The sequence below is a fragment of the Micrasema longulum genome, unplaced genomic scaffold (genome assembly GCF_059751315.1).
Source record: "Micrasema longulum isolate JH-2025_06_02 unplaced genomic scaffold, ASM5975131v1 h1tg000201l, whole genome shotgun sequence".
NCBI lineage: Eukaryota > Metazoa > Arthropoda > Insecta > Trichoptera > Brachycentridae > Micrasema > Micrasema longulum.
This window is the reverse complement of record NW_028277406.1, coordinates 398,764-542,942: the sequence shown is the minus strand read 5'-3', so window position 1 is coordinate 542,942 and position 144,179 is coordinate 398,764. Positions and strand designations below refer to the sequence as shown.

Below are 144,179 nucleotides of genomic sequence, written 5' to 3'. Positions count from 1 at the left end.
TGTATGTGTTTAAATTATATCTTAACTAACAAAAAACAAATTATTAACATAGATATAAAACAAAATGTTCAGACAGTGATAAACTTCAAACTTCGGTTGAGGGCCAAAAGCAGTAAAAATATTTTTTTTAATAATTTTTTCGTTCAATGTGATCCAAAATGCAACTTTTTAGACCCCTTTCACTTTGATATCTAAAAAAACTAAAAATTTCATGCATCATCGGCACACTCTTATCTATATTCCTGTGATGTAACAGGGGTTACAAATATCATTTAATTATAATATCTCGGCACACATGTTTAGATATATTTTTAAATGAAGTATTTTGTCCACTGGGTTCTCTGAAAATGACAAAATATCGAGCACCCTAAATGTATAAAACATTCATTATTTGAGAGAAAGGGATGTCATCTAATTAGATTACAAAACGAGACACACATAATTTTAAGAAGTTGAAAAGATACACCGTATCATTTCCTAACCTCAGGTTGGCACACAGTGACTCGATGGAGTTTTTTGAGATAGAGAAAATGACAAATATTATATTAAACATTCACTATTTGAGAGAAAGTGATGTTATCTCATTTGACAACTGACACATATAATTTCAGCTCTAAAAATACTGTGGTATATAATCCCTTTGCGCGCGGTTATGTAACATCGTGTTACCACTAGTAAAAGATGCAACATTCTAAAGTTCAGACAAAAAAACATGGAGACATACTGTTTAATAATTCTTTCTCCATAATTTATGAAAATAAATTTTAAATTTAGCCCCGTAATAGTAATATAAATAAAAAATTATAAATACGCCGCTCATAGTACGCACGTGCGTCCCCCATCACTGTCATCAACCGACTGAAGACTGAATTTGTTTTGCACAAAGCCCGCTACAGAACTGCGTCTCTGTCTTCCTTGTTATAAGTTATATCGTCGTGCTTTCTCTATTACAGATGTGTTGCTGAGTTAGCGGACATTCATTCTTCGCGTAGCAAGGATAAATATTTTTTTGTATTAACATCCAGCATAGTCATACAATATTTAATTTTTAAATCCAATGTGAAAATGTCCATTTGAATATAACAAAAAGTACGAATTCATCATTCAAAAAAATAAGAGAGATATATTAAGTCTTGTGTCTTATGTCGACTGGTGTAATATCACAGCCACACAAGAGTTAAGAAAATTAAAAAAGAATGAGATAACCATGCGATCGTTTCTTTACCTCATCTTACCGCATAGAGACTAGAAGAAGTTTTTTAAAACAATATGTTAAAGGTTAAAATGCTTTCAACCTCTGTTATTACGTCATTTAAACTATTGTGTATTTCCCGGAAGTAAATAATGAATTCGTTTACGGAAATAATTTCTGTAAGCAAGTCGTTCTAACGGTCAGTTGTTTTATTCCGTTTAGGGGCGCAATTCTTCTTTGGGCCGTTAGCTCGTGCGCCTTCTCTTCTTCCGGCAACCGCAGTCTGTAACAGTAACGGAACTAACAGAATAAGGGATGGCGGATTAACGGACTGCCAGCTCGTTACAGAAATACGACCTTTCCGGTATGTTTTAGTGATTTTAAAGCCTTGGAAATGTTTTAGTTATTACGTACCTACGTATTTTTGTAACGAAAGATAATGTCGGGATGTAAACCGGTGTTGGAATATCCCTATATATATTAGTTCTTTTGAGTAAGGTATTTTATGATTATTTAATGAATCGTTTGTATTATTAACCTTCACAATTAACTACACGCGCAATTGGGAAAAACGATAAAACACGCGTATGGTACTCCGTACCGTAATTTACTTTAAGCCGTTTCTCACTGATTACTTTTTTTTAATAATTCCTTTTCCATAATTCGTATAAATTAATATTTAATTGAACCCTGTTTTAGTAAATTAAATTAAAAATCTTGCGTGCGTCACCCATTACTGTCGATAACCGACTGAATCTGTTTTACACTAACACAAGTCACAAAACAGCTTCTGTGTCTTTCTTGTTATAAGTTATATCTTTGTGCTCTCTTCTATTTATTAATTTATACATACGCCCAATGGGCATTTTTATGGACACATTTATACATAGAAAATTATGATACCAAAATTAGAAAGACTCAATGGTTTAAAGTAGACTTTGTGGGAGTGGAAGCGGGAGAGAGGTGTTTATAATTGAATTTGATTCAGTGATCGTTTGAAAGAAGACAACTTGTTATCAAAGAAATCAAGACTGGTACGTTTGTTGGCAGACCTAAGAATTCTGGGCATAGGGGAATGAAAACCTTAGTTAGTTCTATGGTTATCGGTATGAAAGAGTAAGATACAGATTTCAGATTTATTGCTGTATTGGCGTCACATTAATTTTTCGCGTAGCGATGATAAATATTTTTTGAATCCAGAAAAAAATTATTTGCCAAATTCAGTGTTAAAATGTTTTTTTTTTTTTTTTTTTTTTTATATATACGCCCATTGAGCAATTTTAAGGACATATTTATACTCGTACATAGAAAAATATTATAAAAGAAATTAGAAAGACATAATTGTAAATAGTAGTCTTGGTGAGAGTGGAAGCGGGAGAGAGGTGTTTTAATTCAGATTCGATTTAGTGACCGAATGAAAGAAGACAACTTGTTATCAAAGAATCAAGACTGGTATGTTTGTTGGCAGACCTATGAATTCTGGGCATAAAAATAAATTATAATAAGTTTAAAAAGACATTTATTTGTTAAGTCATTATTAGATTGAAAAAAAAAAACAAAAACACTTCTATAAATAAAACAATAAAATAGTTTTATAAGGTCAGATCTGGTCACCAAATACATGTATTTATTTATTCACAAAATGACATTAAAGTAAATAAGTCACCAAAATTATCGGTAAGTCGGGACGAAATAATCACAAAGCTTAATTGGTATTTTAAAAAAAAAAGTAAATATTTCATTTGTATCGGAATAAAATCGACTCAATTGGCTTTCAGTCAATGTATGTTTTTCTGCGTTGCGTCCTTTACACAGCAAAATAAACACATCACTAATTGCGTCGCTTCTGTACTGACGCGGAATCTAAATTCTTCGACTTGTAAAGAGACCGATAAAACGGTTTCGTCCTATTTCCACCCGAATGTTGCGTTTTTTTAAACGCAGTAAGATGGATAATGTCCATAAATTGGTTTATGATCTTAACTCATTTTTAGTTTTTTTTTTAGTTTTGTCGTTTTCGTTCTCAAAAAGAGATATGTTGAGAAGTGGACGAGATGTGTGACTGTATAGTTTGGAAGGCAGGTTGCGCAACTTCACTAACCTGCCGATGATGAGGCGTGATGAGTGTTGGAACCTGGCACAGCTCGTATGGAGCTGGCGGTCTAAATGGACGCTGGCACAGCTTGCCTGATGAAAGATTTTGATGAAAGAAAACGTTCTTCACTCGTTTGATGTTAAATTGTGTACTGAAAGTATAATATTTTTCGGCACTCACACGAAGAATTATTGTAACATGGATTGTGCTAGGAAATGGGAAGGACGGGCTGGTCTGAACAACATATGTTGCTTAATCCATGAGTTCTTGTGTCAGTGGCTCCAAATGAGCTTCAGAATTATTTTTTTTAAATGTCACATAATGCCTTCGCAACGTTGTTTGCAACTTCGCAAGATTTTACGAATAATTATGAGCAAAAAATAATTAAATATAAAGATTATAATAAATGTTAAAGCAATATTCACCATCTTCATTGATTTCGACAATATAAGCCATGCGTTATTGTTCATTCACACCATTCTGTCTATGCTTAAATATCCACATTTTCTCAACTTTTCTTCACTTCGCGAAAAATAAAGCGATAATTATAACGAAAAAATGTATAAATTACAAAAATGGACTTCGGCTATTGTGACACAAGTAAATACAGTTTTTGCTGCTATTCATGTTTGCAATATGGTCATGAGGATGAATGAAAATATCGGAAATAGACCCTCCACATAATTTGCCATACTCACCGTCAAAGGGGCAGTGAAAGTGGTAAAATTGAATTTAATAAAATTGAGTTTTCCTACTGACATTTCTTGGTGGAACTGCATTTTAATTATTATAATAAAAATACTTTTATTACACTTTTATTGATAATTTTTTTACAGTTTTTTTACCAGTGACCGACATCGTCAGACTGGTGGGAGACTATACAAATTTCGTTGTTATATACAAGTGCAAGCAGGGGTTGTAAACTATGATTATATATAATTAGGGAATAAAAGAATTTAAATTAAAATCATTTTAGTATAAGGTAATAACAATTATAAGAATATAAGTTTTGTTTGAATGTATATAATAAAAAATGGTGTAAAATATATAATTTTATGAAGTTTTATAATGAAATTGTATTTGAATAACATGTATTTAAATTTAATTAAAACTATAACAGGGGCCGCTGGTTGGTAGTTCCATCGATAGCTCTGTCTCCGGGCCTGGGGGTAATTAAGTGATTCTCTGAAAGCAAAACAATTCCGGCAGTTAATTCTTATCGATTAGTTTCATTGTTTGCTCTTTAATGGATACAATAATGGAGAATGCACGTGTGTTACTTGATCGTTTAATATTATTAAGTAGAATAAACGGTCTTAAAGATCGAAGAATAATGTTAGACCAGTTATTTTATTCAAATCAATAAATAATAAAACTGATTCTCCAAACCCACTTGAAAGACTACCATTCTGTATGCCATCTAGACCGACTGGACAAAATCTTCTATTTTACACTGAAAACGCGTCAACAAACTATTTTTAACGATCTACAATACCTAAAATATGCGACCAACATAACAATGTATTTACCGAGGCTGATATTTTTTGTGACAATGTATGTAAATTTAGGTCAAAAATTATAGAAATTTTGAGAGAAGCAGACATTTAACTTTATTATTATTATTATAAACATATCTTTTCATTTCGTTTCTTTTACATTTGTTATATTGAACATAATTTCAATTATTGTATTAAGTGTTAACATTTTTTTGGCGTGTGCATGAGTTTCTTACACTAATATACAAAGAAATTGGCAATATATGTGTACATACTGTTCGGTTACCTAATAAAGTAAAAAAAATAAATTATTTTTTCAGGGCAATTCTTTAAGCGGTTTATTTCTAAAATTTCAAGTTTATCTCATTTTTGGCCTTTATCTAATGTTGTGAAGGAATTGAACATTTTTATTTCAAATTGTATTGTGTTTTAAATTTGCTAAACGTAAAATTGACTACTTCAAAATTGAACTCGTTTATTGACAAATAAACTTTGGTTTTTTGTATGAGTGAAACACTTGACTCCAGCCAATGACAATTCATTCAACCTGTTAATGAGTAGACTTTCATACTTCCATCTCTAAAAGTTTTCCGGATCTGTATCTCCTATAATTTGTTAAAATATTAACAGTGTTTAAAAAGTGGTACTTCAAATCAAAAATGACAGGTCGTGCGCGATGTACTTATAAATTTCACGATTCTCTATTTTCTCCTTGTCATAATATTTATTTTTCCGTCTCTATTTGAATATCGACCTTTGGAATAACCTAATTTCTTTGTTTTCTCGGCAGAAAGATATGAAGTCCTTCATGCGAATTGTTCATTTTTCCTTTATTTTTATTTGATGACCCCTTTGAATATTTACTATTCACGTCTGAAAAATTCATGAAAACGGTTTGATTTCAGCGAGCCGGAGGCTGAAACAAATTGAATACTTCCAGCCTCCATACACGACAAAGTTATAGTAGGAACCACTTCCGAGGGTCCACCCTTCGGGGACAAGCTACCGACAAGGAAGTACCCCGCCAGTATTGTGTACAACTAAGTGGAATACACTTTTGGGCGGGAGAAATACCCGAACTAAAAACTTTTGTTCGACAATAACGTGGCTATATTGAACGCTTCAATATGTCAGTGTAGAAAATTCTAGAGACTTTTCAATTAAATGAAATTTCGGCCAAATGAAAAATCTCTGCATTTTTCATTTGCACGAATACAGACAAAAGTTGTAATGCTTAAAGCATTGAGTTTATATTTGTTTTTAAAACAACTCAGTCTTTTTAGTATTATATTGGTATTTACCAAGTAGATACCTTGACCATTTTGTTAAACATTACTGTGGGATAGTAACATTGATATATCCGAGTGCACTAGCAAATAAATACTAAGTCTATTTTAAGATTAGGTCTCTGGAGTACAGAAACTCATTGCAGGGTTTGTATCTTAGTAGATGTTTGTCTTTTAAGATAACCCTCATGTCAGCAAGGTAATCTATTTTTAATCAATGTCAATATTTTGCAGTTTGGTCTCCACTCATTAGAACTACATATTGATTGGGATGGAAGCAGTTTTTCTATGGAATAAAGCGTAGTCTGCGTGTTTGTCAGTATGCCAAATCTTCTTTCTTCTTCTTCTTCAGCCTTTTGTCCTCCACTGCTGGATATAAACCTCTTCTCTATCCTTTCATTTCTTTCGGTCGGTTGCTGCTTGCAGCCAATTTTTACCCCCTACCGCAGCCATATCGTCGGACCTTCCTTTTGAGGTCTTCCGACGCCTTTCTTATTCTCTTATGGTCTCAATCTTAAAATTGTAGGATTCCACCTTGTGAGGTCTTGTCTCGCAACATGTTCTGCCTATTGCCACTTCAGTCTTGCTACGCGATCCATGATTTCTGATATTCTGATTTTGTTCCTAATTTCTTCATTTTTTACCCTGTCTCTTGGGCTTATACCAAGCATGAATATTTTCATTGAAAATCAAAAAGGTCTTAAAGTTAATCTTTCGGTCAAATACTGGGCAAAAAACAAATGCAACCAGTCCAATATAACTCTGTTACTGTCACACAACAATGTTGACAAAGTTGGGCATGGTACTTGCTTTGTTTAATACTGTGGGATTTATGGTGAGTGTTGTTATGGTGATCTTCTCCCAGTTGGCGATTAACCGAAAAAACGGTGTTGGTGTTCCAAGGTATATTTATTTCATGGCTAAAAAAAAAACAGAACTTTTACGGGACTCGAGAGTAATGGCGATGATGAATTGAATTGACAGAACTTGGACTACGTGCTGGAACAGAGTGACTGCATTAAAATGACTTGGTTGGCCTGATTCCTTGGGCTGACTTGCATGTGACTACGCCTTGTTGGACGTGACTACGCCCTGTAGTCTCTTTATAGGCCACGTTCCTTTATTTTTCATGTCTTTATAGCGCAAATATACAACAGAACGTTAATTCTATTAAAACTGATGTTTTATATGCAATGCTGTTATTCTCGCAGAATATTATGTATCGTATTCGATATAAAATGATGATTAACTTCATCAGTCGTTGCTCTATATTTCAGATGAAATCGTTGCACACGTGTGTGTCATCGATCAATGGACTGTGACCCCCACAATACCATGATAATGTGTCCAATTTTTTTGTAGACAAGGACTGAAATCATAAATTTTCTCTTTTTCTGTTTTTATATGTTAACCATAATATTTTTTTAAAGGGTTAAATTGAGTCTTTGTCTAAAAAAATTAAAATAATTTTGAAATATCTTAAATAAATAATGGTGTCAATGTTTTGAACAATTGGACATAAAATTTAAATGAGCTATTAATGTTTAAGTGAAGACATTCGCAATACAACAAATGACAAAATATTTTACATAACCATCAACAATATTCAGGTAAGTACTTGACATTTTTGCTTTAGAAAATCCCTCCTCGCTTATATTGATAGATTTTCCTTTGAATTCCTTAACAAAAAGATTATCAATTATATTTATTTTCTTAGATTTTGATCAGTATTTCCTTTGGATACATTTTTGGCATTGTTTCAGATATTGTATTTTTTTGGACGTTTTCACTTAATTACGCTACATACACACTATTTTTTAGAAACAATAATTAAGTTACTTTAGTAAAAAAAAAATAGTAATGAAAATACAAAAAGTGAAAAGTATCATATGTACAAACGTTGCCTAGTATGTGAAATAATTCTGCCAAACTAATCTTACCCACATTAAAAAAGGTTTTAGCACTTTTATAAAACGAAGGTCAACAGATGAAAGATTTGAGTGAAAATATATGTTTAAACCCAAACAGAATATTGAATGTAACGCATTTTGTAAAGTAACCTCTAAACCAACCAATGACAGATCATAAGCCCTGTAAATAAAAAAAATTTAGTTTATATTATTATTAAACACCTACTGACTTTTTTTGCTTACCGGTTTTGAGACGTATTCGTCTTTTTGTTAGGACACCCATTACACCGACATGTAAATACTAAAATACACTTTCACATTTACCGTCACCATAGTATACAAAGTTATTACCAAAAAATACATAAATTACATGCGGAGTTAAAGGGCGTGTAACACCACCATGTGTGAACAAGCACTTAAATAAGGTCAATAAAATTTAGCGGTATGTCGCAGAATGTGTGGGGGGTGGTATTGAAGGGGAGGGGCTGAGTAGTTGAACGTTACACGATTGGTTGAAAAGTCGGTAAGTGGTCATATTCTAATATTTACTAACAACGTTAATGCTTTGAACATAATTTAAAAAGTTAAGAATCAAATAAATCATTACTTATTATAAATGAATATAGTTTTATGGATATAAGGTCATCGAAATCTTGCACGTCCACTGCTGACTGTTTGTCGGCAGTTTATGTTAGAACTGCGGGACGCAAACATGACTTGAGACGATGGACAGGAGCTGGCAGCTGACAAAAATGCCTAGGAGCTCTTTGTGGACATCATTTGCTTCAACTACGGAGCATACATAAAATGATGATGATGATGTATATAATATTTAAAGCATTAAAAAAAATGTTAGTCAATGTCAGTATAACTACTTACTGACTTGTCTGTACCTACCAGTTCCAACACGTACTCGTCTCTTCGTCGGGATACTAATTACTTCTTCTCTGACGTTCCTTAGTTCTGAGGGTCATAAACATCGGTACTCTCATCAGCCATTCCATTAACAAAGCGCCTCCACTCTTCAAGGCTTTGCAACCTGTACACAGCTCCATATAGGGTCACCCGTGAGGTTGTTTTCACATGGTCGATCTATCGAGCTGCAGCTCTGCCTCTGCTTCTTCGTCCTGGCACACTGTCCGTGATTATTATTTTCTCTTGATTTTCTGGGTCACGTCTAGCTATGTGACTAGAGAACTGCAGCATACGATGGCAGCATATGGCCGATAGGTGAACTTTTATATTGAGTTCTTCCAGTATGGAGACATTTGATCTTCTGGCTGTCCACGGTATTCTCAGCATTCGACGCTAACACTACATCTCGAAGGCATCTATCCTCTTTTGCTCAAGTGCTTTAATTGTCCACGTTTCTGGGCCATACAAGAATATTGGGAACACAAGCGTACGAACTATGAATATTTTGGAAACGTCTTTTAATGTCTTAAGTGCATGCACCACCCGCAGAGATAGATAAGCCTAAATAAACAAAATCTTGAGTTTTTTCAATGTTACTAATTACACTATAATGCAAATCCCGTTTAACACCTTCACCATTGAAGACAAACAAAAATATTCGTTTCGATATAACTTTTTATTTTATTTGAGGGAAAGATACATTTGTGTTTTTATGATTAACCCCAATATTTCAATTTCCAATGAGTTGTTAATAACTTACCATAAGAAAATAGAAATCAAGTTGCGGTAGATTGTGGTTCTAACTACGAGCCTCTGATCCGTGAGCCCGAGACACGAACCACGGGACCACAATTCTCTTTGGAAGTCATTTCATATAAAATAGTCAATTTATAACAATCAATCTTCTTACTATAGAATAACAAAACACTCAATCACTGGTACAGTTTAAAGTAGGTTTGAGGTCTTGGATTAGCATGGAAGGAACAGATTTATTAAAAATATAAAAAAATTAAAAATAAAATGCATACTGCAAATAAATCCTGTTTTCATAATATCAGCATATGGTAATTTTATTTTTCGTTTCTTTTTCTTTTCGATTCTTTTCATAGTCATGTCATATTTATATGCTATAAACTTATTAATAATATATAAAAAATGGCCCACGCTCAGACGCTGAAGTCTTTGTGAGCATTTTTTCCAATTTATGTTAGAGCTTAATTTTAGGATGTATTTTTTTAAAATTTATTTTGGTAATTAATATTTTATGTAAATATATGTATATATAAATAGTACATTTTATAAAAAAATACGGAATTAAAAATAATAAGTGGACATTCGTAAATGTTTGAAACTAAAATATGAGAACATTTATTTAGGGGGTTTGTTTTACAGAAAAGGAAGGAAAAGATATTGAGAAAAGGTAAAAGGTAAGTGTTCGAAATCTAGTCAAAGAGTGCTTGGATTCTTTCCCTTGTAAACAAGGAATATTAAAGCAAATAGCAAATAGAAAGAAATCGAGCCAAAAACTGAATAAATTCAGCAGAAAAAATGTGATCACTCAAACAAATGCTGAAGACTTTTTTAATACAAAAAATTAATTTACTGACAGCTTGACAGTAAAATTTATTTCATATAATAATTAAGTGAATTTAAGAGTCAATTTGTCAATGCTTAAATCCAATTAGTCTTCTTCATCTTCCTATCACCCCATTTTAATCCACTGCTGGATAGAGGCCGTCTGCAATTTTTCCCACGTTTTCTGTCCTAAACACCCTGTTTACATCCATGTCCCGCGAGTTCGACAATGCCGTCAGTCCATCTCCTCTGTGGTCTCCTCACGTGACTTTCATGTCACTTACTGCCATGAAACAAAATATATATTTATATATATATATAACATTGTAATACAAATAAAGAAAAATGGAACCCTAAAAACATTTATGTACAAATAAACATATTACAACAGAGATTCATCTCTTCAGAACATTTAAGAGAAGGTAATATAGAAGTCTAGGCATCCACAAGGCTTATGACCTGTCATTGGCTGATTTATGTGACCACTTTACACATTCTGTAACATACACGATTCTGTCTATATTTGAACATCTATATTCCTTTTATTCTTTCATATGTTGATGTTTGTGAAGTTAAAGAGCGGATACCTTTATTTATGCGGGTGAGATTCGTATAATTGAATTATTTCACTTACATACCAGGCAACGCCTAAAAATGATATTTTTTCAATATCTATACTTCTTTATGTACCGGGTCGATTAATCAACAATATTTTGAGTTTGTCCAAATTTTCGTAGACAAGGACTAGATTCGACTCCTTGGGGAGCTGTAATAAAAACATGTTACAACAGATATGAAGAACATTTTAGAGAAAGTAATATAGAAGTCTAGGTATCTACAGGGTTTATGACCTGTCATTGGCTGGTTTGTGAAGTAAAAGAGCTGAAACTTTTATTTATGCGTGTGAGATTAATCTAATTGAATTATTTCACTTACATACTAGGCAACGCCAGATTATTATTTTTTTCATCAGTGTTTCACCAGTGTTCTTCATCTCTGTTGTAATATGTTAATATTAACAGCTCCCCAAGGAGTTGAATCCAGTCCTTGTCTACAAAAATTTGGATGAACTCAAAATTTTGTTGATTTATGAACAACTTAAAATATTTAAAACTATGATAAGAAAAATAAAACACTAGATTTAAAAGAATAAATGATAAAAGGAAATAAAATAAAATAAAAATCTTTTTTTTTTTTTTTTAATTTCAAAAACTAAAAAAAAAGTAAAAACGTAAGTAAAGATAATTACACATTTAAAAGTTATGCTTAAATTTAATGATTGAAAAATAGACATTAAATATTGAAAATTAAAGGCAGCATTAAATCATTATTTTTAAAACCTCATTCAGCTGACTTCTTCCAATTCTGAGGAGCCACTCTTTAACTTCTGCTGGGAATTTATTATTAGATGAATGAGTAATTTTTTTAATGTAGCTTATTAAAGCTAAATTAGCAGTTCATAATGGAGTTCTGGTACCAACCCTAATGTATGGAAGCGAAGCATGAAGTTTGAAAAAAAGGGACGAAAGTAGACTGAATGCTGTTGAAATGCGATCCCTCAGGCGAATGTGCGGAAAAACAATGTATGATAGGTGCCCTAATGTCGAAATTAGAGCAGAATGCAAGGCTGAGTTAAGCATTATCGACAAAATTAAGAAAGGTCTTTTGCGATGGTTCGGTCATGTGGAGCGAATGAATGATGAAAGAACGGCTAAAAAGATTTATGATGCGAATGTGTCTGGTTGTAGAAGTCGAGGAAGGCCGAGAAAGACATGGCATGATCAAGTACAACAAATTCTTGAAAGTGGTCATGTGAAAAGTCGGAATAATCGACGTGCGTGCATGAGAAGATGTATGAATGTGAAGGAAGCAAAGGAAGTGTGCCAGGACAGAGTGGTGTGGCGTTCTATCCTCTCTGCCTACCCCTCTGGGGAAATGGCGTGATGGTTAGTTAGTTAGTTATTACAGCATCAAGGTCCTATAAATCTTGGGTGTCTTTGGGCAAAAATTGCCTTTATTTGAGGAACCACAAGACTACCTTTCCTTATGGCTCTGGTTTTTTTAAGTGAATTTTAACTAGTTGAGGTTTCTTATCATGGACATCTTTCAACAGGATCGTTATTAATGACTGTCTCACATTCAAAACTTTTAATTTTTTTAAAAGTGGTTCTGAATGATACTGAAATGTTTTTTGAATTGCTTTTCAAACTTTAATTAATGGATCTAGTATAAATAAAGTGGCTCCAATATCATATCTATAACCTTTTCGAATACGCGACTACCTTCTTGCGAATAGAAAAATAGCTCAAGACCTCCTCTCCCTCCCTCCAGGGCAATTTTAGCCTCGCTTGTGGGTCGCAGTCACAAGCAATACAAAAATTAAATTAAATAATTGTAAGGGGTGAAGGAGCCCCCCTAGAATGCCAGTTTTTCATCTCTTCCTCATTCCTTTTGCCTTGGTTATGCCAGCAACCCAAAGGTTGAAAAACACCGCGATAAGTTATTGTATTTTTGTTTATGAATAAAATATAAACATATGGCACTTTTCGTATTCGTAAAATGCAGCTTTTAGTAAGAACGAGAGAGCTTTTCGCAATAACTTTATATAACGCCACGTAACGCGTTATGTTTTATTATAAGTACTGGACAAAAATATTCAGAAAGTACTCTAGAGGTGGATAAAAATAATATTTGTATTCCAAAATATTTATTTTATTACATTAAGGGCCTTACTTTATATAGAATTATGCCCAGGCATAACGTCACACCAGGTTTATAAGTAAGGCCCTTTATGTAATACATACCCTAAGTAGGGCCCTTAATATAATACATACCTAAACTATTTTTTATACAATATATAATGAAATATGTAGATCAAAAATTACGTATAAAGAAATCAAATTTCAATAACTTATTTCTTTAATGAATAGCAAATACTTTTATTTTAATTTTCTCATTTTTTATTGACAAAAAAATTGTGTTCAAATATAAGCACCTATTAAGTCATAGTGAATTTAGTATTTGTTATTTATGTAAACCTAGTGTTAAATGGAAAAAAAACAATAACAATAAATAAAAAAACAAACAAAAAACACAATTGTAAGAAAATAATTTATAAAACGCATAGTAGTAAAGCCTCGCATGAGTTTAATATTTTATATTTCCTATTAATATAAGCATTTACATTTGTGTAAAATTTGTAAGGGTATATTTTCTAATTTTGATCAATGCTTCAATTCTTACTTTTATCGGTATGTTTTCTAATCTTGATTGTTTTTTATTTTTTACCACTTATTCCGGTTATTGCTTTGCTAATGCATACAATCGTTTTTTCCTGGTACATTATACAATAGTTATTTTTCACGGGCCTGGGTCCGATCCTTCATTTATTTTATTCATTTTTATAACGAAGGTTTTCAGAAAATGGTGGAACTCGGCGTCAAACATAGGACCATCGCGTAATGTATGAAGGACGTCCTAAGAGATGAGTACATCGCAAGGGCAGCAATATTATCTCTTTTTTTGAATCGATAAAGATATTTTGGAAAGCATTTGTGACCTGAAAGAATTTGCGTTAGCTCGTAAGTCCGTCCAAAAGTATCTTATATCTCGGCATCCTTTAAATTTTTGAAAATCAATTTCGTTATTTTGCCTTTATCACGTGATAAATAACTTTTGTTCCCAGTATTACATAATTTTTCTTGCTCTATTTTTTTATGAATTTTATTTTATCTATTTATACTTTTACATTAGTTGTATTCTTTTATTATACAGAATAATGTCCCCTCACTGGGGTGTCCCGCGCCGAGGGAAACATTTTACAAAAAATGTGAAACATTCTTTAAATTTGCTATTTCACAAAGTTAAAATAATAATAACAACAAAAAAACGTAATTAATCAAATTAAACTTATTATCATTAACATAATAAACAGTTAAAAACTAAAACAATTATAAAAAATATAACCAGTTTATATAGACCAATAGAACAATTTTTATGAACAGTACACATATTTTACCTATTTGGCTTGATCCACTCATCGATCCGTGTGCAACCCATCTCCACTATCCATTTCTTTAATAGTAATTTTATATTGTGAGAACTTACTAAGTGTAAGTAACTAACTTATGGATAATGGAAGTAGATTTTACACATTAACTGAGTAGTAGGCCAATCCTCTTTGACCGAAGGTATGGCATAGAAGTATGGTCAAAGGTAGGGGAAAGTTCTCGTTTTGGAAGCTTTTTTCGCTAAATCATCTGCTTGCTCAATTTAATGTTACCATCGCGCATCGGGTGCTTTAATGCATGTCATTTCAATTTCGTTATTTACTTGTTCGGTATTTTTTCAGCAAGCTCTTTAATTTCGTAGATAATTAGATTTATTTTATTTTATTATTATTTTACTAAGATAAATGGCAAATCTGCCTTTTACAAAAATGTATAATACTAACATATTTCGCTTAGTATTTTTAAAAAAAAAACATAAATTTCCCTTTACTCAAGATTTATAAAAAAATTAAACCTAAAAACTATACAACATATTCAGTAGAATGTTTAAACAATTTAAGAAAAAATATAAAAACAAATTAAATAATAAAATATTTTAAAGTAATATAACACGAAAATTGTAAGTACTGTTTCATATAGCTATGCAAAGTGAATATTTTTTTTTTTATATTATGAAATGTATAAATAAATAAATATAATTACCATTCACCATCTTCGAAAAAGTTCAAAAGGTTTGTTCTATTGGAACAATACCCTACACTTAGCATTACAAGTATACACTGTCCGTGAATTGTCGCTACAAAACGGTGGCACCTGTCTTGTGATTTGATTTTATTATTATCATATTTTGATAAAAAAAAAAGTGAAATTAACACAGGAATTTCCTAGCTAATTAGAACCTATAGCAAAGAACTCCAGTATAAGTTATTATGGAAATAAAACTTTGTCATTAGTGTTACACAAACTTATTATTTTACAAGAACACTACTATGGTTTCGGGAGAGCACTCCTCCCATTGACGGGTGATATAAAAAAAACCTCGATGGAAGGAGTGCTCTCCCGAAACTATAGTAGTGTGCTTGTAAAATAAAAAAAATGTGTAACACTAATAACAAAGTTTTATTTTCATAATTATTTATGATGAAGTGTTGCAAAGTGAATGCCGATTTAATAAAAAACCTCAGTACATTTTAAAAATGTGAAAAAAATACATTTTTAAAAACACACCCATTATTTGCATTCATAATAAACATTGTCTATTTTTTACTGCGTCTAAGAAAACATTTTTAATATCCAATTTTCCCTAGCAGTAAATTTTCTCATTAGGAGTATTTTAATATACAGCGGGGAGTTATCTAAATGAGTAAAGTTATCATTTTGTTCTCGAAAATGCCACATTTCCTCGTATCTTCGTCCTGTCTCACCAGCGCAGTGCCAGCGTAGGGGGAAGTATCGTATTATGTCCAACTTCTAAGCTATGTATAAGGGTTTAGCTTGTTAACTAATGTGAAGAAGACTTGAAGTTTCTGGAAAGTGTGACACAAAGCAGGACAACTTTAAACTCCGCGAACATCCACTTACTTCATGAACATAACATTACGAACACACATAGGTATACTTCTGCTCCGCGTTATCTTTAATCTCTCCCTTCGTATACGTTTATGTTAACTGCCTATTGTACATAATAATGGAACAAAAGATAAGTTTAAGTGCCCACTTTACACAATGTGTAACATTCACCATTTTGCCTATGTTTAAACATCCATATTTCTTCAATTTTGCCATTTGTTGATTATTTGTAGATAGTTAAAGAGCTGAAACCTTTATTATTATGAATATTCATCTAACTGAATTATTTCACATACTAGGCAACGCTTGAAAATAATTTTCCAATTTTTAAACTTCTTCTTGGACGCTTAAAATAATTTATTTGTTCATTTATTTATTCATATTTCTCTCTTACAAACTAAAATTAATAATCAAAATAATGTGACCTCACTGGGGTTACCCGTGCCGAGGACACTTAACAATCTACTTTTTTTAAATGTTTTTACATTAGAGAATAAACAAAGAAGACTTACTTAATTAACAGAGATAATTAACAAAATATTCACAGTTTTAAAAATAAGGTATATATGTACATCTATATGATTTATATTACAAAACGCACAATAAAAATAACAAAAACCTAACATAAGCTATACACTTGTGGAGCGGTTGAGTCAATATTGGTTTGGGCGAATGAGACAGTCCATTTTACTTCTGCCTGGCTCCACTATTTATTTTTTGATAGCCTTTTTAAACATTTTCTCGTTACTGATTGTTTTAATATATAGTGGAAGTAGGTTATATATTTTAATTGAAAAATACTCAAAATCCCTTTGTGCAAAAGTGGTATTAGTTTGTATTTGTTTAAGTTGTCTTTATGTTGAGGATCTAGTGATTTAATTTGTTTGTGATGTATTGTAGGGGTTGTGTCTTTCATTTGAGTAAGTGTAGTTTTCGAATCTGTAAATTGTGACCGATTTTTCCGTACAAATACTCGTATGTCCGACGTTAAGTTTTGACAGGGTAGTACCTCACGGTACATCTAATATTTACTCATTAAAAATGACAAACATTTTGATCGACCGAGTTTGAGTTTGAATTTGATTTTTTCTCAGTATCGTTTTAATTAAATTTTATTCAAATTATAAATCGTCATGTTTATGTGAGAGAAATATGAAAATTTTAATGTCGAATTAAATTCTGACACAACGGCCAGTTTAGATGAACGTGTCGGTAGAACATATTAAGGTAGTTAAAGATAGTACAGAAGTTAAGTTTATCGTATCGGTATGTACTGATGAAGAAAACTTTTATAATCGCAACCCATGTCTAGCTTTCATATAAATTTTGCATTTAATTTAAAGGTGCAATATTTTTTTTTACTTAGTTAAAATTTCTATACATAAACTTGTAGTTTGCATCCGATGAGGGGAGACCACAATACACAAAAAACATTGAAGGATTGAAAATGTTCAACGAATTTTTTTTAAATACCTTAATTATAAAAACAGTAAAACGCTTTGCACTTACAGCCAATCTGCTAAACAAAAAAGATTTTTTACCCTTGAGATAGACGCACTATATCTGAATTATGCTATTTTTATAATTTTTTACATAATCAAATATACTCTTTTAACCTACTCTCAAAAATTAAACTTTATGTGCACTTTAACGTGACCAGAAAAAATAATTCTTCCATCTGCCAGTCTGTAGCACTTACTTTACACAACAATCTTTCTTCTATCGTTCTTGCTCAAACTTTAATGCCTTTTTTTCATCTATTGATATATTTAACACGCCCCTTAATTTATCTTTATATATATAATGAGATGTCACTGAACTCCTTCTAAACGGCCTAACCGATTTACATTCTGTTTTCAGAGAAATATAGATCTTTGTGCTGTGCGTGTTTGTAGTTATTAAAATCTTCAAAACAATTTGTAAAAAATAAGTAAGGAGCATAAAAATTTTATTCATCGATCTACCAGGGTTGCATCCGAAGAGAATGCATGTACAAAAAAATTGAAAGATATTGTTTTTGTGTATTAAAAAAGTTTGTTTTTTGTGGATCTTAATCAGATCTTTTCACCCCATTCATTCAACCAATTTCTATAAATCGTTTTCCTTCATAAGCACACCCCTCTGTTAGTGAGAGGACCGGAGTTTGACGTTTGCAAAAAGAATAACATATTTGAAAAAATATTTATCTTTTGTTTTGGAATTCAACTAATAACAAGTACCTAGGTACTTATTTATCAATGATAAGTCTTTTTCCAAGCTAATAGCAGGTAAGCCAACGTTTAGACAAGACAATGTCTATCGGGTCCGCTAGTTTAAGTATAAATTAAGACTCATTCTTTCTAGCTGCGATACGCTCCCACTTGCTATTTAATGATGCTAACACTTACACACCTAAACAATTACTCCCACACAAATACACACACACACATTTCTACACTTACTCTATTACAAATACACACAAACACATCCTTTTGTTTTACCACAATTTAAAATGTATGATTTTCATTTAGAAGCTTTGCTTGTCTGTTTTTGAACCGTATCTTTTTTATGTTATTATATCATTGTCGACTGTTTGCTTTTGGAAAAAAAATAAATAAATACATCGTTACTTTTTTTCAGTGTAAAACTTCTCGAATTTTTAGTGAGCGCGGAGTAGGCTTATTTGACGAAAAACATATAGACACAACCTATATATCCTTGAACAAGCAAGAAATATCCTGGAAACGGATATAAGTTATACCCTGGAGAGATTTTTTTTTCATCCTCGAATTACGCCTATCCTCGTATTACGACCTCCCCAAATTACGACCCACCCGAAAAGCTCTCTGCAAATCACGTTTTTATCTTAAATTGACAAACAGCTTCGCTCTATCCGACAATTACTTTAGCTGGCTAAGGAACTATGTCGTATTTTAATGCTGAATGTGCTTTGTATATTTTATTTTTCCATCGAGTTTTAAAGTTTTAAAAAATCTTTTGCTGGGCCACTGCCCAGCTTGATTTATTAGGCTAGGTTCACACAAAGACAATACCGAAGATTGAAAAATAGTAGATATATTCATAGATCTAGTACCAGCTTCGTGAAAAGCCTCGAGGCTCAGAACAAGACACAGCACTGGGACAACGATCTAGTACCAGCTCCCTGAAAAGCCTCGAGGCTCAGAACAAGACACTGCACTGGGACAATAGGGTAAAAAATACCCATGAATATTCATTCCTCATAGCGAACATTCAATAATTTGAATGTAACAACAAAATCGTATATTTGGGAATATTTAATTTTTATTTTGGTTACATATTTGATACGGTAAAATTGCCTTTTTCAAAACTCATAATTCGATCATATTTGGTCTCATTATTAACTCTTGAGTGGCTGTGATGTCACACTTGTCGACATAAGACACAAGACTTGATAAATATCTCTTATTTTTTAAAATGATAAATTCGTATTTTTTGCAATCTTCAAATTACGCACAAATTTGGAAGGTAAATTTTGTATAACTATGCTAAATGTTAATAAAATAAAAATATATCCTTGCTACACAAAGAATGCATGTCCGCTAATACAGCAACACATCTATACAGATACCTTATACAAGAGAGAGCACGAAGATAGAAGTCATAACAAGGATAACAGAGACGCTGTTCTGCGACGGGTGTTGTCGAAAACATATTTACTCTTCAGTCGGTTGATGACAGTGATAGGGGACGCACGCGCGTAACATGAACGGTGAATTTGTGATTTTTAAAATATTTTGTTATAAAAGGGCTAAATTTTACGTTTTTTTTGCATGAATTATGGAAAAGAAATTATTAAACAGTATGTCTCCATATTTTTTTTATGTCTGAACTTTAGAATATACCGTCTTTTACTAGTGGTAACACGATGTTACATTACCGCGCGCATAGAGATTACTTACCACAGTCTTTAAAAATTAACAAATTACAACAGGGATGGAGATTACCTTAAATAGGGGAATATGGAAGTCTAGGCATTTACAGGGCTTATGACCATTCATTGGCTGGTTTGGGTGGTCACTTTACACTCTGTTTAACATTCGCCATTTAGCCTATGTTAAAACATCCATATTTCTTCAATTCTTCCATTTGTTGATTTTAGTGAAGTTAAAGAGCTGAAACCTTTATTGTTGTGAAGAGATTCATCTGACTCAATTATTTCTTTTGAACTTTTAAGATTTAATAAAAAACCAAATTTCGTATTAGTTATTGTACTTATTTAAAACTTCAAATACAAATAATAAGTTCTTTTGCGGACTTATTGTTAAAAGCAATATCTTCGAGCAAACTTAAATAGGACTGGTCTAAAGAAAAGTTGGTCGAAAATTTGTACTTAAAAACCATAAATATATATCAAAAGTCCATGCACTATAAAACATTCTAGCGTAAAAGCACATTCTTAAGTAAATATTTCACGTCAACCATGTCAGAAATTAAACCCGAGACCTCTTGCATGGTAGGCAAATGCGTTGACTACAACCATGAGGCCGACAAAATATATTTTCACTTACTGTGGTGTTACTTGAGCAAACCTCTTATTGGCTTATTTGTTATTTGTTCAGTTTTTTAACATGATAAGTGTAAGTGTTGATTATCCAAATAATTCATTAAGAATTAAAAAATAAATAAAAAGTTCGGACGTAGTTGACGCGTGAACGCTGCAAACATTAACACGCGATGACGTTTGTTACGAGCGATTTCTCGAAAAATTTTATTTCTTTTAAACCAAGATTTTTTAAAATTGTTGAAAAGGGAACTAATTACTAAGAGGGTATTTTTCTACTGACATTTTCGATCAAAAAAATGCGCGCGAGTGACACGCACGCGCCGAGCAAGTCGTTTTTATTCTGCGTTCCTGTCCGTGCGCGTTCACACTAGTACAATGTGGCCGCGCGCAGTTGTGGGCTAATCCACTATTCTGCGAAGATTACTTACCCGTGTACCTCTGGGACAGTGTCTTGGTCCATTGTCTTATCATCTAAATTGCTGTTCACACGTGGATAAAAGGTCGGATGCTAGGACAGGACACCACAATATTGTCCTCGTGTAAACGCTTCTTTACGCTTGGAGGTAAATGTTTAATCGGATAATTTAGGGGAGCTGAATTTAACAGACCCGCAATGCTTTGCTGTGTTTACTTAAATCATCGATTTAAAATAAAATGTTAAAATATTTATTAACGTTAGTAAATTTACGTTTAATTATTTTTATTTTATTTTTATTTATTAAACACTTGATATGCATATACAATTTATATACATATAAAAGCAGGCATATTGCCTTAGGGCAGTTTCTTCCTACCTACCCAAACCATTCAGTTTGAGAAAATTACAAGTTTTGTAATCAAAGATTTATAATTTTTTACCATATTTAAAAATATTACAACGGATAATATTTTAGTATGGGAAATATGGAAATATAGCAGTTTTTACGGCATATGACCTTTCGTTGGCTAGTTTGGGTGGTCACTTTACATAATGTGTAACATTCATCATTTTGGCAATGTTCAAACACTCATATTTCTACAATTCTTACATTTGCTGATTTTTGTAAAGTTAAAGAGATAAAACCTTATTTTATGTGGGTGAAACTCATGAAAATTATTTTATCTACCAACACAAACCCAATTAAAAAATTTATGGGTAATCTGCGGGAATATTTTGTCCAAAGTCGATAGAACCACAGTGAAAAGCTTATTTGGTTCATAATTCAAGTATGCGTTCGGGGTGAGAAAATTATGTTTTTAATTGAATCGGCATTCACTTCGTAACACTTCTTTATAAATTATTTTGAAAATACAACTTTGTTATTAGTATTACACAATTTTTATTCTTTTACAAGAACACTTCAACAGCTTCGGGAGAGCACTCCTCTCATCGACGGGTGATATAAAACTAATATAGTTAACACAGAATACGGTTCACAATGTCAACATTTGAACAAAAAATAAACAAATTAATCGGAAAACCCCCCTGCTCTAAGTTTCACTGATTAATTTGTTTAATTTTTGTTCAAATTCTATGACATTGTGAACAATATTCTGTGTTAACTATATTAGTTTTAAATCACCCGTCGATGGGAGGAGTGCTCTCCCGAAACTGTAGTAGTGTTATTTAAAAACAATAAAAATTGTGTAGCACTAATAACAAAGTTTTATTTTCATAATAATGAGAAAATGATGCCTACATGCCAAAACCTTATTGATAAAATGTATGATTGAAACCAAAAAAAGTCATGCCGGTATGTATTTGTTTGAGATATAAACTTTAAACATAAGAAAAATAAAAATTTTATTCCGAAAATTTTATCTTGTTTTAATTAATCTGTTTCGCACGGTATAATTAATCTTTACGTTTGATTTTTTATCATTAATATCTCGAATGTGTGATTTTGATACGTTTTCGTATATTTATTAAAATAGAGGCCGATAAAACAAACAATATTCGGCGTACACTAGAACCACTTAAAACCCGTTATTTATCACACCTGTAAAACACACAAAACCTATTTGGTCCACAGTATGAATTATGTATTCTACCGCAGTTGTCGGCAACCTTTTTTAGCTGAGGGTAAACAATAAAACAAAATATGACTTTTTAGAAATTTTGAATCAGCAGTATTTTAATGGAAAAATTTAGTTCCGGCCTCGTGGTGTGATAGTCAGCGCGTTTGCCTACCATGCAAGAGATTTCCGACGTTGTTTTTTTATTTATTTTTTTAAAAATTCAATTTTTTTTTTTTTTACAACATACATAAGAGGTAAAACAGAGTATTAAAAAAATAAAGCATAATTACAAAGCAATAAAATACATATTAATAGTAAAACCAGTAAACTTAAAAATCCCACAAAGGCATGGCCTGTTTGTGGGTAAACAAGAAAATTTTAATGATTTTTTCTTCTATAAAAATAATGGACTGTCTTTATATTTTTGCGTAACATAAGAAAGAGAAAAGAAAAAGTTATGTAAAAGATTATATGGTAATTTTTGTATTGTAGGTAATTAAAAAAGGAAATAAATAAATATTTAAAAAAAACATTTAAATATTCCTTATTATTAAAGGACAACAAAATATATTGCAGAAAAAAAAAGTTTATATTTTTGGTTTAAATCCAGGATAGTGCGTGTTTTTTAAAGGAGGAAAATTTTGAAAGTTTGGAATCAATAAAATATTATCAGTTAAAAAATATTTAAAATTATGATTTGAAATATTAATTTAAAGGGTGTTTTCACACTAGAATATTTCATGGTCCCTGGATTGGTACCTGAAGCGTAAGGCTGATCACCTTACCTTCGTGTAACAAAATTGATCGAGATATGCTGCGATTGGTGTACCAATCCAGTGCCCTTTGCACTATTAGGTGCGGAAAGGGAACGGTGATGATGATTTAGTGAATTTAACATGCATAAGTTATATGGAGAATATTTTTATTTTTTTTAATAAAATTTTAATGGCTCTCCTAATGCTGAATTTGTATAACTTATTAAATCAGATCAGATTCAAAATTAAGCTGCTTCTGTTCTTACTTAAAATATTCATAGTGAGATAATATTTTTTTACATTTGAACATTTTTTTCTATTGTTTTTTTTTTAATTGAACAGTGTTGAATTACAGCCCAGAACACCCAGGTTCGAAAAAAATCAGATTGAAAATTTTTGTCCCATCACCGAAAATCGAACCTGCGGGTTGTGCACTTCACCACCTAAGCCGCCAAGTTGAACCAAACGCGGACAAAAAAGTAAAACATTTTTTTTAATAATAAAATCAGTACTTCGTAAAAAGTGAGGCCCAATAGGTAAAATATATAAATTAAAATATATATAATATTCTCCTTCAATATAAACAAGGATATATAAAAAGAAATTGTTTTTTTTTATAACGCGTACAATGAGTCTGCTTTGTGGTCAAATAGATGATGCATTTATCTACCATGCAAATAGTCTTGGCTTTGATTTTTGACATCTTCAAAATGAAATATTTGTAAGAAAATGGCTTTATGCACTATAATATTTTCTAGGAGAACACTTATAATCTTATTTACATGTTAAAAATTGATCCATATTCACTACAGGTGGTAAAAATAATCAGTGTTTTATACACTATTAGGCAATTATCGATCAATGTACATTGGATATTACTTGTTCATATGTTCGTTTAATTTGAAGTCTCGAGTAACGAATTTATAAGTATATTTTTTTTTCTTTTTATTCACATTATGTAAATTTTACTAATGGTCTTTTAAGTTTATTACTTATCTTCAAACACGTTTTACGATTAATGTTCCCATATTTTATTCTTATTTAATTTTTCTATTAGTTTTCTGCTTTGCAAATTGTGCATCTTTCATAAAATTTACATAGTTGTTTACCCAAAATAAATCAAATAAAAAAATGAAAGAACGCTACGCCAATTACACTAACATTTTAAATTAAAATCAATTTATAAACCCTTACGAATTATTAAATTAATTGATCAAATATTTTTTTATTTTTAAAACAATGTTATGTTGTTAATGATAAATATTTTCAAAATCTTTGGTAAAGGATGTCCTAGTTTTTTGTTAGGTTTTGTCTGGTGGTTGATTGTATAATTTCAGTCCTAGGTTAATTCGTCTCGACTGATTTCGTCCCGTTTTCAAATGTCGTATATTGTATGTGAAAAAAATGTAATTTTGAATGAAAACAAAAGTATTGTTCCTAATGTCTTAATATGTTTTAATAGAAAGCACTTGTTCTTCAATAGTTGAACCGCTTAAGTCAAAGAAGAAATTATGTGTTGGTACTCCATTTTATAAATTAACACAAGGTCAGAGGCACGCCAATGTCCTAGCTTCTGGATTGTTTAACTCCTTCTTAACGCAAGAGAAAACAATAATTTAAGTATGTTTTCTTCGAATAGTTTATTTATAAACCGGGTCACAAATACAAATATTGATGATTTATTTTACCGATTCACTTTTTTTAACTAACGTAATTATTCTTAATTTAATCATATGCTTTAATATTTCGTTTTCTTTTGTTTCTGCACATATTTATTTTTTTCTATTCCATATTTAAAAAAAAAACCTGAATGTTACTATCCATTTTTATATAAAACCTCTAAATTTCGCTTTCACACGATCGATTTCGTAATATATAAATATATTCAACATTTAACATACACTCGCACAGGCAATGCTTATGTGGGAGTTTTATTTTTTTTTAATAAATTTAGTAATTTATGTAATTAAAAATGAACAAAACTAAAAAATTGTTAACAATATTTTGAGTTTGTACAAATTTTTGTAGACAGGGACTGGATTCAACTCCCTGGGGAGCTGTTTACATTAACATAAATTGGACAAAATCAAAATATTGTTGATAAATCCACCTGGTCCATGAAGAAGTATAGAAATTGAAAAAATAACATATTCAGGCGTTGCCTAGTATGTAGGTGAAATAATTCAATTAGATGAATCTCACCCGCATAAATCAATGTTTCAGCTCTTTAACTTCACAAAAATCAACAGATGAAATCATTGAAGGAATATAGATGTTCTAATATAGGCAGAATGGTGAATGTTACACTGTGTGTAAAGTGGCACTTAACCTAGCTATTGACAGGTCATAAGCCCTGTAGTACAGTATATTACCTTGTCCTTAATGTTCTCCATCTATGTTGTAATATTTTAATAAAAAAATGTTGATGAAAAAAATTATTCATGCTACAAAAATGTATCAAGCATTTTTTTATCAATATGATACTACTTTACTCTCAAGTAGGTATTACTAAATCGCAGTGGCGAACGGTCACTTGTTTTATTGGTAAGCTTTATTTTTTTTCATAATTTGTACCTGCATGTACATACATATAAGTAATCTCGCAAATGAGTGGAGGCGTGTGAAAAAAAAGTATATACAGGTACACGGATTCCTTTTCTATGGTTTTGTGTAAAAACAACTTCATCTCTCCAGCTCCAGTTTCACCTGCTGGCAACAGAAGACGCAATACCTACTTATTTTTAATTAAAATAATTTTATCCAATAACCCAACAAACAAACCACAATTAATAACTTTGCGAAATATGTAGGTACATTCTCCATTATTTTAAGACAGTACATTTGTGCAAAAGCTTAAAAAAATAAAATATGTTAAAAAATAAGGATAATAAAATAAGTATATTCATAATTCCTTTTTGTTTGGCTCTCATTAAAAACACTGTATATTTGTTTGTAATTTACATTTTATACTGCAAATATTTAGGTACTAATATAAAATAAAGTAAACATTTTATAGTAAGACGTCACTCCCATTATGTATATTTATTTTTTTTTCTGAAAAATTAAAAAAAACAATAAGATTAGATTAAAATTCATTTATTTATGCCAAATACATAATTTTAACTTTACATATAACATTACATTACATAACATAACATAACATAACAATAACATTCATTAGAAATATTCGCAATAATATTGCAACAAAAATGTCACGTGACCGTTGTGACCGCCACGCCGCGCCGACCGCCAGCTTCGTTTCCTTCTAAACTGAGAATGAACAATGCAAGGAATTGACGACACCGAGCGAGGCGCCACTAGCTAAAACGCGCGGACTAAAAAACTGGCGTCATATGTCAACAGAATACTATCAAACAAAAATGGTCTTTAGGAAATAACGCTCGAAATGCTACTCTCCAAATAAAGAAGCTTTAAATAATATCTGTAATCTGCAAGTGAACTTAGCAAGGAAAATATACGCACTGGGTTTTTGAATGTTAAAATACAGTTTACATTTTGTATTGAAAAATAAGCTGCAATAATCGGAACCGGGCAATGCGCTGGGTGCGCATTTAGCAGCTTAAATTGATTTTTTGAGGAAGATATAAACAGTGACGTTAATTTATAATAAATAAAGATTATTTTATTTATTCTCCTATAATTAAAAGTACTATAAAACATTATTATTGGTAGTGAAATATAATAGTTAGCTGCGAATAATCGATTATATGGACGCCCCTGCTAAATCGGTAACTTGATAACTCCTAGTTCACGGGTTACCGACACCTGTTCTACAGTAAATTAGCTCTTCGTTAGAGCCCCGGTATGGGGTGAACAGTAGTTTGACGTGCCGCCTATGTATGGTAATTAAAAGCTGTTTACCTTCAATCTGGGATTAATTAACGTTAATTAACAAACAACGCTCCGGTATTTCTATTCCTGACCTGGAAAGTGACGCATAATTAGCGATATCAAAATTTGATGGCGTAATATCCTAGACATCTGATTGTTCCAGGTGAACTGGTTATTGACAATATAATTGAGATCAAATTATTTTGAATTTTAATCTTATATTTTTATTTTCCACATTATCTATTCATTCACAAATAATTGACTCTATTTGAAATGAATCAGTATGTAATTTTTACCACGTAAGAGTTTAATTGCTGAATTTTTAGTTCTGTTGTGGCATATAAAACTCTTATGCATACGATTTAACAATAAGGTACCTTTTGAAATTTAGACATTGCCAACAATTTTTAAAAAGATTTTGTCATGCATAGGCTGTTTGGAAAGAGCTACTATAGAGTCGAAAATTATTCGCACTACATGACTGCTTGGCATTAGATTCGTGTTTATTGAATTTGATTTTAATTTATTAATTTTTTACACACTTTTTCAACACTTCTGTTTCTTGACAAAATCATGCTTATGTCATCACTGCTTACGTATACAATATTTAATAATTATAATTTAAAAAATAAGTTTTTAAAAAAAAGTTAAAGTGAAGTATTGCATTAGTTTTTTGTGATTTGCTCAAAATAAAGAAATATGGATTTTGCCGGGTTTGCCAGTAGTACCCTCATTTTGTTAAAATTTAAAACAATTTTTTTAAATCAACATCCTATAGATTTTAAATGTGAGTTTTCTGAACGCGCCAGCTTAAGGTACACCACCAGTACAACCAGCTGGTTTTATCAACAATATTTTGAGTTTGTCCACATTTTCGTATACAAGAACTGGATTCAACCGCCTTGGAAATTATCAATATTATTATTTTACAACAGAGACGAAGAACATTTTAGAGAAAGGAATATAAAATTCTAGGTCGTAGAGAGTTTACGACATTGGCTGGTTTAAATGGCCACTTTACATAATCACGTTTTTTAATAATGAAACTGAGGAATAAATAATACCATTTCCACTTTTTTTATTGAATTAAGTACTTAAACTATCAAGATAATAAATTAACTTCTAAATGAGTTCGGAATCGTGACTTGGTTGAGCTTTGAAAAAGACGTGGTATTTGTAAAGAATGAAATCAAAAGGCTTTCCTCTTTGTCATCCGAAGATTAATGATAAATGTAGGTTTTTCTTAAAGGCTTTTAGCTGTCAGCTAAATATAATTCTATCAAATACAATGAGTTCTTAAGAAGATCAATACAAACGATGACTTCTTAATGGATATTTTTCATTTTTATTTATTTATTTTACACGTTTAAGCCCAAAGGGCATATTCAGAAATAACACAAGTACAAACATATACGTTTAAAGATGGTGCTGTGACGTCATCATACACTAAATAAAAGACAAGATATTTTTAAATACAGGTATAAAAAACATCAAATTATAATATATGGGTACCGTTGAATAATGTTTTTTTTTTCCATAATTTTTATTTATTAAGTATTTTAATGATCAAAATTACGTTAAAGTGTATTCTTTATTTGTAAATTCCGTGCCAAGGAAAACATTTATTTTATTTTATAAACATAGACGGCAAATCTGCCTTTTACAAACATTTATAATATTAACATATTTGGCTTAATATATATATATTTTTTAAAACGTGAATTTCCTTGTACCCAAGATTTATAAAAAAATTAACCTAAAAATTATACAGTATTTAACAAGTTTTCAAACAAAGCTATTTTCATGTTGTTTTTATATAATATGTATCTATAAATAGGTACAATATAATTCAGTACAATTTTTTTTTTTTTAATTGACATGTTTTTAGTAAAAGTAAACAGTATTTATTGCAATAAAATTCATTTAAAAAATATACCTTATATATTTTATTCACTTTTAAATAATCAAAGTTTTTTTTTAAATTTTATTTATAAAATTCAGTAAATGAAATATAATTATATTATCCCGACCAAAGTAAAAGTAATTTTTCAAAAAAATAAGAGAGACCTATTAAATCTTGTATGCTTAAATTTATTTGAGATCATATTCACACAGGGGTTAAAAGATCATCAAATTTGTTAGATTTAAAAAATAATGTTCGAATAATTCTTTTTCTTTGGGTCTTTTTCAGTGTACAATGCAAAACTTAAAAATAATTTGGTTTACACAAGTATTACTCCTAAATATTAAATTTATAAAATTGTAAATATTACTAAAAATATTAAATATTGGGGACCGACCGTCAACTACGTTTCAGGCGAATCCTAAATTTTTTTAGACACATCGCCAGGAGAGAACCAGACAGGCTTAAAAAGCTCGTTGTGATGGAGGGAAGAAGATTTAAAGGTCACTCACCTACCCGATGTAGCGGCATAATTGAGTCTACGAAGAGGTCTTCAGTGACTAACGCTCTTGGCTCTGCCTAGAAGAGGGCTACCCAGAAGCAGACCACAAAAGTAATGATCGGGTGCTGCCGCCATCCAGAGTCACGAGGAAATGACGGAGAATGACTTCAAGAAGAATTAATAGTTTCCATATCCATCTCCTCCTTTCAAAAACTTTGCGACCTAGAGTATGCCGATGATGCATGCGGTTATAATTGACGATTCAGTCAGGGGTCCTTCAGGCCACTGTAAATAGCCTAAATAGGTACTCGGCATGCATAGGTTTAAAAATAACCATTGCAAAAACATATGTAATGTGTAAAGCTAGGGTTTCTTAGGACAGCGGTGCACGTATCTTAACGGCCGTAGTGAACGGTGATGCGGTGGACTGCCGTCGTAACGGTGACTAGAAAGTGGTTTCTTAGGAAAACGGTGTTAATAAATGTTATCAACACCGTTTTCCTAGGAAACCATTGTCTTGTCACCGTTACAACGCGATGGCTGTCCACCGCATCACCGTTCACTACGGCCGGTAAGATACGGGCACCGCTGTTCTAGGAAACCCTAGCTTAACACTTCATGCCTCGATGCCCAAAATCCCCTGACTGTCAAACCAAGTAATCAAAAGGGTCGAGAGTTTTGAATACCTGAGAGTATATGTTACGAGAAATGGAAGCTAAAAAGAACTGGAACTGCGGCTATGAATAGCAGCCGCCACATTCAATAGTATGAAGACTGTCTGGAGATCGGATATTTACTCAGTGACAACCGAATGCCGCCTATATAACGCCTGCATAGCACCTATTCTCCTCTACGGATGCGAATCGTGGCACCTCACTAGGGCCCGAAGCAGCAAAATTCTGAGTTCTGAGAATAGTTGTCTCAGAAGAATCTTGGGTGTGCGGTAGTTTGACTTTGTGAGGAATAAAGTAATAAGATAAACGGACGCAGCAAACTCCGGTGACAACTGTCGTCAAGCGAAGGCGATACGGTTGGCTTGGCCATGTTCTGCGGATGCCTCCTGAGAGCCTTAACCACGTTTGCCTGCTTTACAAGGCATCATGCTCTCGACGTCCTGTACGTCCACTGCTGACTGTCCGTCGGCAGTTCGTGTCAGAACTACGGGACGCGAACCTGACTTGGGGGATGCACACGAGCTGGCAGCTGACAGAGATGCTTGGAGGATCTTTGTGGACACCATATGCTCCAACTAGGGAGTGGACATGGAATAATGAATAGTTTCCATAAATTAAAAAAAAACATTTTTTATGGTCATGATTTTTTTGTATAAATTAAAAAAACTTGAAGAAGTTTACGTTATTTTCCCACTTTGTATGGAATGCCCGAAATCAAACACAAAATGATAAAAGTTTACAAAGATTCTACTCTTAAACATACATATTTTTTGTAATAAAACAATTAAGACATGCAAGTTTCATTTATGTTTTTTGTCTTTTATTTTTCATCCCAAAAAATAATCGTTATTTTAAAACATTCAAATTATTTTCAAATAACTGTACAAAAATATATGATCATGATTCTGACTTATTGGAGATTATCATTTAAATTGCAAAGTTATCAATTTTTAATTTTATTTTATTATTTGTTTCAGACACATCAAAATTGCGAGCAAGAACTGGATTAAGAAGCTAAGTAATTGAATTAAACATTAATTAACGAACCTAGCGTCAAGTTGCAAAGTTTGAGTTTGAAAGTGACGGCAGACATTAAAATGCTTTTCAAAAACTTTTGTAACAATTAAAACTCAGTTTAGTTAGTTTTAAATGAACTTTAGCTATTTTCGATAGATTGCAAAATGATTTTGAGAAAGATTCAAAGGTTAATTGATATTGTTCTAACCGTAATCCAAAAAGTCTTACAGTTTTTAAATAAGTGAAAAGATAAGTGTTTTTCTCATCTCAGTTGCAAAGTCGTTTCCTGACTCCTGACTCATTATTCCGATAATGTCGTCGATATGGAGCCTGTAATATTTGAGGATAAGGATGTAGATAATTACCAATATGCACCATTCTCTGCAATCGATATCACAAAACCCACCATGAACGGAGATTTGGTGAGACATAAACAAGATGGCGGAGGTGGAAACGCTAAGCAAAATGGCCGCGATAGAATCGTCTGTTGTTTTTGCTTTAAAACCACGAAGCTTAGAAGGCGGCAATATATCGTCAGCTTTTTCACGAATCTCGGTATATTTTCGCTGCTTCTCGGATACACATTTCTCGGGTCATTCCTATTCCTGGCGATCGAAGGAGGAAATAACCAAATAATAAAACCGAGAATGCTACCAGATAAGCAGTTCCCGGGACAAGTAAACACCGAGAAACAGATCAACGGGAGCAATCAGCAAGACGATGAGAGATCTCAGGAAGATCCTAAACAATCCTCAAAATTTTTAGACACTGCCGACAAAGTGCAAAACTATTCGTTTTTAAGCGATGTAAACGCGGAGGCACGTGCAAAAACCGTCGAAAATATCTGGGAGATCACAGTGTCTCTCAACATCTTGTATAGAGAAAACTGGACGAGGCTCGCGGGGCAAGAGATCTCCAAGTTTCAGGATGAGCTGGTGCAGAGGGTTGCTCAGGAGATGGCGGCTCAGTACGGCGCGGTGTACCAGGAAATGGCGCTCGGAGGAGTATCGCAGTATGGAGACCTGATGTACGGACATGATGATGCAGAGTGGAGTCTTGCCAAAGCATTTTTCTACTCTCTGACCGTCCTTACGACAATCGGTAAGCAAATTTACTCATACCGTTATAATATTTAAGTTGTACCTATTAAAAACTTCAGTGAGCTCATATTTAAGAGCGCGCGTTATTATTTTCAAACGTATTTTGTCACGATAATGATGAATGAATATGTGTTAAATTTGTTGAAATATGACCCTTTGTTTAATAAAAAAATGTCCTTTGAATTTCAATAAAATACATTTTTTTTTTTATTCTACATAAATTTTCTTGTGAATGGCCCTCGTATTAAAAAAAAAGCTACACACATATTATGTGGTAGCGTTAATCTATTGAAAATAATTTGAAACACCTTCAACAATTTATTGTAACATCACAAAATAGCTGTAAATAACTCTGCCGTAACGTTGTGATTTACGACATTGGCCTTTTTAGACCGAAGCTACAGATAACAGCCTTACTCAAAAACTTGGCATAAAATTATGCCCAGGTATAATAGTAGAATACGAATGGAAATATCTTCATCTTTACAGTGGTAGAAAAAAGATGGCATTGCCATCCTTATTTTACCACTACGCCTAGGCGTAACTTTATACCAGGTTTATAAATAAGGCTATGTAAGGTAATTAATCGATTGAGGTCTTGTTTTATTTATTTTTTATTATCAATAAAACATATAATACAAAAATTACATATTATACTCCCAGGAGTTAAAAAAACTCATTTGGGACCGTACATAAGAAAAATCATTTTTTGACAATACATAATATCATACATATTAAACAACAACAACAACAAACCATCACGCCGTTTCTCTGTAAGGGTAGGCATAGAGGATAGAACGCCACATCACTATATCTTTGCATACAGATCTCGCTTCTTCTACATTCATACATCTTCTCATGCACGCGCGCCGATTATTCCGACTTTTGACATGTCCATCAAGTATTTGTTGGATTTGGTCATGCCATGTCTTTCTCGGTCTACCTCTATTTCTGCATTCATTAACTTTCCCATTGAAAATATTCTTAGCCGTTCTTTCGCTGTCTATTTGTTCTACATGTCCAAACCAGCGCAGAGCTCCTTTATTGATTTTTTCGATAATGCTTGTCTCAGCCTTACATAAGGTACGGATCTCAACATTTGTGCATCTATCGTACATAGTTTTACCACACATTTGCCTGAGAGATCGCATTTCGACAGCATTCAGCCTACTTTCACCCCTGTTTTTCCAAGTCCATGCTTCGCTCCCATACATCAGGGTCGGGACCAGGACGTTGTGAACTGTTAATTTTGCCTCTTGCGACAAACATTTATTTGCCAAAGTTGATTTAAGTGCTCCGTTTACTCTGTTCCCAGCACTCACCCTCCTTTCAATATCTTTCACAGTCATTCATTCAAACATTATTGTATAAGAAACATAAAACACCATCTATATAGATCACATTAATAATTATCACTGTTAAAAACGACATTTCGACACTTCTGGATTTTTGAAAAAAAAAATCGTGTTTTAGCTCAGTTTATTATATTTGGAATGGCCAATATTTTTCAAGAACCTACTGCCAAACTTTGTTGAGCAAAACACAGACACATGAGGATTCTCTGAGTAACGCGAAGGAAGAAACAATTAGCAGGTTATAGGCATGTAACCTGCTAATTGTATAAATATTATCACTCGTATTTTATTTCTATAATAAATTACAATGAACTTCCATCAAGAATTTTCACTTACAAACTTAAATGCTACAACAAAACGTAGTCTGAAAAAAAAACAATTCATTGTTTACATTTTTGTAAACCTCCGCCATTTTAAAACAGTCTTTCAAATGCAAAACAAAAGACTTATTCTTAAAACAAAATAGCGCACTTAGCGTCATTTATCCAGACCAAAACTCATTGAACCAAGGAGCATTAATTAGAGCGATCCCCATTTCCAGAAGGCCCTAAATGCAGGCGGGAGGAGCAGCATAATTCCTCTTTAGAGCCTGTAAGTAATGTGTTGAAAATCCTCCGCGTAATAAGGGGCAGGTGGTTCGAGGAGAAAGTTATTGCGCCCATTACCTGCCCATAATGGAGACCAGGTTTACACAAAATGGCGGACCCAGGCGCCATGATGCTTAATAATATTATTCCGCTCTCAAACGAGATATGGAGGATTGGATAAGTTGCTTTATGAAAGGTATTTCTACGTATTTTTATTATTTTGTGCTCTGAACTACAAAGTTAAATATCACCTTTTTTAATTATCGTTTTTAAGTGAGTGCCAGGACTAAAATTAACGTCGCTTTGACATCAACCTGGGAAAACAAACGTTATTTTGTGGCATGAGTTAGCCGTTCACATCAAAGTCTTAGGACCCACGTAAATGTATGAAGTATAAAATTTAAAAAAACGATTTAAATTTGGTACAATGCTGTTTAATGATATTAAAATACGATCAATAGAACAACGTTTAAAATAAAATAAATAAAATTTTACTAATGAAACCTATTTAATGGTGGAACTAAATTTTAATTACAATCGTAAAAAAACGTATAAAGTTCAATTTTACTTGCACTTGTTTATAAAATAAGATTTTTAAACTACTACTACCATCATGACATTTCCCCGTAGGGGCAGGAAGAGAGAATAGACCACCACACACGTCAATCCTGGCATAAATTTCTAGATTCTTCCACATTCATACGTCTTGTCATCAATGTCCCTTTGTCTGCTTTTGATATAACTAGACTTAAGATTTTGGTTTATCTGATATAAATATCAAATATAAAGATATCAAATATGGGCAGAATAGTGAATGTTACACATTGTGTAAAATGGCCACTTAAACTAGCCAATGACAGGTCATAGGCCCTGTAGATGCCTAGACTTATATACTACCTTCTCTTAAATGTTCTTCATCTCTGCAGGAAAATGTTAATATTTTTTTGGTTTTTTGTTTACTTTTTCACACATCCTTATATGAAAATAAATGTTATTTTTAATTTAAACTCAAATGCAAACTTTTTGTTTAATTTTATTTACCAGTACAATATTTTTTTTAACTAATATGTAAAAGACACTAAGTGCCGTTTGTTTTAGTAAAATAAAATTAATAAATAATTTATTTAAATACATTTTGCAAATGATGGAACAGCCATCTTTTCTTTTCCTCTGAATTCATTGCCACGATTTTTCACCCTTTAAACCGCTTCGTTTTTTTCATTGCTTGATGCAGCATTTTTTAAATCTCGAAGTGGAACTGATTCTAGATTTTGTCAGAACCTACTGAGAAATGGACTTGAGAAATACGGTTTCCTTTTCAAATGACTCTAAAGTCTAAAGGGTTGATGTCGTGAACTATGTGCATGACTGGAATGAAATAGAGCCCTTGACCCCTCCGCCCAGTTCTAAATTCGTTAGATTTATTTTACTTACGTATTTTTTTTATTCGTTTTTATTCCAGTTAGCCTAACAATAAGAAAAAACTACACAATAAATAAAGATTATATTATATAATCATACTATTACGCATAAATATTATCATATAACCAAAAAGAAACAAACGAACAAACATATTAGAGTTAAAGTTTTTATTATTTACTATTCAAATTTTCAGACCATTTCCTAAAAGGCGTAAATAGCTTGTGTTGGAAAAATGGAAATCGAGTTGTGGTAGTGGGATTTGAACCTGGGACCTTTGGACCGTGAGTCCACAATACTACCTCGGGACCACGACCCGATTCAATATGATGGTATGATTTAAATATTTTTAAAAATACAAAAAAAATATCTTACACACATAAAAAATAGTTTTAATCAGTCTCTTCTAAGGGCCAGTTGCATCAAAAAGGTAAGTTAATAAAGTTTAATAATTGTTGCGGTTTTGTCAAAATGGACAAAAGAGTTTGCATGAAAAAGTCAAATACAAAAACTAATTTTTGCATATTTTAACAAAAATATCACGCCAATATATAGAACGTTCTATCACTATATCTTGGCATACATACCTCGCTTCCTCTACATTCATTCATCTTCTCATGCACGCACGCCGATTGTTCCTACTTTTGACATGTCCATCTTCAAGTATTTGATGGACTTGATCGTGCCATGTCTTTCTTGGTCTTCCTCGTTTTCTGCATCCATCAACATTTGCATCGTAGATCCTTTTAGCCGTTCTTTCGCTGTCCATTTGCTCTACATGTCCAAACCAACGCAGCACCCCTTTCTTGATTCTGTCGATAATGCATGTCTCAGCCTTACACGCTTCACGGATCTTGACATTTGTGAACCTATCATACATCGTTTTACCACACATTTGCCTGAGGGATCGCATTTCAACAGTATTTAACCTATTTTCATCATCAGTTTCCCAATTTCATACTTCGTTCCCATACATTAGAGTTGGCACTAGAGCTCCGTTGTGAACTGCTAGTTTAGCCTCCTGCGAAAAACATTTGTTTGCCAAAGTAGATTTCAGTGCATCATTCACCCTGTTCCCGGCACTCACCCTCATTTCAATATCTTTCTCGGTCATTCCATTCCTAGTAAACATACTTCCCAGATACGCAATTTCTTCTACCTGATTCAGAATATCTCCGTTCACACCGATTTCACATTTAGTTATAGTTTCATCCCTTTCAAAAACCATCACTTTCGATTTATCAACATTCATAAGCAAATCGCTTTTCTTGAAGATAGTTAACTGTTTTACTACTCATTTTTGCTCCCATTTTAACGATTTGGTCATAAAAAATAAAAGCTAGAAATTTTTTTGAATAAGAAAAAATATTATAAAAAAATAAATTACATATTTGTAAATAACTACTTTCGATATATTTTTTTGTATATCGGCTTCAAAACGTTCCCATCTCTTCGTCAAAATACTAATTACACCTATGTGCAAATTCCACTTTTACCTTCAGCAATGTAGTTGCACCGACATATAAAACCAACGTGCTTGTGGGAATCATGCTATTAGAAGGTAACACCAACTTGCACTGTTTTTATTTTTTGATTTGTTTAAAAACATTGTACATACATTTTTAGGGGCAGAGACACGTTTATTTTACACAATCAGGAACGACCCATGACCGTTACTTTGCCCGACTAGTTAGAAAATCAGTGTTGAGTTGGGACACAATGAAAACACGTTTATGGTTCGTTGGAGTAAGCTTTTATTAACATGTGTACTATCAGAACGCTGGTTTCAACAAAAACTGGTAGACATGGTAAAGTCTGAAGATGATTATACGTGTACTTATATTTACTAATATGTATAAAAACGTTTGATCACAAAGTTAATACTTAAATATTTATTATAAATATTATTTCATTTAAATTATTAATTGACAATTCTTGATGACATTCTATTGTAATGATGTAATAACTTTTATTTACATATTAGTTATTAATTTTAAAAAAAATACTTGGTACACTTCCACTTATTTATTTCGACCAATTAGCGCTTTCACCCTCTAATGGGCATCTTTAGACTGGTGAACATTATACACCGTATGGATAATTTATATAAAACTAAATATTATCTTAAGTGTAGGTACATTTAAAAAAGATACAATACGCAATATTGCAATGGAACAGAGTGAGACAAATGATTAAAACATGTTTTGGCGGTGTATTTAAAGAGGATATTCTATTATATGAAAAATGTTTATTGTTTTATTATAATGTACAGGGTCTAATTAAGGGGGCTAATAAGGGTAAGTTTTCAAATTCTATCTGCTGATTTATTGAAATTCTATCGCTATTATTTTTCATTCTATTTATTTCTAAAATTTCCAATCTATCTAATTTTTGACGTTTATGTCCTACATGTAAAGTTTTTATGTTTTTTGCTTCATCAAAAATATGTTTAAATTCATTTAAATGTGATGCATAGTTTGATAAGTCGTTATTTAATCTTTGTGAAGCTAAATGTTCTTTCACTCTGTATTTAATAGCTCTCCCGCTTTGTCCTATATATGAACCAGGACAAATACATGTTAGTTCGTATATTCCGTTATTTTCAAATTTGTCGACCTGACCTTTACTATTGATTAATGTTTGGCCCAAAGATTTTTTATTATAAAAAAAAATAAAAGATTATTTTTTTGTAAAACTTGTTTTATTTTATTGCTGGTATTTCCGATATAATTTAATTTTACCCACTTTTTATTCTTATTTTTGTCGATACATGTACGTGCTGCATAATTATCCATACACTGTATAATATTCACCAGTCTTAAGATGCCCATTAAAGGGTGAAAGCGCTTATTGGTCAAAATTAATAAGTGGAAGTGTATCAAATATTTTTTTAAATTAATAACTTATATGTAAATATAAGTTATTACATCATTAAAAATACTATGTTTAATCGAAAATGTTTTAAGTGAGTTTGATGATTGTAGACAAGGCTGGATTCAACTGCCTCCGAAATTCTTAAGATCGACATTTATTGCAACAGAGAGGGAAAATATTTTTGCGAAGGGAACATAAAATTCTAGGCGTTTACAGAGCTGATGATCTGTCATTGGTGTATCCATAATATGGTTTGCGAATTCAGAAAAAATATTACTAGAAAGTCCTCGGCGTCACACAAAAAGTATTACTAGTAATAGTTTTTCTGAATTCACAAACGAATGGTTTGTATCCATGAAATGGTTTGCTAATTCAGAAAAAACTATTACAAGAAAGTCCACGGAGTCACAGAAAAACTATTACTTAAAATAGTTTTTCTGAATTCGCAAACCATATTATGGATACAAACCATTCGTTTTATTCACACAAAATAAACTTTTGCCTTCGGTCATAAATAAAGGGATCATAATGAACAATTTAGAAAATATTGAAATACAAAAAAATTCAATTCAGAGAAAGATTTAATAAAAAATATGATATTTCAAAATGCATCTCCCCTGCTATCAATATTCCTCATAATTAGGAAAATCCCACTCCCTCCACCCCACATTGCCTTCCCCCTACTGGCCGACCCTATCAGTACCTGAGTATTAATCTGTGTATGTATTTTACTTTAGTTTATATTTACAACTGAAGATGGGTAATACTGATTACCCAAAACTATTCGTATTTTAACGTATTAAACTCTTGTGTGGTAAATTTACAAAGTATTTTATTTTAAATAAATTCAAAATGTTTTTCCACAGAGTTACTGCTGAAACAATAAATAATATAACCTTTGACATACTACCTGAAAAAACTCCCTCGAGTCACTGTGTGATAGCCTGATGGTATGTTAGGTTAATTGTAGGTAACCTGTAGCTCAATCACAAATAACTATCGACGTGCTTAAAAACATGCTAAGCATTCGAGCGATCCCAATGAACAATAATGAAAATTATTAAGTTATCGCAGTCATAAGTCAACGCGTGTTTAATATTTAAGTCAACACTCGTATTGGTTTGTTTTTTGTTTTATTCGTAAATAAATACAGTTCACTGGCGAAAAATCGGTGTTTACTATATAAAATTAAACAATTTATTGCATTAGTAAAATAGTAAGGAGTATCTTATTTAAAAAGGTGAAAATTAAATTACAATTACTTAAGCGACTGCTTTTCTTGACATTTGGCTTGCCAACTGCCGGCTAAATACAATAAAAAAAATGAAAAATAAAAAATGAATAAATAAATATATTAGTTTTGAAATATTTTCCATATTTACACCAGTGAAATTCGAATATGTGATTGCGCAGCTGGATTATGCGTCGCAAAACGTAAATGTTTTGACATTTAATATAAGGTGTTCACGGATGTTTCATTGTGATTGCAAAGACGAAGAGACGGTACGTCTCGAAACCAGCTCCCGGAAATCACTTTTATTAACTTACATTAATTATTTGAAAATAATTCAAAATAGTTTATTATTTAAAATAAAGGTATGATTCAAATAAGACATTTACAAAATTTAATTCAGATAAAGAGTAAATTACAAGGTTTTGTTAACCGCGGGATTACCTACAAAAAGGGATATGTTCGCACCCTGAGGCTTAGTCCGGTTAGGGGCTGAATTTTAAAATGATCATTTCCACATCTGCGGCCAATAAATATTGTTTTATACCTCTGACGTCACACCTTTTCAGGGAATATTATTTGGCCGAAATTTAGCGATGAATTTCGCATTTCAGCCAAATGTTCGATCCTGAAAATGCCAAGTGTCGCACGGCGCACATAACCTTATTTTCAGATAAAATTTTGGATATTAAGATCGTAAACTATAATTTCAGGATCAATTTGAAACATTGCCACACGGAATTAGAAAAATTGCAGCGAATTTATTTAGAATGCTTTTTATTTCATTTCCAAAATTTATTTTGCATGATAAAATCAAAAATTGAAAGCATATTTATAGTTTTTAAAGTATTTTTGATACGTATATTATTTTCACGTATATTGTGAGCAGACAACGAAAAGTGGCCAAGTCAAATATTACGACTTTGAGATTTTTCGACCAAAAGGATGGTAACTTTACCGAAGAAAAAACTTCCAAATCAACTTATATTTCAAAGTCTTTTTTTAAATAAAATAAAATTATTCATCAAGTAAGTTTATGAACATCTGCCATAGATAATATTGACGATCCAATCTGACAATTTGGTTTCGAATCAAACGTCAAGCTCACGTCAAAATCCAGCAGGCAATTAAAAAATAGCAAAATACTTGTTGAGAATGACTGAGCGTTTAGGCATGAGTTAAGTGTAATTATGTAAGAAGGCTCAAGGTGCGTCTTCTTCTTCTTCTTAGGTCAATGGTTTTATTAAGGGAAACTTAATCTATATTTATGTTTGCGTAAAATCATTATAAAACTATGTTTTTATCTTAAGAGGAAACGGGGTCTGACTTTTCTTCGTACAGACGTATTCCCGTATTTTCTCCGTGTATTATGGCACAAACACATTGATTTTTTACTTTCTTTAGAAATTTACCATTGGCGTGTTTTGTTTTTTTTTTTTTACAATGAGAGCTAAAACTGTCCAAAAATTCGTCAAGATAGTCAGATTTATTTGCTGTCTTCAGGCGCACGCTAAATAAATTTGATAAATATTTTTGAAAAACGTAAGACGTACTAATACAAAAAAATCATTCTAAAACTCTGTTTAAAACAATAAAAGCAAGCAGTCATACTTGCTACCTAGATAGGTTCATGCTCATTCGGTTGTACATATGAAGCGAGTACAACTGACTTTGCAACAATAACTAATGAACCAGATATTCAGTCTGTTTGTATAATATACTCATATAAAGGTCTATTAATTTTTATCTTTACTGAATTTGTGAGCCTAATAATATGTGCTTATGTAAGATTTACAAACCTAAAATGCATCTCTTTTTTACTACTTTTCTTCTTAACTTCACTCTTTTATTTTTTTAACTATCCATTATTTGTACAAAGTTTCACCATAACAATAAACTCTGTTTTCTTTATAAATTACTTGAATTTCGTACAAATTGGCTACGGCCGTTAGTTATAATAATAAATAAATAATATAATTTATACTTTAGTAACATTGTGAATTCTTAGCCCATATATAATGGCAGATAATACTTAAAAGTAATTATTGATATAAATTTAAAGTGGAAACAGCAGATCAAAAATATTACAAATAAACTTAAAAAAACTAACTTATATATTTACAAGAATTTTAAATATAATTATTCTTAAAAAACTTTTGAAGATTTATTTCGAATTGTGTCAATCAATTTTGGAGTACGGTATAATCGGATGGAGTGGTTCGAGTGACACAGTTTTAGATACAGCTTACCCACCACATACCGCACACCGCATCTGAGGACATAAGTCTCCTTGGCGGTGCCCACATACACGGAAAATTTGCTCGTTGTCAAACGAGAAAAGCTGCCCGAAGGAGCTCTCTGAAATCTGGTAGCCTGCGCATCTTTGTGCTGAAAGAAAGTAATCCAGAAGTACACAATATGTACTTCATTGGATTGAGAAGAGAGGGAAGTGAATTCTTCACTGACTGGGATTAAATTGATTGGACATGATCAATTCGCCGAATTGATTTCAAAACTTTTAAAAAGCCTTGAAATTCTTTTAAGAAGCCACCTGATCTGTATATCCGACAGGACCTATAACAGGGCCACGGATAGTAGCGACACGGTTTAAAATAGTGTATTTTTTGCACAAAAATCTAAAATTAAAATGATACTATAATAAACAGTCCCAATAGAGTTATCACAAATCACAAAATTGGTGGCCTCCGTGGTGTAGTGGTCAAGACGCTTGACTCACGCGTGTATGTTCCGGGTTCGATTCCCGGTGAGAACACAAAAAATCAATGTGATTTTTCTCAAGCCTGGGTGTTCTGTGATGTAATTTACCACTGTAATTCCTGGCCTACTGTGGTTCAATAAAAAAAAACAAAAAACATTAAATTTAAAAAAAAAAAAACACAAAAACAAAACTCCCTCACAGATTCAAAAACTATTCTTACTCAAACGAAAGGCATATCCCCAACAATACAACCCTAACAAATATTATAATCACTAGATTCTCAATACAAAGACAACTTAAACAAATACAAACTAATACCACTTTCAGACAAAAGGATTTTGAGTATTATGCTAATAAAATCTATAACCTACTTCCACCGTCCATTAAAACAATTAGTAACGAGAAAATGTTCAAAGAGGCCATAACAAAATGGAAAGTGGAACTGGGCAGAAGTAAAATGAATTGTCTCATTTGTTCAAACCAATGTTGAATTTATTATATTTTTGTTATTTTATTATGCGTTTTATAATGTAAATAATATCGGTATGCATATATAAAATATAAACCTAAATACACAATGTTTAAAACTGTGAAAACATTTTGTTAATTCTCTATGTATATTAAGTCTTCTTTGTGTATTCTTGCATGTAAAAATATTTTTTTTTAATATATCGTTAAGTGTCCTCGACACGGGCAATCCCAATGATGTCGCATTTTTTAAATAATCATTGTTTAAAACGTGAAAAAATCAATAAATAAAAAAAAGAAATACATGCTTCATGATCGTAGAATAATGATTATCGAATTCATTTATTAAGTTTGTTATGCATTTATAATTCGGTAGTTTTTGTTTTTATTTATTGTTATTTTTTAGTAAAGAACTACTTTAACTTTAATGAGATTATCCTTACCAGAGAACACTTCATATTGATTATCTAAATTCACTTGTTTTATTTTAGATTTCCTGTTATTAAATATGTATACTTACGCAATAAAATGTTTATAAAAAAAAAAAAAAAAGTTTAAACTCGCTGAAAAAGGCCGCTAAAATATAAATAATTGGGTAAAAACGCAAATAGTTCTTTACTTTAAAAAAAATATAGGAATTAGTTCTTTAATGATTAATACCATAAAAAAATAATAAAGCTAACGTCAAAAACATACAACTACGAAAGATAATTGAACGTAGTTATGCAGAAATTAGCCAGCCACAGAAAACTTAAACTAAGATAAATGCGCTTTTGTGAAAAGCGTAAAAAATTCAATATTTACAACAGATGGAATGTTTTTGCTTTGATAAATGATAAATAATGTATATAATTTTTTAATTATTATAATCATCATCATTCCCTTTCCGCACCTAATGGTGCACGGAACACTGCATTTATACACTAATCGCAACGTATCTTGATGATTTTTGTTGCATGAAGGTAAGATAAGCTGTCTTACGCTGCAGGTACCAGTCCAGAGACTATGAAATATTTTAGTGTGAAAACACCAAACTTAATAAATATTCCATATTTACCATGTCAGGAATCAAACTCGAGACCTCTTGCATGGTAGACAAACTCGCTGTCATTCAATATTTTGTATAAAATAAGAAAGAAGAAAGATTTGACCAGTTCTAATGATTTTTAATATCTGTCTGACCACACAACCAACCTATTTTGCTGAAAACAGCCAGATCTAATCTTAAATCTCATTCATACTTTGATTGAAGTAACATTTTGTATGAAAACGCATTTTTTAATTACAGATTTTTTCACATTGATGAATGTATAAAATTAAAATACTTGCTTATTTATCCACTTTACTTAATTTAAGAGAACTAGATTTCTGTAGGCATTATTTTCATTTCCCATCAGTAATATCGTAATAATACCGTAATATTTTCCAAGTGCTGTGGGTGTTTTCTGCAAATTTTAAAATGCCCATTTTTGTAAGCAACGCTATTTTCACAAGGTTATAAATACTTTTTTTGTCTGAAAGCGGCTTGTCCGTTTTAAGCAAAGCATAGAATTGACCTTACGGCATTTGAAAACACCAATATCTAATTTTTTCAATAATTGTATACTGGCTGTTTTCTGGGTGACTACGTCAAATTTTAATACCGAGAAAATCTCTGTAAAGGGTCTCCACAAAAGAATTTCGTAAATCCATCGAAATTTCACTTGTTTCGATATAATCTCAATAGTTTTTCTCCGTTCAATTTCATACTAGGCTCTATCCAAAAGGTCGGCCGGTCGGAAGATATAATGAGTTCTTTTACTTCTTTGCCGAACCACAATAGCAGACTACTACTTCTCCAACTTTCTTCTTTTATTGTTGTTATCTCTATCTTTTCTTTTATACTTCTAAGTTCTATTCCTCCTTTGTAACCCTTTCCCAGGACTCCACTGGAGGATTCTGTTGTGTTTTATTTTCGTCCGATTGAAACGAAATTTGCGAGATTCGTCGTCGCTGGTCCGGAAGAAATCAAAGAAAATCTCTTTATTTTTCTACAATTGGTTGTCACCTCTATTATTTTTATTCTACTACAAACCCACACGTCTATTCAACAATTTCAGTGAAAGTATAAAAACATAAATAAGTTCTATTAAGTGTTAAAATAAGCAGTGTCCGGTATTTTTCAAATTTAAACGTGAGCAACAAAAATTAATTATAATAAAAATGCGTATGTACATAGTTTTATTCCACTGTTATTTATAATTTTTACCAGTGACCGGATTTCGTCGTGAATGACGTCAGACCAGTCTGACAATGTCAGTCAAGACGAAACCCCGTAACTAGTGAAATTATAAATAAAAGTAAAATAAAACTGTAAACGTATTTTATTGTTATAATTAAAATTCAGTTCCACCAAGCAAATATGTAGCATAACTGAATCTAACAAAAATTGTTAATGCTATACCACATTTAGAAAAAAAAAATCTGCTCTACAGGATGTTTTGTCTGTTTTTATATTAAATTTTAATATTTTTTGGATTCCAAGCCTCCGAAATGTAATGTCGAGAGTACGAAAGTGTGCATTTTCGAAACCTCGCGATATTTTAGAAGTATGCGGTGAAAATATTTTAAATTATAGACTAATTTTCTGTAAAATAATGAAGAAGAATACATTGTTGACTAATTTTTTCGCGTTAAGAAAAGTCGTTTACGAACGTAAAAGTACACTACAAAAATTACAATAGTCGTAAATGTATTGTCCCCCATTAAAAATAATTGAAAATTTAAAAATAACCAATCATCGTATTGTTGACTCAAGATAAGATTGGGACTTTTTTGTTTTAAGTTTACAATAATTTAAACAAGCACTAAATCAATGGCGCAGTTGGTTAGACGGTTAGTTAGAAGGCCATCTGTGAAACTAGCGTCGCGGGTTCGATTCCCGCCAGTTCAAAAAATCCGAGAAAGATTTTTTTCTGAATTGGTCTGGGTGTTATGGTGTATTTTTCACCACCTCCTTTCATATCCCCTCTATCCTACCTGCTAACAAGCCTCAAAATAGAGGCTAAGCGGGTTATTCCTTTTAAAAAAAAGGTCCAGATCTTGCCGTGGTGTCCCTTATGGCTGTGAACGCAAAATTGGGAAATCATACGATTTTGCCATTTTAAAACAAATGTTTTTTTTTTAATCGCGCAAAATAAAAAAACATAAATTAGATAAAAACAATAGTTTTTAAAGGTATTTCTGTTAAAAAATATACTTAAAACTACCTAAAATATAATTACTTTTAGACCGGCAGATTACGCTATTTCAAATATAGACTAAACTTAGGTATCTGAGATCTCAGTAAAGACTAAGTATTGAAATAAAATGTTTTCAAATAATTTGAAGATAATAAATTGAACGTGAAAGTGGTTGAAACTAAATTTATTTTTTTTGATTTTGAAAAGAAATACAAGCATTTTAAATTAGATATATTTTTGCGACATTTTTCTTTATTTAAAAATTATGCTTTCGGTAATACTAAAAAATAATAATTTCTTGAAATACTTTAGTTGAATTCTTTTTTTATGGAATTGAATTCTCTTTTTTTGAAAAAAGAAGATAATTCTGGTTGTAATATTCAATTAAAACAATATTTTACAATACCTTTAATATCTTCAGACCAGCACTAATTGTTTTTGGAATATTATATTTTATTTACATAAAAGTGTAAAAAATTGTTTTTATCTAAATTATGTTTTTTTTTTATTATGACGCGATTAAAAAAAAAAACATTCGTTTTAAAATGGCAAAATAATATGATTTCCTAATTTTGCGTTCGTTTTACCAGACAACAGCCTTTTTTTTGTCAATGTTTCATTTATTATTTTTGAATGTGTTTAACTGTTCTTATATTGTAATATTCATCCCTATAAATTGTATAAATGGAAAATGTCCGTTGAAAAACACATGGTTCTCGGCCTCATAAAGTAGGGGATGCGTTATTATTTTTCGTAATAAACAAATATTTGTATGAATACATAAGTAAATTATTTAATTTCTGTATACATGTGAGTGTTGTTAGTATTTTTTCACTGTTAGAAAATAATGAAACGAATAAAAAAATAAGCAAATAAGAATAACATATCTGTTTGGAATCCTTGATATTTGATGTCATACAGCTTTACATTATCAATGATCTGATGACGACCAAACCTAACCGCATTAATATTTGCCTTATCGTTCATTATTCAGTCGATCATTGTACGGAAGTGAATTATCGCTGCCATTTGTGCGTCCTTTCATCCGGTCAAAGCCTTCCAAATAATAGGGCATAAAATCTACAAACAGATATTATGAAGTTCTTGGGCTTTCCTAAACTAGAATATTCCATTTATTGAAAGATAATGCAAAAGGGCAGGAGAACGTTACACATTGGGGTTTAAAATAAGCAGTGTCCAATATTTTTTAATTAAAAAATTAGCATTAAAAGTTTTTTAAAAAAATATTTTATTTTATTTTAACATTTTATTTATTTTTTTAATATTTAATTACATCAAAGAACACCCAGGCTTGAGAAAAAACATATTTTAATTTTTGTGTTCTCACCGGGAATCGAACCCGGAACCTTCCTTGCGTGAGTCAAGCGTGTTGACAATTTTCAAAGATAATTTTCTGTTTTACGGGATATTCTGTCTGCTTTTACGTTACACCTTTTATTGTATTTGATTACGATTTATTTGTTAATTCATTCAAAATTACACTCATTTAAATATAAATAAACTAATTGCAGCTTTTTAGGCTGTGCCCATGTCAAACCATAATAATTAACAATAAAAAATACGTAGTAAAATTGAAAAGATAAGAAAAAAACATTTGATGTAATTGAATAACAATTCGTAAAAACAAGGTTTAAATAATAAATAGTAAAATTCCAAAGAAAACAATGTAAAAAACATAATTGGATACATATATTAAAATATAAATTATACAAATTACCTTGCGTTACCGGTACAAAAGAGAACTAAAGGCTTGATTCAGAATAAAAAAAATAAACGTTTTCTTTCTTTTCTTGCTCTAAATCATTAAATTATTATTATTATTATTTATTATTTCACGTTTTATATTTTTCTTCTTCTTCTAGTGCCTTGCCGGGTCCCTGCGACGTAGGCGATCACTACAGCGAAATCATATGTATCTGTCCTGCGCTAATTTTACATTTCGCAGCCAGGACGATTGCTTATTGATGTACTCGCCGTAGTGATTCCTGGGAAAAGATGACCAGAGTGGTTTCCCGTTGCCTTCTCTGGTGGATTTCCTGTCGGGGTTACCTTCCTTTAGCTGGTTAGTTTTGGTTTTGAGGCGCCAAAAACTCGCTTTTCATCCTCCCGTTATCTGCTGTGATCACACCGTTATGAGTGTGATCCCATTGCCCAGGGTTCGCGACGTGGACGCTAACGAGTAGGACTAGTCAGTAGTGTTGTCGGTGGAATGCAACTGGGCGTTCGCAGCATTTTATAGAATCACATCTTCCAGCAAGATGTGACTCACTGCGACCCTACTGACAGTTCGAACCCCCGAACGTTTTATATACAACTTTTTTTTAAAACATGAATACCTCACTGGGCACAACCCGTGTCGAGGCATTCATTTACATGATTTAATATTTCATACTTATAGTGTCTAAAAAATATATATTAAATATAACTTATTCACATTTGAATCCACGCAGATATATATATATACATATATAAAAGTAAGAGAGAAAAAAAAAGAACGAAAAAGAAAACAACATTATTCATATTATTAGTACAGCTCACACATTTAACTACAGTACAGACATTAGGTCAAGTAACAAGCTACTGTCAGCTCCCGGTGGCCCAACATCAAATGCAGTTTTCCACTCCTTTCCTTTTATCATCCTTCAACACTCCTTATCAATTTCCTTCTTTTCCTTCGCACTATCGCCTTGTTTTGTCCATATTTCTTTTATTTTAATAAAAAGTATATTTATTCTTTTTATAGTCTAAGCCGTCGTCACTTCATTGTAGTATAATTTAGTGAATACATATTATTGGATGTCAGGCCCGGCCCTTCCATGTAAACGTTTTTTATAGTTTTTATTTATATTCATTTAACCCGTTCATTTGTTTGTTTTCAAAATAAATATAATAAAATAAAAATAAATACAATGATTGATGTTTTTTTCAAAATTCATAAATGTCAAACAAAATCATAAAAGTTTTACGCCATTTGAAAGAAAAAAAAAGCCCTACAAGATATTGTGATTGCTTTTACTTAACGTGTACTTTTTTTATTACAAGCCTTCAAAATGGAATGTCAAGTAGACAAAAGTGAGCATTTTAGACACCTCCTTCTGTTCGCGTTCAATAGAAGAATAAAGAAAAAAACAAAGAAGGTGAATACATTATTATTGACTAATTGTAATTTGTCCGCTTGTTCTCTTTTTTGGAAACAAACGGACACAACTTAAATGTAAAGATCCATACTTAAGGTAAATGCAAGAACCGTCGACAAGCAACCCTTTGAATAATAACGCACAGAAATAGGTGTGTAAAATGCTCAATTTTTTTTTTTTCGAATGACGTATAAAATTTATCAATTTGAGTATATCCAAATGTTTGCAGACTATGTGATTTCCTCCCTAGAGAGTTATATATATATTTATAAATAAATTTGTTGCAACAGAGGAAAAACATTCTTGAGAAAGAAATATGGAAGTAAAGGCATTTACTGGGCTTATGACCTGTCGTTGGCTAGCTTAAGTGGCCAATTTGCACTCAGTTTAACGTTCACATGTTGGACATATTTAAAACATTGTTAAATCCACTAACTGGTTATAAAAAAAGTAGAAGAAAGGCGTTGTCTAGTACGTAAATTGGTTCAGCCGGATAAATCTCACCCACGTGATGATTTTCGGCTCTTCTACTTCACAAAAGTCAACAGATAGAACAGTAGAGGAAATGCGGATGTTCAAAAAGGCAGAATAGTAAATGTTACACGGTGTGTGTAAAGTGGCCACTTAAACCAGCCAACTACAGTGCTTTATTTATTTAGTTTTTTATTACTTACTTCTTGGCATGAACACTTGACAAATTTACTACTATGCTCTATTTTTTATTAGTTTATTGATATCATTTTAACTTTGCTAGAATTCCACTGGTCCATGCGCTTTGTAGCTGCACGATGATTGGTTATCTGGCTTTCATATATCAACTTATAAATACCTAAATTTTGTAAATGGGGTCTAGAATTCCAATCGTCTATGCGCTTAGTAGCTGCAAGACGTGTTGTAATCTTACTCCTTTTTAATTTTTTTTTTTTTTTGAATCATTTATACATTAAATTTATTTGTCAATTTTTAAAAGGTGTTAAAATGGTGGCTAAGTTTCTAACTGTCTATGCGCTTTGTAGCTGCAAGACGTCCTGTAATCTAGCTCTTATATGTTATTTATATTTTTTTATCTTAATTGAAAACGAGGAACTTGAATCCCAACCGTCCATGCGCTCTGTAGCTGCAAGACGTGCTGGAATATTTATTCATTGTACAGCACCCTTGAGTTGATTTTCACAAAAATGGCGATATATAAATTATCCAATATATATATATATAACTACAGATCATAAGCCCTGTTAATGCATATATGTCCATATTCGCTTCTTAAAAATGTTTTCCCTCTGTTGCAAAAAAAATATTATTTTTTTTACATTTTTAAAATTGGTAAAAACTGGATACTTGTCATGTTAAAACAATAAACAATTTACTTCTGAAACTGTTTACTTCGATTGTATGAAATTATTAAAAATATAAAAAAAACTAAATATACTTCGTAAACAATCACAAAAACACAAACATGGCAAAATTACTGGATCCAAACAGTGAACTAAAAATAACAGCTGTCAATTATCACCACTTTATTGAACTTTTTAAGGATTTTTTTCTTAGAAAAAAAAGTGTAGTGACTGAGATGCTTGGCCCACGCGCGGAAAGTGCCAGGTTCGATTTGCGGTGAGAGCACAATAATTCAATGTGAATTTTCACAAGCCTGGGTGATCTGTGCCGCAATTCACCACTGTCAATGGGTTTCTTGGCCTGTTGTGGTGATAAAAAATACTTTTTTGTTGTTTTAATTGACGTCAAATATTTTTTAAAATATTTTTTTTTAGTTTGGTACAATTTACTTCCCTGTAAATTTTTGTGGTTTTATTCTCAAACAGATTACAAAAAAAGCTTCCAAAATTAGAGCAAAAACGTTTAAAATTTGTTTTCGAGTCAAAACAAAATGTTCGTTTAACAATTTTCTTTCTAGTTAAAGCGGAATTCTCCACCTTAGCTTGAATTTACGAAGAAATTCCTCATTTCCAACTAAGCTTAAGGAACGTGAAGAATTTTCCTCAAACTCTCACTGCGAATTTCGTATATTTAATAAGGAAAATGTTCCACTTTGGCAGTTGGTTTAATAAAAATGTCGAATGCATTTCTTACAGTCGTGGAATTCGCAGAAGGGTTGCTAAAAACCAAATGGCACCTTTGTAAGCTGACAGTTTTGATAAGGGATGAGAGACTGGCGTTTATTTATTATATTTATTTACTTCTCGAAACGAAATTTTTCCATATTCAAGTGTCGGGGAAAGTATAAGGGTAAGAGATACAGCCATCTTTTTCATATGGAGTACGATCCTTGGGAGGCATATTCAAAGAAAAATGATAAGGTGTCACAGTGAAATATTTGACTGCTTTATAAAAATGCGCTTAAGTTTATTCTAAATAAATAAATATCTACATACTGAAATTCAATCTGCCTTTAGGAAAATAACTTATATAACCATGTTTCTCTGCACAGGTAGGCGAAAGGGTTTTTTTTGTATTAATTTTTATTTAAGAACAGAAAATGTAAAAGGAAAAAAATTGAAAACCACTTAACCGCAAAACCAGCTTGTCAGCAGGTTTCTTGTGTTTCCTTTACAAAGAAAAACGTAAGAGAAATTATATACGTTTAAAAATTAATATAAACATTATTTAGAACTAAAAGCGTACGTATTTTTAACACAAACTTTATTTACAAAAATTTAAATAGATGACTGGTAACATATAATAATAATCAATATAAAACCATATTACATATGAGCCATTTTATTGAAAAAAAAATCAAGTTTTGTCAACATTTTCTTTTAAGATCAGTTTAGGAATCTTATTTAACATTTTAGGAATCGTAATGAAGTTTTCTTTGGCCACACTTGTTTACAAACTTCGGTACTGACAAGTTTTCACGTTGTGCTAGCCTTGTATTATGTGTATGTTAATACCTTTTATGGTAGTTACTATTAAATCAATATTTAGTAACAAATTTAAGAATAGCATTAACGGACAGGCACCCTTGCTTTTTAAATAGTTTGGGTACCTCTTCTTTATCAATTCTAGCTTCAATTAATTTAAGAGCCAAGTTTTGTAATGATTAAACTTTTTAATGTTGGTTTTACAAGAAATGCCCTCACTGGTAATACAATACCTAATAGTTGATTCAGCTCATGATTGATAAATAAGTCTTAATGTTTTTATTGGTACAAAATATTGTATTCTAAACATGCTGCCTATAACTGTCCCCAATCTTTTACATAAGTCCCCAAACTTCACTGGTCCATTAGAATTAAGTCCAATTGTGTAAAATATTAAACTTTGTAACTGTACTGTATGTTTCCTGAATAAAAGAAAATAAAATAAAAATAAAAAAAAATAATTTAGTAATATTTTTATCCCATTTAAAAAAATTATCAATAGTTATGCCCAAATACACATATTCATTAACTACACCAATTTTTCAAAGTTACACAATATGTTTTTATGTGACCTTGTTTGAATTTTTTTTTAAATGTTTGCTGTTCTTAAAACAAGGGATTCTGTCATGATTATTTTTTTTATTTGAAGTCTCCGTCCAGCCGTTTGTCCATATTTTAGTTAAATATTGACATAAACCATTTTCAAGTAATTTTAAGTCAGCAATAGAAGGGATTATTTGACTTACAAAACTATAAATTTTGATGTATAAATCAAACGATGAGAAACCCACAATAAATCAAATAATCAAATAAATTATTGAAACTTCTTGAAACAAGAGTCTGGGGAATAAACTTTATGTAGAGATTTACATTTCTTAGTCATACTGTCAATGTTTGTAAACCTAATATTATATTTATTTTATAATTATTAATATTTGAAGTCGATAACAAACAGACAAACAAACAATCAAACAAAACGCCGTTTCCCCATAAAGGTGCACAGAAAGGATTGAATGCCACTTTAATTTTTCTTTGCATACAAACCTCGCTTCTTTTTCATTAATACATATCCACACATTCCGACATTAAAAATATTCATATTCAAGCATTTGTTTGAGTTGGTCATACCATGTCGTTCTCGATCTTTCTCGTTTTCTGCATCCATCAACATTTGGACTTTAATAATTTTAGCTGTTCCTTCCCTGTCCATTCGCTCTACATCTTCAAACTTGTATAAATATTTTTCCAATTCAATACTGCGCTAAGCAGCTTTTTTTGTATATGGAGTTGCATTATTTTTTGTCGGCCTCGTGGTGTAATGGTCAGTGCATTTGCCTACCATGCAAGAGGTCTCGGGTTCGATTCCGACATGGTTGTTATAAAATATTTATTTAAAAGAGTATTTTTACCCTAGAATATTTCATAATCGCTTGACTGGTACCTGCAGTGCAAGACTGATCACTTCACCTGTAACAAAAATGATCAAGATACACTGCGATTGGTGTACCAATGCACCATTAGGTGCGGAAAGGGAATGATAATGGTGCATTTGTTTTACCTTGCTTATGATGTAAAAGGTTTATACCAAGGAAGACGTGGCATGATCAGATAAACCAAAATCTTAAGTCTGGTCATGTCAAAAGCAGACAGAACCGAAGCGCATGTATGACAAGATGTATGAATGTGGAAGAGGCTAGGATTGTATGCCAGGATAGACGTGTGTGGCGGTCCATTCTCTCTGTCTACCCCTACGGTGAAATGGCGTAATGGTAGTAGTAGTAGTAGTAGAAGTAGTTTATATTTACTTCAGTGGGATAGTTATTTATTTATTTACTTCAAAAAATAAAAGTTAATTTAAATTTACTTCAATGAAAAACTCTATTTAGTTGATAAAATATGTTAATAATATGTAACTGACATTCCTTTATTGTTGAAAATATCTATATATATATAGTAATATTATAAAAAAAATGCTTGTAATGATATAGTAAAGGTATTTACCAAACAAAATTCCTTTGTCAGTAGTTTGTGAATAGCGTTGTTAAGGAAATAAATGCAATTGAGGTCAGCAGAAATAACAATCAAAAGTCGAATCATTCCTCGAACAATACAGGAGATCCTTGATGTTTGTTTTCGTCCTTTTCAGTTCAATATTCACCATTTCTATCCTTAATAATGGCAGTGTCCGACATAATACCATCCGCATTCAGAAATATTTTGTAAAATCTTGTGAAATATGGCCCAATTTCCTATTCATCCTTCCTCGCTCCTCTCTTCCTGGGTAGAGGAAAGCGTGTAGTAGAAACGTTAACGTTGCCACGGGATTTCAGACTTTGCGAACAATTACAAAACATCTGATGCATGAGTTTAAACAAAGTTATGAATGTTTTGTGTGAATTTGTGATTTAGGAATAATATATGAAGGAGGCACAGATGTTAACGAAACTAGAAAAATATCTTCTATTTACATTTAAAATTTGATTTATTTAACAGTATTATCAACGGTTTTAAAGAACTTTTTATAAAAATTGTAATACAGATGATCACAGCATTTTACAAATTACAATAAATAATATTTTTAGTATGTTCAAATGTTTGAATACAGGCTGAATTTCCTCCTAGGGAGTTATTACGATCTTAATTTATTGCAACAGAAAGAAAAAACACTTTTATAAAAAAATACATACTCTAAATAATTATTTTTGGTGATAATTAGGTATAATTTTCGAACTTTTTTTCTAAAACAATTTTTTTCACATCTTCTTTTAGTTCAAAATGAACATGCATCGTGAAATATTAAGGGCATGGCTAAAACAATGTCCGTTTTTGCGGGAATTCAAAATTATTCATTTATAAATATATTTTTTATAAGAAAGAACTGAAAGATTTAAGAATGGGAGCAAAAATGAATGGTATAACTGTTAACTGTCTTCTGTATGCGGATGATGCCGTGCTTCTTGCTAGCAGCAAAGAAGACCTTCAATTCTTAGTAACAAAAGTCTACGAGGTATGCAAGAAAAGCGATTTGCTTATGAATGTTGATAAATCCAAAGTGATGGTTTTTGAAAGGGATGAAAATATTACTAAATGTGAGATCAGCGTGAACGGAGATATTCTGAATCAGGTAGAAGAATTGTACCTAAGTGTACCTGGGAAGTATGTTTACTAGGGACGGAAAGGCCAATAAAGATATTGAAAGGAGGGTGAGTGCCGGGAACAGGGTGAACGGTGCACTAAAATCTACTTTGGCAAACAAATGTTTATCGCAGGAGGCTAAACTAGCAGTTCACAACGGAGTTCTAGTTCCAACTCTAATGTATGGGAGCGAAGTATGGAATTGGAAAAATAATGATAAAAGTAGGTTGAATGCTGTCAAAATGCGATCCCTCAGGCGAATGTGTGGTAAAACGATGTATGATAGGTGCACAAATGTCGAGATCCGTGAAGTGTGTAAGGCTGAGATATGCATTATTGACAGAATTAAGAAAGGGGTGCTGCGTTGGTTTGGACATGTAGAGCGAATGGACAGCGAAAGAACGACTAAAAGGATCTACGATGCAAATGTTGATGGATGCAGAAAACGAGGAAGACCGAGAAAGACATGGCACGATCAAGTCCATCAAATACTTGAAGATGGACATGTCAAAAGTAGGAATAATCGGCGTGCGTGCATGAGAAGATGAATGAATGTAGAGGAAGCGAGGTCTGTATGCCAAGATATAGAGATATAACGTTCTATATATTGGCGTGATATTTTTGTTAAAATATGCAAAAATTCGTTTTTGTATTTGACTTTTTCATGCAAACTATTTTGTCCATTTTGACAAAACCGCAAATATTATTAAACTTTATTAACTTACCTTTTTGATGCAACTGGCCCTTTAGAAGAGACTGATTAAAACTATTTTTTATGTGTGTAAGATATTTTTTTTGTATTTTTAAAAATATTTAAATCATACCATCATATTGAATCGGGTCGTGGTCCCGAGGTAGTATTGTGGACTTACGGTCCAAAGGTCCCAGGTTCAAATCCCACTACCACAACTCGATTTCCATTTTTCCAGCACAAGTACGGCTAAAAGGATCTACGATGCGAATGTTGATGGATGCAGAAAACGAGGAAGACCGAGAAAGACATGGCACGATCAAGTCCATCAAATAGTAGGAATAATCGGCGTGCGTGCATAAGAAGATGTATGAATGTAGAGGAAGCGAGGTCTGTATGCCAAGATAGAGTGGTATGGCGTTCTATCCTCTCTGCCTACCCTTCGGGGAAACGGCGTGATGGTTTGTTGTTGTTGTTGTTGTGTAAATATATTTTTTCTACTAATATCCCGTATTTACATACAACAATTTGGACATATTAAAAATATTTTTGAGCAAACCAACAGTTCCAAGAAAAACTACAAATATCGAAAAATGTTTTTCAGGTGTTGCTTAGTAAGTAAAATAAAGTCAGTCGTCAGTCAGTCGTAAGTAAAATAAATCTTGGCCACAACAATGAAGGTCGGCTCTTAAGCTTCACAAAAATCAACAGATATAAGTAAAATAATCAAATATCTTTTCAATATAGCCCACATTTGATTTAAAAACCAACGAATTGTGTAACGTTTAATCTCTTAGCCCCTACCCTTCCAAACCCTCACCCTCATACATTCTGTGACATATTACTAAAAATCATAAACCTAATTTTAGTGCGTGTTGAGACATGGTGGTGATTGCATCTCTCTTAACTCTGCTTGTAATTTATTTATTTTTTCTTAAATACTATGTATACGGTGACAGTAAAGGTGAAAATATATTTTAATATTTGCATTCTGGTGTAGTGTGTGTGTTGACGAAGAGACGGGTACATTTCGAAACCGGTAACCATAAAAAGTTAGTAAGTAGTTAAATACTAATATTTACGAACATTAATGTAAACATTTAACCTGAACATCTGTTTGTGTTCTAAATAAATGAAATAAAATTCCCTGTTTTAACTCTTGTGTGGCTGTGATGTCACATTAGTCGACATCGGATACAAGATTTGATATATCTCTCTTATTTTTTTGAATAATGAATTCGTATTTTCTGTAATCTTAAAATGGACATTTTAACACCCGATTTGCAAAGTATAATTTGTATAACTATGCTAAATGTTAATACGAAAAATATTTATCCATGCTACGCGAAGAATGAGTCCGCTAATTTAGCAACACATCTATTCAGATACCTTATACAAGAGAGAGCACGAAGATAAAAATCATAACATGGAAGACAGAGACGCTATTCTGTGGTGGGTGTTGTTTAAAACAGATTCAGTCTTCAGCCGGTTAATGACAGTTATGGGGGACGCACGCGCGTAATATGAGCGGCATATTTGTGATTTTTAATTTATTTTGCAATAACATGGCTAAATTTTATGTTTTTTTGCATAAATTATGAACAATGATTTATTAAAAAGTATGTCTTTATGTTTTTTTTTTTCAAATGTTTAAACTTTAGAATATTCCATCTTTTACTAGTAGTAACACGATGTTACAACACCGCGCGCAAAGGGATTATTTACCACAGTCCTTTAAGAGTAAAATCTCATCCATTTGTACTGTGATGTATTTAATTAGATTATTTTGTGGAAAATCATTTAAAGTGTGAATTTGTATGACAGGGTTCCCAGAACGGCATATTTGTGTTACTCTGTAAAAGCCGGCTATTGCTTAAAACTATTGATGTGGAATGAGAATGGAATGGAATGAGAATTATTGGAGCGAAGGCGATACGGTTGGCAGGGCCATACACTTCGGATGCCTCCTGAGAGCTTTAACCGCGCTTGCCTACTTTACTAGGCATAAGGTTCTCGACGTCCAGGACGTCCACTGCTGACTGTTCGTCGGCAGCTTACGTCAGAACTTTGGAACGAGATCCTGACTTGGGGCTCTTTGTGGATACCATATGCTCCAACTATGGAGGGGACATGGGATGATGATGATGGAATGATATTGAAAAAAGAAATAAACTGAAACGAGGTTTTTTGATTGAAATTTGCCTTCATATTCCGATCACGTTTTTCGATTCCCTGGATTTATTTGGCGTATATCGTGTATTGCCAAAGTAAGTAATTAATATCCTTGTCCGGCTGATAGGGGACTGTTGTTCTGTAGCCGTTCTCTTTATACACAGTCAGCAGAATAGAAATATATTGAGGGGATAAATCCAACGGGTTCAACCCATTTACGTAGGTTTCCCAGACCCCTATCTCAGCGCGACGTAGAGAATTTTCGATGCTTGTCAATATCGTCAACATTTTACCATATTCTTCATTAATTTACGCCCACCCCCACGCAATAGTGCAAAAAAGACTATATTTTGAGTTTGCCAAAATTTTCGTAGACAAGGACTGGATTCAACTCCCTGGGGAGATGTTTATATTAACATATTACAACAGAGATGAAGAACATTTGAGAGAAGGTAATATAGAAATCTAGGCATCTACAGGGTTTATGACCTGTCAATGGCTGGTTTAAGTGGCCACTTTACACACTGTGTGACTTCACCATTCTGCCCATATTTGAACATTTATATTCTTTCAATTCTTTCTTCTGTTAATGTTTGTGAAGTTAAAGAGCTGAAAAGAGGTGAAATTCATCTAATGGAATTATTTCACCAACTCTCTCGAATTTCACCCGCATAAATAAAGGTTTCAGCTCTTTAACTTCACAAACATCAACAGATGAAAGAATTGAAGGAATATAGATGTTCAAATATGGGCAGAATGGCGAATGTTACACAGTGTGTAAAGTGGCCACTTAATACAATGTATAATAGTGTATAATAGTGATAAATAATAAAGATGTAAATAATGTGTTGAAAATATATATTAGAGTTTGTTTATCATAGAACTAAATAAATAAATAATATTTTTTTTTTTAAAAACAGCCATTATTACCTTCTTTTAAATGTTCTTCATCCCTGTTGTAATATGTTAATAAAAAAATACTAGATTATCCTTCAAAATATTAATTATCTTTATATATAAAATACTTCTGCAAGTGTGATGTCACTGAACTCCTAATAAGTCCTAAACGGCAGCGAAATGTAAATCTTTGCGCTGCGCGTTTTCGTAGATATTAAAATCTTCAATCGAATAATGTTAAAAAAAAGTTAGGAGCATATAAATATTTCATTTATCGATTTACCAGAGTTGCATTTGACAAGAATGCATTCACAAAAAAATGGAAGGATGCTGTTTTTTGTGCGTAAAAAAGTTTGTTTTTGAATTTTTACAAACAGCATTCGCTTTTTATCTATCCCAATAAAATTCTTACCTTACGCTCATTATAATTTCTACCCATTTATTTATTTTAAGTAGATTTTCATTAATGATAAAATAATATTAACTGACATTAATTTATTTAAAAATCGCATTCCTACCTAAAGTAGACCCCTTATGGTAGAAAAGCGGAGTTCGACATTTGTAAAAATAATTGTATTCTTGTAAATTAATTATTTTATGTTTCAAAATTCAACCATTAATCAGTACCTAAGAACCTAGTTAAACTCAATATTTGAATATTAATAATTTTTAGTTTTAGAATTAAATCATAAATATATACCTAGGTACCCGCTTATCAATGAATAAGCTTTTTCCATTTATCCGAACAGTTTTTGGACGCTTTCAAGACACAATCAGTCGTTTTTCTGTTTATTTATTTTGGTTTCGAATAAAATGTCAAGGTCACACCAAACCCGGCTGGCGGTTAAAAAATAACCGAATTCGGGTTGGGCATGAGTTCAAAATTGGACCCGGTGGAAAATTCTAATATCTAAAAAACGTTTGCAGAACCACCTAATAGCAGGCAAGCCAACATTCGGGCTGGACAACGTCTGTCGGTCTAGCTAGTAAAAGTTTAAAATGACAATGATTTTTTGAAACTAGATTATATAAGTGATTTAACAATTTTTGGTTGTGTTTGTTTATTTATATTTTGATTATTTACTTTTTACACATACGGCAAACCACATTTTAAGAAGGTGTAAGGTATTCTATCTGAAATCAATGTATCTCTTACCAGCTTTCCTGAAAAAAATATCCTGTACTTAAAGACAGAGACTATACTCTAATCTCATTTGAGGTAGTATCATACATGATAAATATAGCGCAGGAAATTGGTAAAATAAACCAAAGTAGGGAACAAAATGCCGAACACTCCTCTAGTGGAACGGCAGGCCTGTTGACTGCTGCCAACAGGCCGGCTTCTCCTGAAGAGTTTTAAGTGGTTTCCTCTCCACGTGAGCAAGTGCTGAGAAGTTCCTGATTAGCCCACATTAATATATCCCTCCTGATCCCAATAATAAAGATAAATTTTTAAAAAATTAATTGCAGAAAAATCCACTTTTTGAAATATAAACCTTGTATATTATAAGCAAGGTAAATAATAAAGCAACTCCCATATGAAAAATATAAAAAATCTCATTTGAAGAGAAACACTTGAAGATTAGGGCTAAACCTTAGATGTCTTTCTGAATACTCTACGCTGACGCACGATAATAAAAATATGTGTAATAAACGTATGTAAATAAAAACATATATTATACAATAGGGAAATACCGCTTTTAAAATAAAAATATATATTTGAAATATTTTTAAGTAATAAGAGTCTATGAAATAAATACTGTCCAGTTAAAAAATAAATTTTTGCTACTTATTTATTGACACTTTATATACATATACAATAAATATACATATAAGGGCGGGCATATTGCCTTAAGGCAATTTCTTCCTACCTACCCAAACCGTTCAGTTTGAGAAAATTATAAATACATGGACATATTGAATCTTACAATTTTACACAAAAATTAAAAGCAAAGATTAACAAAAATAATTATATGTATAAAAAAAAATAACACTTTACTATGAAGAGAGGAGAGGGGATGGGAAGGAAAGAAGAAGGATAAAGGAACAATTTAAATATTTAGATAGTGACATTTCAATCTCGACTTACTACTTATAAGTAGCATAAAAATTATTTTTAAATTTGTAATTTAAAATTCCCGCAAAAACGGTAATTGCATTGGCTACGCTCCTAATACGTCGTGAATCATGTTCATTATCAACTTTGTTCCAAACCATTCAAATTTTTATAAAACGAATCTTGACGTCACAACTATCAATGCCAAACATGTTGCGTTTTTCTTGTGACATATTTTTTGTATTTTTTTTTTATAGTTATATATGAAACCATTTCTCCACAATATCCATATCGATTTTGAAAACGCAATTAATTATTCTAATTCCATTTGATACATTTTTATCAGTATTATTATATTTCCCTGTTTACTTTTTCAATCAGTATTTACATTTTACAACAAAGGTGATAAACGTTTTATGGAAAGGAATATAGAAGTCAAGGCATGTACAGGGCTTATGACACATCATTTGCTTATTTAAGTAGCCTTTTTTGTGCCTTTTTTTGTCCCTTTTTGTGCCCTAAATTATGCAAAATGTTTTAACGTCCATATTCCTTAAATTTTTCCACCATTACAGCTCATTAGCCCTGAAATTGCCTAGACTTCTATATTCCCTCCCATAAAATGTTCTTTATCTCTGTTGTAATATATTAATACTTATAACTCTAGTTCACGTCTATAAAAATATACATCGACTCAAAATATTGTTAGTAATTTAATTATTTGCGAGTTTATAATATTTCGAACACAAAGTAAAAATAAATTGGTTTTCAATTCTCAGAAAGGGGCCAGCGGTCCATCGATTAATCATTGCTTTACAATAAACCATTTGAGCTCAAACATTACCTTGTCCTAGAGCGGCTCATTCGGCTTTTTCCGGAGTTTTCCGCCAGCTTACCGGACGTACCGAGCGGATAGGAGACAGAAAAATAGTATACGGACGGATGTACAATGTAATTGAAACTAACCACAGCTAACTTGATGTGAACACTGATGTTTCAAAGCGCACCCTGATCTCAAAAGGTATCTCTCAGAAGAAAATGCATTAAGGATTAAAATAAAAAATAGATTCAACCAATTTAAATTTAAAGAAATTATGTTGCATTATTTATGTTTAAAGCATTAACTTTGTGGTCAAGCGTTTTAACTAATGTTAGTAAATATTAGTAAATAATCACTTACCAAATTTTTAAGGCTACCGGTTTCGAGACGTACCCAACGTACACATATACTGTCATTGACAATTCATCCAATGATCCAATTTCTAACAAACACCCTGCCTTCAGTTCATGTTTAATCTATTGGGTAGTGACCCTTTATTGAAAATCATTTTGAAATTGAACTTTACACTATTAAATTTGATAAAAACAATACTTTTTAAATGTATTTCTGTTAAAAAATATATTTAAAAGTTTTATGAAACTAAAATATAATTACTTTTAGACCGGCAGATTGCGCCATTTCAAATTAAGACTAAACTTGGGTATCTGGGATCTCAATAAAGACTAAGTATTGAACTAAAAATGTTTGAAATAATTTAAAGATAATAAATTGAACCTGAAAGTGGCAGAAGCCAAATTTTAGTTTTTTGATTTTAAAAAGAAATACAAGCATTTTAAATCACATACATTTTTGTTCATTTTTCTTTATTTTTACTTTAAATTATGCCTTCGGTAATATGTTTAAAAAAAATAAATTGAAATACTATATTTTTTAAATATTTTAAATAGAATTGTATTTTTTTTTTTGAAAAGAAAAGATAATTCTGGTTGTTATATTCAAATCGATGGGAAGAGTGTTCTCCCAAAACTGTAGTAGGGTTCTTGTAAACGAATAAAATTGTGTAGCACTGATTACAAAGTATCATTTTTATAATAATTTTTAATGAAGTGTTACAAAGTGAACGCTGATTAAATAAAAAGTATTAATTTGTCGAGTGTTTGTGATTCGTGAAAAGTAAACAAATTTCTTTTTTCTAAACAAAGCATTGTTTCAACATTATGGTAAACGAAATAAAAAAAGAAATCCGAAGGGTAGCTTTTGTAGATTGTAGGTATAATAGTTATTGCCGGACATGTGGCTAACAGGCTGATCGCTAATTCCTGGACTCGTCACAGACGTACAGATGCCTGCATGGGACCAATAGATGGGTTCACACTGACCCATTTATTCAGACAGATAAGAAGTTTTATCGAGTACTCAGCCATTTTAAAGAATATAAATCCGTTCCACGTTCCTCCGATGGAGACAGAGTGAGAGATTGCTCTACTTTAAAATATGAATAATTACTATTTTGCAAACATACACATGCACTAGACTTTTCACTGATAATTTGGTACCTAGGTACTTGTTTGTAATTAAATGCCAAAACTAAAAATTGAAAATATTCAAATATTGAATTTAAGTAGGTACCTAGGTACTTCCAAAACATAAAATAAATATTTTTTCGAATATAGCATTATTTTTGCAAACGTCAAACTCCGGTCTTCTCATCAACAGAGGGGTGAACTTGTGTAAGAACACGATTTTTTTTATTTATTGAATTTAATGTTATTTAAGCATTACCAAAAATCCAATAAAAATAAATAGATAGGTTGAAATTGTAAGGAAATGAAGAAAAGAATCTGATTTATATCCACAAAAAATGTAAGCTGTTTGTATTGATTCAATAATACAATAAAAAAATACACACTGAAAAACAACATCCTTCCAATTTTTTTTGTATATGTATTCTCCTCAAATGCAACCCTGGTAGATCGATGAATAAAACATTTATCCTCCTTACTTCTTTTTTATATATTAAACTGAAGATTTTAACACCTACAAACACGCACAGCGCAAAGATCTATATTTCTCTGAAAACCGCACGTAAATCGGTTGAGCCGTTTAGGAGAAGTTCAGTGACATCACACGTACAAAGGAATTATATATAAAGATTTGCAAATAATGTCCAATGAGCATAAAGTTATGACGATACGACATACTTAAATGCAAAAAAAAAACCCTTTGTGTGTGGTTAGAAAGGTTCTATTTTTTTTTATCGCCGCCATAAGCAAATATTTAAAAAATAATAAAAACGCTTTATAACTATCCGGGATCAGTTGATATTTATTCATAATACTGGCGATTCTCACTTTTATATTTTTTTCTATAAATCCCTTCAAGTATCCCCATAAAACTAATGCGCCTTTTTATTAATATATTTTATGATCCGTCTTGGCATCGGATCGGCTGGAGAATAGATCCCAATCTATGAGACAGCCCATAATGGTAAAGAGAATTTTTGGTCGCCATAAATGTATAATGGAAAATATTTTTTGCTTCATTTAGCGTATTGATTTGGATTTTGGGAGTTCCATAAATTCATCACTTCAATAAATATTAGTAAAATATTTTTTATGTTCAATGTCTTAACTTTGTTTTTTTTTTATTTTTATTGAAAAATATTTTTTGACAAAATACATAAAGTTATAAATGTTTTGTATAAACATGGTTAATCATAATGTTTCTATCTCTCTAATAAAGTGAAAAACTCGTGCTTAGAGAGGGAGTTCGTTTTACATTAATTTTTATATTTATTTTATTTTATTTTTTATTTATTTACACCTTTTATCAAAAATACAATTTGAAGTTCACTTTGCCCAGCTAACAAGGGTACATACCCTGTTCTTAGCTAAACAATTACATTAGAATAGATGATCATAGTTAACAAATTAATAGAGAGCACAGACTAAAAAAATATTTTTTATTTTATTTTATTTTTTGCACCACAACAGGCCAGGAGGCCTAATTACAGTGGTGAATTACATCACAGAACACCCAGGCTTGAGAAGAATCACATTTATTTTTTGTGTTCTCATCGGGAATCGAACCCGGAACCTTCCGTCTGTGAGTCAAGCGTCTTGACCACTACACCACGGAGGCCGCCACTGCACCACGGAGGCCGCCGAATATAAACTTACTCGTATACACATTTTGATACATATACATTCACACATACACATATATACACATATATGTATTTATATACACACATTTATATACACATGTACATACACACACGTACAAACACCCATGCGCATACACATACATACATTAAAAAAACATAGACAATTTATTTATAATGCTAAACTTCATGGTTGCCATCTGTATTTATATATTTTAAAATTATACTTTATTTTCGACATCCTGTAAGAATCTCCAATCCGTGGCATGCATTGTCTTTTCTGACTCTCTACGACCAATGTCTTGAAAGAGCGAGGTCAACACCTTCCGCAGCTTGACAACACTCTCGTCTTTCCATGGTTCTGGCAAAAGGTTATAGACTTTTTTGCCTACGCAAAAGTGTTGTCTCGATGGCAGAACAGTGTTGACCCCTTCACTTAGTATCAGATCCCTATTAGAGTATCTTGTATTGTGGTTATGGTTGACGCTCGGGAAAATGTCTCTCTTTATGTGTGTAACCACTACCGTTCTCAATATATACTGTTGAATAATATTCAGTACTCTGAATTCTTTGAAGAGCAAGTCACTTGGGTAACGAAATGTTTTTTTTTCTAATTATTGAAATTAAAGATTTCTGTGCAATTGCTACAGGTTCATGGGGGGTTTTTGCGCAAGCTCCCCAACCATTTTGACCGTAAGTCAACACAGAATTTGCCAGTGCATGGTATAGGTGTTTAAGGTCCGGGACTTTAAGTATATTTCTAATTGGGATGAAAAAATGTATCAAGCGCTTAATTTTTGCAGTTATAATTTCAATCTGTTCATCCCACCTCAAATATTGTTAGAGGCATAATTGAGTATTTTATTAAAATTGAAATCTTAAATATTTCAACAGTTTAACTTTGATATTGCACCATCATATATTCACCCTGCTACCGGTGAGTGCGTCTACCGAGTGACTCTTCGATCTTCGCGACTTCCCTTCGTCACCACTTGGGGGCGTTGCAGGCACGATGATAACTAATACCACGTGATCCTAGCGTTCACAGCGCTACAAAATACCCATATAAGTTTATAGATTTTATTTTATTTACATTTTATTTTTACCATATAGAACAGATTCCTTAAAACTGATCATTATATACTAGAATATACACAATTTTCCACTGTATGGAGTTCGGAATAGGATAGGTCTGATGTGTTTTTTTAATTTATATTTAAATGTGGCCAAACAATTTGATATTTGTTAGTTAATATAAGTATTTAAACACTTACCGACGTTTTATGTCTACCGGTTTCGTGACACACCCGTCTCTTCGTCAGGCCACTCACCACACAAGTTTTTTTATAATGATTTGCTTTAAAGGTTTTTGTTGCCGGTAAAATATTTTGCGCTATGTAGCTGCAGGCTGTGTTGTAATTCAGCTCTTATTTGTAAACGATTTTGAAAAATAATCAGATACACGAAAATTAAATTTTTAAATTATGTAAATGGGAACTAGGCTTCATACCGTCCATGCGCTCTGTAGCTGCAAGACATGATGTAATCTAGCTCATATATATCAATTTCATTTTTTAGCATGAAGACTTTAAAAAAATAATCTTATGATCAATGTTTATTTTTGTAAATTTATTGATAATTTTAAGTTGCTAGAATTTCATTCGTCCATGCACTTTGAAGCTGCAAGATGATTAATAATCTAGCTTCAATAGATACATTTTATAAACTCTCAAATATTTGAATTTAGTAAATGGGGTCTAGAATTCCAACCGTCCATGCGCTCAGTAGCTGCAAGACTTGTTGTAATTTCTTATTGGGTTATTCTCTGCATTTAAATTAAGAATGTACTTTCCTCACCTTAAGTTTTGTCTCTGCATACGGGTATAAGACCCCATTAATTCAAAAACAAACTTTTTTTTATCTTAAAAATAACATCTTCTCAATTTTTTATTTTTTCAATTTTATTTATTTCAATTTTATTTATTCATATATACATGTACAATACAAAATGGAAAATCTTAATTCATGCATATGAAAATAATTAATATAATTATGTAAAATTAGGTACATAAAAAAAAATACTTAATCAAAAATAATATCGTTAAAGAGAATAATTTGTTAAAAAAGTAAAAGAATCTTGTAACGAACAACTCCCTCAGAGACGTGAAAAATTTCAATGTCCAAAGTAATATTGTTCAACATAGAGATAGCTCTTCCAACAGGCATAACCATTGGCAGGTTAGTCCTGTATATTGGAATGTGAAACAGTCTATGCTGACGCTGTCTACGGTCCGGAACATAAAAGCAAATACATACTTTCAGGGTTGTCAATAATACCGCGCAACAATCGAAAGAAGTGCGTAGTTAAATACACATTCCTTCTAGTCTTCAAAATGCTGTAACCAAGCATACCCTGGAGGAACTCAGTGGGATAAAGCCATGGATAATATGCATTCTCGTCAAACGTCTAACTTTTTGTTCTACTTAATAAATTGAAGATTTTAATAGCTACAAACATGCTCGTGGTAAAGATCTACATTTCGCTGAAGACCAAACGTAAATTGGTCCTGTAGTTAGGCATTCCATCAAGGGTACACAAACAAACATTGCCTTTTAAATATATAGATATTAGCGCGTTAGTACGTGAAGCATCAATAAATCAAATTCCATTTTCTTCGAGAAAAATCTAGATCGTACATGGCGAATGAAATAAAGACATCGTTTAATTTTCCACCATTAGCTAGGCTTCATTAGTTTCATTTCAAGTCATGGCCGTTTTTGATCAAAGAAATATAAAAATGAAAGGAATTATTTAAAAGTTCATGTAAAAAGCTCACGGTTTTTCTTAAACTTCAGTAAAATTTGTTTTTTTCTCTCCTTATTCTTTCCCCCAGTTCTGATTTGCATAATAATTAATTCTCCTCTGTGATATAAAAACAGGGTTAAATATTCATAATTTGTTTCCAGTTCTATTTGAATTACGTTTATAATGGATAAAATTCATTTCGTGTTTTTATTACTCTAGATTAATCAAGATTAAAATAGATTTTATGTTTGGTAAGGGTGATGATCAGATGGCTTTAGAGAAAACGATAGAAAAAGTAATGGATTAGTCTCAAATAATAGAGGCATTTTCCAAAAGTCACATATTTTTATATTGCCTCATGTGAAATTATGATTAATTTTTTTTTTAATTTAAGAAGATACACGTGAAAAGAAAATATTTAAAAAAAAATAATGAAACCCACTAAACCGCGAATTTTTTTAATTGAATTGAATTTACAATGTTATTTTGCTGTTTATTATTATGGCTTAACACGGGCACAGCCTAAAAAGCAATAATATGTTAGTGAATATAAATACAAATGTAATTTAAACTAATACATTTATTAAGCTAATTTATTAGCTTAAACTTGTAATAGTTAGAATTAAATAGATGGTTACGCATTTTGAATAAATCGATGTTCCGTCTATATATTAACGAAAGAAAAATGCAGAAATATTTTTCTTAATAAAAACAAAAACACAAACATTATTTTCTACCTTCTTTCCACAAATCCAATATTTACTAAATACTCCACCCTGATGCTGCAAAAACAATTTTAAATTAATACAACTTTCGGTCAAAGAGGATTGGCCTACTACTCGGTTAAAGTGTACAATCTACTTCCATTATCCATAAAGACAATTAGTAAGTACGCACAATAGAAAATTGCTATTAAGAAATGGATAGAGGAGGTGGGTTGCGCACGGATCGATGAGTGGATCAAGTCAAAAAGGTACAAATTTGTGTACTGTTTATGAAATTTTGTCTACATGTCTATGTAAATTGGTTATGTTTTTTATGATTATTTTAGTTTATATTGCTTATTATGTTGATGATAATAATATTAATTACGTTTTTATTTTATTATTATGTTAACTTTGTTAAATAACTAATTTTAGGCATGTTTTAATTATTGTAAAATGTTTACCTCGGCACGGAACACCCCAACACGCCTTTTTTTTTTATACATAATTATGTAAAAAAAAATACAAACATTGTAAAATTTAAAAAAAAATAAAAATCTAATTACCTTAAAACGCTTTTTGGCCATTAAAAAATACGAACACACAATGAACATTTGTGTATTTATTACCAGAAAAAGACATGTTAAATTACTCTGGTTTAACCTCACCTGGAAGATGACTCTATTATAATATTTTATATAAGTGTAAATACTCGTATAAGTTTTGTATGTTTTTGTCCAAATAAACAGAACAAGAGGAGACAGCAAAGACAATATAGGGAGCATTCTTGATACTACCGTTGGATCTGTATTTCGTGAATGCAAAATTACGTACGTCTTATTGTGGGAATATTCTTTTGTTCGGTTAGTCCGAAAGAAAGTTGAAATAGAAAAAAGAAAATAACGCTTTACGTATTTATTTATTTTTGCCTTATTTTACAATACGCCCAAGGGGCATTTACAAAAAATATACAGGTAAGTACAAACATAGTCTGTAGTAATTTTAAAACTAAATAACACTTTTTTTGGATACATGTAGAAACAATCAAAACATGCTGCAATGCAAAATAAAAGGTGAAACTTTGCATAGTAAAAAATAAATAAAAAAAATGATCTAAGAAAAATGTTAGAATTTAAAAGCAAAATGTAAATAACTTGTCAAGAATTTAAGCAAAAAAATGGTTTTAAGACATTTATTTTAAAAACATATAATAAAAATTAGTTTGCAGTAAGAATATATAAGATAACTAGCAGACCCGACAGACGTTGTCCTACCCGAATGTTGGCTAGCCTGCTATTAGCTAGGAAAAATACTTTTCATTGATAAGTAGGTACCAAGGTACTTTTTTGTGATTAAATTCCAAAACTAAAAATTATTCAAACTCAATTATTGAATTTAAGTAGGTACCGAGGTACTTGTTTTTGGTTGAATTCCGAAACATTAAATAAATATTTTTTCAAATATGGCATTCTTTTTGCAAACGTCAATCTCCGGTCTTTTCACCAACAGTGGGGTGTACTTATGCAGGAAAACGATTTAAAAAAATGTATCGAATTTCGTATTATTTTAATATTACCGGAAATCTAGTAAAAAGAAATAAATGGGTAGAAATTATAAGGAATTTAAGGAAAGGATCTGATTAAGATCCACAAAAACAAATGCTGTTAATGGACATTAAAACCAAACTTTATTTAGACACAAAAAAAACAACATCATTCCATTTCTTTGTAAATGCATTTTCCTTGAATCGGTAAATCGATAAATCGATGAATAAAACATTTATTTCTCTTACTTCTTCTTTACATATAAGATTGAAGATTTTAATATCTACAAACACGCAGAGCGCAAAGATCTATATTTCTCTGAAAACCGCAAGTAAATCGGTGAAGCCGTTTAGAAGGAGTTCAGTGACGCACGTGATCACACGTACAGAAGAATTATATATTAAGATAATATAGTATATGGTACATAAAAATATTTGATAAATTAATTTCAGAAAGAGATAATATAATAATATTACACATCAAAAACAGAGAAAAAATTCATCGAAACATCAGTACAAATGATTAGGTCGATGGTAACTTAATTATGAAACATAGGATATTACCGTCGGCGTCGGAATTAGTGAGTTGAGTCCAGTGCGGTGTTTCCAAGTGTATTCGGAGAGGTTTGCGCAAGTCGTAGATCGTATACTCGATCACTAAAATTACCCACTGGCAGCGCTGTGACGTCATCTCGCAACCCCTCTCCGCTCGCGACTATTTCCGGTAGTCAATAAAACGGGCAATAAAATAAGGGTTAACTTTGCTGCATTGGTGCTAATAAAGACAATGTTGTTTTTTTATTTCTAATGATTTTAAAAAAAATCTTTCGTTTCTTTACTCTTCATCAGACTAGTCTTAACTTTTAATAAACAATATTACTAATTCTATCCATATGTATTTTGATGGAAATCTATATGTTTTTTGATCCAAATACTGGAAAAAAGGCTAAAAAAAGTTTTTTTTCAAACAAACTATCTTGCCGTTTTCCCGTAGAGGTAGGCAGAGAGAATAGAACGCCATATCACTGTTTCAACGCAGCACCTCTTTCTTGATTCTGTCGATAATGGTTGAAAAATACAAGAATGTAAGGAAATTAAGAAATTACGATTCTTACGAACATCTTTTTATAATATTATTTGAAAATGAAGGTTGCGGAAACAATTTTAAAACTTTGAACAAAGAAATCACCCTTTGAACTTTAGCTGAATCACACTTTTGACGGTATACGTGCAACTGACTTTTTGTTTCAAGTTTTACGGAAAACTTTTACCCCGGTGGCAACTTTTTAAAATAAATTAAAATGCTAGTACGTACATAATATAATAAACTGATAGCCGAGTGACAACATGTGATTATCAGTGTGTAGCAGATCGTCTCTATTGGAAATTATAGGGTTAAATGTGTCCGTGCGTATATATAAATATATATTTAAGACGGTGTGAATATATATATATGTAATTTTCAAAACCTATTTACGATTTATATTTACTATTTGATTTGTAGTGAACTCTTTTGTTGGAATGAAATGGTTAGTTTGGCTGACCGTGGTTTTTTTGTAAGGTTGCGTGAAATTGAATGAAAGATTCACTTACATTGTTCTGAAATTTAATAGAGAATATGATGAATACAAGATAATACAAATAATGATTACAATCAATACAAAACTGAAAAATTAATGGTGACGCGAATTGATATTATGCCGTTACTTTAAAGTCTTAGAGAGAGAGAGTAAAAAGCTAATGGAACCGAAGCCGACACGGGACACGGAGATTCTGTTGAGCTTCGATGGTGTCGATGTCCAGCAGTTTCGGTGTGCCTTATGCGGAGTTGTTAGCGGTAAAAATACAGTGTGAGTGCATACCTATAGATTAAATACAAGCACTTGTGCTCTTTTTAAATGCAGCAATATTATTTACGCTAGCATACCATGTTAGACAATTGAAGAATCTTTGTATATCCAACTGGTAATGATCGGTAGCTATTGTGGTTGCTGAATTTATAAGTCTCATTCTGCATTTCTTATTCGTCTTGTAAAACGTAATAAATGTAATAAATATAATTTCATTTGGTTTCTTTACCAACATTTCACTTTGCTACTTTTGCTAAGTTTGTTAGCTTAATATATTTATTTATGCATTCGCTCTTAATATATTTGCATGGAACTTCGAGAGAATAAATCTACTTAGCATAAATTTGAGCCAAGGCAACTGGTTAAATCTGCAGGTTGTACACTTTACAGTTAAATTTAATTTGTTTCAACAAAGATGAAGAACATTTTTAAGAAAGGAAAATAGACGTCATCAGCTTGTTTGATTTATAACTACGTTGTTTTTGGTATATAAATAATTAAAAATATAAAAAGAACGGAAAAGAGGAGGGACTAAAAACATTAAATACTTGGTACACTTCCATTTATTTGTTCGACCAATTAGCGCTTTTACCCTCTAATAAACATCTTCAAACTGATGAATATTACATATTGTAAAGATATTTTATATAAATTATATATTATTTTGAGTGTAAGTACATTTAAAAATAAGTTGAAAGAGATACAATACGTAATATTTCAATAAAACAGAGTGGGAACAATTATTGAAACATGTGTTGGATGTGTACTGTGAGAAAGAATTGTATTCTTAGAAAATATATATTGTTTAATTACAATGTACAGAGTCTAACAAAGGAGAATAATGAAGGACATAACAATGATAATCCGCCAAGAATAGTCAATAAATAATTTAAATAAAATAAAATAAATTGTTTTTTAGGCATAATTTAATCTTTAACATACCGTGTGAAAAAACTCCCTCAAGTCATTGTCTTAGGTTAATCTTAGGTAACTTGAGGTTAGAAAATGATTGCCTGATGGTTACTGTCTCTTTTCATTGTATTAAACTTATAAATATGTGTGTGTTGCTAAGCGATCTAATTAGGTTACGTGTCTATCTATGAATTAAATGTTTTATTTATTCGTCTCAGAGTACTCGATATTTTGTCATTTTTGGAATTCCAAATGGAAAATATATTTTATTGAAAATTATCTAATATCAAAAAAACATGTGTTCTTAAGTGTTAAACTTTATGGCGTTGAAACTTTTTTGGTGGTAGACAGGATATAATTTCACAATCGAGCTGCATGGACACTATATGAGTGAGGAGAGAATGAAGAATTGGGAATAGAAATGGAAGAGGGTGGATTGAAAAAAGGAATGATCATTGATGACATGATCAGACTTGATATTTTTATTAACCTGATCATTTCAAAATTAATGCGAATCGTGGCGCTTCACTTCTCGAACAGCAAAATACTGAGTTTTGAGAATAAGTGTATCAGAATAATCTCGGATGTGTGGTGGTTTGACTTTGTGCGGAATCAAGTAGTAAGAGAATGGACGCAGCAAACTCCGGTAAAAAACTGTCGCTAAGCGGAGGCGATACAGTTGCTTGGCCATGTACTGCGGATGCCTCCTGCTTAACCACGCTTGCCTACTTTACAAGTCAGGTTTGCGTCGCGTAGTTTTGACATGAACTGCCGACGAACCGTCAACAGTGGACGTCCAGGACGTCGAGAACCTGATGAACTGTTAATTCATCAGGTTCTCGACGTCCTGTGCCTTAGATCTTTACCAACGCTTCTGCATCGTGACTCCAGGTTATGTCATTTGACACTGAAAAGGGAGCATTGCGAAGGCTTGGCACAGAGTGGTACATCGTACTAAAATAAACGTAATATCTACATAATTTGTAGTAACGACTAGATAAAATTAAAATTAAAACAGCAAATTATGGATGTTATCAGTAATATGCCATTTTACTACAATTATGCAAATTACATGCGAACTCGTTTCGTGCCTCAATTAAAATTTAATTATTTGAAGACATATTTCATTTTTCTTCAAATACTGAGATGTTTTTTTTCTCCTTAATTCTATTCGTGTTTTCCATTCTTCTTCTTCTTAAGCCTTGTTCACTCCAATGCTGGAAATAGGCCTTTTCTAAACTTTTTCACTCCTTTTATCCCCCGTTATTTTTATACATGCTATAGTTTCTATCAAGGCAATTGCCGTTAACACATCTTTTTTGGCATTTCAACACCTCTTTTGATGCATGGTTTCCACTTTAATATCTATAATATTTTTTTCTAGCCAAGTGTCCCACCCACTGCTTTTTTTTTGTACGATTCATGATATCTACGACTCCGGTTCAGCATCTGATTCCTTTTTTATTTTATAATATCTCTTAAAAATACACCGAGCATCAGTCTTTCCATGGATCGCTGCGTGGATTCCAATTTTTGGCAACTATACTGTATTACAGATAAGGTTTCTAATCGATGTGTCATCACTGGCAAAATACACGGCTCAAAGACTTGAATTTTAAAAATTTACTTTAACTTGCTTTAAGCCGTCCAACTTAGCTATATTCGTCTTGACAATTCCGTTGTTTGATTTTTTTGATTTTTTTATATGGGAGTTGCTTCATTATTTACTTTACTTTTAATAAACAAGGTTTATATTTTAAAAGTGGATTTTCTGCAATTATTTTTTTAAAATTTATCTAAACTGTTGGGATCAGAAGGGATATATAAATGTATATCCCTCCTAATTCGGTGTTTGGTTGTCCTGACCAAGGTTGACTCTGTGTCTTATATATAAAGTAAAATAGCTGAAACCTTTTTCATGTGGATAAGATTCATCGTGCTGTGCCAATACTCCACTTTTTAACTCCACAAAAGACAACAAATGGAAGAGTTGTGAGAATGTGGATGTTCAAATTTAAGCAGAATGTTAAATGATACACAGTGTGTCAAATGGCCACTTAAACTAAAAAAAACCCTTTAAATACCCTATCTTCTCAGAAATGTTTTTGCAACAAATTTAGAAAACCGATGTTTTGATTATGTCAATTTTTTTTTAGAAATAAACTGGATTAATTAAAAACCCTATAGGAATCGGTAAATATTAACATATTGAAACAGAGATAGAGAACATTTTAGAGAGGGGAATAAAACTCTTTAACTCTCCAACTCCTTAACTTCACAAACATTAACTGATGAAAAAATTGAAGGAATCTTGATGTTTAAATATAGGCAAAATTGTGAATGTTACACAGCGTGTAAAATAGCTACTTAGACCAAACAATGACAGATCATAAGTCTTTTAGATGCCTGGACTTCTATATTCCATTCCTTTAAATGTTATACATCTCTGATGTAATACGTAAATTTGAAAAAAACATTATTTTCAGCGAAGTATTGATTTAAAACGGTGTTTTAAAACTAGAATATTTCATAGCCCCTGGATGGGTACCTGAACCGTAAGACCGTAAGAAGATGATCATCTTTCTTTCATATAACAAAATTAATCAAGTTACGCTGCTTTGGTGTACGAATGCAGCGCCCTATGCGCCATTTGGTGCAGAAAGGGAATGGTGATAATGATACTATGCGTTTATTTTAATGTCTGCTAATGTCGTGCGCGTGCTCACATTTTGAAAAAATGCTTATAGATAAAATTGTTAAAGTTTATTTTGTAATAGCCGTCATTAGCCAATTATGAGCACTTATTTCGCTTTATCGCATACTTTATATTGGTATAAAAGGTTTGTGTTTCATGAACTTTATTAATTATCATCCACGATTCGGAGTCAAGCAGTTACAGGTGTAACTAAAATTATAAGTGAAAATAAATACTACAAACTTAAAATGGCTAAGTTAGTTATTTTAATAATAGTCCTCACAGCTATTTTCTACCAAGGTAAATCAAGTCATAATGAAAATTTATTTACGTATCTTATAACTTGTAATCGAGTACTGAGTTTAACTTTAAGAAGCTTATCAAAATTAATATTATTTTCAACAAAAACCTCAAGGATTTATTTGAATTTATTATTACATGTACACAAGAACCGTTTTGTACATGATTTCTTAATAACACAGTCATCATATTTATCTTGTAGTAGATCCGAGATCTGTTCAGTAAAAAGACTTGTCTTGGAATACCAAACTCCAACTATCTCGCCACCTCTTTGAAGGTCTTCCAGCTTGGCTCTTCCACGTGTGGAAGTCTGTTGGTATCTATTCTCTCTACGTGGTCACTCCAGAATCGTCGCCTTTTCCTGACCCACCTCACGATGCATTACATGTTGCAAGGTTCACGTTTGACAATTTTTAATCCTGTCCCTCAGCGTCTTGAATAGTGCGCAATGTCTTCATTTCTACAGTTATAAGAGGTGCTTTTGTTTTTCTTGTGTCGGCTCTTGATTCAATTTTGGATGTCATTATCGTCCAGATACAAGATTTATAGATGCCCACTTTGTCTTTCTACAGGCATATGATTATTTTTTTAGACGAAGTATTGTAAACATCTTTATATAGCCGCGACTTCATTGTAGAAATCTTTTTAATTAAAGACTTTCAGTCCAAAGTATCTGAATCTTGACACCTGCTCGATGGGTTTATTCTCAATCATCAATCTGCACTTTATCTGGTATTTTTTTATTGTCATACTTGTTGTTTTGTTGATAGAAATTGTCATATTATATAATTTTGAACTCTGGTTAAACATGTGCAGCAATCGTGGTAGATCATTCTCAGATTTTGCTTCAAGTGTGGCGTCATCTGCATAGAATCTGATGTTGATTTTTAGTGTTCTTCGCAGTTTCAATCCTGGGGATTGGTTTGCAACAAAGTCCCGCATCTCGCCTTTTACTGGGCTCTTTGCTCTGTAGCCCTCTTCATCTCAATTTTAAATCCTCGCACACTTGTTCTAAATACTCGCGCCCTTTAGGATTTCTCCCCTAGCTCTTCCCTCTATTATGTCATGCATGAGACCCTTATGGCGCATAATGTGACCGACCAATTGGGTTCACCTTTCTGAGATGGTTTTGACAAGGTGTCTCCCTTCTTTGATTCTACTGAGAACTTCGTCATTAGAGATGTGGTCTCTCCAGGGAATTTCTAAAATTCTTCTGTAGCACCACACCTCAAAGACCTCTAGTATTTTTTTATCTCTTTCGGTAGGGCATCATGTCTCACAACCTAACATCAATATGCTCCATCCATATGTTCTGGCAAGTTTATTGCGGAGTATAGGGTTATGTTGGTTTTTATTGACACTGAATATATAAATACTAAAAAAAAAACCAATAATAGTTCAACAGAGCGTTATAGTAATATTATTATACTATTCGTTCAATGAATGCTTTACATCGCTATTTTACTTTCATTCTGAGAGAATAATTAATGATAGTAAATAATCTTTGGTAAGATTTTTGATGTCTATAAATATATTAAAATAGAGATGAAGAACAATTTACTAAAGGGAATATAGACGTCATGTAATTAATTTTGTAATGTATTTTTTTTAATATTTCTACAGACATACATTATTCGATTAAAATTATTTATTGACAAATTCTGATGAAATTTTGTTGTAATGATGTAAAAACATATACTTACCTATAAGTTACTAATTAAAAATATTTAGTTTACTTTCACTTATTTTTTTGACCAATTAGCGTTTTCACTCTCTAATAGGCATCTTAAGACTGGTCTGAAACTCTAATGGAAAATATCTCCAGTCTGAAGATGCCCATTAGAGGGTAAAAGCCCTTATTAGTCGAAAAAAACAAGTGGAAGTGTTTCAAGTATTTTAAATTAGTAACTTATATGCAAATATAAGTTATTACATCATTTATAAAGATATATATTGCAAAAAAAACATATTCCTAACTCCATAAGGCCAAGCGCCCTGCGTTGAGTTGTGATGCAACATAATGGAAAGTGGAAGCATGCATATTATTAAAGAATATTAAATATTAAAATGATTATATTAACGTAAATTTTAATTAACATCTGGACAAGACGCTTAATACGAGTAGTATTTAAATATATGAAATATCTCGCAGCGGTCTCTTCCCTCGACAAAATCCAAACTTGTACACTTTTCCTAAAAATGGCTTTCGTTTTGGAGAACTTAATATATTCACTCAGGACATTGAATGCTCTTGGGGACACTAAAGAGAAATTTATCTGAGTGAAAGTCGTACGTGTTTTCAGTATTAAATAATTCAAATCGCAGGAATATTTTTTGTACCTGCACGACCAGAATTGTATTATTGACTCTTTTAACCTTTTATTTATGACAAAATACAAGGTATTTAAACTAAACATATTACATTTTATTACATATTTTATTTGTACGAAATATTCCCAATCAGCAAAAGTGCTGGTATGAGGATATATTATATTTAATAACGCACTAGTTTAAATAAAAAATCAATAAAATAACATCACATATCAATCGTCACACCTTTAACATACTATGTGAAAAAACTTCCTAAAGTCCCTGAGTGGTAACCTAAGGTAACCCATACTAAATTCATTTTTCTTAGCCTTCAAAGTAAAATAATTGTGAAATAACATTCACATACTCTTAAATTACAACCTTCAAAAAAAGACTCATGTCTATTACCTACTACTACTACTACCATCACGCCATTTCCCCGTAGGGGTAGGCAGAGAAAATGGACCGCCATACACGTATATGCTGGCATATAATCTTAGCTTCTTCCACATTCATACATCTTGTCATACATGTCCTTCGGTTCTGTCTGCTTTGACATGATCAGACTTAAAATTTTATTTTCTTTTATCGTGCCATGTCTTCTTTGGTCATCCTCGTCTCACGTTTTCGTTCATTTTCGCCATATATACTTTTTGTGCCATTCTTTCGTCGTCCATTTGTTCTAGGTGACCAAACCATCTCAGAGACGCTTTCTTAATCTTATCAGTTAAACTTGACTAAGATTTACACTCTCGCCTGATTTTATCATTCGCAGATGCGAACTGAGTTCTGTCATGCATTGATTTCCCACACATTTGTCTAAGAGATCGCGTTTCAACCGCGTTCAATCGGTTATCATCCTTCCTCTGCCAGTTCCATGTTTCACTTCCTCACATTAGTGTTGGGACTAAAACTCTGTTGCGCACTGCCAGTTTAGCTCCATTACCTTCATAAATTAAAACCATCTATCAGATGGGAAATGATCATGGTCTCACCGTGCAACATTCATCATTCTGCCTACCTTCAAACAGATGTATTCTTTCAATTCTTTCACCTGTTAAATTTCTATAAAATGTTCTTCATTTCTGTTGTAGTATATTAAAATCAATAACGCACAATTGGGTTGAATCCAGTAGTTGCGTACAAAAATTTGAAAGATAAAAATATTGTTAAAAACACCAGCTGGTCCAAGAAGAAGTATAAAAATTGAAAAGCATTGCCTACTCTGTAGGAGAAATAATTCAAAATACCTACGCTGTGGTTTTAAATGCCTAGACTCCCATATTCCCTATTTTAATTTTTCCTTTCTTCGTTGCAATAAGGAGGTTTTTTTCTCTTCATGGTAATGTTTGTAAAAAAAATGTCATAGATTGTACCTATTTATTGTAAACTCAATCAATTTCAATAAATTGTTCGTTCGGTTAATATTTCCAAAAAAGTTAATTTATTTCATTTTCAAAGACCATGTGCTGGCCTATCGAGTGGCGAGGTCTCCGCAAAATCCACCTTCAGCACCAGCGGCCCCGGCCGCTCCGGGCGCCCCGGCCGCTCCAGCAGCCCCCGCCGCCCCGGAAGGACCGTCCGCTCCCGACGCGCCGGCCGCTCCGGAAGGACCCGCCGCGCCCTCCGCCCCAGAAGGACCGTCCGCCCCGGACGCGCCGGCCGCCCCGGAAGGTCCCGCTCCCCCATCCGCCCCGGACGCACCCGCCGCCCCGGAAGGCCCATCTGCTCCTGAAGGTCCCGCTCCTCCATCCGCTCCGGACGCACCGGGCGCCCCGGAAGGGCCCGCTCCTCCTTCCGCTCCAGATGCACCAGCCGCTCCAGAAGGGCCCTCTGCTCCCGATGCACCGGCCGCTCCAGAAGGGCCCTCCGCTCCGGACGCACCAGCCGCTCCGGAAGGACCCGCTCCTCCTTCCGCTCCAGATGCGCCCGCCGCTCCCGAAGGACCTTCTGCTCCGGATGCGCCCGCTGCTCCCGAAGGACCTTCTGCTCCGGATGCGCCCGCTGCTCCCGAAGGACCTTCTGCTCCAGATGCGCCCGCCGCTCCCGAAGGGCCTTCTGCTCCAGATGCGCCAGCGGCGCCCGATGCTCCATCCGGTGGATCGAGATAAATACAAAAGCAAGAACGATGTTCATTATATGGATTTCTTATTTCTCAACCGATTTGTTTTTTCAACAGTTACGTCTTTGTACAATCTCATCTTTGTTCATTTGTGTTTGAACAATAATACTTATTTTGTATAATTTTATTCGTCAAATACACTTTCAACTAGTAAAAGTTCATTTATTATTTTAACACTGACAATACCTTATTTATTTATTTATATCAAATTAATTCAATCTCCAAGAAATAACCAGTGAATGTTAAAACATTTTACGAGAAAATATTTTTGTAAATGTGTTTTGCTAAAAATGTTGGTAAACACGATTTTTAACAGTACTAAAATTAAATATTTTATTAATTCTATTGCGTATTTCTATTTGGTTTCAACTAGAGTTTTAAAGATTTGCATATCCAACACATTTTTCATTTCATTAAATCGGGTTGTGGTCCCGTGGCTAGTGCTGCGGACTCGCGGATCAGAGGTCCGAGTTTCGAACCCCTCTCTACCCTAACTTGATTTCCATTTTCTAATAGTGAGTTATTTACCCCTCGTTGAAAATGGCCACCAAATTATCAGAACGCTAATATTTCTTTTTTTTTTAATATTTAAAAAAAAAAACATTTAAAAAAAACAAATGTTTAATTTTGAATTTATTTTTGGAACACTAGCCACACACATTCAAACACGCAATAAAACTGGCATTGTCAATGCTGTATCAATGGAATGATTGTGACGGTTTCAATTCTCCCGATCGGACTTGTTTCTTCCGGTCAACTAACAAACCAATGAACTAACATACCCCATCGCCATCAGAATCGGGAAAATTAGATTAAAGCGACGGCGATAGGAGCATTTAAAGTAATAAATGTAAATTCTAAAGAACAGTAAAAAAAAGTTTTAAAGTTATGTTTTCACAGAGTTTTAGAAAAAATAGAAAATGATTTTGCAATTTGCGAATCAGAAAAGAGGCTACCAGACGTTCAAAATGGATCCGGGTAAGTGGGGGTAAGCTTTCAATGTAGATGGAAGAATTTATGGAATATAGATCTTCAAGCATAGACATAATTATGAATGTTGCACAGTGTGTAAAGTGGCTACTTAAATCAACCAATGACAAGTTATAACCCCTGTTTATTTCTACGTTCCCTTGTCCAAAACCCTCTCCTCTCTGTTGTCATATTATTTTGTAGGTATTTAGTTTCAAATAACGTATTTCGTAAACATGGGGTAAAGCAAGCAAAGAGTGCGCATTTAAAAACTTTTTATTTTAATTAACTTTGTAATGTAAAAACCTATAAACAATTATAATAATCATCAGCGTTCTTCCCTTTCCGCACCTAATGGTGCATAGGGCATTGCGTCGGAACACTAATCGCATCGTATTTTAATTTTTTTTTGTTACATTAAGGTAAGATTATCAGTTTTACACTTCAAGTACCAGTCCGGGGACTATAAAATACCCTAGTGTGAAAACACCCTTATAAATAAATATTTCATATTAACCCTGTTGGGAATCAAACTCGAGACATCTTGAATGCTAGGCAAACGCGCTGACTACACAAGGCCGACAATAATAAATAAAAAATATTTAAAAAATCACATAAAAATACAACATTTTCGGAAACAAAATAATATGTGGTGAATAAGTGAACAACACCGTAAGTGTAAAAATATAAATATATAAATAGAAAAGTTCCATATTCTGTCCTACTATACGAGGTAAGAGTACGCACTCCCATGTTTTCGTTCAAGGTAAGAGTGCGCATATAATACAATGTGGGTTTTATGCACACGAATCACTATTTAATGCTCCAAAACTAATGTGGTCGTGCACTTATCATGTTACCATGTTTCACATTTTAATTTGGATCTGATCTACTTCCAGTAGCTCAACGTATACTAATTTTTGTTTTTTTTTTTTGTATTTGTATAGGAAGACTTGTTGGTTGGTTTGATAATCTAAACTCATTGGTTTCCTATGGGCTTATGATTTTTTTCCTGCTTTTTTAAAATTATTTTCCTAACTTTTCTGCCCTTTCCTGCTTCTTCTCCTAGTCTTCATCTTTTGTATATTTTATACATCTTCTATTAAACTGTTTCTTTGTGCATTTTTTACAGAAGTTCTAGCGAAAACGAAACATTTTATGGGTTTTAAGTTAACATATTACAACAGAGATGAAGAACATTTAAGAGAAGGTAATATGGAAGTCTAGGCATCTACAGGGCTTATAACCTGTCATTGGCTGGTTTAAGTGGCCACTTTACACACTGTGTAAAATTCACCATTCTGCGTTTTAATTTGATTCATAATTTGTCATAGTCAACTAGTACTGAATGTCCTTTTTCCATATAGCTGCCATTCTATGTTTGATACTCCTGCAATTTTATCACTTATTAATTTCAATGTACCAAAAAAAGCAACTTGGCAAACCAACCAATACTGTGGCAACAATACTTCAACTTCATATGGTAAAAATGCAGTCATCAATAGACTTCACGCTTTAGGCAATAAGTACCAAGACGTTGGTGACTCATTGCATGTAAAGTTTAGTTTATATAGGACGGCCCTTCACCTGTATTTGATGGGTAGGAGAAGCTAGTTCCTAATAGTTCTAGATCAATTAGTATTCTTCAAAATTGTTTAAATTTGTATATTAATGTTTTTTTTTTCTTTCCCTTTCTTGATTTTATTACAAAATTTATAAGTAGAAAATATTTTTCTTATCAATTTTTTTTTAACAGTATGTATTTATATGTATATTAATTTTAGTTACCTAAGTAGTAGATTTAAATAATACTACATGTAATTTAAAAAATAAAAATCTTCGTTTAATGTTATTCAAAATTGTTTTATTTTTTTTCTTACTTTTCTTTACTTCTTACTTCTTACGTTTTTTTTCTCTTTTTTTTTTACAGGTTCAAAATATTTCTATCACCAAATATTTAATTTTTCATATATTTTTATCACTAGTTATATTATTTTTAAACCGTGTATCTTTTTTTTTTTTTTGACTCCTTAATTTTTAAATAACTGTTTGGTATTAATTTATTTTAAATACTATATTTTACTTATTTCACTTACATGTATGTGTTTTACAATTTGCAACTTATGTATATGTAAAAGGCACTAAGTGCCGTTTATTTCAATAAAATAAAAATATTTTTTATAAATTTTACTCAAAGTTACAATTTTCTTTCCTTATATTCTACAGCATAATCACAACAACGCAAATTAAGATTTTTAATTATGCAATGTGTTTTTTCGGCAAACGTACAGTTGCTCGACTATTTTTATTTCACCCCTTAATAATTGATATCAGACAAAACCACAGCGAAGCGTGGCCGGGTTCAGATAGTTTTAAATAAAATAATATGTGCCGAAACTTCTTTGTACATTCAACTTGGATACCCCTGATCTAGAACAGCTGGATGGAATTTAAACCGCCCTAAAGGATGCCATATTCGAAGGTTTTATGTCTTGGCCACATCTCGACAAACTTTTAACGCCTTACTGGACTCCCATTGTTCTTGATTGCAGTTCATAAAAAGGAACTCAGATATAAAACCCTTCACGTCAAATGTATGTATTTTAGTCTTGCATTTTATTTGACTAGGGCAAATTTACTAGTTTATTTTATTTATTCATTTTTTCCATTGTAAATAATGATTAATAATAAAAACAAAGTAACCTTACTGGGGTAACCTGTACTGAGGACGCATTATTATTTAAAATGTATTATATTATTAATATTTAAAGCATTAACTTTGTGGTCAAACATTTTACTAGTGGGTTTTGCATGTTTGTTGGATTGGTGTCCTGACGATGAGACAAGTTGTTTTTACATTTACAACATTTAGTAAAAAGTATAAGCTCAAAACAAACACTAGATCCAGTAGTTATGGCGTTTGGTCATAATTTATTGATTATTATTTTATTTATTTTTTCACGATATATTCACTTAAAAAATAATTGAGGCACGAGTCCTAACTCCGTGAAACCAAAGTCCGGAGTTAAATTTAAACGAATATTTGTATAAAACTTTTACAGTCAAATTTAATTACAAAAACATCGTTAAAAAATACATGGCATATCAAATATAAAAGAGAACTTGCAATAAAATAACATTTAAAGTATATGCAAAAATAAAAAACAAAATTAAATTACAACCAACTCAAATATTGGAAAAACCATCGAGAAGCTTCTCACTCAAATCCCTACCCCTGAGGATGATCCGGTTCTTCTTCCATCTCCGACAGATCAAATCCGTGCGGAGAAATATTCATAGGATCTAGGATCATCTATAGAGATGCAACTAAAGCTCTTGTAAATGCTTATGTCGTTTCGCGTCTAGATTACTGTAATGGAATATACGCAAATATCCCAAAATATCAAACTAATAAACTTCAATATGTTTTCAATGCAGCAGCAAGGCTTATTACGGGAGTAAAAAAATATTCTCACATCTTCGAAATTTGCACTGGTTAAAAAGCCCAGAGAGAATAAAATACAAGCTGTGCTGGACAGTATTCAAATCCCTTCATGAAATGGCTCCAAAATACCTATCGGATCTTTGTATTAGGGAAAATACATGTCAAAGAAAATCTACTCTTAGGTCAGCGGAGCAGGATTCAGGAAGAGGAAAACTTGTTGAAATCCGGCGCTCCCCAAACACCAGATTTAGAGATCGTGTTTTTGCCGCCGCCGGCCCCCCTGCCTGGAACCAATTGCCTTCAAACTTACAAATCATCGACAGTACCAGTCAGTTCAGATCCCAACTAAAATCCCACTTCTTTAAATTATCATACCCTCAATTTTAAATCTGGAAATATAATGTATCACTTAAGTTTAGTTAGAATGTAGGTTTAGATATACAATTGTAAAGCGCCCTTGAGGTGATTTTTTACAAAAATAGCGCTACATAAATCAGCCAAATATTATTTTTATTATTATTATTATTCAAATAAATTCAAACGGTAACCCCCGTTAATCGCGGGATATGCGTTCTGGACATGGCCGCGATAAGCGAAATTTCGCGATCAACGATTTTTATCGATACTCTTTCGGATATTTTTCGGATACTCTTTCGGAGTTGAATTTTATTTTAAGTCAATGCAAGTTTGATCGTTCTTTAAACCGATTAAACCAACCACTGCTTGCTTTAAAAACAATTTCTCCTCGCTTTAAAAAAAAATAAAATCAATTGATCGCACTGTAGACTCGGGCAATTTAACACCATTTTCTATCATTTCAATTATAATTAGTTATTTCCGTCACAATATATCTTCACGGGTTGAGCTTGCATAGCACTGAGCCACACCTTTAAGAATAAAATGTATTAGAACGTCACTATATTGCGAAAAATATCGCGTTATAACTAATGCTTACTCGCAGGGGTCGCGATCAACGGGGGTTTCCTGTATTCTGATATACTACAAACACTGCTTCGTTTGTTCCACTTATCTTTAGTAGATGTATAATTGTACATATTTACTATTGGTTTATAATTTTATACGTGTAAATAAATCACAATGGTCGAATACTGCATTTTGTTTTTTCTGATAATTAATTTTATTTTTAATTTAAAATTTTGGTCTGACATACGTTTTGTATATCCGAATTATGTTTCCAATTTATGTGTTCATTGTACTTTACAACATTTCTTAGGCATCCAGATGTTTACTAACTGAGATGGATATGTTCTCATCATCACTATGGCAGCATCATCTGCATGGAATGTGATGTTAATGACATTATCCCCCTTAGTAGATTCACTACTTTTTTTTTTATTAAAAGCGTTTTTTTTCAATATATTTATTTTGCTTGTGTAAGAAAAAGTTTGAGGCGTATATATTGTTGAGCTATATTAAGTTATAAAGGTGTTAAACTTATTTGTTTCTTTGTTGTTCTCAATATGTGTTATTTTCTAAATGTTAATATTATTTATGTCCCGAATCGAGTTGTTGTAACTCCTGGAAATGTAATTCGACGTATTATACTTGTAAAATACTTTGTGTTGTATGATATATAAATAAAATAATAAAAAAAAAAGTTTTTCCCGCCAACGGTCTTGAAAAAAATGATCGGTTTTATTCTGTAATCGAAATTTTATTTGAAATTGTGAATACTCAATTATTAAATGGAAATTGCGAAACTTTAAAATACAATTTGTAAAATGTAATTACGAACTCCGCCGTCAAAACCTATCTATCATCTGAAGACTAGAATATTAAGTTCGGAAAACATATGACATATATTATGTTTTTTTTTCTATAACATTTTATGAAAAATAAAAAAAAAACACGCCCCATTTAAAAATAATAAATCAAATTGTCGCTATTCACAATGGTTTAGTAAACCATTAATAATTATGGTTTAAAAGGAAAAAATAAAATGAGAACGACGGAAAAAATACAATAATCCACTTGATTATATTCTTCCAACCTCTATCACAAAATGGACAATCTCTTCTTTCTAGTAACGAGAGAACGCTTTCAATACCCTTTCACCGCTCTAATTTTCTTGCTTTCTCTTTCACAATCGTAGCTGTTTGATTGTGGAATAATCTACCCACTTATGTTAGAGACGCCATCTTCTTTATTTACTTTTAGAACAAGATTTAAATGTCACTCTCTAAATATATGAGTTGTTTCTTTTTCCGTATTCTTTCCTTCTCATCTCCTCTCCTCTCTTCATAGTAGAGTTTTAATTTTTTTGTTTTGGTAATTTTTGTTTTTGATCAAATTTTAAGATTTAGTATAATTAATTAGAATGTGTCCATTTGGGTTATATCGATCTTGTATGGAGAAATTGAAATGATCAAAACGGCCCTATGCGCAAAAAATGTTTTATAGTATGAAGAATAAGGAAAATATAAAATAAAACATATTTTTTAAGGGTAAGGTTTGCCGCAAGTGGGTTGAATTTTAGATTTTTATTAAAAAAAGCCATGTTTTGTTAAGATGATTTCGGATACTTAATTTGATAATCAATCCTTTCCCCTCATCCTCTGAAATCAGTTCTTAAAACTGCATCAAACTGAGCGAGCGGCCGTCAGAATAGCATGCGCGATCGCTGTTCCCGATAAATAAATTACTATTATATGGTGTGAATTGTGTGAGTCGATAAACTTGAACTAGTTTTGCACTATAGCGATATTAAAAAAATACATGATTTGCCATATTTTCGGGCCTGGTTGTGATATGCCACCAAATGTGCAGAAAGCAGAAAACTTGTTAAAACGTAGAAAACTTGTTAAAACGTAATCTGGTACGTGTTTTGGCATTTGAACCGAATTACGACATAAGGAAGACATTTTTGCTCCGAGTAAATAATTTGTTAAGAAGTTAGATAATACTTAACAACAAGCATCAATCCCATAAACAAGTACAAAATCATTTTATTTATATATTTTACTGGGTAAAAAAATAGAATGTAAAGTAATATTGACCATTTCTTTATTAATTAGTGTATGACACTCGTGCACACACCAAATAAATTGTTAACACATAAGACAATAATTTTAATTATGTATGTAAAATGTAACAAATGTAAATGATAAGAGAAAAAATACGAGCAAATGGAACCAGCGTAAAAGCGAGACTTTTGACTATCCTATACAGTTGAATATTGCTGATATCCCATCCTAAATTCTCAAAGACCTCACACTTGAAAAATATTAAATCAGTATGGCGTTTCTGATCAAGCAGGAGTAGCTATCGTGTCAGCGGCACTTCAAAATACTTTTAAAAAAAAACTGTCTCTAATTTGTTTAGGTTTTATCTTTGCAATAAATACTAAAAAAATATATTTTTTTAATTTGCTTACTCATATAAAATATTTTTTAATACAATCATGAAAATGTTGAAATACCTAAACTTTAACAGTCTCGCGACAAATGTTATCGTAAAAATATTTTTTTTTAACAAATTATAACAGGGATGGAGAATACCTTAAATATGGGAATATGGAAGTCTAGGCATTTACAGGGCTTATGACCTGTCATTGGCCGGTTTAAGTTGCCACTTTACACACTGTGTAACATTCATCATTTTGCCTATGTTTGAACATCCAAATTTCTTCAAGACTGGGGGTGAAATCCAGTCTTTTGTCTACGAACATTTGGACAAACTCAAATATTGTAGTATATTTTTTTGTTTTTTTCCCGTAATATGTAGGTTATAGAACATATTTTCCGAATAGGGCCGTTTTCAATTTCCAAAAAATTAGAAATTGAACCACCTTAATGTCCATGTACTTGTTATTTTTTCAGACGGAAGGACGAAAAATTGCTTTAAGGCAATATATTGATTCCCTGTTATTAAATATGTATACTTATTTGACGCAATAAAAATCATAAAATAAAAGAAATAAAACAAAATATTTTGTTACAAATTAAATGTTTCTCATGTTTCTTTGTTCAATTTCCAAATAAAATAAATGTAAAGAAATGTGTTCCTTGAATTAACAAGAAAACAACGTTTTCTCGTGGCTTAGGGTGAGATAAGGAAAATATTATGACGGGAGGGTACCTTTGGTTAATTTGAATTGATAAAACATTGGCAGGTGTCATTTTTTGTTTGTTTTCGTCAGAATTTACGACCTCCGAGCGATTATTCTAATTACCAGATTAATTGCGCTAAGGGCGTTTATTCGCATAACTTGTTTTAAAACATAATCATATTTCCATTGAATTTCAAGAAGACAACACAGCTTACCATGTAGAGAATATTTAACGTGTTACATACTTGCAACACATTATGAATATATTTGTCTTCCTGGTGCTAATAGCTTTATGCTATCAAGGTAAGATGAATATAAAAATATTAAATTAAAACATTTCACACGACGTTTAAATAAAAATAATAATTATTAATTCCACTTAAATTTGGATAATTTACTTTCAATAATATATATGTGTTGTTTTATTATATGAATATATTTCTAATGTATAATATTTTTTCAAACATTTTTTTATTGTTACTACTACCATCACGCCATTTCCCCGTAGGGGTAGGCAGAGAGAATAGACCACCACACACGTCTATCCTAGAATACTGGCATATTTTGTGTATATTTCATTTTTACTTTTTATGTTTATTCATTTACATATATTTTATTTTTCTTATTAATACTAGTATTTACACGTATCTTTAATTTTCTTACTTTATATGGTATATTATGTAATTTATTTTTGTTCTTCAATTTTTAATTATTAATAATATATTTTCAAATTTATATTTATGCTTCAATTTTTATTATTATTGGTATGTTTTCCAATTTATATTTTTGTTTAATTTTTTTATTACTAATGTTATATTTTATAATGTGTTTTTATGCTTCAATTTTTATTATTATCGGTATGTTTTCTAATTTATATGTTTATTGTTTTGTAGTGTTATTATTTTTCTTTGAATTTATTAAGCATAATTTAATTTAATTAAAAAAAAAAAAACACATGTAAAAAAGAAGGTCCCTCCTAAACACATGAATTTTCTAGCTAGTCGGGACCTGAAACAAAGAAACTCTGTACATTTTAAAACTGTGAAATACAAAAATAAATATATTCCTAGCTTCTTCCACATTCATTCATCTAGTCGTACATGCCTTTCAGTTCGGTCTGCTTTTGACATGACAATTGGTTTATCTGATCACGCCACGTCTTCCTTGGTCTCACGTTAACGTTCATTTTCGTCATATAATCTTGTTTTACTATTTTTTCATCGTCCATTCGTTTTACTTAACCAAACCACCTCGGAGACCCTTTTCTAATATATTCTGAAGTTTGCTACAATAATAACAATGTACAATAACATATATTTTTTTGGTAAGTAATTAAAAAAAATCTTTGCGTTCTTCTGATTCTTCCAAATATTTTAATTTTGGTGGCCATTTTCAACAAGTTGTAAATAACTCACTTTTAGAAAATTGAAATCAAGTTGTGGTAGAGTGGGGTGATCTTTGATCCATGAGCCCACGACACTAGCCATGGGACCACGACCCGAATTTAACACATTGTAACTAACTTTTACTTGGTATATAATTTATAATGTGATGAATTAAAACTTATATCATTCTCTGTGACAAATAAATGTTTTTTTGATACTGATATCACAATATTAAAGTTAATCTTATAAAAAAAAAAAATGTATTCATTTTACACAAAATGTGGAGTTAAATCGCATTTATCCTGGGCACATATATTTTTTTTTACTTTTCTTTTGCAAACTAAAATGAATAAAGGTATTTAAAATAAAATAAATTGTATAAAGTTAAAGTAAACAGCAAAATTGTATTCATTATTTTGAAAAAAAGATAATGATTTATTTAGAAAAAAACAACAGTTTTAAAACAAAATATCAATTGTAAATAAAAAACCAAAATCGTAAAAACAGTCGATATGGATTTTCTACTGTGATATAAGTTATAAACTACATACATCATATGTAGGGAAATAACCTAGTAATAATTAATCTAGTAAGCTAATAATTAAATCGAAGTTTGGGTGATAATTACATTTAATATTCTAAAGCGCTTAAACAAACAGCAAAAAATTCATATTCTGCAAAAATTAACATACAGAATTTAGCATAATATTTTATTAACAAAAAGCTATTTTATCTTTCAAAGAATATGCGCTGACATTTCGACTACCACGATCTACACAAGGTTTACCCGAAGACCTCGAAACATCTGAAACCGGTGAAAATTCAAATTCCGACACGTCAACGGATGGAGCGAGAAAAAATACGGCCAACTCGACTTCAAAAGACGACCTGGAAAACTCCGAAGGTTCACAATCGCCTAATATAGAATTCATTCCGGACGCACCTGATACTCCTCCACCGCCTAATGCACCAAAAGCATCAGAGGCTCCTAATGGTCCACCTCCTCCAGATCCACCTGATGCACCTGATGCTTCTGGCGCAGCAAATGGCGCTAATGCACCCAACTCACCTGATGCTCCTCCATCACCTGATGCACCCAATGCACCTGCTGCGCCAACAGCTCCAGAGGCTCCTAATGGGCCATCTCCTCCTGATACACCAGATGCACCTGATGCCTCAGGTGCAGCTAATGATGTCAATGAACCGAACGCACCTGATGCTCCTCCACTACCTGATGCACCAAATGCACCAGAGACGCCCGATAGCCCGTCTTCTCCAGATCCACCTGAAGCGCCAAGGTCTCCAGATGCTCCAATAGCACCAGAAGCCCCTAATAGCCCAACTTCACCAAATTCACCTGACACTCCTGATACTTCTGGCGCTGTTAACGGTGCGAAAGCACCCAATGCCCCTGATGCTCCTCCATCATCTGATGCACCTGCTGCTCCAACAGCTCCAGAGACCCCTAATGGCCCAACTCCTCCTGATCCACCAGATACACCTGATGCTTCAGGTGCAGCAAATGGTGCTAATGTACCTAACTCATCTGATGCTCCTCCATCACCTGATGCACCCAATGCACCTGATACGCCAAAAGCACCAGAGGCCCCTAATGGCCCATCTTCACCAAACTCACCTGATGCCCCAGATGCTTCAGGAGCCGCTAATGGTATCAATGAACCGAACGCACCTGATGCTCCTCCACCACCTGCTGCGCCAACAGCACCAGAGTCTCCTAATAGCCCAACTCCACCAGATCCCCCCGACGCACCTGATTCTTCTGGTGCAGAAAATGGTGCTAATGCACCCAACTCACCTGATGCTCCTCCATCACCTGATACACCCAATGAACCTACTGCGCCAACAGCTCCAGAGGCTCCTAATGGCCCATCTCCTCCTGATCCACCAGATGCACCTGATACTTCAGGTGCAGCTAATGGTGCTAATGCACCCAACTCACCTGATGCTCCTCCATCACCTGATGCACCTAATGCACCTGCTGCGCCAACATCTCCAGAGGCCCCTAATGGCCCATCTCCTCCTGATCCACCGGATGCACCTGATGCTTCAGGTGCAGCTAATGGTATCAATGGACCAAACGCACCTGATGCTCTTCCACCACCTGATGGACCAACAGCTCCAGAGTCTCCTAATGGCCCATCACCACCAGATCCACCCAACTCACCCGATGCTCCTCCATCACCTGATGCACCTAATGCACCTGATGCCCCAGATGCTTCAGGTGCCGCTAATGGTATCAATGAACCAAACGCACCTGATGCTCCTGCACCACCTGCTGCGCCAACAGCACCAGAGTCTCCAAATGGTCCAACTCCACCAGATCCCCCCGACGCACCTGATTCTTCTGGTGCAGCTAATGGTGCTAATGCACCCAACTCACCTGATGCTCCTCCATCACCTGATACACCCAATGAACCTACTGCGCCAACAGCTCCAGAGGCTCCTAATGGCCCATCTCCTCCTGATCTACCAGATGCACTTGATACTTCAGGTGCAGCTAATGGTGCTAATGCACCCAACTCACCTGATGCTCCTCCATCACCTGATGCACCTAATGCACCTGCTGCGCCAACATCTCCAGAGGCCCCTAATGGCCCATCTCCTCCTGATCCACCAGATGCACCTGATGCTTCAGGTGCAGCTAATGGTATCAATGGACCAAGCGCACCTGATGCTCTTCCACCACCTGATGGACCAACAGCTCCAGAGTCTCCTAATGGCCCATCTCCACCAGATCCACCCAACTCACCCGATGCTCCTCCATCACCTGATGCACCTAATGCACCTGATGCCCCAGACGCTTCAGGTGCCGCTAATGGTATCAATGAACCAAATGCACCTGATTCTCCTCCACCACCTGCTGCGCCAACAGCACCAGAGTCTCCTAATGGCCCATCTCCACCAGGTCCACCTAACTCACCCGATACTCCTCCATCAACTGATGCACCTAATGCACCTGATGCTCCAGCAGCTCCAGATGCCTCAAATGGCCCATCTCCACCAGATCCACCCAACTCACCCGATGCTCCTCCATCACCTGATGCACCTAATGCACCTGATGCCCCAGACGCTTCAGGTGCCGCTAATGGTATCAATGAACCAAATGCACCTGATGCTCCTCCACCACCTGCTGCGCCAACAGCACCAGAGTCTCCTAATGGCCCATCTCCACCAGGTCCACCTAACTCACCCGATACTCCTCCATCACCTGATGCACCTAATGCACCTGATGCCCCAGATGCTTCAGGTGCCGCTAATGGTATCAATGAACCAAACGCACCTGATGCACCTACAGCTCCAGAATCTCCTAATAGCCCATCTCCACCAGATCCACCCGACGCCCCTGATACTTCTGATGCAGCTAATGGTGCTAATGCACCCAACTCACCTGATGCCCCAGATGCTTCAGGAGCCGCTAATGGTATCAATGAACCAAACGCACCTGATGCTCCTCCACCACCTGCTGCGCCAGCAGCACCAGAGTCTCCAAATGGTCCAACTCCACCAGATCCCCCCGACGCACCTGATTCGTCTGGTACAGCTAATGGTGTTAATGCACCCAACTCACCTGATGCACCTTCATCACCTGATGCACCCAATGCACCTGCTACGCCAACAGCTCCAGATGCCCCTAATGGCCCATCTCCTTCTGATCCACCAGACGCACCTGATGCTTCAGGAGCAGCTAATGGTGTGAATGCACCCAGCTCACCTGATGCTCCTCCATCACCTGATGCACCCAATTCACCTGATGCGCCAGCAGCTCCAGAGGCCCCTAATAGCCCGTCTCCTCCTGATCCACCAGATACACCAGATGCTTCAGGTGCAGCTAATGGTGCCAATGGTCCAAACGCACCTGATGCTACTCCTCCAGCTGATGCACCAACAGCACCAGAGGCTCCTAATGGCCCCTCTCCACCAAATCCACCTGACGCACCGGATAACTCTGGAGCTGCTAATGGTGGTAATGCACCCAACGCACCAGCATCGCCTGAAACCCCTAATGGGCCATCACCGCCAGATCCACCTGACGCGCCAGATGCTTCCGGGACAGCGAATAGCGTCAATGCACCTAACGCACCTGACGCACCATCCTCACCTGATTCGCCAAGCGCTCCAAACGCTCCATCTTCACCTGATCCGCCTGATGGACCTGAAGCACCAAATGCACCAAATTCACCTGAATTCCATATTATACCACCTCCTGCAAATTCTCCTGAGACTCATTAATCACTGGATGTTTTACTGTTCATTTTCTTTACCGAATAATTGACTTAACCGGTTTATATTGCGAGAAAATTATATGCATTGACCTAGACCGAGTCTGTTCTTGTCTTTATATTTTTCATCTTGTAGAACTAATTCACTTACACGAGTAAGTACGAACTTAATTGCTAAGAAATCCTTCATTTTCTTTCTTACCGCGTCCTCTCTTAACCAACTAGACTTTCTGATATTTTCTATATTCGTAATATTAAAACTAATCGTCGGAAACATTCTACCATCCCTCGTATATGAAGCATTTAACAAGAATTTTAAGTCTTAATATGTTTAACACTCTGGATAATATGTTCAGAAGAGAACTAATACGCTTGATTCAGAATAACAGAACTGAGGCGTTTTGTCTCTTTTCTTGCTTTTAACCATGAAATCAAATGTTATTTTTCCCTCCTAATTTCCTTCAATCATCCCTCACCACTCCTTATTAATTTCTTTCTTTTACTTCCCACTACATCCTTGTTTTGTCTTTATTTCTTTTATTTTAATATAAAGAATATTTATTAAAGCCGTCGTCGCCTTTTTGTAGTTTAATTTAGTGAGTAAATATTTTTGGATGGCAGGCCCTACAATATTTTATTTTTTTATGGTTTTTATTTATTTTTATTACCTGTACATCTGTTTGTATTCAAAATAAAGTCAAATTAAATCTATCTTTCTAATAATTTAAACAAATGTAATCTAGTCTTCTTTATTGAAGGCTTTTTCGATGTCCATGAATGCAACGTATGGCGTGTACGTAGGTATTTTGATTTCTTTCGATTCTCTTTATATGCGCAATACTTGTAAAATATCCATACCAGACTGACGATATCGCGAGAGCGATGAAACCGGTTACTTGTATATTAAACTAAGTTAGAGCCTTTACAAATTACAACAGGGATGGAGAATACCTTAAATAAGGGAATATGAAAGTCTAGGCATTGTTAATCTTAATGACTCCCGAGGGGATGAAATCCAGTCTTTTGTCGACGAACATTTGGACAAACTCAAATATTTTACAGCCTGTAGTTACAGCCTGTCAATTGTTAAAGTTACAGCCTGTCAATCGTTAAAATATTTACTTCTTAAAAATAAATAATAAACATTTAATTATTTTTCATTGCTTCAGAATAAAAAAACTAAGACACATTTTTTTTATTGTCAAAAAGTTACATAAATTATTATATTTATTTTTTTGGCTTCGAGGTGAACGTGTCAATGCTTTGCTTTGCTAGATTGAATTAACACATCGAAAGTTTGTTTTCAATGATTGTTTTTACTTGAAATCAGATATTATATAAACATGTTTTTTTTTGTGTTTCGGATAATACAAATTGCGAGGACATGCGGTGACAGAGAATTTTGCTAAATATGAATTTGCATATTGTAACTATCTTACAAATGCCTCCTTGATACTGTGCAAAAAAGACACATGCATGTCAGACCTTTTGTGCCCAACTTAAATAGACAATTTTGACATTTCATCGTCACGTTTTCCGCACCTCAAAACTGAACCGATTTTATTATTTTATGAATTTATGACTTTTTTGTATCCGTACCGACCTGACAGACGTTGTCCTGCCCAAACGTTGGTTTGCCTGCTATTACTTTGGAAAAATACTTTTTATTAATAAGTAGGTTCTTAGGCACCCTTTGTGATAACATTCCACAACTAAAAATTGTCAATATTAAAAAAATATTGAATTTAAGTAGGTACTTGTTTATGGTTGAATTCCAAAACATATTTTTTTTTTTTAATATGGCATTCTTTTAACAAACGTCAAACTCCAGTCGTCTCACCAACAATGTGATGCACTAATGTAGGAAAACGATTCTCAAAAATTTATTAAATTTAATATTATTTTAATGTTACTAAAATCCAATAAAAAGAAATAAATGAATAGAAATTATAAGGAATTTGAGGAACGAATCTGATAAAGATCCACAAAAAACAAATGCTGTTTGTAAACATTCAAAAACGAACTTTGTTTATACACAAAAAAACAACATCTAATCTTTTTTTTTGCAAATGTCTTCTCCTCGAATGCAACCCTGGTAGATCGATGAATAAAACTTTTATGCTCCTGACTTATTTTTAACATATTCAATTGAAGATTTTAATATCTACGAACACGCACAGCGCAAAGATCTATATTTCTCTGAAAACCGCACGTAAATCGGTTAAGCCGTTTAGAAAGAGTACGGTGACATCACACGTAGAGGGGAATTATATATATATATTCTAGCGGATCCGACAGACGTTGTCCTTCCCAAACGTTTGCTCATCTGCTATTTGCTGGTTAAGGGGTTAGTTTTTTATTTTATCTCTTCATGTGATTGGCTATGATTCATCGTTGTGCTCAAATCAAATTTTAAAAATCAACAAAAAAAAGGGAGAAAATATGTGAATACGTGTTAATTAAGAAAAATCAAAAGGCACTCAACTTATGCCCAAAGCAATTATAGTCATTTTCTAACCGTCAGCTGGGTTTTGACGCGATCTTGACATTTAATTCGAAACCAAAAGAAATATAAATTAAAATTCCTGATTGTGTCGTGAAAGCGTGCAAAACTGTTCGAACAAAAGAAAAAATACTTTTCATTAATAAGTGGGTACCAGGCCACTTGTTTGTGATCAAATTCTAAAACTAAAAATTGTCAATATTCAAATATTAAATTTTAATAGGTACTTGTTTATGGTAGAATTCCAAAACATTAGAAAAATATTTTTTTTAAATATGGCATTCTTTTTGAAAAGTCAAACTCCGGTCTTCTCACCAACAAAGGAGCGTATTTATGTAGAAATACGATTTTTAAAAATGTGTTGAATTTAATATTATTTTAGTTTTACCAAAAATCCTGTATAAAGAAATGAATTGGTAGAAATTATCAGGAATTTAAGGAAAGAATCTGATTGAGATCCACAAAAAAACGAATAATGTTTTTAAACATTCAAAAACAAGTTTTTTTGTACACTAAAAAACAGCGTCTTTCCATTTTTTTGTAAATGCATTCTTTTTAAATGCAACCCTGGTAGATCAACGAATAAAACATTTATGCTCCTAGCTTCTTTTTTACATATTCGATTGAAGATTTTAGTTTTACGAACACGCACAGCGCAAAGATCTATATTTCTCTGAAAACCGCACGTAAATCGGTTAAGCCGTTTAGGAAAGTACGGTGACATCACACGTACAGAGGAATTATATGTATATATAAAGATATTCTATTTATTTATCTGTCTATCGCACTTTTAAAATCGGCAAAAAACTGGGTGATATTAACGGTTTTTGGATAGTCTTAGTTCTGAAAATAAACAATTTATTTTTAAAAAATAAAAAAAGATACGCCAGTGGTAAATATATTTAAAGTTTATGAAAAAATCACTGCTTTAGTGCCACAATCCAGCGAGAAAATAGAGGAATACGTTTGAATGAAGAAAAATCAGAGTTTGTTTTCTTTTAAACCCGCTACAAGACTTTTTTTTGAAATTTCAAAGTACAGGCATGTTACTCCACTACTTAAGGAATTTCACTACTACGACTACATTTTCCCCAGAGAGCCGAATACAAACTCTGTTGGCTTATCTTTAAGTCAATGCTCAACTTCGCTCCGGAATATCTAAAGGAATTATGCATTCCAGATGAACCAGCTAACTACGTCTTATGCTCAGATCAGCTACATCTACGGCGATAGGAAAATTTATTATAAGAGTAGCTTTAAGCAACCAGTAGCTCAATCTCAAATAACTATCGACGTGCTAATAAGCGACGTGATAACAATTTCTCACCATGGTTGTTTATCGTATTCGCGATCACAGCGGAACATTTGAACACCTTAAATTAAATATCAAAATATTTACGTTTCGCGACGTATAATCCTGCTGCGCAATCAATTTTTTTAATTTCACCGGTGTTAATATGGAAATTATTCAAAAACTGCTATTTTCATTTATGTATTTATTATTTATCATGCTATTTATTGCATTTAGCCGGCAGTTGGCAAGCCAAATGTCAAGAAAAGCAGTCGCCATAATAATTATATTTTAATTTTCACTTTTTTGTATTAGATACTCATGACTTTTTTGAAAATGAAATATATTGTATTATTTTTTTGAGTGAACGCCGTTTTTTTGCCAATGAACTGTATTTATTCACGAGGAAAACAAAAAAACAAACCAACATGAGCGTTGACTTAGAGATTACACACGCGTTGACTTTTGACTGCGATAACTTAAGCATGTTCATTATTGTTCATTGTGATCGCTCAAATGCTTAGCATGTTTTTAAGCACGTCGATAGTTGTTTGTGATTGAGCTACTAAGAACTAAATTCGGTAAAAATGCATTTGCGGTCTTAGGCCCTATGGCATAAAATGCATTAAAAAATATATTTAGATCTCAAAATACAAATAAAAATGCATAAGTTACGAAAGTGAAGTGATGATTTAAAAAAAAACTTAAAACCCACCTACACTCCAAATCATTAAAAAAAATCCGTGGAACGTGACAAAATAATAAACAACAATAAACCATCACGCCGTTTCCCCGTTAGGGTAGGCAGAGAGGATAGACCGCCACATCACTCTATCTTTGCATACAGATCTCGTTTCTTCTACATTCATACATCTTCTCATGCATGCGCGCCTTTTATTCCGACTTTTGACATGTCCATCTTCAAGTATTTATTTGATTTGGTCATGCCATGTCTTTCTCGGTCTACCTCTATTTCTGCACCCCTTAACATTCGCATTGTAAATATTCTTAGCCGTTCTTTCGCTGTCCATTCGTTCTACATGTCCAAACCAGCGCAGAGCTCTTTTCTTGATTTTGTCGATAATGCTTGTCTCAGCCTTACATAAGGTACGGATATGTTTTTTTTTTAAATTAAAAAATATACATGTTTTTTAAAATTGTAAATCACTTTGTAAAGCGTCCTTGCGCGTTTATATTACTAAAATGGCGCTAATAATTGTATTTTTTATTAGTTTGCACAAGTAGTAAATATTATAAGATATTAAGGTAACCTAGAAGAATGTTGTTATAAATTAATTAAATCTAAACTGTAGATTTTTTTTTTTTTTATCTTATGTATGATTTAATATGTATGAAATGTGGATATTTTTCTAAATCAATAAATTAATGTAGATATGTGTAAGGCCGAATTACATTTTACCCTTTTTGTATGCCTAAAAAATATTACTATAATTATTTATATATTTTTTATATATATACGGTCTAAGCCAAATACAACAGTTACATAAAATAACATAAATACAAGAAACTGAACAAAAATAACGTAAAACAACGTAGCAAAGACAAACAAAGGCAATACAATAAAAAAATACAATATATTCACAAAAGTGAAAGACATACGACTTCGAGCTAAACCATGCCAATCCAACTTCATCCCACGCTGTTTTAGTCGCGAAGAGATCTACGAAAACTGGAAGATCTATCCTAAAGAATTCGTGTGATAAATTGACTAATCTATACATTCTGGACATTGGGGCATAAAAACAAAAGTCGCTCTTGGAACATTGAATAAATAGTTGATTTTGACTTCTGGTAAAATGGTTGGGAACATGAAAAGAAATTGATCGCAACAGATATGGGACATCACTTATGACATTAAGTATTTTGAAAATGCATACAAAGTCCATCTCAGTTCTTATGTTTAAAATTTGATGCAACAGAGAGAGAAAACAATTTTGTGAAGGGAATATGGGAGTTGAGGCATTTACAGGAATTATGACCTGTCATTGGCTGGTTTATGTTGCCACTTTACACACTGTGTAACATTCTCTATTCTGCCCATGTTTGAACATCCGCATTTTCTCAACTCTTCCATCTGTTGACTTTTGTGAAGTAAAATAACTAAAACCTTTATCATGTGGGTAAGATTCATCCGGCTGAACATTGGTGAATTGTCACCTACTAGGCAACGCCTGAAACCAATTTTCCATATTTTTATTTGGAAAAAATACATATATTACTTATGATTTTAATCAATCAAAAATACCGCTGGAATATCAGAAAAACTATAATTATTAAGAATAAAAATAGAAATGATTTTATCCTAACGGATCTGTCACCATAACGAATTTATTTAATTTAAATATTTTTGTAAAAAAATCAGGTTACGCGGTACCACCGAGATCTTTGATAAAAGATTTATAGCTTAGCACGTCGGCCTCGAGGTTAAGTGGTCAGCGCGTTTGCCTACCTGCTCTCGGATTCCCAACATAGGTTGACGTGATATATTTATTTAAAAAGGTGTTTTTACACCAAAATATTTTCATAGCCACTAGACTGGCTCCTGAAGCGAACGACTGATCATTTTACCCGAACGTTACAAAAATGATCAAGGTACGCTGCGATTGATGTACCATTGGTACACATTAGGTACAGAAATGGAATGATGATGATGATGATATGGTTATGTTTTGATATATCTGTATCTGGGAAATATGTTTACTATGTTCTACTATGGATGGAATGACTGAGAACGATATTTATAGGAGAATGAGTTCCGGGAACAGAGTGGTACACATAAATCAGTACCTTGGCGATAGATACCAAATAACGAAGGTGAATGACGAAATTTCCGAGCCCCTCAAAATTTCATTGGGAGTACCACAAGGATCGGTTCTCGGACCGGTTTTGTTTATTATATACATAAATGATATTGTCGAAACATTAAAATATTCAAAAATAAGACTCTTTGCAGACGATGCCTTAATATATATATCGGGAGAAAATTATAAAACAATTATGGACAGACCAAATCATGATCTTAATAGTGTATCACTGTGGCTACAAATTAATAAATTGAAATTAAATGTTAACAAAACTAAATATATGAATATAGGAAACAAAAGAATAGAAATAACACCATCAATTGTAATAGAAAATGAAAAACTTAATGAAGTCACTGAAATTAAATATTTAGGTGTAATGTTGGATTCAAAACTTACATTTTACCAAAACGCTAAGATGGTAATAAATAAGATTGCAAAAAAAATATCAATTTTGGGAAGGATCAGAAGATTTATTGATAATGACTCTTGCAAAACTATTTACAAAGCAATTATTGAACCACACGTTAACTACTGTAGTAGCATTTTATTTTTATCAAACAAAGAAAACACAGATAAACTAACTGTATTACAAAATAAAGCCTTTAGAATCATTTTGAAAAAAAACAGATACACGAGGGTTAAGTCGATGGTAAATGAAATGAAATTATTAACATATAAACAAATAATATTTTACAATACAATGATATTTGTTCATAAAATTATAAACTCTAATAAAAAAAACGAATTTTGGAAAAAAATTGATCGGAACCAGCATGAACACGATCACAATACTAGAGAAAAGAACAAAATTAGAACTCCATTTAGGAAAAAGGCAAAGTCACAAAATTAAATTTTATTTAAAGCAATTAAAAAGTATTACGAAATGGAAAAAAATATTTATGAAGAAAAAAACATATCAAAATTTAAGATAATGGTCAAGACATATGTGATAAACAATTTATAAATTAAATATATTTGCAATGTTATTATTAGAACACACATAACAATATGTATGATATGTGTGCCCTACTTTAAGATTTAAGATTTTTTAATCAACCTTGGTAAGTAAATGTTTGTCATAAAAGGTAAAATTAGCAGTTCACAATGGAGTCCTGCTCTCGACCCTGATGTATGGGAGCGAAGCAAGGACTTGAAAAAACAGGGTTGAAAGTAAGCTGAATGTTGTCGAAATGCGATCCCTCAGGCGAATGTGTGGTAAAACTATATACGATTGATGCACAAATGTTAAGATCCTGACATTATGTAAGGCTATGATAGGCATTATCGACAAAATCATGAAAGGAGCTCTGCGTTGGTTTGGACATGTAGAGCAAATGGACAGCGAAAAAACGGCTAAAAATATTTACAATGCGAATGTTGATGGATGCAAAAATAGAGGAAGACCGAGAAAGATATGGCTGTACCAAATCCAACAAATACTTAAAGATGGACATGTTAAATGTCATGATAAGATGTATGAATGTAGAGGAAGCGAGATCTGTATGCAAAAGTCAAGTGATGTGGTGTCCTATCCTCTCGGTCTATCCTTACGGTGAAACGGCGTGATGGTTTGTTTGTTTGTATTGTAACAATTTTCATATCAAAAACAGTTCAAACAATTTGCATAAATTTATTTTCAACGCTCTGATAACAATTTTTCTTTTTTATTTACTTTTAAACAGTTGATTAGACATAAGTATCTCCGATGAGAGAGTTGAGGAAATGTGGATGTTTAATCATGGGCAGAATGGTGAATTTTACACAGAGTGTAAAGTGGCCACTTAAACCAGCCAGCCAGATCAGAAGTTCTGTAAATGCCTAGACTTCCATATTTCCTTCTCAAAAATGTTTTTCCTAACTGTTGCAACAAATCGTTCAATGTTTTTTTTTATTATTTATCAAAACATACAAAAATTAAAATGCAAATTATCAAGTCCTACTGAACCGCATAAAATGTAGTAGTTCTTATTATTGAAAGAATTTATTTTTACGTACATCTTCAAGAAAATTTGCCTACAATTAAATGCTCTATTCTTTAACGCTCCTAAAAAAACATTTTGTATTTCCAACTTCCCGTAGGGCTGAAGTTCCTCATAGATGTGAACATCAAAATATGAAAATTAAAAAATAAACAGCTTCCAGGTCTATTCAGATGTATTTTTAGTTCCTTACATGAAATCCACATTGTATCCTTCAGCGCAAAAACCTTTTTATTTTTTTATTTATTTCTCTCGACTGAAATTATTATTCACAAGGGGTCGGGAACAACTCGCCTTTATTCTTCTAGCTGGTTATTTTCGTGTTTGTTATTTTATTTAACTTTCTGAGTGCCCGTTTAGCATTTTAGCGCTCTTTAGTAAATATTTACTTCCATTTGGCTACGGGGTAAAATCAAGGGGGTCTTTGTTATGAATTACGTATTTTTATAATAATTCCACGCCAAGGCTCACATTTGATTAAATATTTCAATGTTGAAACAACCTTGCATTAAATTATTTCATAATGGTAATTGCCTCTAAAAATTTGATAAAAATAATTGACAAAAATATAAAGCGTAAGTAGCAAACAAATAATATTGTGAAAGAATGAGAAAACTTATATATGTATTTATCAGATTGACAATTATATCAAACGAAAATTTAAAACGAATTAACTAAGCACTACCCCAATCCATATTTCAGTATGGGATAATCGGATGGGGTGGTGCTTTGAAAATAAATTATTTTCCGAAAAATAATTATAAAAGTTATATTTAATTTGTAATTTTGGTGATGTACCCAAAATAAAACACGTTTATTGGATTTTAATTCTACTTTATTTTTTCAAATCTACTAGAGGGTATATTGTAACGCCTTTTGTCTTGTTAGGACATTTTCAAACTAACTTAAATATTTACCAAGTTTCCTTGTGTACTAAAAATAATTGCTGTTTAATGATTAGGGATTTCTATACAAGCCAAAATAAGTAATGTAATTAAAAATCAATTAGACATATATGTATTGGGTATTTTTATTAGGTACATTATGGGTATATTGGGGAAAGCCTTCCATTATTTTAAATATTTATAAAGGTACACATTTGTAAGGGTATAATTTAATATGGAATTCTACCAATTGTCTGTATATACAAAAAAAATAATAAAATTATATAAAAAAACTGTGTTTAATAGTTTAAGAAATTTAGAGTTTTTCCTATAAAATTGTTATTAAAAAATAATTGTTCACTTCAAATCCAGCTTTACTTCAAGACAACATAAATATTAATGTTTCTACGTCACACAACGTAAGTAAGCGATCTGGACCAACTGGTTATATCTTCAAACAAACCATCACGCCGTTTCCCTGTAAGGGTAGGCAGAGAGAATAGAACGCCACAACACTCTATCTTTGATACAGATCTCGCTTCCTCTACATTCATTCATCTTCTCATGCACGCGCGCCGATTATTCCGACTTTTGACATGTCCATCTTTAAGTATTTGTTGGATTCGGTCATGCCATGTCTTTCTCTCTCTTTCTCTATTTCTGCATCAATCGCATTGTAAATATTCTTAGCCGTTCTTTCGCTGTCCATTCGTTCTACATGTACAAACCAGCGCAGAGCTCCTTTCTTGATTTTGTCGATAATTCTTGTCTCAGCCTTACATAATGTACGGATCTCAACACTTATGCATCTATCGTACATAGTTTTACCACACATTTGCCGGGGAGATTGCATTTCGACAGCATTTAGCCTACTTTCATCCCTGTTTTTCAAAGTCCATACTTCGCTCCCATATATATTTATTTCAAAATAAAAAATAACTACAGCGCAACATCGCTATACTTACAGAAAAATGTTTTTCTTTGATGAAATGAAAAAATGAAATTAAAAAAATCAATTAAAAATACAATATATTCTGTTGAGGCCCATCGTCAGGGTTACCACTTGTGTTGGTCACCAATAACTGTCCACTTTACTATTGTCTCTGTAGGTAATTTGACCAGCGTGTGCAACAGGAGATGTTTTTTTCCTGCACTGCAGGCTAAAATGTGGTGTAAGAAGTCGTCTGGAGTTCTACATCCAACACTTTACGCGTGGTCTTCATTTTGCTCTTTAAAAGGTTGCTACAAACTTCATAATAAAAGGAAGTCGGTACTTACATGAGTTTTGGACGCTATTTATTGAACCAGAAATAAATTTCCACAAAATGAACGAGATAATGTTATAGAATATGTAACTGATAAAATTGGACACAGAAGTTAAGATTATATGAATATTTTCTACTACGCGGTTGACGGTGATTTCGGAAGACGTAGATTTTAGATTTTGGTAGTAAGTGGTGGGTTGCAGAGGCAGAGAAGAATGAGCGACCAGTGCGTGAACGCTTTTACATCATTACCTACGTCACTGATCCTCTGTTTTGCCAACCTGTCGTGTTTGTTGTCTGTGCTCGACAGTTGGTAAAACCTACTTCTGAGGCACCGTGAAAAAGTCAAGAATTTAGAAATAAGAAAAAGTTGGATAAGTCAAAAGTTATATTTTAAATTCTTTTTTGTATAGCACGTATTTAAAACACCGCACATTTTTTGGTAATTCATATTATGTACAATTTGTATTTAGTTGTAATATTACACTTTTTTTTCTGAATAAACTAAAAATCCATTTAAAAAATAATAATAATTGTAATAAAATTACGGTGTAGTCACGTGATGGTGTCACATTATTGGACTCACAATATATTGAAAGTGTGAAGTTTGAATCCCGCCTTTGCACAAATTGTTTCACACGCTCTTTTTGAAGGAAGAATGAAATATTTGAATTCTTGTTTTGTCTTCAACTTAGACAAATGCGTGTGTGTTGATGGGAGTGAAATAAACCGCGAGTCTTTAACAAACTGTGTGAAAACACTCCCTCGAGTCACTGTGTGGTAACTTGAGGTTAGGAAACGATCGCCTGATAATCACTGTCTTTTTTTATATTACTTAAATTATATGTGTGCCTAACTTAGTGATCTAAATAGATTTCACGTCTTTCTCTCAAATAAATGTTTTATCAACGATGTTTTGAGTTTGTCTAAATTTTTTTAGACAAGAACTGGATTCAAACCCCTAGGGAGCTGTAATTATTGCAATAGATGGAGAACGTTTTAGAGAAGGGAATCTGTATTCCCTTCTCTAAAACGCCTTTATTTCTATAAATAAGGGCATCTACAGGGCTTTTGACATGTCACTGGCTGGTTTGAGAGGTTTGATTTGATTGATTACTTTTAAGCCTATTCGGTAAATTGAAATCTTTTTCACTACGTACAGTAAAAAAAAAAGAAGTTATTTATACCTATGACACAAACTAGCTAACACCCTGCTCGCTATTTAAAAAAAAACAATAATAATATTTAACTTGGGATTATGAATGGAGTTTTAAATAAATTGTCTATAACAGGCGTGACGGAAAAGGCAAGTTTTGCGAGTTTATATGAAAGTTCCCGCATTTATTTCTCGAGGGATTTTAAAGATTTAAACCACTGTGTATGTCGAAATGCAATAAATACGACTTAAAAATCTAGTGGCTGTAGTGAATATAAATTGTGATGTTTGTTGTTTGTACGGTGGAAATAAAGACAGATTTGATATATTATTAAAAGAATTTGCAGAAAAATATTTTAATAATTTCTACATATTTTTTTACATTATGTGGCAGGGTTATGCAAACAGTGAAATAAATAAAATGATGACAAAAAAGTTATTGAAAAGGTATTGGGTGACCCTAGATACCACTCTTCGGCCCGGAAAGGTTGAAAAATATTTAGATGGATCCAGTAGAAATTACGATAAAACTTTTTTGTAATCAAAGACTTTCTTTAACGCGATAGTGGCGGGACAAATATTTTGATCAGCTCCAAATGTCGACGCAAATCCAATTAATTTTTCCATTCACTCTGCTAATCCCTTACAGAAATCAATTAAACGAATGAATTTTGAAATTACATTTCCCAGCAATTTCAAATAACAATCCAGAACAAAGGTTAGCCGAAACGAGATCCGAGTGCTGGTCAAAAATATTCATATTTTTTTATGTTAGAGATAAACTATTGTATGAATTTAAATTACTTTTCAATCGTTTCTCGTCGTGAATCTGGTTGTTTTGAAGCTCCACTTTGTCAAAGTATTTGTTAAATTTTTTATTATACACGTTTCAGGGCCAGACCGCGAAACTTCAGAGGAACATTCTTAGCTTTTAAAAAAATCCTTATATATTTTTCCCAAAAGTCATCTAAAAAAAAAAAAATTTGCTATCTCAAATTGAGTTAACCTTTAATTTTTTGGACTAATATCCCTTCTACAAACCCCTTACCCTCCTCAACAAAAAAAAATTAGAGAAAACCGTATTTGACTAACAAAGTGATACGCACCAGACGCGGATAAGGGAAGCGGCTGGGTAGGGATAGGGGTAATGGTTTGTGGAGGAGCTGCTTGCCCGAGAAATTAAGGATTTACTACATTTGAGATCATATATATATTTTATTTAAGTGACTTTTTGGAAAAAATTGTTAGAGATTTTTTAAAAGCTTACCATGAGGAATGTTCGTCTGCAGTTTCGCGGTCTGGCTCTCTACGCCACCAAGTCAGAAATGATTTTTACAGTAAATGTGCGAAATTGAATATATACTTCACTGCAGCAAAACCCGTAGAAGATTCTAGAAAGACCAAATGAACAGATTGAACTGCAAGATTTTGAGAGCATATTGAGAAGCACCCATTTGAAAGACTATTTAAGTAATGGAAAGACAGTTGGGCCTCATCACCGGAGGCTGAATGAGTAGTCTGAGAAGAACAAATCGTCAGATCTACAGGAAGATGAAAAAAAAAAGACATTTAGATTTTATTGACATATTAGAAAAAACGTTTAAAGGAAAGAATAGTGTGGATGTCTAGGCATTTACAGGGCTTATAACCTGTCATTGTTATGTTTAAGTTACCACTTTACACACTATGTAATTTTTACGATTTAGACCATAGTGTAATATCCATATTTCTTAAATTCACAAATATATGTATTTTTGTGAAGTAAGTTGAAGTTTAATCCGATTTAATAAATACTTGTATTTTATCAATCAAATTGAAATTGCACCCGCTCGCTTTGTGATCTAATAATCAGCGCGTTTGCTTAGCATCTAAAAGTTTTCTATTTTAATTCCGGACTATTCCGGATTATCAAGAAATAAATATAAAAAATATATTTTTACACTAAAATATTTCATTGTCATAGGACTGGTACCTGAAGCGTTAGACTAATTATCTTACCTCCAGCTAACAAAAATGATCAAGATAATAAATTATTTTGATAAAATAAATATTCTATTGTGTTCATGATGGTGTGATTAGACTGATCATATGATGATCTTGTTGTTGTTGATGATCATTATGACGATGACAATGATGCTGATAATGATGACGTAGATGACTGTTGCATGCTAGTGTATATTATTATGTAAAATATATAAAAAGCTAATACTGGTGCCCAACTCGGTCATTAGGATAAATAAGAAATACATGGGAAAAATCAGTCTTTTTAATTCATTTTATTAGTCTATGCTGATTAAGTGTAAAATAAATAAAAATATTAACAAATAAAAACGTCACGAAAATCACTACACTACTCGGAAAATTCATATGAAAAGCATACAAAATCGCAATGTTAGTTCAGATAAATACAACGAAATTCATAAATTATTACGACTCTTTTTTTAATTCACAGATGTCACTATAGCGTGTATAAATTACGCGCTTGTATGAAAGCCTTTTCAACTTTAAAATTATTTCTTCTGCTTAGGATATCCGTTTCCGGCTGTCGCTACGTCCTGATTTATTACAAGAGATCTTTTCAGGATTATTTTGCATTATTCAATAATACATTGATCCTGAAATTTCAGTTAAATTCAGATTGTTTTCCCTTACTGTGAAGCGAAAATGATAGATTTTCTGCCAATCGTAAAGTTGTGTGGCTCGCATTTTTCCAAATATGTAGATTATAACAGACAAAAGAATTAAAGAAATGTAGATGTCTAAACAAAAGCAGAATTGTGAATGCTACACAATGAATGAATGAACGCGAATTTAACTGAAATTTCAGGATCAATGTATTATTGAATAATGCGAAATAATCCTGAAAAGATCTCTTGTAATAAATCAAGACGTAGCGACAGCCGGAAACGGATATCCTAACCAGAAGAAATAATTTTAAAGTTGAAAAGACCACTGAAATCAGCTAATGTCCGGTCATGATCCCTGTAAATGCCTAGACTAGGGCATTTTTTGAACATCTATATTCCTTTAATTTTACCATTTGTTGATCTTTGTAAAGTCATTGTGTTCTTGGTCTCTGTTGTAGTATATTTATTTATCTGTACAAAGATACATTTAACAAAAAAACATTGTGTTTTACTAACTCTATGATTTCAAATAATTCTATCATAACAAATCTTGTCTTGACCCCGATCGGCCTCTTTATAATAACGGACCGAGGATTGAGAAAGTTGACAGCTTTTAGGGAGAAATTAATTTTGTTATTTATTTGTTCATTCAAAGTTACAGTCATTTAAATATTAATTTACTCATTAAGGATTTTCAGGCTATGCCTGTGTCAAGTCATAATAATGATATAGTAAAATTAATAATATCAAATTATAATGACATGTGATGTAATAGAATAACAATCCAGAAAAACCAGGTATAAGTTATAAATAATAAAATTCCATAGAATACAATGCAAAAAAGATAATCAGATATAAAAATTAAAACATAAATAATACAAATTAAGATATATATATAATCAAATTTACAAAATCAAAGTATCATTGAAATCAATAGAAAAAGAAAAAATATATAAAAACAAAATTGATATGATAATTGAGATATGGTTTCTAGAAACTCACACTATACAAAAGTAAGAACAAGAAGAACTAGGAGTAATAAATAAAATGCCAAATAAGTACTTAATTAAATACTTCGTAATGAAAAAACATAAAAATATCATTAAATATATAAAAAGCATATAAAAGTAAAAGTTTGTAAGGAAAGCAGATTTGTCAATATTTGCTAATTGGTAATCTTGAGCTTTGACAGGTGAGAAGGTTTTAGTATGTATTTTATTTTTACTCCGTATTTTACTGGGTTTTTTAAAAGTATGTTTTTCTATATGTTTTTACTACATTTTTAGTGTGTTTTTACTTAATTTTTCATTGTTTTTTACCTTTATTTATTGTATGTAATAATTAAATAACCCTTGTTAGATGACCAAAGTGACTCTGTATACATGTATAGTTTTATGTATGGAAAATGATATTTAATATTAATAAATATAATAAATTTTAATGTATCGTATATCATTAATGAAAGTAATAGACTCCATAAAATGTTAACCGTAAAATGTTTTGGCTGTTTGTGTTTTCTAATTTATTTTTTTTTGTTTTATTTTTTAATTTAATCAAATATTAACTTTTTTTTAAATGTTTTTTTATTATTGGATTTTTTTATTTAGTGTTGGTAAGATTGTAATTAATTGCTCGTGGCAATAAGTCCACCATTTAACTTTGCATGCCTTGGACATTATTTTTATATTTAAGATATTGTATATTATGGTTAATAAAGATTTATTATTAAACCGAAAAAAAAACAAAAACTTTTTTTCAATTTTTTTTCTTTTTAAACTTCAAAAGCGAAACGTTTACGTAAAAAATTCAGTGAAACTTAGAAATATAAGAAGTGTTTGGTTCGGGAAATTCGCGAAGCCCGACTGGTGAGGTGTACCATGAAATTTTATCTAAAAAGTTGAAGCTATTATGATACTTCCGCCCTCAAATTCCTACAAAACGAACTTTTCAAATTACAACACAAAAAGGGGCAAAAGCGTCCGGTCCCGATGTATTTTACGTTTCGAATGCTTATTTAAGCTTCTTTGTGCAAAATGCGTTACTCCAAATCTCTATTTTACACAAAGAACGATTTTGATTAATAAATTAAACAAAAAATATTGCCATATTGCGTTTTTTCAAGTTTTTGTCCCATTTAATATTCGCTCCCTGTACTGATATTTCGAATTGTATAAATGTCTGATTTATATAATTTATCTGTTCCTTGTACCGTAATTTTAATTTTATTTCTTTTATTATTTTTGGTGTAATATGCTGGTCCTGAGTCATCCGGTAATTGAAAAAAATATGTTAGTCAAATTATTGACCAATGAAAATTGTGTGTAAATATATGAGTGCGAATTTTGGCACCTTACCAAAGCTCAAAACACAAAACTTCTGATTTTTGAGAGTAAGTGCTTTAGAAGAATATAATGTATAAGGTGGTTCAATTTTATTATAAGATATTGTTTTTATACTCATTGCAATGTAAAAGGGCTTCTTCAAAAAACAGAAGAACATTTCAGAGAAACTAAAAGAAGGGAGAGGACTAAAAGAAATATTTTTTAATTGGTTATTAATGTTTTTTTTTATTATGAATCGTTTTTTCAATTTAAAAAAAAGTTAAAAAAGCGATTCATTAAAAGAAAAAAATAATAATTCGCAAATAAACTATATTTCTTTTAGTCCTCTCCTGTCTAGCCTCGATAATATTGATATCAAATAACCATCCTAGTGAGGAAAAAAAGACTTGATTTATTGGGTCCACGTGTAGTAATTTGTTAACATGATAAAAATAAAACAGGAATTAATTCATTAGTGACGTAAACCTTGACGAAGAAGCTTGTTGGTTTTGAAACCGGTCGGTGGAAAAAAATAAAAATATTAGTGGTTAAAAACGAAGTGGTTTTATTTATTTTAATATAGCTATATATGTTTGAAAAACTCGTCTCCTTCGTGTATCTTTAATTTATTATAATCCAGATTATTAAGTGTAATAATAATTGTATGTTTTCTTTGTCCTCAGGTTACGGAAGCATCGCTCCACGAACAGCGTTGGGGAAAGGAGCCACAATCGGTTACGCCCTATTTGGTATTCCTCTGACGATGTTATATCTGACTAGCGTGGGATCCTTGCTGTCGAGGGTAGCCCGAGGGGCATTCTCCAGAGCCCTATGCTGCTGCCTCTGTTCCAACTGCGGGTACTGTTGCTACGACGAAAGAAGAATGGCGGAAAAGGAGAGAAGAATGAAACTCAAAAGGCAACAGGAAGAAATGAGGTCCCAACAAACCTCTTCCAGCCAAAAATCACCAGAATCTTTCTACACGGTGAAAACAACATCAGATTTACAAACTAGAGACGCAGAATCTACAAGCAAAAGCGTGCTCAACAAAGATGCAGATAATCTGAGTTGGCCAGATACAGATTCGAAACTATCCATGCAAGGATTGAGCATTCTTGCTCCGATCTTACTTTGCCTCTGCATAATGTTCATATACATAATTGTGGGCACAGTAGTTTTATACAAATTAGATAACCTGCGTCCGATGGACGGGTTTTATTTCTGCTTCATGTCTCTGAGCACAATAGGTTTCGGTAATTTAGTCCCGGGGACTAACCATCCGAACCGGAAGAAACAAGGATTGGACAATACGACGCTGTGGTTTTGTTCAATTTACATCCTCTCGGGACTCGCCCTGACTGCGATGTGCTTCAACGTGGTACACGATGAGATCATTCACAGGCTCAAACACAGGCAGAAACAGTGGTCGCAAAAAGGGAACACCGTCAACGATGAAACGAATCTCAGGGACCCTTTTTACATAGCGTCCTGACAATTCTACAACCGCAGTAACAAGGCTGAGAACCTGTACAGCGTGATGGAAGAAAGTCTTATTGCGGAGAAGATGAAATCTTCGAGGACTAAGAGTCTCGAGGACCTGATGGAAGAAGCTTCTACTGTTGGAGGAGGGGAGTCTAGCGCGAGTGATATCCCGATGACAGAGTTCAGTATTACTCCGTGCAACGGAGAAGACGAAATTGTAGAAATCGTTATAAAGAAAGACAAAGTCAATACTATAAACATGGTGGCGTATAATTTTCTACCGGAAATGTTAAGTCAAGTAGTTAACAGTACGACTCCATAAAAAATAATTTTGAATATTGTAATTATAATTCATTCTAAAAGAGGGTATACAATATTCTACTAATAAAATAAAAATGAATAACTTAGGAAATATCGTGAATTTAAAAACACATTATTTTATCTGAACATTTTAAATTTAAGAGTGTAATGACACACAAATAGCAAGAATTTTTTTTAGAATGTAAAAAAACATTAAAACTAATGTTTTTATGCATTGACAAGAACAAACTAGATTTTCGATATTATTTCCATTATTTGAAGAATATTTCATTGGAAAAAGGATACTAAATCGAAAATTTTCATTGGAATATTAGACATTACTAAACATGTAAAAACCAAAGTCCTAGGTTTAATCTTCATCGTCACATCATTCTCTTTCACCATCTAATGGTGCATACGGCACTGAATTTGTACTTCAATCGCAGCGTAACGTTCTTTCAATCATTTTTGTTACATGAAGGTAAGATGATCAGTCTTACGCTTCAGGTGCCAGTTCAGGGACTATGAAATTTTCTAGTGAAAGAACACAATTTCAAATAAATATTTAATGTCAACCATTGCCTGGTAGGCAAACTCGCTGGCCACTACACCACAATGCCGACAATTATGTTAGCATAAATAAATATTCATTTTGGCCGAACCTTTTTTGAGTCTTTCAAATGAAAAATCTAATTATTTCAAATATACGTGTTGTTTTTCATAAATTTATTATTGCAGTAATTTAAAAATATATCTACGCTTTATTTTAAATAAAATTAATGTTATTTCTAGTTTTAATGTTTATTTGTACAATTTCACATTATGTTTATTTAATGACCAAATGCTTGACTCAAGCATGGAAGGTTCCAGGTTCGATTTTCGAGTAAAACACAATAAACGAAATCTGATTTTTCTCAGGCCTAGGTGTTCTAAAATTCGCCAGCAAAATAAGCGGTTTTTATTTCATTTTTTATTTTTTTGAATATACCATCAAATTAAGGCAAAGTGCATTTTATTTTTATGTATCGTATTATCAGCGCTGTGTTTTTTTTTGCAAGTTTGGTGACGTCACAAGTTTTAGTCGGTGTTTTTTGTTGATCTGTGAGTTAACTTCCTGGAAACTTAAAATTTACCATTACGCCCGATCATTGGTTGATTCTTAAGAATTCGTCACATAGTTCTAAGTATTTCAATTAATTTTTTATACGCTTTCGAGAAATTTCGCCGTACAATTTAGTGCGTGTGAAAAAAAATTTTCATGTCAAATTTTCCGTAGCACTGAACTTCCTCATTGGGCCTACTGGCCTGTTGTGGTGCAAAGTGGTGTTGTGTGGTGTGGTTCATTTCCTTAAATTAAAAGTAAGGTTTGTATTTAAAATGACGAAAATCTATTAAAAATATTTTTTCACAATACTGACTCCAAATCACAACTACTTTTTTAAAAGAAAATTAAGAACTGTTGATTATTAATTTTTTCCACCTGTGTTTTTGTAAATAACAAGAACAAAAATTAACAAAATCACAGAAAAATACATTTAACAGCAGTGACGTAATGTATTAAAATCTAATATAGATTTTTCCTTCTTAATAGTGAATTAGAAAAAATAAAAACATTTATTTTTGATTTTTTTTAACTTATACCCTCTTTTCCTGATCACCATTTGAGTTATTTTTTATATTGTTTTGTGTTATGAAGAGTTAAGATGAAAATTGAAACATGAAAACCAAGTGTGTTGTTTAGCTAGAAATAAACTGTGATTGAATGTAAATAAATTATGCATACAATTTCTCGAGCGTTTCTTTAATTCGATTATTTTAAACATTTTTTGTAAAAAAAATTGTGGTAATTATAAAATAGTTATATATTAAGTCTCTCGGTGTAATTTTAATTATAATCATAAGACTTGGTTGTTAAGATAATAGTTGATTGTAAATAACAATTTTAATTATATTAAATAAATTTCAATGGAAAAAGTATTTTATTTATTTTTATTTTAAAATATTAACTTGGCCTCGAGAGGGGAGACTACACCTCCGGAGAAATTATTATTATTATTATTTATTTATTTACAGACATTGTCCATGTATACAATTTATAAGGTTAAAACATCACAATAAAAGAATAGTTTAAAACATTTTTAAAAAAAAGAAAGGAGCATTGACAAACATAAGGGACATCGAGACAAGATCTGGACTATTTAAATCGTTGTAAACTGAAACCAAAAAGTCCAGATCTTGTCTTGAGTTAACAATACGACAAAGGCGGGTCATTGGAGAATTTAGGCCATAGTTTGTTCTATGCTGATCGATGAACAGTACTTCATTGTTTCTCAATCTACGAGTCGGGATATTGAATTTTACTTGTCCCAGTAATGATGGAACATCGATTATACCATTTAGTATGCCGAACATTTATATGGAGTCAATATTAGTTCTACGTTTTTGTCGACTAGAAATATTTAACATTGACTCTATTTCAGCATAAGAATAATTATCTCTCTCTAGTCCGAGCATCCACGCTATTTTTCGAAGCAAGCGATTTTGGACTGATTCAATGTGATTTATGCGATTGACATATAATGGAGACCAGACCACTATTCTAGGAGGCATATTCTAGAAGAGGACGAACAGTTGAGCAATAAAGAGATTTGATTGTGCGGACATGAGTAAAATCAGAGGATGTTCTGTTAATGAAGCCAAGTAATTTCAGTGATTTATTTACTGTATTATCTATATGCTTGTTGTATGAAATGGAGTCATTATTAAAAATCTCAAGTCTACAAAAACGTAGAAATAAGATAGACTCCATATTTATGTTTAACTTACTGACTGGCTTAATTGATGTACCATCGTTACTGGAACAAGTGGCATCCAATGTTCCAATCCGCCAGTCGCGAAATAATAATGTGCTGTTCCTCGATCAACACAGCACAAACTATGGCTTGCATGCACCAATGTCCCAACTGCTTCATATTTTAAACTCAAGATAAGATCTGGACTTTTTTGGTGTAAGTTTTTATAGATTTTAAAAATCACGAAAATAAGCCGGATCTTGTCTTGAGGTAGTATTTTTTTTTTGTCCTATCTTTAATTTTATTTAGTTTTTTTATTTTATTAGTGCCTGTATTTATCATAAAAAATTGTAAATACCATCGTTAGAATGGACTGCATAAGTCCGTCAAATCATCACGCCGTTTCCCCGTAAGGGTAGGCAGAGAAGATAGAACGACAGATCTCGCTTTTTCTACATTCATACATCTTCTCATGCACAGCCGCCGATTATTTCGGCTTTTGACATGTCCATCTTCAAGTATTTATTGAATTTGGTTATGCCATGTCTTTCTCGGTCAACCTCTATTTCTGCATCCATCAACATTCGCATTTTCAATATTCTTAGCCGTTCTTTCGCTGTCCATTCGTTCTACATGTCCAAACCAGCGCAGAGCTCCTTTCTTGATTTTGTCGATAATGCTTGTCTCAGCCTTACATAAGGTACGGATCTCAACATTTGTGCATCTATCGTACATAGTTTTACCACAAATTTGCCTGAGAGATCGCATTTCGACAGCATTTAGCCTACTTTCATTCCTGTTTTTTCCAAGTCCATACCTCGCTCCCATACATCAGGGTCGGGACCAGGACTCCTTTGTCGACTGCTAATTTTGCCTCTTGCGACAAACAAGTCCGTCAAATAAATAAATAAATTACACCATCGTTACAAATTTTAAAATAATTTAATTAGTTTTTTTTTTTTTAAATAATTGAAAAATAACCATGTGTGTTATTTTGAGCTCATCGAACAGCCAACGACAGGTCATGATTATCAGCATCATCATCAGCTCGACAACCCTGAGTGGGCCATGGCTGCGGCTGGGGCCAAAGGGGTAGGTGCTTTTATTGTATTGTTTCTAACTGGTGAGAAGCTCCCTACATCAACAAGCATAAATCTATCATACAAAAGAATAAAGATAATGTGTACACTCAAATATGGCGCTTTTGTTTGAAAGGCTTTTCATCGTTCATTTTGTTTTAGTATGAAGACAAATTGTTGGGTACGAAATATCTAGTTTTATGACTGCTTATTTTTGGCCATCATTAATCTTCATATTATGCGTTTGTCATTTGTTTCCAATCGCTTGGAGTAATATGTAACGAACAGGGTGTATACTAACTCCTGGTGATAAAAAATAATAACCACAGATTTTTTGAGTTCGCAAAAATGTTTGTAGAAAGACAGGATATTTAAGTAAAATATTTGAGTTTGTCCAAATGTTCGTAGACAAAAGACTGGATTTCACCCCCTCGGGGGTCATTAAGATTAACAAATTACAACAGGGATGGAGAATACCTTCAATAAGGGAATTCGGAAGTCTAGGCATTTACAGGGCTTATAACTTGTCTTTGGCTGGTTTAAGTGGCCACTTTACACACTGTGTAACATTCACCATTTTGCCTATGTTTGAAAATCCATATTTCTTCAATTCTTCCATTTGTTGATTTTAATGAAGTTAAAGAGCTGAAACCTTTATTGTTGTGAAGAGATTCATCTGACTGAATTATTTCACATACTAGGCAACGCCTGAAAACTATTTTTCAATTTTGGGTGAAATCCAGTCTTTTGTCTACGAACATTTAGACAAACTTAAAAATTGTAATGAAACCAAATGGTGAATGTTACAGTGTGTAAAATGGCCGCTTAAACCAGCCAAAGACCGGTCATAAGCCCTGTAAATGCCTAGACTTCCATAATCCCTTATTTATGGTATTTTCCATCCCTGTTGTAATTTGTTAATATTTAAGTTTGCAAGTGAAAATTCTTGATGGAAGTTTATTGTAATATATTATATAAATATATATATATACGAATGATACTTGAATCCACAAATTTGGAATATTCAGTGACCGGTTTCATCGCTTTTGCGACTTCTTCGAGACAGGTATCTTTATTAAGGAGTTCAATGTATTTATACAAAACAGAGGTAAGACATTTCAAAGTTATGTGAAAGTAAATTAAATATATTTATTTTTATCTTTAGGATCATTATCAACATTTTTCAGGTTAACTAATGAGTTGATATAATGCTATTTTAATGAGGTTATAAATTAGGTATTTTATTTTATTTTTAGTGTCCCATCCTTCGTGAGTGTAATTTTTGTCGATTATGATTTCTGAAAAACAAAGGGGAAAAAGTCATTAGTAAAAATATATTACAATAGGTAAAGTAATGAAGAATGCACGTGTGTTATCTGTTCATTAAGTAATTCTACGTCGGGTTTATTTTTTAATCTAATAATTTCGAGAATTTCTAGTTTGTCAAGTTTATGGCCTTTAGGTGCAATATGAACTATTTTTTGCAAACTAGAAAAGAAGAAAGAAAAAAAAAATAATAAAAAACATCTTTAAAGGTAGATGGAAGATAATTCCACAGTCGAGCTGAGCATATTCTACAACTGTACTTTGAAACAAAAAATCTCTATCTTAAAACAGGCTGAGTCATGTAAGATGGAGACTATCGTAACCAGGGGACGCTCCGTATTTATTTTCTCATTCACTAGTTTTATTTATATTCCCTGGTAATAAATATGTTAACAATTTTTGCAATAAATGTATGATTTTTTTAAAAATAAAAATTCATAAGTTTACCCATAAAAATAAACATAAGTAATATTTATAATAATAAATTGAACACCATAATAATATATCACTTATAAAATATATTAAGAGTACATCTATAAGTAATGTGCAGATATTGGGCCAAGAGACATGCCACAGTCGTGAGTTATTTACCTCTACATCGGCAAGTTCCTGGTAGCCCAACATTCGCTTAAATACAAAATATATATGACAATATTACAGAAAATAATATATTCATCAAAACACATGGCATGCAACAATAAATAATTGTTCATTTATTCAATTCTTCCATCTTATTATCTTTGTGAAGTTAAATAACAGAAACCTTTATTGATGCGGGTAACATTTTGACCGAGGTATTTCACCTACATACGAGTACTAGGCAACTCCTTAAAATATTTTGAAAATTTTATACTCCTTCTTAAATGAGCTGGTGTTATTAATTATATTTTGAGTCTAGATAGACATTGGAAAATATTTGTTTTCAGCATCAATAAAGGTTTAAGGTCTTTAACTTCACAAAGATCGATACATGGAAGAATGAAAGGAATATAGATGTTCAAAGATTGGTAGAATAGTGAATGTTACACAGTATGTAAAGTGGCCACTCAAATTTACCAATGACGCGTCATAAGCTCGGTAAATGCCTGAACTTTTATTAAATATCCTATTTTGCAATATTTTAACAAAATACGTTTTTTAGAAACAGGGATTGAATTACAATTCCAAAGTAATTATTTATATGCCCCATGAGTGTTGTGACCCCGTATATTTGTAATATCGACATAGCGTGCATTTGACAGCTGCTATGCCGTGATGCTAAATTTAATGTGAAAAATTTCCGCAGCAAAATGGGGTGACTTTGATGTTTCCGATCAAGTTGAACATTAAAAAATGATAAATGGGAAAATATTTGACGTTTCAGAGTTGCAAATACATGGTTTGTATAATGATATGGAAAAAAATGTATATTTATGAAAAAAACAATAACTTTAAAAAAAGGTTTTTTTTTTCATTTTTCCAATTTATTTATTTTTTCTTCGATATTTGATTTCTACTCAATATAGAAAATTGCTGAGCATGCTTAACTATTACTACTACTGTATTGTCATTTTCCAGTTGAGGTAAGCAGAGAGGATGGAACTCCACACATTTTTTTACCCTGGCATACATTGTAAGTATTTTCCTCATTTACACTATGCATCTTCGTCTTTCGGTTGCGTCTTTGACATAAGCAGAATTGAGATTTTGGTTTATCTTATCATCTTCGTCCTACATTTCTACTCATTCTCGCCTTATACGAGTACATCACTTTTATTATCCTTTCGTCATCTATTCGTTCTAAATGACGAAAGCATCTAAGTAACCATTTCTTCATCTTATCAATTATGCTTGTATCAGATCTGCATCCTCACCTGATTTCATCATTTGTAACCCTGTCGTACTTTGATTTCCTATACATTTTTCTAAGTCTAGATCAAATGTATGAAAACATTTGCTAGGCCGAGGAAATATTTAATTTATTTTTATTCTTATTTTTTGATCTTGGAATAGGGCACACGTAAAAATATTCTTGTGTGTGCTCTAATTATAAAAATTTACATCTTTTTTATTTAAAAGTTTTTTAAAACGTATTTCTCAACTTTCAGTTTTAATTTCGATGTCTTTTTTTACGAATAACAGGCAAGTTTCTGGAGCCTTCAAACTAGAACCAACCAGCTAAGGAAAGGTAACTCCAACAGAAAAATCCACCAGAGAAGGCAACGGGAAACCACTCTGGTCATCTTTTCCAAGGAATTACTAAGGCAATAAGCAGTTGTCCTGGCTGCGGAGTAGTGCAGGACCAAAATACTTTTGCTATAGTGTTCGCCAACGCCAGAATGACCTGATAAGGCACCGCAAAAAGAAAATCTTTTTTACAATATAAACATATAATATTTAAAAAAAAAACAATTAGTAACAAATAACACATATTATATTAACATCCGTTTTATATTATTCAATTTGCGCTTTATACTTTAAGTCCAAGTCATGGTATTTGAAAGGGAAAGTGAGGTTACTAATTGTATAATAAAAGTTAACAAAAAATGCCTTGAACAAGAAGAAGAATACCATTTTATCACTGCTTGATTCCTAACATTTTTTTTTACTTTAACAAAATGGCTTCATAATTCAAGTATTAAATATAATTGTAAGAACGCCAAAAAATCTTTAAAAAAAAAAAAAAGAAATTTTAAAGAACCACAATCAAAAATTCTAGCAAAAATAACATTTTTGTAGGTACACTTATCTTTCTTTTGTACTAAAGAAGACCAGAAAAATCAGACATGAGAAAAAATACCAAATAAACGGGAAACGAACCAAAAAACCTCCGTACGTAAAGCTAGCATCTTAGCCGTTACAATGCGGGGTCCGCAAAATTTATAATTTAGATACTGATTGACTGATGACCAATAGAACTAAATTTTTACAAATTATTACTAATTTTTATTTTTTAAATTTATTTCTTTTAAATAATAAATATTTGCGTTTTTATGATTTACCCAAATATTTCACGAGCTATTTTCTACGAGTTGTAAAAAAAAAACAACTTTATATAATGAGAATCAATTTGCAGTAGAGTGGGATTTGAAAATTTAAAAGAAAACGTTAAAAATTGACTTTGACTATGACCAGATATAAGTGACCCCACGTCACTTGATTTTCTTCAAAGAGGTCCCAGCGCTGGAGGCCATAAATCCGATTACCTTCGAACTAGAAAAACCGACTGACAATATGACGCCGGGGGTGGCGCCTTTGAAGGTGTAAATATTAAATTTAGTGCCAAGTCACCCCGGTAGGCGATAGCTATGACGTACAAGTCGTTTCGAAAGTACTTCACCCTTAAAGACGTCACACGAAAAGAGAAGTACCTACCGAATATTGTACAGAGTGTAAAATATTTGGGAATAGCTGTGGACCAATATTTGAAGTAGGATAAACAAATTAAAACTATAACTACAAAAAAAGTGATTGATTTATTTATACATGTACAATATAAGGGCGGGCATATTTTTCTTTTTTTCTTTTCTTATTCTTTAAATTTCAATTAATCTTGTTTCTATTCACTTTATTTTTATTACGAAACGAAAGCATACCTTAATTTTGTTTACCTTTAGTCCTTTTTTATTATTTGAATGTAAAATTTTAACTTCAGTATCCTTTAAAAAACTTGATTAAAATTTATAAAGTCTTTAATGCAAATATTAAAACAACGCGACGTTCTCCCATTATACATAAATGGACACGTAATGCATGGTAATTGGTACACCCCTGAGTAGTTCAATAAATCAATTTTAAAAAATCGATTCATACTTCTTATACCAGTTAGTTCAATTACCAATATTTTGAGTTTGTTCAGAGAGAGAAATCCCGTAAATGCCTAGACTTCCATAATCCCGTCCCGAAAATATTTTACCCTTTCTGTTCCAACAAATGTAGAACTTTTAACTAAAAAAAACTTCAAAAAGCTCCAACTCGCTTGTGAATGGTTTCTCGTTTAGTAAGATATATACAAAAATCAAAAATGTTACCTGTGTGGATATTCGCTAATAAGCGGAATGGGGAATGTTGTAGTATCTACTTAAAGTGGCCACTTAACCCAGCCAATGACAGGTCATAAGCCCTGTAAACGCTCGAATATCCAAAATCCTGAATTTGAAAAAATTCTACCTCATCTCTGTAGGGATATAAATAAAAAATAAAAAAAAATATAAAAAAAAACTTTGTTCAACTTTTCTGCTTAACGCGTATTTTAAGCTGAAGAGCAAAGATGCGTTCAAGATAAAAAAGGATTTTTCATTCTAAAATGAATTAATAAGTGAAATGTAAAAAAAAATAGTGAGAACAAATTTGAAAAGCTTAATTTGCATCCGAGCGGTGCCGGTGATGAAAATTGTAAAAAATAAAAAGAACAATATATTTAATAAAATGTCATAGTTTTGTACCATAAATTAAAAATCCATTAACAGTACGGCATTACTTACGGATATGCTCAATGTCCACGGGGATTCAGCTGAAATTCAGGACGCCGTATGCATATGAGCTTGCACCTGAAAATATACGATGCACATCCAGTTAGTGGCCATTCACCGGCATATAAGGGTAGTTTTCAGGTTTTCAGGACACGCCAAAAGTGCTCTCTACCTATATTCAGAGTACGACGCAACCGTTTCTACTTTTGAGTACGTGTTTCGTTTGTTCATCATTTCAAACAGAATTTTACATTTTGAGTTTGAAAAATATAACATAAAAAAATAAAATCTTGTTTTTAAATATACTTAAACACAAATTTGTTTGCAATAGAGAGGGAAAATATTTTTGAGAATTTTTATTTTTATTTTCATTTTATTTTTATTTATTTATTTATTTAACTTTTTGTACATAATGTTATTTGTACATTGGCGGGCTTATTGCCAAATGGCAATTTCTTCCAACCAACCAATAAAATAAAAGTTTTATTTTTATAATTCAAGTTACAGAACATATTCAATAGAAAAAAAAGATTAAAAATTTAAAGATATATAAAAATAGAAATAAACGTATTTGTTTATAAATTACCTTAAATCGAAACTATTACTCAATGGGAAAAGGGAAAAAAGAGGAAAGAGGAAAGAGGAAAGAGGAAAAAGGAAAGGAGTAGAGATTAAGGAAGAGAAAGGAGATGTTTCTTCAGACGTGATTTAAACAGAGATAATGTAGTAACATCTTTGATGGTGGATGGGAGATGATTCCACAGTCGAGCCGCATGAACACTATATGAGTTAGAGAAGAAAGAGGAATTGTGTATGGGTATTAAGAGAGTGCCTTGAGAATGAGAACGAAGAGGTAAACCATGAACTGATAAGCGTTGAAATTTTTCACACAGGTATATAGGAGCGTTAGGACTATGAAGTACATTGAACAGAAGTGAGAGGGAGTGATAGTTTCTCCGCTGTCTAATTTTGAGCCATTTCAGTTGCCTTTTTTTCAGTTTATTCACATTTACGCCCGGAGGGCTTTTACAAGTATGGTACATTGATAAAATAAAACACACAAAAAAATTGGTTTATTCAAATGCATATTTCTAGATATAACTAGAAAGAAAATAAAGATGAAATAAATATTGTAAAACATTTAAATTAATCAATTTACCCGGTAAAAAAAACAGAAAAATAAAAATGTTTCTATACAAAAAAGAAAATAAAAAAAAATATGGATAATGGAAGTCTTGGCATTTACAGGGCTTATGACCTGTCATTGGCTGGTTTAAGTGCCACTTTATCGCTGTGTAACATTCACCATTCTGCCTATGTTAAAACATCCACATTTCCTGAGCTCTTCTATCTTGAGGGGAGATCCTTAAGCTCACCATTTACATTATAGTTATATTGCACCTTTAGGACGAAAACGACTTAACTCAAAAAAACTTAAAATAAGTTAAGATCACAAAACGACTTCAATGAACATTATCCATCTTTTTGCATTAAAAAAAGTGCAACATTCAGGTAGGAAAATAACAAAACCGCTACATCGGTCTCTTTATTACTCAGAGAATTTAGATTTTTCGGCCTCATGGTGTAATAGTTAGCGCGTTAGCCTGCCATGCGAGAGGCCTCGGGTTCGATTCCCTACATGTTTGCTATGAAATATTAATTTAAAAGGGTGTTTTCACGCAAGGATATTTCATAGTCCCTGGACTGGTAACTGAAGCGTAAAACTGTTAATCTTACTTTCATGTAACAAAAATGACCAAGATACGCTGCGATTGGTGTAGCAATGCAGTGCCCTATGCACCATTAAAATAATAAATTGTTAAGCTGTTTCTTTGATAACGCTTTAATTATTACTTTACAAACTGTTCCAACAGTTGCTCGTACCAGATTTTTTTTTACGCTGCTCTAAACTGTTATTTAGAAACAGCTTCACGTAACAGTTTATTTTATGAAACAGTAACTGTTATCACTGCATCTTTTAAAAGTTCAAATTTAAATTAAAAATTAAATAACAGAAACGCGCATCTCTTGTAGCTAGTATGGAGTAATGGGTCTATTTACTAAACGTCATTAGCCTAAGTGTTTTGAGCTATAATTCACGACAGTGATTGGACCTCTCGGCCTGTTGGTCAAACAGTAAAAATGCAAATGGTGTGGGCTGGTATGGACAATCGTATTTACATAAAACAAATGATTTGTTCAAAATTTAAACCGAAATTGCAGAACTAAAAAAAAAACCTAAATACGTTATATGAATTTAGTGACGTCATAAGCACATGCCATCAAGCAATTTTCGTCCTTTTGGCACAGGAACTTCGGGAGTAAAATCCTTTGAAAGTGATTTTGTCAACGCGCTCACTGCACGACTAACGATATTCGTATGTAAATTGGAGAACTGGCTAACTAATCCAAATAAAGCAGAGCTACTAATGGACTAAGTCCACATTCCTGACACACTGCTGAATTTCATATTTGGAACGCAATGCTTCTGGCGGGAAAATTGGGACGGCTGGTTATTACCGCGTTTCCGGTAAAAAATATGGTGCCTTGATTTTCATTATTTAAAAAAAAAAAGCTGCTAACGATGTTTCGCGTATGAGTATGTATGCTTTAGTACAATTAAAAATACGTCTTATTTCTCTATCTTATTTTTCAACGCCCCCTCTTGAGTAAAGCATGTGGACATCACCAGACGCCTTCAGAAGATCCTATAGTCAGCCAGCACTTTGGTCTCTTCCCACGTTAACCCCGTGGCCCTTAGTTCTACCGAATAAAGCCGAAATCTTTAATCATATCTACATTTTAATTTATTGCCAAAATAACTTAAATTTAACTCACATTGTAACAAAGGGGAGTGGCTACTCGATCAAAAGTTTATATATAAATAGTAGCTTATGTGTAAATATTTTAATTTTTCATGTATTTTCTTGTATTTGAAAATTAAATTTATATATTATTATTTGTATAAACATGTTTATTCTGATCTTTCAGGCTGTTAATTTTTATCTGTTATTCATTGTTTTTATAAATGTAAATAATATTATTAAGTTAGTATAAATATAATCTTCACCAACAAGCTACAGAAAGTGGCTTGGTGGGATTTTAGTTTTAGTAAAAATATAGCAAGTGATTTTTTTTTTTAATTGTAAAAATGTATAACTATACTATTAAAATAAAATAAATAAAAAGGCAGAATTTAGAGTATTATTCCGTTGATTTTAATGATACCATTATTTTGTATTAGTATTTGATTATGTGTGTTTCTTAATTTGTATAATGTATATTTTAAAAATTATTTCTTATTATCCTTTTTGTATTTGCATTGCATAGTTAAATGAAGTCTTCTGTTTATTTGAAACCGAATATGTTTACTTTTTTTTTTCTAAACATGTTCAAATTGTTTAATTACGGGTTGCCAATGAAGATACTTCAAATTTTCATGCATTAGCATATATATTAATATACATTTTAGCAATGCATAATATGTCAACGGTGTTCTATCAAAGAAAAATAGTCCTTCGAAAATAATATTCAATATACTCTTACTAGCTTCAAAATAAAGACTTTTTAAAGATTATTTGTAATCTGTAAGCTTGTTTTAGTACCAAAAAACCACGACTGGGTTAAAGATGTGAAATATGGTGTCCTTTTTTTAATGGAGTAAAAAGCTGAGGTAATCTGCTAGTTTTATTGTTCACTCAGAAGGGCTGGGCGCTGGGCGCAATTGATATTTTTTTTGTAGGAAGAAATAAAGGGCAGTGGTGATTTATAATAAATGACCATTATTTTCACTAATGTTAGTAAATATTGGTATACAACCACTTACTGACTTATAAAGTCTACCGGTTTCGAGACGTACCCGTTTCTTCGTAAGGACACTCACTACAACAACCATGAGGCTTGATACTCTTTAATGCTGGAGAGAGTGCAGAAAAAAATTCTGCGCTATCTGTACCTAAAAGAGTGTGGATATTATCTTTGACAAATACTAGATTGATTGTTTTACCTACCACGATGCAGAACCAACCTGCCAATGGTTAGCCGGTTGGTAGAGAAATCTTGCTACTAAATCGCATCGCCTCGGATGTTGACATATTTCACGACAGTAGGCTTTCCCTTAGGAAAGCACTTTCTAACTTTTAATTTTTCTTTTTACATTTTGTTACATTATTTTAATAACATAACTATCTACTGTAATTTGCAATATTTTATTGTATTAAGAATGGATTGGGTTTTTTTTCTGTAATGTTCTGAATATCTGAATAAATAAATAAATGAAATATACCTGCAAATATTAAAATACACGTCCACCTTCACTGTAGTATTTATATAGTATTTCCAAAAATACATAAGTTACATGCAGATTTATAGAGATGCGAACGCCACCGTGTCTAAACATGCACTAAGCTTGAATTGGTAGGGAGTTGGAAGAGTTGAGAGGGAGAAGAGACGGGTACGTCTTGAAACCGGAAGACTAAAAAAGCAAGTGTTTGTTTGGTCAGCCCAATGCCTTTCAGGTATTGTACACTGATAACATAGGAAATTAAAGTTAAGTGGACTGTATGGAAATTGTTACTTACTTTTTAAGTTTTCAGGTTGTTTCTTATATGAAACACTTAACTATTGTTATGGCACAGATACCGGTATCGTGTAGATGAGGTTTAACTGTATAATTAACACTAAACTTCACTTTGTACGAAATATGTTGATGCAATATATGATAAAGATTTGTCAGAGAGACAACTTTTTACATGTGGCTTGCTTACATGATGATAGAAGCACAAGAATTTGAAATGGGAAGAATTTGGAAAGGAATGAAATATTTAGTTTTATATGAGTTGCCAGTATAGAAAATGTTAATTCAGTACGTGACAGTATTTTAGTTATTTTCGTACAAATTAAGTTTCTATAAAACATGATTTTTTAAAGTCTAATAAGGTAGTGAACTGAAAATAATCGTTCTACATTGAATTCAGGAAAAGAGGGAAGTGAATTCTTCAATTACTGAGACTAAATTCTTAAATGCTTTGTAAATAACTAAACTTCCATATTCACTTGTTGAAGAAATGTTTTCCGCTTCCGTTGTGTAGTAATTATGATTTCTACCAAAACCTTACCAGCTTACAACCACTAGATCCTATAACGTAAATCCCGCTGTATATAGGGAAATAATTCAGTAAGCCGCTAGCTTTATGATCACCTGAAAACGTGAGGTAATCCTCTACTTCGATAAAGAGGCAAAAACGTTCCAAGGGACGCAGTGGTCCAGAGCAATAATAACAAATACAATTGTATTTAATATATTACAACAATAAACATATATTCAATACAGTTTTATTAGGGTCAAAGCACCAATGAATGGCCGTTTAAGTTTCAGCTTGTAGTGAAATCCACATTAAAGGTATCAATTTCATTATTTAAGCGTACAAAATAAAAGAAAACAATAAAAAACTCATTAGTTTTTTAAGTACTTTTACTTCTTTATTGAATTACGAGTATTACAATTATAATTTTTATTACTAAAAAAATAGCAGAATCACAAGTGAATGACCAGTACTAACCCAGTAACAATAATATTAAGATTTAGTTGCATTATAAAACACCCTAACATATTAGAATATAGATATATTCAAAGAATTGCATAAGAAATGGCATCAAATAAAATATTTACCACACCTTTCCTTATAAAAACACTATCAATCTCAGAACAATAACGGGAAGACGCACTATTACCTTTTGACGACTCACAGTTCGAAACTGATAGATTTGTTTCTTGCCAAAATATGTGTCCGCCTACTGCTTTTGTCATAGTTTCTAGTTTTTAAAGTTTTTTGGCAGAACACATGTAGCGATTATTATTATATTGTGTTTTATTAACCAATGGTCATTAACTGGGGGGTGGTCATTTACTGGTGCTTTGACCCTACATAGAAGTAAAATATTTATATTATTTTTAACCCTAGATAGAAAATCTTATATTCTTACCTATATTGTTTCCATAGAACAAACCTTTTGAACTTTTCCAAAGACGTTCTTTCTTCGAAAAATCGTCGATGACTCGATCATGAAAAATCAATTTTTCTTTATGTTTTAACGAAAGTCTTTCTCAATAGAAAAAAAAGCGAGAAATTATAACCTGACCTTACCAACTGTCATGCGATTGTATGTTTTCACTCTTTTCATTGTTGAAAATGAACTGTCAGTTGATGCACTTGTTGAGAAAATGGATAGAATAAGATTTAACTAGGTAAACTTCGGGAAGAATCTCTTTTAGCTCATTTTATAACTACTTAACAAAATAATGAGAAAACACCAACACAAAAGTTCATATATCACGGGACATTGTATCTGAAAAAGCTGAAAATGACTTAAACATAGTAAAAAATGGTTAGACTCAAATTATCTAACACTGAATCACACAAAAACAAAATACATAACATTCAAAATTAACGATACATTTATTTGTAATCCAAGTCTTTCCTTAACTATTCACAGCTGTAATTATAATAACCAAATTCCGAATACATTTGTGAATTGTTGGACAAAGTAGATTCAATTAAATATTTGGGAATTTATATTGATGGGTATTTAAGATGGACTAATCAAATTGATCATATTCAAAATAAATTGAAAAAGCAAATTGACTTTTTTAAACTATAAGAAATATAATTAGCCTGAAAGAACTTGTAAAAATATATTACGCAATAACTCAATCAGTTTTGGAATATGGAATAATTGGATGGGGATGCGCAAATGACACATTGATCAAGCAAATAATAATGCACGAAAAGCTTTAATAAAAATTATCTTCAGAGTCCCAATCAGAACTAGCTCCCTCGGTATATTTGAAAATCTTAATGTGAAATCTATAAAACAACTTTATGAAAAAGTTTTGTTTCTTTACGCACGTAAACATTATTCTCTACCTTCCAAATACAAGAGTTATTAGATACTCCACCCTGATGCTGCAAAAAAAAAATAATTACAACCTTCGGTGAAAGAGGATTAGCCTATTACTCGGTTAAAGTGTACAATCTACTTCCATTATCCATAAGGACAATTAGTAAGTTCTCACAATATAAAATTAATATTAAAAAATGGATAGTGGAGGTGGGTTGCACACGGATAGATGAGTGGATCAAGCCAAATAGGTAAAATGTGTGTACTGTTTATGACATTTGTTCTATTGGTCTATATAAATTGGTTATGTTTTTTATGATTATGTTAGTTTTTTTACTGTTTATTATGTTAATAACAATGAGGTTAACTGGATTAATAAAGTTTTTTTTTTATTGTTCTTATTTTGTTTATTTTTCAAACTTGTTAAATATATTTCATAACTTTGTTAAATAGGCATGTTTCACATTTTGTAAAATGTTTCCCTCGGCACGGGACGTATAAAAAAAGAAAACAAGAAATGTTAAAGTAAAAATAAATAAATATTTTACCACAATTGTATAAAAATACATTATTAAAAACACAACCGTTATAGATTCATCTTTGACTGAATAACTGATAAGTGACTAGAACAAGACAACCGGCATATTGCGTTTGCGTACTGCGGAACTGTAAATAATTAGGTACATACTATAACAAAACAATTCCAAATCCAAAATAACTGACCAAATTGAAATATTAAGCAATTTCACAATTTATATCATATGATAATAGAGTCCACTTTTTATTGCGTAAAGCAAAACTGGATGCTTTCATTCCTGGCAAGTCTCCTAGATCAAATAATTAATACATTTAATTGAATGCGCATGCGCGGGATCGGATTTTGAAGTATGAAACAAGACTCAACTTTATCAGCAGAATCCAGCTTATCTTAAAATACAAGGCGAAAGTTTGTACAATGTATTATGCAGTGGCGAATAGTGATTTAATTTACAGGTAAGCTATTAAAAATATCATATATTTGTACCTATATACGAGGTACATAATATAATGTTAGTAATATATACTATAAATTGATATTTTTCTGTGGTTCTGTGTGATACAACAACTCTCATCCATGAAATCAACTCAAACGATGTAACTTCGTGATAAATTATATTATGCAGATATATTATCCATTACTTTAATATATAATTCATTAAAAAATAAATAAAAAATATCACTAAGAAGAAGTCAGTCGATATTAGGTATTCAATTGAAATGTCAACTGGCCGCATTGTTCTAGTAATTACTAGTGCTAAAAACGGCCGCGTGGAGTGCTATATGTCCTGCAATATGACGCATGAAAGTAATCCGGTAGTCAGATGGCAGAAGGGACCATCTGTAATTTTCAAAAATATTCAGGAAAGCTGAAATACGTCTCAATTTCAAAACTTTAATAAACAAACTAAAGTATTTTAGTGTTGCTTTTCAATAGTAAATTACCATTGTAAGTGACGCTGATTTTTTAATTTTTAATTCTGCGTGTATTGACTGAAATATTCATTCGAACTTTTGAAAACTAAAACAAAGACAAAAATACAGATGGTCCCTTCTGCCATCTGACTACCGAATTATGGTCTTATGTCAAAAGTACCATCTCAAAGAAAAATAGTTCTTAAGAAACAATGTTTGAAATTTTGTTTTCCAAATCAAGAATCTTCAAATAATTTGTGCAATCTTCAAGCAAGCAATAAGCTGAAATAATCGGCTAGTTGCTTGGCTCACCGCAGGCGCTGGGCGCGCTTTATGAAAAAATATATTTATTTTAGGATAAAAATACAAACGGTGGAAACGATTTAAAATAAATGGTAAATATTTATTTGTTTTTCCGTAAATAAAGTTACAATAAAACATTATTCCATAATAAGTTCCATTTAGTCAAATAAAATGGTAAGCTGTACATAATCGCTTCTATCCACGGTTTGCCCTTGGTATTATGTTGGTAAAGGAATTACTTGTACGCGTACATACCTAAGTAGATATAAAAATAATTGTTCGAGTTTGGGAATCGTTCGCGATAGAAAGTACTTTGTTGAATATTTCGTTCGTCGATATTTTGTGGATTTTTCTTATTTATTCTTATTTATTAAAAAAATAAATATACATTTTTCTGCATGTTTTTCAAGGGATGCGCCGCATCCACCGTATCTATGGACAGAACGCGCTTGATTGCCATCAATTTCTTTTCATGTTCCCAACCGTGTCACCAGAAGTCAAAATCTGCGATTTATTAAATTTAAGAGCAACTTTTGTTTTTATGCCGCAATATCCAGAATGTGTAGATTAGTCAATTCATCACACGACTTAGAATTCTTTGGGATAGATCTGCAGGCTTTTCGATGATCTTTTTACGACTAAAACAATGTGGGATGAAGTTGAATTGGTATGGTTTAGCTCGAAGTCTTATGTCTTTTGTTTTTATAAATATTTTGTAAACCATTATTGTTTTCCACTTGTTTGTCTTTGCTACATAGTTTTATGATATTTTTGTTCAGATTCTTGTATTTATATTTATTCATGTAACCGTTGTTATTGGCTGAGGCCGTATATATAATAAATAAATATCTCGACCAATTAAGAAAAAAAATCTTCCATTTGTTGACTTTTGTGAAATAATAGGCATGAAACTTATATCATGTGGGTGAGATTCATCCGGCTAAACCAATTTACTTACTAAAAAACGCCTTCTAAAAAATGTTTTTCCTCTCTGCTGCAGCAAATTTATATCTAAATAACTCTCCAGAAAAGAAATCTAGCCGGTCTGCAAACATTTAGTGGACAAAATATTTAACTAAATTTCATCTTATATAGGCGCCTGAATATGTGGTATTTTCTTATGTGTTAAATAAGATTTATAATATTTTCTTATGTGTTAAATAAGATAAATGAATTTTTTGCAATACTCAAGGCAAGTTACATCACAGAAACGAGCGGGTTAAAGATTAAACTTGTATTTTTTTTTCTAAAATTTTCGCAAAGTTGAAAAATGATGTAATCAATTATTATCTCACCACTCAACTCTACCCCACTCTCCCTGTGGGGTTGTAGTTGAGGTTACAGAATCGGATTAAATTTTAACATAAACCAGAGCTGAAATTCAGTGGATAATGTTATCGTAAAACCAAGATGAATCAAGTACTTCTCACGGGGAATACCCGGCCAGGTATAAAGGCCATTATAAATTCACTGTTTCTTAAATATTGAAGAAGTAACCGCCAAATTTGAATTAAGAGAGCGATAATCATAAAGATAGAGAAGTTCTTTAATCTATATGTGAGAATAGAGAATTCAAAATGATGTGAGAGTATATTATATTAAATTATGTTTGTCTTAAGTATTATTAACAAAGTGTTTCGGAACAAGAAATGAGTTTATGTAATTATATTTTTAATGAGTTAAAGTACTGAATAGATATTATTTTTAATTGTCTAATGCTTCGTGAGTTTGATTTCTATCAATTATGATTTTTGAAAAACAAAGGGTAAAAAGTAATTAGTAAAATTATTGCAATGGGTAAAGTTATTGGGAATACACGCTACACGTTAGCTGTTAATTACGTAATTCTACGTCAGGTTTATGTTTTCAATCTATTAATTTCGAGAACTTCTTGTTTGTCAACTGTATGGCCTTAAGGTGCGATATTAATTATTTTTACGTTGTTTTTTTTAATAAAAAAAATGTTTACGTAATTATTTAATTCTGAATTCCTTATCTCTGTTTTGTAAAATACATTTAATTTCTTAATAAAGATGCCAGTCTCGAAGATGTCGCGAAAGCTAAGAAACAGATCACTGGATATTCCAAATTTGTAAATTAAAGTATCACTCGTCTTTTATTTATATAATAAACATATTCATAACACTTGATTCATTTTCCCGACATCTATAAAACAATAGGCTAATGTCATTCGTACGTAAGTTGGTGGAAGTGATTAAAATGACACTTAAGTGATTGGGAAAATAAATTATCGCATGTATTATAAAAGAAACAAGTAAAGCATATTTCTTGTTATTAAAAATAAGGCTGAATTAAGATAAGGAAGGCAGTATATTGTATATGTTATTTCTCCCCTCTGTAAGGTCTCCAGAGAAATCAGTAAAATGTTTCCAAACTAAATTATTTATTTATGTTATAACAAATGTAAGCTTTTTCACGTTAAAATTTATTTATGAAGATCAGTACAAAGTACGTACATATATTATAATTTTCATATTAGCACCTAGTGATGCAAAGGGCATTACATTGGAAAACGTGTATTTTTTAAATGTGTTTATTTTGAATATTTTTCGAAAAATTATGCTTTGCTGTTGAAATGGGGGTTGGGATTTGGGACTCGTCTCAATCAGCTTGTTTAATTTGGGCATACATATTTTTGGGCTGCTTACCATCCATGCCTTGTGGTGTAGTGGTCAGCATGTTTGTTAACAATGTAAGAGGTCTCAGATTTGATTCCCAACATGGTTGACTTAAAATATTTATGTAAGACTGTGTTTTACACTAGAATATTTCAGTCAGTGATCATCTTACCTTCACGTTACAAAAATTATCAAGATACGCTGCAATCGGTGTACCAATGCAGTGCTCTTTACATCATTGGGTGTGGAAAGGGAATAAAAAAACAAAAAAATATTCATACATGTGAGAATAAACAAAAAAGACGTAATGTATAGGTACAGAGATACATAATGAAAAAAATATTAAAACAGTTCTAAACCCTACGGATTGAAGTTCAAACAAACAAAAACAAACCATCACGCCGTTTCCCAGATGGTAAGCAGAGAGGAAAGAACGCCATATCACTCTGTCTTTGCATACAGACTTCACTTTCTCTACATTCATACGTCTGCTCATGCACGCACGCCGATTATTCCTACTCTTGATATGTCCATCTTCAAGTATCTGATGGATTTGATCGTGCCATGTCTTTCTCATTCTTCCTCGTGTTTTGTATCCATCAACATTAGCATAGTAGATTCTTTTAGCCGTTTAGCTGTCCATTTTCTCAACATGTCCAAACCAACGCAGCACCCCTTTCTTGATTCTGTCGATAATGCATGTCTCAGCCTAACACAGTTCACGGATCTCGATATTTGTGCACCTATCATACCTCGTTTTACCACAAATTTGCCTGAGGGATCGTATTTCAACAACATTTAACATGCTTTCATCCTTATTATTCAAATTCCATACAGCTCTCATATATTAAGGTTGGAACTAGAACTACATTGTGATCTTTTAGTTTAGCCTCCTGCGATAAACATTAGTTTGGCAAAGTAGATTTAAGTGTACCGTTCTCCCCGTTCCCGGCACTCACCCTCCTTTCAATATCTTTCTCAGTCTTTCCATCCCTAGTAGACATACTTCCTAGATACACAAATTCCTCTACCCTATTCATTATTTAAGTATGTATTTAATTTATGGTCATCTTTATTATTAAACGCACAGTAAAATAACAAAAACATAAACTTTAAATTGGTGGAGTAATTGATTCAATATTGGTTTAGGCAAATAAGACGATTCATTTTACTTCTACCCAGCTCCACTATGAATTTTTTTTAAAAATTTTTTTATAACATTTCTTCATTGTTAATTGTTTAAATAGACAGCGGAAGTAGGTTTAAGATTTTAATTGCGTAATACTGAAAATCCCTTTATCCGAAAGTGACTGACGTCTATCCTGTTACGACCGACTTTGTAATAATAATTTGAAATCTTAAAATTTATTGCAACAGAGAGAAAAAACATTATTGAAAAGGGAATGTGGAAGTCTAGGCATTTACAGGGCTTATGACCTGTCATCGGCAGGTTTAAGTGGACTTCCACATTCCCTTCTCAATAATGTTTTCAGGCGTTGCCTAGTAGGTGAATTGGTTCAGCCGGATGAATCTCACCCCACATGATAAAGGTTTCAGCTTCTTTACTTCACAAAAGTCAACAGCTGGAAGAGTTGAGGAAATGTGAATGTTCAAACATGGGCAGAATGGTGAATGTTACACAGTGTGTAAAGTGGCCACTTCAACCAGCCAGTGACGGGTTATACGCCCTCTTAATGCCTAGACTTCCACAACCCTTCTCAATAATGTTTTCCCTCTCTGTTGCAATAAAATTTAATATAAATAACTCCCTAGGGAGAAAACCCAGCCAGTCTGCAAGCATTCGGACATACTAATACGTTTTTAAATTGAAATCTACCTATCTATATCCGTCCCACTCTTTATTCCTTTGCGCACTCCATGTAACAATAATCGGCGGCCTCCGTGGTGTAGTGGTCAAGACGCTTGACTCACGCTCGGAAGGTTCCGGGTTCGATTCCCGGTGAGAACACAAAAATTAAAATGTGATTTTTCTCAAGCCTGGGTGTTCTGTGATGTAATTCACCACTGTAATTGGGCCTCCTGGCCTGTTGTGGTGCAAAAATAAAATGAAATGAAATAAAATGAAATAACACGTGCACTGTCTGTCAAAAATACTTTAAATTCAGTACACAAATAACATTATACGAAGGAAGTTCTTCTAACATACAAAATCAACAGCCGGATCTTCATCTACGCAGACCGCTATCTCCATACAAGCTGTGCCAGCATCCCGAGACCACCAGCTTCTCCACCAGCAGGTTCCAGCATCACCGCATTACGTGAAGCCTCAACATCAGCAGGTAAGTGGAGCTGTACAACCTTCCTACCCCAACTATACAGTCCACTCTTTACGAGTTATTTCTTTACCCCCGTCCGCTCTTCAACACATCCATTATTATAATTAATATGATTGGATAATTTATATAGCGCTATTTTTGTGAAAATCACATCAAAAGCGCTTTACAATAAATAAATACCCCAGAACTTATAGCAGCTACAGAGCGCATGGACGATTGAGGTTCTAGTTCTTAATTCTGATATTTTTCATTAACAAATAACAACAGATATGGAGAACATTTTAGAAAAGATAATATTGGAGTCTATGCATTTACATGGCCTATGATCTGTCGTTGGCTAGTATTTATTTATTTATGCTTTTACATTGCTTGTATTCTTTTTTTTCATACATAATAATGTTCCCTCACTGGAGTGTCCCGTGCCGAGGGAAATGTTTTACAAAATGTGAAACATGCCTAAGATTAGCTGTTTAACAAAGTTAACATAATAATAACAATAAAAAAACGTAATAAATCCAATAAACCTAATTATCATTAACATAATAACAATAAAAAACTAAAATAATCATAAAATACTTTAGTATAATTGGCCACTTTACATACTGTGTAACATTCACCATTTTGCCTATGTTTAAACATCAAGATTTCTTGGATCTTTCCATTTGTCGATTTAAGTTAAGATAAAAAGTTTTATCCTGTATTTTTGTGAAGAGATTCATTTTATTTCATCAAATAATTTCACATACCAGGCAACGCCTGAAATACAGTATTATGTCTACAAACATTCGGACAAACTCAAAATATTGTCATTACCATTACCATTACATCATCATTATATATTTCAATTGTAACAGAGAAGAGCTATATTACAGCAAGTCTTGCAGCTAAGAGCGTATGGACGGTAAGTTATCTAACCCCCATTTATATTTTGTTTTAATTTGACAATGAAATTTTGTGTTCGAATGATATAAAAATACATATTTTTAAAACATTTAAAAAATAAAATTTAAATAACAAGTCGAAGCACTAAGCACATGGACTGTTGTAATTATAGACCTAATTAACAATATTATAGTATTTTATGGTTGGTAATATTAACATATTGAAGAAAGATTACCAATTGTCTTGCAGTTACAAAGCGCATGGACGAGTGGAATTCTGGCATATTAAAATGGTATCAATAAATATCCAAAAATAAACGTTAAGCAGAGTAGATAATTTGTCATGCATGCCCTGTATGCATTTTTTTTTCTAGTTGAATTATCATGTATAAAAAACAGCCTTAATGTCAATTTTTATTAAACAGAAACGTAAATAATGTAAACTACCGTACAATGCCATTATTAGCTTAAAACACTCTATTTTTTTTATTGGTATTTTTTCTAAGCTATATTTCATCACAACTTGCAAAAAAATAAATACTATGATATTACCAAACAAAAGCACATTTCTAAAAATACAGCTTCAAATAACAGGTAGAAAGTGCCAATTTGGACGAACTCGGAATATTTTAGTTACAACCTTTATTTTTTTAAGTACTATTTCTATATTTTGTCATTTATATTTTCTGCTTCGATTTTTATTATTACTGGTATGTTTTCATATTTATGTATATTTTTAATTTTTTAATAATATCATGTTGATTTGAATTGTTTATGTATCATTTAATAAATAAACAAATGTTACAATAAAAGTCCTGTCTAAACACAGCAATTTCCTAGCTAGTCTGAAACGAAAAACCTCCGTACATTACAAACCTTTGTAATAAATAAATAAATAAATTTATTTTTAAATTAGAATTTATCTGTAAATTTTATCAAAATACACAATTTAGAAAAAAAAATCACTTTGTTTTTATGTACCATTTATTTATATAAATATTTTTTTTTTAAATTTGAGGACCAACTAGTTTTGGCAACACTATGCCTTCTTTAGAGTCAATTACAACTAACATAACATACAAACCTCACTGTGAAAATTTTGAAGATGTTATGTTTAGTTTGTAATTAACCCTGAAGAAGGCATTGTGTTGCCGAAACTAGTTGGTAGTCAAAGTATTAAAAAATATATATAAGTGGTACATAAAAACAAAGTGCATTTATTTTAATCTATTAAATAATAATATTCCACAACGTAAGTGATTCAAACACCTACGTCATGAAATGCTCTTCCAGCAGCGGTCCGAAACTTCACAGTTTCTTCACGAGCGAAGTGATGTTTCGGAAGAAACTTAAAACCCACTTATTCTCTAAATCATTTGAATGAATTCTTAGCATGTGGTGACAAAGTACATAATATTTCTCAAATTAAATAGTTAAAATTAAATTTATATCTTTATATAATCACTTTGTAAAGCGCCCTTGAGGTATTAAATTATAAAGATGGTTTGTAATGTATGTAAATGGTTTTGGCTTTATAAGTTATCCATAATTATTATTATTAAAATATAGAAAAACTTTAAATTGACGACTTAGCACAGCCGGTGACAGGGCGAAAGACTAAGATTTAAAAAAAAAAATCTTTTCTTAAAAATTATTGGTTTTTTTTTTTTGGTTTAGTTTAGAAATGAAGTGAGAAAAATGCTTTACCCATTGCAATTTATGTGATTTCCATTCAATCCAAGCAGAGTCCTCAATTGTATTGGCACATTCGATAACCCTTTTGCTCCTACATAATAGATTACTAACCCGCTGATCCTGTGCCGGGTACTGAACGATCCATCAAATATTAACCCCGCGTGAATAGGCATTAACATATTCCCCGCTGTGTTGGGAGCAGTTAAATCCAGCCTTGTATGGAGATACCCTTTACTTACTCCAATACTATACGGAAATAATGATAGCTAAAGGGTTACTCGGTGTCTTTTCTATATTTAAATACATTTTGAATTAAAATTAAAATTGTTGAATTCAGAAATACAAAACAAGTGAAACTTTAATTCAGAACGTTGGAATAATCACGCATTGTTTTTATCGCTTTTACTACATCTTCAATACAATCGTCTTAATTTTAGTTTTTTCATTAAATAAAAATTATACTTGTTCACTACTACTACTACTACTACTACCGTCACGCCATTTTCCCGTAGGGGTAGGCAGAGAAAATGGACCGCCACACACGTCTATCCTGGCATTCAATCCTAGCCTCTTCCACATTCACACATCTTATCATACATGCCCTTCGGTTCTATCTGCTTTTGACATGACCAGACTTAAGATTTTGGTTTATCTGATCATGCCACGTCTTCCTTGGTCGTCCTCGTCTAACGTTGCCGTTAATTTTTGCCATATATACTTGTTTTACCATTCTCTCGTCGTCCCATATTTATTTATTTATTAATTTTGTTCATTAACGCCCAAAAGGCATTTACAAACAAACAAAATAAAATACATGCTAACATACTAAATAATTAACACAGAATATACAGAAAATATTTGAAATTAGTTAGAAAGGATATAATAAAACGTTTTACAAAGTAAAAAAAAACAATAATAACAAAGGTATGCAAGAAAAAACAGTAAGCATATACACAAAAAATGCAAAGATATAAGCTTATGAAATAAATTATGTAAAGCAAACACAGTAAGTAAAGAAAGACAAATTTAAGTTAAATTAATAAACAAGCAAGCATATATTATCGCGAAAAAAGAAGATATAAAGATATATTTATATGAAATGCATATTTGCCAATACTACAATGCAATTTGAAATAATAGTAAAAAATAAAAAACAAGAATTAGGTAATAAAAATAAACAAGTATTTTTTTAATTTATGGAATTGAATTGTCAATAATAGTTTGACGAGCAGCTACAAATAAACTTTATTGATGGACTTGTTAGGGTTTTTTAAGCTTTTCCCGTGTAAGGCCATAATAATTACCAATAATAAGAAATACGCAGTCAAATAAGTTATAATTCAAAAACACGTGATGCAAGAGAATACCAATCCAGAAAAAAAGTATAAATTATAAAGAATAAAATAATAAAAAATAACATTCCAAGTCAGATATCATTAAAAAACAATCAGATGTAAATATTAAAATATAAATCATACGAATTTAGTAACTAACATAATAGAATCATTGGAACATAATACAAAAACGTAATTGAGACATGGTTTGTAAAGTCAAACATAATATGCCAAATCGTCGCTTTAGTTCGTTTTTCTCCGTCACACCATTTTTAACGAAATTGAGTTGTTCAGGAGTTCTGAGAAAGCCTTTATCAATGTAATTAAAATGTGTTTTTTTTTTAATAATTGTTGAAGGGGTTTTAAACGAATTTAGTCTTAAGGCAATACGTAGTCTTTATATGAGAGAACCCAGATACCCAAGTTTAGTCTAAATTTTGAGATAAGTATTACCGACAAAATCAAGAAAGGAGATCTGCGCTGGTTTGGAGCGAATGGACAGCAAAAGAACGGCTAAGAATATTTACAACGCGAATTTTGATGGATGCAGAAATAAAGAAAGACCGAGAAAGAAGTGACTTGACCAAATCCAACAAATAGTTGAAGATGGACAATAGATGATTAGATGATGTATGAAGTTTTTTTTTTTTTAGACATCAAAGTGAAGGGGGTCTAAAAAGTTGTCTTTTGGATCGCATTGAACGTAAAAATTATTGAAAAAAAAGTTTTCATACTACTTTTGGCCCTCAACAGAAGTTTGAAGTTTATAAGCCAAAGCATTGAGCATGTTAGGTTTCATAATTCGAATGAGTAAACACTTTGATAATCCAAAGGCCCTTATTTCATTATTTTATACATTTGTCAGAAGCCATTTGGAATACGCCTCTCAGATATGGAATCCCCAGTATGCCATATATATAAGTAGAATAGAAAATATTCAAAACAAATTTATAAAGTACCTTAAATACAAAACCGGTATTTCTTATGTATCTACTCTCACTGCCTCCACCTTCCATGGAATCATTTCTCTACAATACCGCAGAGTGTGTGCGGACCAACTACTGCCTTACAAAATTGTGACAGGAATGGTTGACTGTACAGAGCTGCTTGGTTTCATAACAATACATGTGCCAGCCAGGATTTGTAGACGGTACCACCTGTTTCATGCACCAATAAGTAAAACATCGTATGTTAAAAATGCTTTTTTTCGTAGGACTTTTTCAATGTACAATACAAAATTTAAAAATATAGATTATACAAACATCACTCTGTCAGATTTAAAATTTACACTAAAAATGGGCGTATTTATAGCCTGTGAGCTCGCCAATACATGACAGATGACATTAACATAACCATAGAAAAACATAGCAGTTAAGCTCTCAGAAGTAAAGCAACGTGAATGCAGCAATGCTTGAACTACATGTCAATAATATTCTAATAATAAATAATATTATTTGGCCATACGGAACTTTAAAGCACACCTTGGTTTAATTACTAATAGTATTTTATCGGTTAGGTAGGTGTATTTAAAAAAAATGTTGCGTACCTGAAAAAAGCACAAATAATTATGTTTTTGTAAATGATGTCAGTAGCGACACTCAGAGAGTGGCTTTGTGACGTTTTGACATTTTTTATAAGAAATTCATGGCGTAGCCGAAATACTGTTATAAAAACGAGGATATTTTTGTTGATTGACGTTAGCAGGCGCTACCCAGGGACGACTTTGTGACGTGAGAAATTATTTTAAAAAAGAGATTCATGGCGTAGCCGAAATATTGTAATTAAAACGAGGATGTTTTTGTTGATTGACGTTAGCAGGCGCTACCCAGGGGCGACTTTGTGACGTGAGAAATTATTTTAAAAAAGAGATTTATAGCGTAGCCGAAATATTGTAATTAAAACGAGGATGTTTTTGTTGATTGACGTTAGCAGGCGCTACCCAGGGGCGACTTTGTGACGTGAGAAATTATTTAAAAAAAGAGATTTATGGCGTAGCCGAAATATTGTAATTAAAACGAGGATGTTTTTGTTGATTGACGTTAGCAGGCGCTACCCAGGGGCGACTTCATGACGTGATGAAATTATTAATTTAAATATTTTTTTTCATTTTACATAGCGTAGCCGAGATAAGAAATTGCGTGGTGTTTCGAAATTTAACCGTGTAGGTAGCCGCCTAGTAACAATATTATTTTTGTATTTGTATAACTCCTGTTTTATAATGTTTATGTATTTATCGCTATAAGAATTAAACTAAAGATAGTTTTTACTTTTAATCGCTATCCGTTTTTTAAATTATGTTTGTAACACTCAGTAATATTTATTTTTCAAGTATTCAATGTTATTTTTGCATTTTAATTAATATTGTTAATATAAAGCGTATTTTTATTTATTCGAATTTACTAGACTGTTTTTATTACAAAAAATAAAAATGCATATTTCTCTATGTATTTTTCTGTTATAAACAATCTATTAAAATAATACACATCAAATTTCCATTGTCTGTTGATTTTATTTGCAATCTTCTTTTTTTTCGATGGTTAAAACTCTAGGAAATTCAAAGACAATAAAATTTTTACTGTCATATATTGGCGAGCTCACACGCTATACATAGCCCTAAAAATGTATTATGTAACTTAGTAGACATTATAATAATAAATATGTACATCTCCCCCCCCCCTCCTTATCCTCTCTTCAAGCATTTTTGTCCTTATCCCGCCCAATTTACAGTAACTTAATGTTCTTAAAATTAATATTTAAAAAATCTTTGATTATTGAGTACATGAAAATAACATTTTTATATGTATAAATTGTATGTGTTTATTTGATATGTAATATATATTTTCTTTACTAACTTTGTATACTATGTGGAAATTTGTTATTACTTCTGAGTTTATACACTATATCTGTTTGTTTACTAAAAATATGTATGTAGAACTGTTGATTTCCCCAATAAAATAAAATTAATAAATAAATAAAGAAATAACTGTCTGAACATTTTTAATTATCTATATTGATAAAATTATTTTTTTGTTCGTAAAGATAAAACTTAATCACATTACAAATTCGAACACGTTTTAAAACTACCAAAATGCCAAAAATGTACACTCCTCGGAACTGATTCCGTTGAGCGCCTGACTAAAATTGACGAAAACAATGGCACATTAAAACAATGCTACCCATTTATTACAAAACAAAGTGCAACAACAGGTCTTGGAATAATCGGCGCGCGTGCAAGAGAAGATGTATTATTGTAGAGGAAGCGAGATCAGTATACAAAGATAGAGTGGTGTGGCGTTTCATCTTCTCTGCCTACCCTAACGGAAAAGCGGCGTTATGGTTTGTTTACAACGGTATTTCATCAAAAAATGTGAATAAATAACTTATTATTTTTTTGGTGTAAACATGGGTTGTGCCCGTTTTTTTTTTCAAAATTATAAAAGTTACTTATATACGTCATTCAAAAGAAAAGATAAAATTGTGTTTGTTTTTACGTTACATGTATTTTAATTTTGATTACAGGTCTTCTAAATGAAATGTCAAGTAGACGAAAGTAAGCATTTTTAGTTTGCGTTCAATCGAGGTAACGAAGTTTTACAAATAATATAGAATCCAAGTTTTGCATAAAAAATATTACTCAATACGTCTATGATTCCCTTAAAAAATCATCGATATTTCAAAACATTTAAACACCATGATGTCGAAGGTCAGTTAAGCAGGTTAGGGTGTTAACTTTTATCTTATTTTATCTTGGAGTGGGATAAATGGAGATAAAGGATACGATCCACCCCAGTTTCCGACCGGAAGTAAACCTTTAAAGCATATTTCCAGCTTCCGGTTCTCATAATTCACTTCCTCGTGATTACTCG

The 144,179-nt window shown here is 32.2% G+C and overlaps 2 protein-coding genes across 2 annotated transcripts; both read left to right on the top strand.

The window, feature by feature from the left end:
• The first annotated feature begins 31,432 nt into the window (after positions 1 to 31,432).
• Positions 31,433 to 114,882, top strand: LOC148283762 (uncharacterized). Its single transcript, XM_088243305.1, has 2 exons — positions 31,433 to 32,375; positions 112,066 to 114,882. The coding sequence occupies exons 1-2, from the start codon at positions 31,598 to 31,600 to the stop codon at positions 112,872 to 112,874; spliced, it is 1,587 nt and encodes a 528-aa protein (XP_088099431.1). The 5' UTR covers positions 31,433 to 31,597; the 3' UTR covers positions 112,875 to 114,882.
• On the top strand, positions 75,881 to 80,735 carry LOC148283763 (uncharacterized). The gene is made up of 2 exons (XM_088243307.1): positions 75,881 to 75,990; positions 79,762 to 80,735. The coding sequence occupies exons 1-2, from the start codon at positions 75,939 to 75,941 to the stop codon at positions 80,409 to 80,411; spliced, it is 702 nt and encodes a 233-aa protein (XP_088099433.1). The 5' UTR covers positions 75,881 to 75,938; the 3' UTR covers positions 80,412 to 80,735.
• Positions 114,883 to 144,179: the final 29,297 nt, after the last annotated feature.

Excerpts from the sequence above, each read along its gene's own strand:
- LOC148283762 (XM_088243305.1), top strand. The coding sequence starts at position 31,598 with ATGGAGCCTGTAATATTTGAGGATAAGGATGTAGATAATTACCAATAT. Across the intron at positions 32,376-112,065 it reads GACCGTCCTTACGACAATCG|GTTACGGAAGCATCGCTCCA; the intron begins GTAAGCAAATTT and ends CTTTGTCCTCAG.
- LOC148283763 (XM_088243307.1), top strand. The coding sequence starts at position 75,939 with ATGGCTAAGTTAGTTATTTTAATAATAGTCCTCACAGCTATTTTCTAC. Across the intron at positions 75,991-79,761 it reads CACAGCTATTTTCTACCAAG|ACCATGTGCTGGCCTATCGA; the intron begins GTAAATCAAGTC and ends TCATTTTCAAAG.